The sequence below is a fragment of the Diabrotica virgifera genome, chromosome 6 (genome assembly GCF_917563875.1).
Source record: "Diabrotica virgifera virgifera chromosome 6, PGI_DIABVI_V3a".
Classification (NCBI taxonomy): domain Eukaryota; kingdom Metazoa; phylum Arthropoda; class Insecta; order Coleoptera; family Chrysomelidae; genus Diabrotica; species Diabrotica virgifera.
The window spans coordinates 208,937,819-209,065,812 of record NC_065448.1 but is presented as its reverse complement, the minus strand read 5'-3'; the positions used below and the strand labels follow the sequence as shown (position 1 = coordinate 209,065,812).

At 33.2% G+C, this 127,994-nt stretch overlaps 6 protein-coding genes across 10 annotated transcripts; 4 read left to right on the top strand and 2 right to left on the bottom strand.

The window, feature by feature from the left end:
* Nucleotides 1-24,844: 24,844 nt before the first annotated feature.
* Nucleotides 24,845-38,688, top strand: LOC126886285 (uncharacterized). The gene is made up of 2 exons (XM_050653156.1): nucleotides 24,845-26,381; nucleotides 38,573-38,688. Exons 1-2 carry the CDS (start codon nucleotides 24,845-24,847, stop codon nucleotides 38,686-38,688), a joined length of 1,653 nt encoding a protein of 550 aa, XP_050509113.1.
* Nucleotides 38,689-49,937: 11,249 nt separating this feature from the next.
* On the top strand, nucleotides 49,938-52,838 carry LOC126887181 (uncharacterized). Its single transcript, XM_050654567.1, has 2 exons — nucleotides 49,938-50,465; nucleotides 50,607-52,838. Exons 1-2 carry the CDS (start codon nucleotides 50,145-50,147, stop codon nucleotides 52,020-52,022), a joined length of 1,737 nt encoding a protein of 578 aa, XP_050510524.1. The 5' UTR covers nucleotides 49,938-50,144; the 3' UTR covers nucleotides 52,023-52,838.
* LOC126887183 (uncharacterized) lies at nucleotides 52,509-57,000 on the bottom strand. The gene is made up of 4 exons (XM_050654573.1): nucleotides 56,759-57,000; nucleotides 56,428-56,664; nucleotides 56,045-56,214; nucleotides 52,509-54,727 (listed from the first exon to the last, which is right to left on the bottom strand). Exons 2-4 carry the CDS (start codon nucleotides 56,645-56,647, stop codon nucleotides 53,660-53,662), a joined length of 1,458 nt encoding a protein of 485 aa, XP_050510530.1. The 5' UTR covers nucleotides 56,648-56,664; nucleotides 56,759-57,000; the 3' UTR covers nucleotides 52,509-53,659.
* A 5,457-nt stretch (nucleotides 57,001-62,457) lies between these two features.
* LOC126887180 (uncharacterized) lies at nucleotides 62,458-68,061 on the bottom strand. Its single transcript, XM_050654566.1, has 2 exons — nucleotides 67,827-68,061; nucleotides 62,458-67,740 (listed from the first exon to the last, which is right to left on the bottom strand). The coding sequence occupies exon 2, from the start codon at nucleotides 67,544-67,546 to the stop codon at nucleotides 65,072-65,074; it is 2,475 nt and encodes an 824-aa protein (XP_050510523.1). The 5' UTR covers nucleotides 67,547-67,740; nucleotides 67,827-68,061; the 3' UTR covers nucleotides 62,458-65,071.
* Nucleotides 68,062-70,459: 2,398 nt separating this feature from the next.
* LOC126887182 (zinc finger protein 664-like) lies at nucleotides 70,460-111,657 on the top strand. 5 transcript variants are annotated; one of them, XM_050654569.1, is made up of 6 exons: nucleotides 70,460-70,577; nucleotides 71,902-72,039; nucleotides 73,001-73,126; nucleotides 87,902-88,033; nucleotides 100,864-101,175; nucleotides 107,677-111,657. In XM_050654569.1, exons 2-6 carry the CDS (start codon nucleotides 71,916-71,918, stop codon nucleotides 108,618-108,620), a joined length of 1,638 nt encoding a protein of 545 aa, XP_050510526.1. In that variant the 5' UTR covers nucleotides 70,460-70,577; nucleotides 71,902-71,915; the 3' UTR covers nucleotides 108,621-111,657. The 5 variants fall into 5 exon arrangements, with proteins under 5 accessions (XP_050510526.1, XP_050510525.1, XP_050510529.1 ...); XM_050654568.1 differs by lacking the exon at nucleotides 70,460-70,577 and adding an exon at nucleotides 70,916-71,573; XM_050654572.1 differs by lacking the exons at nucleotides 70,460-70,577; nucleotides 100,864-101,175 and adding an exon at nucleotides 70,916-71,573.
* A 1,283-nt stretch (nucleotides 111,658-112,940) lies between these two features.
* Nucleotides 112,941-114,346, top strand: LOC126886284 (zinc finger protein 578-like). Its single transcript, XM_050653155.1, has 3 exons — nucleotides 112,941-113,484; nucleotides 113,736-114,012; nucleotides 114,115-114,346. Exons 1-3 carry the CDS (start codon nucleotides 112,941-112,943, stop codon nucleotides 114,344-114,346), a joined length of 1,053 nt encoding a protein of 350 aa, XP_050509112.1.
* The last annotated feature ends 13,648 nt before the right edge of the window (nucleotides 114,347-127,994 follow it).

The following is a 127,994-nucleotide window of genomic DNA, read 5'->3' as shown; positions in this document are numbered from 1 at the left end:
ACATTTTATGAAGTTTTTTAATAAAAAATTTTATACCAATATACAACTTGAAGTTTTTACTTCTGTATGAGTTTTTTGTAAAATTATTATTTTACTTACATTGTGTCTAGACATAATTGCGTAAGCCGTATTTTCAACGAAAACTTTTCGTTTATAAATTCGCAAAAGTGTGTGTGTTATTGCGTTGCCGCTCCTGAAATATCTAGAGGCCACCTAGCGATGGATTCCTATGTGTTTTGTCTTCTGAATCCAAATCTGAAAACGGCATTCCGCTATCTCTAACCATCTTCAAGATATCCGACCTCAAAGTCGTCATTGTGACGTCACAAGCCTCCTTTAAATTGTCATTTTCTTCCGACATAGAAACGTCAACTCTACTTTGTTTTCCTTTGACGCAACTAAACGTCAACATAAAATTGAAATGTCAGATAAACAAATTTTATTTATTTATGTTAATGTAATGTTAAATTACAGTTCACTATTTTCAAGGAAAACTGTTTATTTTGTATTTATTTATTTTTATTAGATATCAAATTTATATTATACGAGGTATGTCAAAAAATATAAAGTTCGATCAAGATTAAAGTATCTTTATTTTTCACAATATTGAAAAGTGTTATTATAAAAAGTTGTTTGGAGTTAAAAACTATGTTCTAATATGCAATCACTTGTACATCCTTCTAAAGATAAAAAAAATATTTGAAAATTTTTCTCAAATTACGAATACCAATATCATTTTCATTCATAACTCTTTTATTATTAATTTTACGAATAAAAGTTATTCTTCATAAAAAGAGCTGCATGGTCTAAAATCTAAGATGCAATCATCATGTATCAAATTTTATCAATTTTATTCGAGGTATGTCAAAAACTATGAATTTCGCTCGAGAGTAGAGTACCTTTATAGTTCACTATATTTAAATTAGGATATAATTGCATATTAAAACATAGCATTTAATACTTAACGACTTCTCATAATAGAAATTTTCCATATTATGAATTTAAATACGTAAATAAATAAAGTTTTCGTTATGATAATGCTCGCATTTTCAGCTTGTTTATTTTTAACGTCATAATTGGGAGTACAAAAAAAGCAACGTCTTACAAGTAGTACAGCTCCAAGTAGTAAATTATCATACGTCATATCATACACGTCATTTTTTGTGTATAAATAGATCATTAAATTTTATAGCCTAAGCCGACCGTCAGGGTGTTGGAATAGCAAGACCACCCGACCAAATCCGGCAGGATGACTGATTTTTGTCGTGTGACAAGAGTATACGCGCTCTAAGCGAGCTCGCATACCGAAGCAATATCCTACATCGCATGTGGCATGCATTGCGAAAAGTTACGCACTGAGTGTCACATCTGGTATTCGGTGAATCTTCGGTGACTTTCGGTGGAATTTCGTTCACCGAAAACCAGATGTGACACTCAGTGCGTATCTTTCCGCAATGTATGTTATGCGATGTAGGGATATTGCTTTGGTTTGCGAGCTCCCTAACAGTCAGACTCAACATTGTCAGCCTCGACAGTCAGGTGGTTTGGTTAAGGCGTGTGTAGACGTTTTAAACTAATAATTTGCGATTGACTAGTGATAAGTACTAATTTTTGAGACATATGCGCAAAAGTTAGTGACTTAATTCTGATTGGTCCGACGGTCGTGTATTGTTAGTCTCTACATGTTTCAATAAAGTCGACAGGAACCGCCAATTATGATATTCAATTTTCGTCCCTCCGTTTTAAAAGGATCTTTTTTGAAGGCATTAGTTAAATAAATCGTGGCAATGAATTAGTGGCGCAAATATTTCAGAATAATATATTTTTCGCGCACCATGCATAACCTCACTATAAGTGGTGTTTTCGGTAACTACAGTTCTTCCACTCTAACTTTTCCCATGCGTCACGATTCATTTTCAAACAAGTTAAATTAAAACATAAAGTGAAACGTACATCGATGTGTAGTATTGATACGTACTGTCAGATTGTCAGTGGTAATAATTAGGAAATGGCTATTAATCCGTGAATGTATTTTATAAAGTTATTTTATTGAAGTGTTTAATCTTTTTTCGCTATTGAGGAGATTGATGGACTCAACATTAAACAGCTTAAACACCATACAGACTATGACACTATTACTAATATAAAGATAAATATAGCAGTGGCGGCTCGTGGCTTTAGGGACAGGGTCGGCAAGGTTTTGTCTCCTCAAATAGGTGTATGTCATCTAATTAAAAGGCTTCAATTTCATAGGAGATTTTTGGTTTTTGTTGATTTTTATTTTTTTCTTGTTTTATTTTTGTTTTTTTCTATAAATTTAGAACATAAACCTGTTTATAAATTAACTCTAGTCTGTGTTGTTTCGAAGTGGCAAAATGGGTTATAACGTCATTGTAAAATTTATTATTGTTTTGGAGAGATTTTAAAAGTTTTTTTCTATTGACAGTTGAGACAAGCTTGACCTTCTCTCTTGTTTCATGGTATTTCGACAATACGTTTTGACTCTTTTGAGACAAGAGAAATCCCGTTCATTTGAGGCAGAATTTGCCAACGTTTGAGAACAATAATTTATTAATTTCGGGAACAATTTGTTGTACCTAATGAATTGCAGTATATAAAATTATACATATTTTGTAACTTATCCCACCTTCCGAAAATATTTGAATCAGCATATAAAATTTCATTTTCCTATTTTATTTGATTAAAGAATGATGGATAATTTTTAATGAAGTTGTCTAATAGATATTTTAAAAATTCTTTGGCGTAACTTTTAAATTTTGAATCATCAAAGAGGTAAATGACTTATGACAGTGAATAAATAAAGCGGTGGTGTAATAGTTTTAACTTTTGCCTGGAGACCATACAATTCACCGGACATCAAGGCAGCGTCGTCATAAGTTTGCCTTACCAATTTATTTTTGATATCAAAAAATTTTAATCTGTCCTTTAAAACACCAAAAATATATTCTGTCTTACGGCTTCTACTCACGTCTGAAAACCTAAAAACCTCTCAAAAATATTAGACGTAACGCGTATCGAAGAACAATTGATAATTGTGAATGACATGTTATCTCTATCAGTAGTTTCGTCTACTTCTATCGAAAAGGATCAAAATGTAACTACTAATTAATTCTTTCATTCTGTGCTGTTTCAGGTACGCCGCTAAATCTCTTCGAGACAGAAAGTAAATTAGAAAATTCCAGATCGTATTTGTTAAACAATTTTATTTGTTCTCTATAATTAACTTGATTTAACGAATGCTCCGATTCATCATGTCCCCTAAATGGTAATTCCCGGCAACTTAAAAAAAACTACAATATGAATAATTAAACGACGTAAAACTACTTATTTCATAGTTTCATCCCGGGCGCGCTAACGTGGCTAGGTACAGGTACGTGCCTTGCTGCCGTTTGCAGATCACCGATCGGCAGATTGGTATCTGCCGGACTTGCCATTCAAATGAATACGGCGAATGTATAATTGGTTCCCTATCGGCTAATATTCAATATCTTCTTATTACAAGCAAATCGTCAATCTGGGGACGGCTTGCCGAAGCAGGCCTATCGCAATCGGGTGCATGGCTATAGGATCAATAATTTGAAAAGTCCCTTACGCACAGCGCACAGGGATCATTTAACGTATCGCATCGATCGAATTCTTTTAAAAACAATGAATAAAATTTAGTCTGTATTATCTCCCAGATATTTTCTTATTTCACAGAAACGAATATCATCAACTCTGATTAAATTAAATATTTAAAAAAATCTATAATGTGTCCATAAATGTGTGGATCGGCACTGCCGACCCTGACGAGCCGCCACTGAAATATAGAATGGTAATAAATAAATTAAAAACACACATCAAAGTTACTATTGTTAAGAAGATTTAATATTACCTAAAGTTGAGAAATACAAAACTATCGAGTGAATTACATAAAAAAAAACAATTCATATTTTTAATATATCGCACCTCCAGGGAAGCAGTGATACAATTGCAGATTTTTCACAAATTGAGTTATCAACACTACGATATCAGGTGCTAATACACATCTTTGTCTGAGGACCCAAAAGTCAGTATTGCAACTCTTCCTTTATTTAACTGAAATATTATATTTATTTTTTATAAATAGGAAAGCAGATAAACTTTATTGATAAATAAATAAAACTTTATTGATTTAATTAAACAATAAATGCAAATAAACCTTAGAGTAGAGAATTTACTCGTCAAAGGAATCACCGCAACGATAACAAAAGTGAAGCCAAGTGGGCACCAAACACGTGTGAAACTAGCGTGTCACCTAGGCCAATAAGAACAATAAAAAAACTACATAATTAAATTCCAGATAATAGTAATCGTATTTTTAGTTTAATTTTCTATTTTTATTAATCTTACATAACGTTATCCATGAGCAATCAATCTTCAGATGAGCACCAAATGAATGGCGGACCGGTTAAAATCGGCTTCATTTTTGTTTGAAGGCTAGCTGCTGCGTTACCACTCCTTTGATGAGTAAAATTCCCCACTCTAAAAAATAAACCAATAAACTGTCACTGTCATTGAAAATTATAAACGTCAAAATTCATAAGCTATCAAAGACATTCCGTATTATTGTTTAACTTACTGTGATTTCTATGGAAAAGCGGATTAATTTTGCGATACTAGTTTCTGTGAGTTTAAAAGAGACCTAGGATAAAAAGTAATTCGTGAATAATGAGAAAAGATAGCGTGAAAGAACTATATTTAAAGTTGTAATAGATAATGCATGCAATTCAATTCAAAACTACATTAAGATATACAAGTGATATATTTCATGGAGACTATATAAAATATTTTTAAACTCGTCTTGTTTTACAATTGTGATAAATTGGATGATGTTCCCGTGTCATCATATTGTGTAATCAGATGTTCTATTAGATATGGACATTTAGAACAAGAAACACCGGAATAAATCGATTTTTAAAGACAGCACCTGTCAACTTACAACTTGCATTGTGTTCGGGATGATGTCAGAAAAAATGTATACAATACAAAATAAAATGCATCCAAAAGTGCATAACCATGTCAAAATCATTTTACTAGGGGTCAAATTTTGTTACTCGGGGGGTTTTGGGTTCGCTTAACATGAATACGTCATTAGAACCTACCCCCGGAGCACCTGGTGCCCAGAGTTACTGATAAGGCACGTCATCTTTTGGAGTTTCGCGGGCTTTCGGCACTAAATTGATGCAAACAGATTAATGGGGGGTTTTTGGAGATGATGAATACGAATGTACCATCAGAACCGACTCTGGAAGCACCTGGTGCGCAGAGTTACTGCCAAAGCACGGCATCTTCTGAAGTCTCAAGGGTTTTTAGCACAAAATTGATGCAAATGGATTACTCGGGGTTTTGGGGTCGCTGGGTACAAGTACACCATCCGAACCGACCTCCGGAGCACCTGGTGCCCGAGACCTGCATAGTAGTTCATAGTTTATTCTGTGTTTCGTCTTCTTCTTCACGTGCCATATCAGAATTATCGGACGTTGGCGATCACCATTGCGAAGGCTTCTAGATCTTCTGCAATATAGAATAATTGTCCTGCATTTGATATCTGAGTCCATTCACGAATGTTTTTTAACCAAGAAACTTGTTTTCTTCCAACACCTTTTACATCATTCTGTGTTTACGGCTACTAATTCATGGGTTGCCTTTAGCTGTGTTCAAGAAGCATTTATTTTCCTTTCCTTCTACGTACGATAGATAGGTATTTTAATAGATAGATTAGAGTTATAAAATGTGTACATTATCGTACCCTTTACATTATTTCAAATCATAGTCAACTAAAAATAAACTACCAAAGTTTCTACGGAGCACCTGGTACTGGGTGCTGTGAAAGTCGGTTCTAATGTCATATTCGTGTTCAACAACCACAAAACCCCCGAGTAATCTGTTTGCAATAATTTAGTGGCGAACATCCTCGAAACTACTGAAGATGACGTGCCTCCGCAGTGACTCTGGGCCCCAGGTACTCCGGAGGTCGGTTCTGATGACGTATTCGTATTCAACGACCAAAAAAACTCCCGAGTAATCTATTTGCATCAATTTAATGCGGAAACCCCCCAAAACACCAGATGACACCAGGTGCTTGGAAGTTGGTTCTGATAGTGTATTCATGTTCAGTGGCCCCAAAAACCTTCTTCTTCTTCAGGTTCCTTCCCCTATCGGAGGTTGGAAATCATCATCGCTATTTTAATTTTATTGGCCGCACTTCTGAATAAGTCTAATGAGCTGCAACCGAACCACTCTCTTAAATTTCTTAGCCAGGATATTTTGCGTCGTCCTGGGTTTCTCTTCCCTTGCATAATTAACCTAAGTAATACGTACTTAATGCCCCTCATTATATGACCCAGATATTGAATCTTTCTAATTTTAACAGTTTTTATGACTTCACATTCTTTCTTCATTCTTTGTAACGCCTCTATATTAGTTACTTTTTCAGTCCACGATATTCTGTGGATTCTCCTGTAGCACCACATCTCAAAGGAGTTTAATTTTTTGATTTCAGACTGTTTTATTGTCCACGCTTCCATGCCGTATAGTAAAGTGGAAAAACCGAACCAACGTAGCATTCTTATGCGGATCTCTAGATTATGGTTACGGTTGAAAAGTAAGTTCTTCAATTTTATGAACGTGTTTCTTGCCATTTCTATTCTAGATCTGATTTCTTTTGTTTGATCACCATCTTCGGTTAGCCACGTTCCTAAATATTTATATGTTGTTACTCTTTCGATCGTTGTATTATTGATGACCAGGTTATCTACATTTTGTGGTTTTTTGAGAATATCATTGATTTCGTTTTCTTGAGATTCATTTGCAGCCCGTACCTTTCACATGCATTGTATACATGTTGTATGATGTACTGTAGATCTTCCATGTCACTTGCAAATATGACCGTATCGTCCGCATATCTAATATTATTAATGCTATTTCCGTTGACCAAAATACCTTCCACAATATCCAATAAAGCTTCTTGAAATATCACTTCACTGTAGACGTTGAATAAGAGTGGTGAAAGTATGCACCCTTGTCGAACTCCTCTAAGTATACTTACTTCCTCTGTCAGTTCTCCTTCGACTCTTGCTCTTGCTTTCTGATTTTGATACAGATTCGATATAATTTGTAGATCTCTACTATCTATGTTTTTGCTCTTAAGAATACTTAAAGGCTTTTCATGTTGAACTCTGTCAAAAGCTTTTTTAAAATATATGAAGCAAGCATATATGTCCTGATTCATATCCAGACATCGTTGTGTCAGAACATTGACTCCGAATAATGCTTCTCTAGTTCCTAGACCCTTTCTAAAACCCATCTGTGAATCACTTATTTCTTGTTCTAATTTCACGTGGATTCTGTTATGTATGATTTTAAGGAAGGTTTTCATGTGTGGCTCATTAATGCAATTGTCCGATAGTCATTGCAATCTTTAGCATTTGTGATTTTTGGAATCGTTACAAAAGTTGAGAGAAGCCATTCTTTGGGTATGTGTCCCGTCTTGTATATGGAGTTAAAAAGGTCTACCAAGACATTAATATTATCTTCATCAATTATCTTCAATAGTTCAATTGGTATTTCATGGGGTCCTAGAGCTTTTCTACCTTTTTTGTGTTTTATGGCATAAATAACTTCCTCTTTCATTATTTCTGGTCCCGTGGTTTCTCCGTCAACTTCTAATTGTTCTACTTTTTTGTCATAAAATAGGTGTTCAATGTATTCTTTCCATCTACGTAATTTGTCTTGCGTTTCAGTTATAGTGGTACCATCTGCATTTGTTAATATCCCAATTGGTTTGTTACGATTTCCTGAAATCATTTCTTTAACCTTCTTATGGGTGTTGAAAGTGCCTTGCCTCACATTCCTCAATTTCTTGACATTTAATGGACACCCATGTTTCCTTAGCTTGTTTTATTTTTTGTTTTATTTGATTAATTTATTATTGTTTTATTAATTTCTTGATATTTAATTTTATCTTTGTTTTTATGTATTCTTTGGTAATTTGGTAATTTAAACATTGTAGTCATAACTACCAGTTCTTCTGTTTGGCACATCTGAATTAGTCTTTCACCACGCTCATTTCGCTCTCCCAATCCATACAATCCATCCCCAAAAACCACCGACTAACAACATCTGGCCCTTAATATACGGATTTTGATATGTTTATGCACTTTTGTATGCATTTTATGCACCATATTATCAATTTTCACCAATTTTTCTATTGTAGACTTTTTTCCTGGGGTTATCTCAAACACAATGCAAAAAGTTACAAGTCGATAGGTGCTGTATTTAAAAATATGGCCCTGTTAACAGCTCGAGATGATCTTGTTAAGTATTTCCTTGTATGCTACTATTTATTCCCTATTTCCTGAAAACCTAACAAGGAGTATTCTTAACGATATAGCGATTATAAAAACAAGAAATAACTTCAGATTTCGAAAGTTCGAGTAGTGTTACTAATTCAAATAAACCCACTTTTGGGTGTTTTGAGTTTTGAGGTTACAAACATTGTTTTAATGCCAATGGTAAAAATATTTTCCATAAAACTTTACCCATCCTAGAAGAATATCCGGTTTATTATTATAAATAAAATTAAATGCTACATTGAAAAAGTTATAATTTATTTATTAATATGGTGTTTCTCAGAGGCTTTTTTCAGTGCGTCACAGTTTTTCGATTTCTTTCTAACGCATTAAGTTGGAAGTGACAGAAAAAGAAATACATCGGTGATTGTACTCATTTATAACATTTATTCTAGTTGTTGATAGATGGTGCTATAATAAATAATGATTTACGTATTATTTATAGGACTATAATCTGTACAATTTATACGATTATACAAATCAAAGAACATACCTTTTTATAAATGCAATAAACACGATTGATTTGATATTATACCAAATTGCAATCATATTATAATAAATCATTTTTTCCGATTATAGCGCCATCTATCAACAACTAGAATAAATGTTATAAATGTGTATAATCACAGATGTACCTTTTTCTGTCACTTGTGACTCACTGAAAAAAGCCTCTCAGAAGCACCATATGTTTTTTTTGTGATTGTTCATTAAAATTCGTTCTTTAAAGTAAAAATTCGAGTGGAGAAAACTTTCTCATATATTTCTGGATATTCATTCCCTAAATTATTTTAAACAAAGCTCAATCACATACACTGTGTTTGGGCTTTGTTTAAAGGTAGTTTCAAAAATCCTCAAGTCTGAATGAGTGAACGTCCAAAAATTTACGAACACATGGTGTCTGCTGCAGAAATTAATGCATCGCAAAATACGAGGAATCAATTTTCGATTTAAAATGTAACACAAAGATTATTAAAAAACATTTGTGCAAAATGTTATTACGAGAGGTGATCAAATATGAACCGACCTTTGCTAATAACTTTTTATTGAATTATATTTACAACAAAACAAGTCTTACTTTTTCTATATACATTCCTTCCTTGGGTATGCATTTATTCCGGCGGATAGGAAGTTTCTGTATTCTATTTTCATAAAAAGATTGAGGGCGAGTATACAGGGTGTCCAGAAACTCTACCGACAAACGAATACAGGAGATTCCTCAGATAATTTTAAGACAATTTAACCCAATTCACTTAGTCCGAAAATGCTTCCTAAGGGAGCTAGAGCTATTTGAAGATGGCGTCTGGTAATTAGTTTTTCTTAAATACGTCCGGAACGCTTCTATTTAGAAAAACAAAAATTGGTATGCGTATTTATCTTCCAGATATAAATCGATTCCATCCATTGCAAATTTCTAGTACGGTAATAGGCGTCCGTTTTGGGTAGGGCAATGGTTACTTTATCGCATAACTTTTTGTATAATATTAATACACACGGATTATACGACATATGACAGAAGCTCGAAACAAATGACAATCGATGAAAAGCTCTATTAAAAGATGCACTAGGCGAAGCGCGTTTTGATGATGATTATCAACTGAAGCAATTCGTAAGCAATGGGTTATACAGGGTGTCCAGAAACTCTACCGACAAACGAAGACAGGAGATTCCTCAGGTAGTTTTAAGACAATTTAACCAAATTCACCCAGTCCGAAATGAAAAGCCCTATTGACCGAACATGTGGCAATCACATGATCAAAGATCAGGACTGTATGCAGGATGTTTATGCAACGAGAGTCTAAGTTTATGCATTTCCGCTATTTTTTCTTGTGTTAAGGCAGCTGTATGCGGCCGGCTTTGTCATGCAAGAGCAACACATTTCGTATAGGACATCCCCGTCTTTTGGACCTATAGGCAGCTCGAACACGGTCCAAAAGGTCCAAAAATTAATGGTTCGTCTCTGATGAAGAAAATCCAGCAACAAAAGGCCACTGAATTTGTGTTATGGTCAGTCGTAAAAGGTCACGAATGGCGTCAATATTTTGCTGAGACGTGCTCGTTTTGAACGTCTTTGATGACTTGTTTGGCACGGCATCTCGTCCTTCACGAACTTGTGTATGCCAAAATTTCACTTGTGCACTGGACAATGTTGAATTTGATAACAATGCGTTATGCAACCGAACATGGCACTACTCTCTCGCCCATTGCAACAGTAACTGACTGCACGTCATTAGAGAACAGGTGGTAGCGCTCAGTCACATATTAGACTATAACCTTCCACCATAGGACTAATTTAGACAATCAACCCTATTCTGTAACTTTTAACAAATCGAATAGAAATAACCAAGTCGAATCGTAATTACCTGAAATCGGACTGTTTGATATCTATCGCGTCTTTTTGGTCTTTGGATTGGCATTCTGTAACTCACATCGTAATCAGGGTAAATCGAAATGGGCAATTTCTATTTGTCGCTGTCAGGAGAAGGTGGCAACCCCGCATTGTCACAAGCGAAATTAGTGTTCTGTGAGTTGTTTGTTACTGGTTCTAAATTTGAAATACGACACCGTTGTTATATCTTCAATTTTTCATACTATCACATTACATACGTTTCATTTAAAAATTAGTTTTCAAATAACAAAAAAGAAAAGTTTTGAAAAGTAAACAATAAAATATTAGTGTAAATATTGGACACAAAAAGCTCAAAGATGATAAATGGTTTTAAATCAAAGTTAATTAAAATTGTTATAAAAAGAAGATAAACTGATAAATAAAAAAGATAAATGAAGACAAGATGTATTATGTATATTACTAATATATACAATCTTAAGATTTGATTCCAGCTAAAATAACTGATAAACAATTTTTCCCAAAAATTGCATCTTTTCTATATTTTTTTTTCTATAAGCATTGATTGATAAAAATACTAGTAAACTGTTATAATATATTTATCAATCAACGCTATAAGTGTATCTTTATATTTTAAACATTCTTGTACAATTTATTCTTGTACATTATGCCATTGATTGAAAATGTACAAGAAATAAACAAAAAAAGTATGGCAACACTGTAACTGGCAAAGTTTCAGCATTCAGATGCCAAATAAAATGAGGTTCGTACAACATGACTAAATTAAATATACAATTATCCAAGTAAATAACACCACAGACTAAAAAATTAAGCAGATATAAAAGGTAAAAATACTATAAATAATTATAAATAAGTAGTACTTAATAAATTATTTTTAGTAGATATAAAATATAAACGTCAAAACAAAATACAATGCGCTTGCGTTAAGAACAATTCCGATATCGAAATCTAATTTCGACGCGTAAATGGTGTCGAAGTCATTTCTATTCACTATTCCGATTGTAGAAATTCCGAGAGAGTTATGGAATACCGATTTTTACTATTTCTTTTCGACTTGGCCACTTCTATTCGATTTTCCTTACTTCTATCATCGAAATGAGTTACAGAATAGGCATGAATATCGCCAGTTTATGCTAAGCGGGGACGGAAAGGTCGGTTCATATTTGATTCACCGTACATACATTTAGAAATTATTATGCACCATCCTGTATAATTTTTCTTTACACAAGTACTTAGTATACGTTGGAGACATGTAACAAAGAAATAAAAAATTATTTTCGCAATCACGCAGTTACTGAATGTTTTAATTTCTTACAGCAGTTTATTACAAAATAGATATACAAAAATTTTAATGAACAACCACATCTCTTTAGGACAAAAGTATTATCATCAACATTTTATCATTATGAAACGTCTGTTTAAGGGTCTGAAAATTGCTACGAACTGATCGTTTAACTAGACTGTTTCTTTATTATATTAGTTAGGTAACATTAAGGCCTTTAATTTATATAAAAAATGTACTTTTCATTACCAAAGACTACGATTGTTAATTTAGCTTCCAAATTATTTATGTCTTCTAATATATTTTTACAAAAGCAAAAACATATCACTCGTTTCAAAAGATTTTATTTTATTGCCAAACGACAAATAAATGTTTTTGTTTCATTAACCTTGATGCTGTTAAATACACATCGATATTTCAAGGTCATCTGTGTTTTTTTTCTTCTTTTTGCATCATAAAAGCCTGTCTGGCTATATCCTTCCATTCAAATCTATCTTGTTTCGTTCTCCTCCATTGTCTTATATTCATGATTTTCAGGTCGTCTTCTACGTCATACATTTTATATTCGCAAACGATAAAAAATAATTTATTCATATCCAGACCATATCCCTGAATGCCACTTCAATAGTGGATTTCAATTATTTAACGTTTATCTTTGGACTTGGTCTGCCCCAACTAAGCTTCATTAATATTCTTATGTGATTGTTCACCATCAATTCTTGCCCCACGGCAATCTAGGGAGTGTATTATCACTTCCAGCAGAGCTCCATATGGCTGGAGATGGCTAATGGACCTGGGTGTCGTTTAATACTCGTAGTTGATCTGTCCCTAAGTTCCACTTGATCTTGTCCACCTAGCAGAATTAATGATCATGACTAAAGCCAAAAATTGTGGGGAGTTAAAAATTTTTCAAATAAGTCACATGATGCTTTCCAGGCGACAGTTTTTGTCGACGACTTATCTACATTTATCAGAAAGTAAAAGCTATTTTGACTTTTTTTTCTGTAAAAAGATAGGATGACATGGCAATCCTGTATACAACACCTAACACAACAACTTACAAAATTCGTCAGAAATTGTATTTAAATATTTCTTCATTTAATTAATTGTTGCAGTATTGTTTCTTAAAGGAGACAAGATCAGGTTGCACCGTTCATCTCACTTTGTCCTGTTGGTTTCGGAAAGCTCCTATCTTTTTTTAATTGTGTAAACCTGTAATCACATCAGACACAGTCAATCTCGTATCTCAGATCACAGTGGTTGTCAAAATTAATCTTTCTTTGTAATATTCGGCATTTTTGGGATCGTTTTTTATCTCTTCCAAATAATATTTGAATGTTCTTATTGATTATTATTGATGATGTCGATTTATCTGTTTCTTTATTTGACCATATCTGTTGATTATGTTTTGTCCAGTATATGTTGTCTTTTGTTCGCCTCAACGAACTTTCTTTGTGTTTTTATTATTGTAAATTCTATTGATATTCTGAGGAAACTTCATATAAAGCACCGTTGAATATACAGGGTGATTGATTATTAGGGTAAAGCTCAATAGCTCCGCTATAGTAATAGATAGCAATAAAAGTTAATAACAAAAATTTTAGCCACCTTTGAGCTTCACATTACAAAATTAGTTAGAATGTTACAGGATGTTCGATAACACAGTGGCAGACCTAACTTATGTTTTTTTAAATAGAACACCCTATATTTTATTTTATATTCGAAATCCTGTTAACTTCTCCATCACAAAAATATAAAGGTTTGTAATTTTATACAGGGTATTTGCAAAGTTATAACCAATTTTGTATGAAAATCGTAACAAGTTCAACTCCCTGTATAAATAAAAATAAGCACAACAGCAATGGTTTATTAATGCCATATTTTTTTATTTATTGTCAAATTTTTTAAGAATTATTGATATTGCTAATTTTCTTTATATCAAATACAGGGTGAGTCAAAACGCAAGTACATTATTTTCTCAGTAATGTTAAATGGAACACCCTGTATTTTATATCATTATTGAAAAGTAACATTAACGTACTTTAATTTTTATGTAACATTCCCTATGCCCAAATTTATTAGTTTTCGAGATATTTTCATTTTTCAGATCAAATTATTTTAGGTGTTTAAATTTATCTAAATTTTTAGTAAGCCATGACTGAATTGACAATTGAAGATTACCGATTATCAATCCGGTAATCAATGTAACACTGTAGCAAATAAAGGAATAAAAATAATTTATTAGTAATACATTTTACAAACAAAAACACAACCACTACATGCAACATTTTTGAAACAATTAAAAACTATCTTTTTATGTAAATGCAACAAATAAACAAAGAAAATTAGTAATAGTTTTTACAAAAAAACACACAAACACAAAATACAATATTTTGTGAAGACAATTAAACACTACTTTTGTATGTAAATGTAACAATGTAACAAATAAAGAACGAAACATAATTTATCAGTAATACATTTTGCAAAAAAACATGTTTGAAAAAATTAGAAGCTACTTTTAATAAAATATTTTTAATATTTAATTACATAAGGTGTTCAAAATTATGTACGCCTGTTACGTATGTTAACACATTTATGTACGCCTAAAAACGATCATTGAATGAACTACTTACTCTACGGAGCATTTGTAAAGTAACACATCGAAATACACTTTGTATTCTATTTTTTATCTCATCCCTTGTTGTTGGAGTTATTTTATAAACTTCATTATTAACGTAACCCCAAAAAAATCAGTCCAGTTTATTAAATTCTGGTGATTTGGGTGGCCTGGCCACGCTACTGGTCCATTGAAAAATGAAAATATCTCGAAAACTAATAAATTTAGACATAGGGAAATTAAAGTACGGTAATGGTACTTTTCAATAGTGATATAAAATACAGGGTGTTCCATTTAAGATTACTGAGAAAATAATGTACTTGCGTTTTGACTCACCCTGTATTTGATATTAAGAAAATTAGTAATATCGACCATTCTTGAAAATTTTGACAGTTACTTTAAAAAAATATGGCATTAATAAACCATTGTTGTTTTGCTTATTTTTATTTATACAGGGAGTTGAACTTGTTACGATTTTCATATAAAGTTGGTTTAACTTTGTAAATACCCTGTATAACATAACAAACCTTTATATTTTTGTGATGTAGAAGTTAACAGGATTTCGAATTTAAAATAAAATATAGGGTGTTCCATTAATAAAAAACATAAGTTTGGTCTGCCACTGTGTTATCGAACACCCTGTAACATTCTAACTAATTTTGTAATGTGAAGCTCAAAGGTGGCTAAAATTTTTGTTATTAACTTTTATTGCTATCTATTACTATAGCGGAGCTATTGAGCTTTACCCTAATAATCAATCACCCTGTATATGTATCTATCACTTTCAGCGGTTAACTTAGAATTCTCTTTTTTTTTAATGTGTATTTCAAAGTTGATAGAATTTTACTTTTGTGAAAATATTAAATATTCGCCAAAATAAACAATAGGAACAAATGAAATTTATTATAAACTTGCATATGTTTACAATATTTATTTAAAATTTCTAAACAACATATTGGCATTGTTTAAAAAAGAATAGTTGTCAACGCAATGAGTAAATTTGTTTGATTCTAATTGAGACAGTCACCAGATGTCACCACCATTTCTGTCAGGTTGTAATGTCACGCGTAACTACGATAAATCCAAACTGCATAGACATCAAGTTGGATACGACCCTATTCATAACACACCAACTTGCATACATACTCGTATTAAGAAAAATAAATATATGGAAGAATATATTTAGAAATTGAATTAATGATGTCATGCTACTATACATTATACATATAATAGAATGACATCATTAATTCAATTTCTAAAAAATATATTCTTCCATATATTTATTTTTCTTAATATGTATGCCACTCCCCACCGAAGAAGAAATTAGAGAAGCCATCTTAACACTTAAAAATAACAAAGCCCCCGGTTCGGATAATCTCCCTGCTGAACTCTTCAAAAACGGCGGCGACACCCTCCTGAAACACATGCATAAACTGATAACTGCAATTTGGCAACAAAAAGAAACACCCACAGACTGGAAGTTAGGTGTCCTGTGTCCTCTACACAAAAAGGGAGACATGATGGTGTGTGATAATTATAGAGGCATCACTCTACTCAATATGGCATATAAAGTGTTGTCCAACGTATTGTACAAAAGACTTCTCCCCTACGCTGAAGAAATAGTAGGAGGATATCAGTGCGGTTTCCGTCCTAATAAATCAACAACGGACCAGATATTTACAGTGAGGCAGATCCTTGAAAAAACCCTAGAGTTCGGCGTCGACACACACCACATATTCGTGGACTTCAAAGCCGCATACGACTCAGTTAATAGAGGTAAACTTCTACTTGCTATGGTAGAATTTTAAATACCTCTTCATCTTGTCCAATTAACTGAACTTACGCTCACAAGAGCAGAGAGCGTGGTAAAGATCCATAACGATTTCTCAAGACCCTTCCATTGTAAAAATGGACTAAGACAGGGTGATGGACTATCGTGTCTCTTATTTAACCTGGCATTAGAAAAAATAATTCGAGAGTCCCAAATTAATACGAATGGTACTATCTTTAACAAATCAGTACAAATCGTCGGATACGCAGATGACATAGACATCATAGGTAGATCTAAAGAATCTCTGACTGAAGCATTTCGGTCGTTAAGAGCATCTGCACAGAGAATGGGGCTAAATATAAATGTTCAAAAGACCAAATATTCAAGCAACCCGATACCTACAAGAACAATAATTGACGACCTAGAACTGGAAGGTGTCGACACCTTTATATACTTAGGCTCGCTGCTAATGTCAGTGAAGAAATTAAAAGAAGAATAGTGCTCGCCAATAAGTGCTACTATGGCTTAAGAAGACTGATGGCCTTAAAAATACCTAGAAAAATTTAATTGACTGTCTACAAAACACTAATAAGACCAGTGCTAACATATGGCTCAGAAACTTGGTCACTTACTCAGAATGACCAAGAACTGCTCAAACGTTTTGAGCGAAAAATTCTAAGACGAATATATGGTGGCATAAAAGAACAAGGTTTGTGGGGCAGGCGTTACAACTTTGAGTTGTATAGAAATTTTGGAGAACCTGACGTTGTACAATTCATTAAGGTAGCACGCCTTAGATGGATAGGTCATGTAATCAGGCGAGAGGAAGATGCCATTTTTTTTAACTCCTTTATTCTGCAATGTATCAGCAATGACAATAAGCGTCTTTGTTGATAAATGATTATGACATGTACAGGATGCTCCATTAAGCACCCTGTTTTATAATGTAGCTATTGCTAACTTTGTGGCATTGCCTCTAATATTTACAATATGTTATTATTTACAAAGATATGTACATTACTAATTACTTAAACCTATTAACTAAGTCTCTTGGTTTGAATTTTTTTAATCTTCTTTCTTCATGTTCATGTAAGTCTTCAAACAACCGCTTGGCTAACTCGTTAGGATGTTCAGACACTCTTTCGCGATATGTTGCACTATATTCACTTATCACCTCTTGCACTCTTGGAACTGTTAAGTCTCGTTGGATCACGTAGTTGGGTACGTAGTATGGAGCATCAAGAATCAGCCTTATCGTCTTGTTTGGAACCTCTGTATTATATTTAGGTTGCTATTAGAAGCTGCTCCCCAGAGCTGGATACCGTAGGTCCAAATTGGCTTTATAATGGCTTTGTAGACCAGTAGTTTGTTTTCTAGAGACAACTTCGAGTTTCTGCCGATAATCCAATATAGACGGCTTAGTTTTAGTCCTAACTGTTTGCGTTGAAGATGCCATAGTCAGAAAATATTTTGACCGAAGAGGGCCGATAGGACAACGAGCAAGAGGAAGACCGAGACTTAGGTACCAAGACAACATAGAAACTGATTTAAAATCTATTGGAATTAGAGCATGGAGAAGAGTTGCCAGAGACAGGGGCGAATGGAGGATTGTTCTGAAGAAGGCTTTGGCTTATAAAGAGCTGTAACGCCACTGATGATGATGAATATGTATGGAAGTTGGTGTGTTATGAATAGGATCGTATCCAACTTGGTGTCTATGCATTTTAGATTTATCGGGGTAACTCGTGACATTGCAACCCTGACAGAAGTGGTGGTGACATCTGGTGACTGTCTCAATGGCAGCTAATCTGGAAAGCTCAACGTAGATGGCGCTAGTGTAGTTGGAGGTCACGTCAACTGTCCAAATCTATATATTTCTAAGTAAAGATTGCATTTATTTCGCTTTGTGAAATTAATTTTAGAAAATAAGATGCCTCAGTGTTGTCATGTACTTTTGTCCTCATCTAGAACATCAGGACAAAGGTTTCCCAAAGACAATCTGATGAGAAAACAGTGGATTGTAGTAATAAGAAGAGATAAATATGTGCCGACAATAAATGCACGTATCTGCAATAAACATTTTGTTGAAACAGATTACGTATTACCCCTGAATTCGACTTCAAAAACATAAATAGATACTATTTGTTTGTCTTTTATTTTTTTTACATTATACACATTAAAAGTATCCATATTGTTTATAAATGGTATTTTTCAGCCAAGGCTGGAACCATATATTTGTCAAAAAACTCTTTGGCTTTCGGGATTATTTCATTATGAATTAAATCATTATTTCTACTTATATAAATACATCTCATATCTTTTGTTGTCCAGATGACAAAATCACAGAACTCACGACTAGTGACTAACATCTGAGTTCGTATCTACTTGATAATAGTACCTACTTTGAATTATATTTCAAACATAATTATTCATTTTTCATTTCTAAGTATGGTAAACTGTCCGAAGTAATCACTGAGTTTGTTATTGAATAGGACCACTTAACTTCTAGCATAGTAGTTGGTGATCCCACAAGTCCTTCAGGAGAAGCAGCTCAAGGGATGGTCCAATGAAATGAAAAGTCCACAAATAATGACATGGTTAGTATTAGCCTCCTCGTAGGCACGGATAGCCATTTTTCATATTTCTTACCCCAACCTGTTGAGCTAGAGCTTAAAGATTTTGGTTCAATAGTAAATTTACAAAACATTTTATATTTTTCCTATCTGTCATGTGATTAACTTTTTTCCAGTAATTCTCGCATTTCTTCTCAATTCGCTTTTCTACTCAAAATCAGTCCAAGATCCGTATTTTCTGTCATAATTTATTAAATCGCAATAGTTCAAATAAAAATACCTTATAAGCTTAAGAACTGTCAAAATGTGTTGACCCCAACTACACTAGCGCCGCTAAGCGGGAGCAACGGCGTACATAGCTCCCATTATAATCAAACAAATTTATTCATTGCGTTGACCAACTTTTCTTTTTTAAACAATGGTATTGGTGTCATCATTATAGAAACATGTTAAGCCTTAATTCAAGAACTGAGGGATGAAATAAAGGTAAAGTATTGTCTTTAAAAACCGCAAAATAATACAAACGTATCTTTTCTTTCAATTGTAGGACCTACTAGACATATTAATTTTTCAAACTCTTCTGCAAACACCGTAGTTAAATTTTTAAAATTAAAACAGTCCATATCTTTCAACAGAGTTGTTTTGATACGACTTAACCTCCTTAGCCAATGTCTTTCTGATGTTTTTTAATTTCTTTCTATTATTTGGAATAAATTGAATATGAAAAAGAGCTCCACCAGCTATAGCCAGATTCTCTGCTTCCATGGTCGGACGAACACTGAAATAAAGTGAGCAGAACATGAGAATGCGGCGAATAGAACGAACACTTCTAATAACCTGAGCATTTGTTTTTCTGTGCTCGCTGGGCTTTTTCGGAAGAAAATGTTCTAAAAATATCACAAGGAAAAATTCCTGTAACTGGCTGTATACCATAAATCACAAAAATAAAAACCTTATTTTGTAAAAGGTATATTTAAAATCCCTAAAAAGGGCTATATCATAACAAAACGTTTTCGGAATCAATATTCCATCATCAGTGTTATCACCTAAAATAAGTATAACTCTATAAGTAAAACAAACGTGAGGTTAAATTTTGACAAAGGTAAAAAGTGAATAGATAGTTATACTTACAGGTTTACATGCTTTAAGCCACAAAAATATACGGGTAAAACCCTTTTGTTTTTGAACAGTTGGGGTTACATTACATTATTTGATTTTAAAGGATGTTAAAAATATTTCCAGATTAACCCCTGGCATCACATGACATCAACCATATTGGTTGGAAATTTCTAGGTAGGACCTTACATGGCTGAGTTTAGGTGACAACTGAACCGTAATGGCTGTCTGAAGGGTGTCAGCACTAGATTGTCAGTGTACATTGACAGACTGTAATAATATGTGTAGTTACTTCAGCCAAAGAATTTAAATTTTATGTTAATATTCAAAATAATAACAGTAAAATTATTATTATTATTACATAAAATTTAAATTCTTTGGCTGAAGTAACTACACATATTATTACAGTCTGTCAATGTACACTGACAATCTAGTGCTGACACCCTTCAGACAGCCATTCCGGTTCAATTGTCACCTAAACTCGGCCATGTAAGGTCCTACCTACAAATCTCCAACCAATATGGTTGATATCATGTCGTGATGCCAGGGGTTAATCTGGAAATATTTTTAAGATCCTTTAAAATCAAATAATGTAATGTAACCCCAACTGTTCAAAAACAACTTAAGGGTTTTTACCCGTATATTTTGGTGGCTTAAAGCATGTAAACCTGTAAGGTTAACTATCTATTCACTTTTTTACCTTTGTCAAAATTTAACGTCACGTTTGTTTTATTTATAGAGTTATACTTATTTTAGGTGATAACACTGATGATGGAATATTGATTCCGAAAACGTTTTGTTGTGATATAGCCCTTTTTAGGAATTTTAAATATACCTTTTACAAGATAAAATGTTCTAGTTAGTACACACGTTTAGATTACAAGGGCATGCGTCCCAGGTACATCCAGCCAATTTTCTTATTACAATAGGTACAGCGTTTCTGGTGGCCACTTTTTTTATTATGACAATGGTGCTTATTTAGGTTTATCTGTGTATTGCATAGCGATAGCCAGATGTCAGCATATAGGTACGCATTACGCCCTTTGTTACTGACTATGTCTCACGTTAGAAAACTCTAGTTAGAAGTGTCTAACCAATGATAAGCTGGCACGACACTACACACCCAGCGATGAACGTGACCTCGAGCTTACCTTGGAAATGAACGTAGTATTGGTTACTGATCCTATTTTTTTTAAATAAAAATGTATACCATTTTTATTCAGTTGCAATGCGAAGGCAAAACAATCTTACTTTTCAATTAGAATACGGAGTGCAGTCCAGTCCCTTGAATCGCGATTCCTACGTTCCTTCCGATGAAGGCTCCAATAAGAGCCGAAAATCGCGATTCAAGGGACTGGACTGCACTCCGTATTCTAATTGAAAAGTAAGATTGTTTTGCCTTCGCATTGCAACTGAATAAAAATGGTATACATTTTTATTTTATAGTCGTATTACTCCGTAGAGTAACTAGGTGCATTTTTCCGTTGGAACTTTACCAACTGCAGACGGGGGATGTGAATTGCATAGTGTAGAATTCCTTCCCTCTCGTCTTCACTGCAGCATCCATTTGACTTGCAAATTGTAGAAGTCTTGGAGGTGTCACCAGGAAAGTGTACCAATAAGTTTTCAATTTAAAAATCTTTTAGTAATATTTTTAATATTTTCAATATTAATAATTTACTATTAGGATTGAAAACTACTTCGTACTATTTTTTTAAAGACGATGTTTACACACCTGCTTTTTTCATTTTAATGGAAAAAGTGTTTACTTGACTGATTAACTCTTGTAACAAATTGAGGCACCCTGTATATTGACGGTGCTGTTTATTTTGGCGAATGATCTTATAGTTTAAAATTTTTTTGGAGTGTTATTGGGACCATATATATATTTTTTATAAAAAGCTAGGTTACCAGTGTTTAAAGGTACTCTACGTCATTAGCTATTATTAATGTTAGTATGTATATACTTTTATCGAAAATAAATATTTCCTATTTGCAGGGTGTTTCATCGTTACTGGAGAAACCTTAGCACAAAATATGAAGATTTAACCTAAAACGCTTAAATAAAATATTCTTCCTTACCGAGATACAGGGTGTTTTATTACAAATATTCTAAAATGAATTTAGCGCATTGTTTTAACACCTTCCAATATTTTTTGTTCAAACTTGACAAACAGTTTACACATGTTAGGATACTTTAACCATTGTTTATATAGGGATAGTTGGTCAGCCCAATAGGAAAATTTGTTTGATTGAAATTGAGATAGTCACCAGATGTCCCCATAATTTCTGTCAGGGTCGCAACGTCAAAATGCATAGACACCAAGTTGAATATGATCCTATTCATAACACCCCAACTCGCATACATATTAATAAAATAAATATATATGGAAGAATATATTTAGAAATTGAATTAATGATGTCATGCTATTGTATATTATATAATGTATAGTAGCATGACATCATTAATTCAATTTCTAAATATACTCCTCTATATATTTATTTTTCTTAATATGTATGCGAGTTGGGGTGTTATGAATAGGATTGTATCCAACTTGGTGTCTATGCATTTTGACGTTGCGACCCTGACAGAAATTGTGGGGACATCTGGTGACTGTCTCAATTTGAATCAAACATATTTACCTATTGGGCTGACCAACTATCTCCCTATATAAACAATGCTTTAACTAATGTTAATAGATAGTTTTCCGCTTTTACTTTTCCCCCTCACAATCTACGCCACTGTCGTAATAATCATTTCAGCATGTTTTTTATTCGTCGTTTCTTTTTACCTAAATATCAATCTTTTGGCTCAGTGCGATAGAGTAAGTAATTTTTAAGTTATTTGCTTTTAAATGTAATGGATTCAATAAGATTATGTATTTTAAACACAATAATCTTCTTGAATGTTGTTTAAAATACATAATCTTATTGAATCTCTTATCTTTAAACGCAAATAACTTGAAAACTACTTACTCTTTCGCAATGAGACAAAAGGATGATATTTACGTAAAAAGTAACAAAGAATCAAAAAACATGCTGAAATCATTATTACTATATTGGCGTAGATTGTGAGGGGGAAAAGGGCGAAAAGGAAGTATATATTCCTACAGCACGCCTCTGGTAACAGCGGAAAACTATAACTCTAATTAAAGTATCCTAACATGTGTAAACTGTTTGTCATGTTTGAAAAAGAAATATTGGAAGATATTAAAACAATGGACTAAAATCATTTTAGGATATTTGTAATAAAACACTCTGTTTCTCGTTAAGGTTTTATTTAAGTGTTTTGGTTTAAATCTTCGTATTTTTGTTAAGGTTGCTCCAGTTACTATATGGACAGTTCTTAATGAAACACCCTGTATATATAAAACATGCGCCATTGAATTTAGTTTTGTGTCAAATTAAACAGGTAACTGTTTCATGTTATAGTCGATATAAATGATGGAAATATTTCGATATAAGTATTTCTTCCAAAATTTAATTTATTAATATATATAATATTATATTTATGAAATGTTTATGTACAAACAATGTAAATAATTTATTTATACTGCCCTATTGTTGAATTTATAGGTTTGATTTGATTTTTAATAAAAACCAAAAATAATATTTTTGTTTTCTTTTTATTTTTCCTTTTTGTTAGGTTAAAGGACCCAATTGAAAAACGACACCATACAACATATTTATAGTATACCAAGAATTAAAAGTAATTTAAAAAATATATCCGAGGCAAAGGTGAACAAAGTTTATAAGTTTGAAGAAGCTATTGCAAGAAAACGTGTATCCCCATATAATCTGATGAACTTACTAGCTTTGAACAAACCGTCAATCTTTGGGATTCTTCTAGATTATGTTAAGTCGTGTAAATTGAAACTTTAGATTATAAAATTAGTCGTGTAGATTATTAATTCCCCTTTATCCCTACTTAGGCTGTTTACGATTTAAATTAATTTGTTATATTTTATTTAATATTTATTTAAATCCCGCTGCGACGGGCCTGGACTGTTTTTGTCACAACATATAGATCCAAAATCTAGTGCCGAAGGTGCCGAACCAGCCGGTTTTCATATATTCATATTTTTATGTATAATGACTTGGCCTCGAGACTGTGAAGAATAAACACGTTCTTTTTGTCACGCATTTTTGTAAAATTGTACAGTAGTCAGTTCTTAAATAAATTCGTAAAACTGTTATCTACGTTATTGTCACTCTACTGAAGTGAAAGAGATGTATTCTCATCAACCAATGGTCCTTTGTTCGCCGTATAGTGCATAAGATTATTGAAATCCAGCGTCAATAATAAATTACCAGTTTAAATTTTATTATTACCAGTAAATCCAATATAATATCATCACGGTAAAAAGTTAGTGAAATTTTCGATCGTCAACAACAAGCAGGTTTTAGAAGAAGTTTGTTTGCCGCTGTATAAATGTGAGTTTTTCCTTTTTATTGATTTATTCCTATTCTAACCAATATTTTTAAATATTTCGTTATCTTTCGCTTTGTGTGAGCCAGTTTTTATTCAAATTTATATTTAATGATATTTGAACTTTATATTTTAAATGAGTATGACAATTTTATTTGTAATAAACTGAAACCTGAATTATTTTAAAATTAGAATCGGTTTTTTGGTATAAATTGCTTTCATTTAATTAATAGTATTTGAATTATTTCGGAATAGGATTGATTTTAAGCATAAATTTCATTCATTTAATTAAAATAAAATGCCGGAATCAAAAGAAACGAAAGAATCCGAAAAGTTGCGTAAAAGTAGGGAATCTGTTAGAAATCGTCTCGATACCTTCGCAAAATACATTGATAAAATAGCTATACCGGGGTCGTCGGATAATTTGCCGGTCACCGAACTTTCAGTCAGATTAGATCGGGCTGAAACAATAATAGAGGAATTTGAAGTTGTTCAGGGTAAAATAGACGCGTTAGTAGATGATGTATCAGTTGAAATAAAATATCGTGAAGATTTTGAAAATGTTTATTTTTCTACTATAGCAAAGGCAAAAGAGCTTCTGCAGCCTAAGCCTATTATATCTAGCAACGAAAATGCAAATCAAAGTTCAGTTTCTGATCGTAATAGCTCATTCAATTCAGGGATAAAGCTCCCAACCCTTCATTTGCGTCAATTTAGCGGGAACTATTCAACCTGGTTAGATTATCATGATTGCTTCGATACAATAATCGTTAAAAATAATGATATAAGTGACATTCAGAAATTTCATTATTTAAAATCATCCCTATCGGGGACAGCTGAAAAGATAATAAATTCTATTAAGGTTTCTGCAGCTAATTTTACAGTAGCGTGGAAGCTTCTTTGTGACAGGTATTCTAATGAGCCTTTACTAATCCATAATCACATCAAGTCCATTTTTAATCTAAAGGTAGTTAATCGTGACAGTTCTAAGTGTCTCCAACATCTAATTGATGGATTAACTAGTAATCTGCGATCTCTAGAATCCTTAGGGGAGCCAGTAAGCACTTGGGACTCAATAATAATTTTTATAATTCTAGAAAAACTTGATCCTGAAACTGTCAAAGATTGGGACAAGGAGAGTCGAGGTAATGCCCCTACGTCGGTAAAGCCTACTCTCGACGATCTTCTAAAATTCTTGCAGCATCGAGCTGATACTTTGGAAAAGTTCGAAGCAAGATCTATCAAGGGAGGTTCTAGTTCCAAAGATCATTCTCATTCTTCATCTCATAGGTCCAAAACTCATACAAGTCAATCATTCATCAATAATGGAGCTTTTTCAGATCTGTGTCCACATTGTAATGGTCCTCATAAAATGTCAACTTGTACTTCTTTTCAAAATTTAGATGTGCATGCGCGCATGCGTGAGGTCAAAAGGGTACGAGCGTGTTTTAATTGTTTATTTATAGGACATCAAAATACCAGTTGCAAGTATGGTAAGTGCAAGAAATGTGGGAAGAAGCATCATACGCTTCTCCACGTTAATGCAGAAAATAGCAATTCTCCAAATGATACTCAATCCGTTTCTTCGGATAATCAAACTCCACAAACATTGTCATTTCATGCAGTTCAGAATTCGTTTGCACTGCTGTCAACTGTCACAGTCCAAATTGCAGATAGGTCTGGAGTTAAGCATAATTTTAGAGCCCTTCTAGACAGTGGTTCTCAGTCACATTTTGTCACGTATAGTCTGGTTTCCAAATTGGGTCTCTCCAAGGAACCTGCCGACATTTCAGTGGTCGGTGTCACTCAAATATCTTCAAGGATAAAGCACAAGAGTAAGTTGTCAGTATATTCGTTATATTCTTCTTTTTCGACAACCTTAAACTGTCTTGTTACTTCTTCAATTTGTGGTCATGTTCCAAGTATTCCGATCGACGTAGACTCTGTCTCTATTCCATCGAATATTCGCTTGTCTGATCCAAATTTCAATATTCCTTCCGGCATAGATCTTCTTATAGGTGTAGAGCTTTTCTGGGATCTTCTGTGCGTTGGACAAATCAAATTGGGTCCTCAGAAACCCATTTTACAAAAAACCAAATTTGGCTGGGTAATTTCTGGCCCACTGCCCAAAAGGTACGATCATCAAATCGTCACTTGCAATTTCGCACAGCAGAATGAATGTCATCATCTATCAAGATTCTGGGAAATAGAAGAGTGTCCACTTCTCCCACCTCTTTCAAAGGAGGAAATAGAGTGCGAGGAACACTTTAAATCGACTCATAAAAGAAATTCGGATGGTCGTTTTGTAGTCAGTCTTCCATTAAAGAATTCGACTGATACTCTGGGTGAATCTAGGAGCAGAGCTGGAAAAAGATTCTTTAATCTAGAACGAAAACTTCAGAATAATCCTATCATGAAGGATATGTATGTTTTATTTATGGACGAATATATTTCAATGGGTCATATGTCTAAGGTTGAGGAGCCTACAGACCCAGCTCACTTCTATCTTCCACACCATGGAGTCCTTAAGGAGAATAGTCTCACTACTCAGCTGCGTGTAGTGTTCGATGGTTCTTGCCCTACCACTTCAGGTGTTTCAGTTAACGATCTTCAAATGGTCGGACCAGTCGTCCAAAATGATCTTATATCAATTCTATTTCGATTTAGGCAACACACTTATGTGGCTTCTGCTGACATCGCCAAAATGTATCGGCAAATTCTCGTTTGTCCTTCTGAACGAAACCTCCAGCTAATTCTATGGAGACGGGATCCTCAGGAGCCTTTGCAAACTTATTCTCTGAACACGGTAACTTACGGCACTGCCTCTGCCAGCTTTCTTGCTACAAGATGCCTGCTTCAATTATCTTATGAAAATTCTGAGCAGTATCCTCAAGCTGCAAAGATTATTAAAAATGATTTCTACGTAGATGACCTCCTGACGGGGTCTGATTCAGCCTCAGAGCTTCTTCAACATTGTCAAGAAATTAATCATATATTATCAAAAGGTTGTTTCCCTCTTCGAAAGTGGGTTTCGAACGACCCTTCACTTCTTACAGATATTCAGGATTCTTTGGTCCCTTCAGATCTTCCTTTCTCGCTAGGTTCTTTTGAAATTACAAGAACTCTGGGACTGCAGTGGTGTCCAAAATCCGACCTTCTTCAGTATCATATATCCTCTGACGTTCTTCCTAGAACGGTTACTAAAAGGTCTATACTTTCTGGGATAGCCCATATATTCGATCCTCTTGGTCTTCTTAGCGCCACAATTATCATTGTAAAAATTTTAATGCAACGGCTGTGGTTGGAAGGCTTGGAGTGGGATCAAGCTGTACCTCTAGACATTCAAACCAAGTGGCTTTCATTTCGGGATCAGCTCTGCCAGTTAAACAATGTAAGAATTCCTAGACATGCTATCATTGCAAATGCTTCAACTATTGAGCTGCATGGCTTCTCTGACGCTAGCGAAGCTGCATATGGTGGCGTTATTTATATTCGAAGTATTGATCACCAAGGTAATACATCGGTGCGTCTCTTTTGTGCCAAGACAAGAGTATCTCCTTTAAAAAAAATTAGCCTTCCTCGATTGGAACTTTGTGGAGCCTTGATATTGTCACGGCTCGTGAAGAAAGTCACAGAATCGCTCAGTCTTCAATTTCATGATATTGTTCTTTGGACAGATTCCACTATCGTCTTAGGGTGGATCAGAACCTCGCCACATATTCTTAAAACATTCGTGGCTAATAGAGTGTCTGAAATTCAATCCAGCACTTCGTCTAGCGCTTGGAGACATGTCGGTACCAAGGATAATCCTGCGGATTTATTGTCCCGAGGTGTGGAACCCAGTCGACTTGCGTCATCAAAAATTTGGTGGCACGGTCCTCCCTTCCTCATGGAATCTCCTAGTAGTTGGCCGGTCCTAATCATTCAGCCTGAGCAAGATCTTCCGGAGACTAAGAAAGTTACTCATTCTTTGGTCACAAGCTTCGTGCAATTCTTTCCATTCCAGAATTACAGCAATTTCTCGTTTCTCACAAGAGTCATTGCTCGTTGTTTGCGTCTCTTCCGAAATAGTTCAGGGTCAAGATGCAGAGTTTCCGATCCTCTCACCACCATACAGCTTCAAGCCTCTGTCATATGTATTGCAAAGATGGTTCAAGCAGAGATATTTCCAAAGGAACTTCATAACCTTTCCAAGGGAAAATCGCTGTCTTCTAAAAGTAAAATTCTTTCTTTAAATCCATTTCTGGATAGTGATGGAGTAATCAGAGTTGGTGGTAGATTACGCAACTCTAAATATGATTTTAATAAAAGACATCCAATACTTCTTCCTGCAAATCATCCTGTTACGACTATGATCTTTCGGTCGGAGCATCTAAGGTTGTTGCATGCCGGTCCTCAGCACTTACTGTCCGTCGTTCGTGAACGTTTTTGGCCTATTTCAGGTAGATCTATTGCGAAACAGGTTGTTCGTCAATGTATACGCTGTTTTCGTGCCAATCCTCCTCAATGTACACCCATGATGGGAGATCTTCCTGCATCTAGAGTAAATCCATCGTTTCCGTTTGCAATCACGGGAGTGGACTATGCAGGCCCGTTCACTCTCAAAACAAGACAAGGTAGAAACCCAGGTACTTACAAGGCTTATGTTAGTCTTTTTATTTGTCTAGCTACTAAAGCTATACACTTGGAACTGGTCACAGACTTAACTACATCTTGCTTCCTCGCTGCTTTAAGACGATTTATAGCTAGAAGAGGCAAGCCAGTTCAAATTATGTCCGATAATGGCACGAACTTCGTAGGTTGTCGTAACGAGCTTAAGCATCTCGGTAAGTTTATCAAATCTAATGAAAAACAAATCGCGGAATCATGCTGCAATGATGAAATCAATTGGCAATTTATTCCTTCGCATTCCCCTCATTTCGGCGGAATATGGGAGGCGGGAGTAAAATCTATGAAATCGCATTTAAAAAGAATCGTTACGGGATCTCATTTAACTTATGAAGACTTTTCAACTGTGCTCACTCAGGTGGAAGGTATACTAAATTCACGCCCTTTAAGTCCTATGTCCTCCGATCCTTCAGACCTTTTACCTATAACCCCGGCTCACTTTCTGATTGGGAGGTCCATGAATTCCATACCAGAAGTAGACGTTTCTAATGTCAACCCTCTTCGGTTATCAAGATTTGAACATCTTCAGCAACTCCGTCAACATTTTTGGCGAAGATGGTCTTTGGAGTACGTTTCGGAGATGCAGCAGAGACAAAAGTGGAAGGTGAATCAATTCCAAATTAAGGTTGGTGCTCTTGTCCTAATTAAAAGTAAGGACGCCCCTCCTCTCCAGTGGTCCCTGGGACGTGTGGAACAGTTGCATCCAGGGGCTGACAACATTTCAAGGGTTGTCACACTTAAAACAGCTAAAGGACTCGTTCGTGTAGCAGTTGTGAACATTTGCCCACTTCCAAGTGAATAAAAGTCGCCAGGTGACAGTGATTATTTATTGACTGTAATATATTGCGTTTAATTTCATTTTTAATTTATTGAAAGCTTTCCCTTTCAAGGTGGGGGGCATGTTTACGATTTAAATTAATTTGTTATATTTTATTTAATATTTATTTAAATCCCGCTGCGACGGGCCTGGACTGTTTTTGTCACAACATATAGATCCAAAATCTAGTGCCGAACCAGCCGGTTTTCATATATTCATATTTTTATGTATAATGACTTGGCCTCGAGACTGTGAAGAATAAACACGTTCTTTTTGTCACGCATTTTTGTAAAATTGTACAGTAGTCAGTTCTTAAATAAATTCGTAAAACTGTTATCTACGTTATTGTCACTCTACTGAAGTGAAAGAGATGTATTCTCATCAACCATAGGCTGTGGTTAGTCACCCTGAACGACCTGGGTGCGAAAAGTTTTTTTCCCTTCCCTACCCTTGATTGTTCGATTGGATTCGTAATGGTCTTGGTGTATGGTCAGGCGTTGATTTTAAGAAGTGTTGCTGGCTAAATGGGCGCAGTTCCCAAAGGCATTAAAAGGAAAAAAGCTAAATCTGGTTGGAGTCTAAAAAAGTTTTTTTTTCCAAACTAGAGGTACTATATTACTCCATACCAATAGAATATTGTACACTTGAGTCCAGGGTTCTTTACCCGTGCGTCATTAATACCTGGCTAGCAGGGCCGCCGAGAGGGATGAGCGGGCCCCGGCAAGACGTGACGAACGGGCCTCCGACAAAAAGTGAACAGCGAAAAAGCTACTTGCTGTTGCGTTTAGTAAATTTCAGACTTATTTCGTATGCTTTAAATGATGACTCACGGGTAAAGAACCCTGGACTCAGTGGCGGCGCAAGATCATAATTTTATGTAGTCAAGATACATTTTGCGAGGCCCTCTGCTCGCGCATAAAGACATATTTTTTAAAATAAAAAACATGTGTAATTATTAAACTTTTATTCATGCAAAATCTAGTCAAACTTACCACAAACCTAAAAATATTTAAGATATTAAGACCAACCAACGTTAAAAACCAGTTTAATGTAAATATCACAGGAACAGAAATTTTCTACTTTTTACACTGCTGAATTGTTTAATTACGTGCTCGTAATCTAGCTTGGATGCTATATTAGCCTCCATAGACAAAATTGCGACCGCAGAAAGTCTTTCCTGTGCCATCGTACTCCTTAAATATTTCTTAATGAGTTTTAATTTCGAGAAGCTCCTTTCAGCGGAGGCTGTACTAATCGGTATTTGGGCATTGCAGCAACTGTTTCACGTCTGTTATAAAGTTAGGTAAATTAGGGATCATTATTTGTAATTCTTCATATAATTCGTAAGGTTGAAAGTCACTGCTCTCACCCAATCGTAGGATTGTGTGTAAATCTTGCATTTTTTTAATATTTGTTCGTGTGGAGTAATTTTTAAATTTACTTATATCATACAGAAAACCGAACTTTTCATGATGTTGATTTAAAGCCATAAATCTCAAATCTATATTGGTATAATCGAATCAACCATAGCGTTAAAAAAATTTGCTTCAGTCCAAAATCCAGTTTGTCGATATTCTTTGATCCAGTCACAAAATGTATGCAATTAAATGTTTAAGGGCAATGTTCAAATGGACTTGTACAGATTGCCATAGTTTGCTTATCACATTAACACTCGATAACAATAAAATTCATACTATACATGTAAAGATATTACAAATTCTAAACTAAGCATTTTATTTAATACTGACTCACAATCACTGAGAGCGTCTGAATGATCCGTTTGATTTTTCAAACGTTCTATGCATCCTATAACATCATCAAATTGAAATAGTATGGACTGAACTATGTGTCCGATAAAGGCTTCATCATGGTAACCAAGCTTCAAACAATAAATCAATAGTTAAGTACTAGGCTACGTGTCTATTATTTTATAAGTAGGTATAGTTAGAAAACAGCTTTTTAAAACAGTGAACCACAGTTTTAATTTCTTAAATAGAATGTCACACAAAAAAATATATTATCACTAGAGCTCGGGAAATATGCAAAATGCATATTAAGTGCATATTTGCATATTTTGGATAAATTTTGTAAGTGCATATGCATTTATTAAAATTTCATATTTTTAGACTTTTTTGCATTTTTTTGCATAGATGCATTTTAAAGAGAAATGAGAAGTCTCAGATCTAAACAATAAATCTGAAAATTCTCGTGGAACCACTTTCTGGTAATATCCTTATAATATCTGCCTTTTACAATTTATAAGGCGACGAATAAAGGAGACGAAGGAGACTCTACAATATACAGTCACATTTTGTTAGTGAAAACATTTTGTTATTGTTTAGTGATGCTGCGCCATATGACCAAAAGTCGACAACATTTAAAAATATTTTTTCAAATTTGTTACTTGTCTAGAGCACGCTTCTTGCTACAAATAGAGTAGCAGGAGGCTACAAACTGTAAGGATGGAATTTCCAATGGTCAATATCCTTCTGTCAAAAATAAAAACATATTTGTAAAAGTCCTTATGCGAGTATAGGTGTATAAAGATCGTTTACCTAATGTGCCTTTACCACCTAAACCTGTGATAACTAGATGGAGAACATGGTTAAATTCTGTAAATTTCATAACCGATATTTTGAGGGAATTAGAGCCGTCATTTGTAGTTTCGATGTAGACGTAACTCAGGTGCTATGAAAAATGTGTGGATGTTTTAAAAAACCGTTATTAAAAAGTAATTTGACACATCCAAACCAATTTTGTAAATATTGCTTAGCTAATTACTGAATTAGAAAATCGAAACATTTCTTTAGACCAAAGTATTGAAATTATCAATTCATTAAATGAAATAATTAAACACCTTGGTGAAACCAACAAAGTGTATCAAAAATTCTGCACGGCGTTAAAGAAAAATGAGGAATATCACAAAATAATTAAAAAAAATATTATTAAGATGGGGAAATGTGAAGATAATATAATTTTATAGCTAGAACCCTCAATTAAACAATATTTTAAGTTTGCTTCTTTAACTATGTGAAGTAGAAAGAAGTTCTTCCGTGTATGCTTAAACAGTTACAATCAGATGTACCTACGGCTGTTTTTCTCTAGAAATTTTAGAAAAACGTTTAATAATGTACAGTTTTAATAATAATTGTAATAATAAATAATAAAAAATGATGATAAATATAAAGAATAAATGAATATAATGATGTAGGTTATAGAAATTTCAATAAATATTTTTTATGACCTAAGCATAAAATAAATATTTTTTTTATTTAGCTTAAATGCCTCGACAGTCCATTGGCATCAAATAAATAATTGAATACCTTCAAAACACGGATTACCGTGTTGTTTATTTATATGCATTAAAGCATATTTAAGTGCATATTTCAACTGTTTTTTGTGCATATTTGCATGCATATTTTAGGGTTTTTTAAGTGCTTATTTCTCGAGCTCTAATTATCACTTATGCACAATGCACAACAAGTCAACCCAAGTAGACTACAGGCTTTGCTTTGACGACCAATGACCAACAGCATGAAAACAAAATCGTCAAATAGTTGCGGTGTACGGGGGAAATTGTTTGACGAACGAGGAATGCCCTATTTTGTTTTGGGCAGCGACGTGCAGTGGAAATTCTACGCTAACAATAGGAACGCAATTTCAGGGAAATACGCCATTTTAGGGAGGCGATGACTTGCAATGCAGCGGGGATTTCTCGCGAGCGAAAGCGACGCAAGCACTTTTTTCGGCGCATTCATAACTTAGGTTTAAGTAATACATAAATCTCCATGGCGCGAGGTTCCTCGGACCACGAAGTCGTGGGCGGTCGCCCACGCCCTACGCCGCATCTGCCTGGACTCAAGTGTAATAACGTCCATACCAGGCGTTGTGTATATTTTTTTATTCTCTAGTATCTCCTTGTTTTTTTAAATAGGAGGAGAATTCAAAATTAAGGGTACCACAAAAAAAAAACAGTGAAATATTTATTAAAAAAAAACAAAAAACGGTTTCGTTTTCATTCAAATCTAGTCTTGCCATCCTCTGACACCGTGTTTCTGGGTCTACCCGTTATCAAAGAGGCTTTGCAAAAAGACTGAGTTAAATCAAAACGCACCGAGAGGATGGTGGAAATATTGAAATAAAGGGTGATTTAGTGAAACGGTACGATTTGACAACGCTGCTGGTGACAAAATAGAGGAGCCGCGGGCTTGCGAAGTAAACGTTGTAAATCTAGAGAGTGGGAAGTTTAGTTATCATTGAGGCGTGGTCTTGTGAACAACGCGCATTTGCCGTGAAAGCTTTTTACAAAAATGGTGACGTGTACAACGAGTATTTCGTTTACACTACCATTTGCCGCCCCGTTTACAAGACCAAGTTACAAGACATGGAGTTAGGAACTCTAAAAGTAGTGGTTCAACATCACAAAAAAGAGTTGGCAGTGTCAGAACTGCTCACATACCACAGAATATTGAAGCGGTGCCAGATTCATTACACGCGAGTGCTCGAAGATCCCTGCGATAACTCACATGTAATGAATTTGGCACCGCTTGAATATTCCGTGGTGTGCGAGCAGTGCTGACACTGCCACCTCTTCTGTGATGTTGAACCACTACTTTCAAAGCTCCTAACCTAAGTCTAATAGCCATGTTAGAAGAAACTGTCGTGCGGGCGGCAAATGATAGTGTAAACGAAATGCTCGTTGTACACGCACAAAACTTTCACCATTTTTGTAATAAGCTTTCACAGCAAATACGCGTTGTTCACCCGACCACGTCTCCATGATAACTAAACTTCCCACTCTCTAGTTTCACAACAGCGTTGTCAGATCGTACCGTTTCACTGAATCACCTTGTACTTACACCGGAGTATGGTTAGACTGACCTCTCACGGGGAACGATGAAATGAATGTCGACAACGATTCCAGCAAGCTGTTAGCCCAGATATAAAATATCAAACGGACGCTTAGGGAAAATATTCCATTGATGCATATCAGCCTGCCTATCCGAATCGTCATCATTTTTGTACTCGCATACTGAGTAAAAGTTGGATTTATAGTTTGACGTAGCGTAGACGTAGACGCAACGGAGACGCACTGGAAAAGATCAACACCGAATTGTGTGTACTCATGTTTATAAATGAACGCAAGCGCCTGACGTAACGTAAGAGAAACGTAACGGAACGGAAGAGTTCACCAACTTTCATCTTTTACAGTGCGTTTCTTCCGTCTGGCCAATCATAGGATGAATTTTGTTCTGTCACTCAAAGTGACCCCGCCCCCTCATTCCTTTTGTAAAGTTCTATCTGACAATGCATTCATCCAACTCAACAAAAACCCAATGAACAAAATGATAAATGAACTTAAAACTAACATCTCAAATGCTACAAGTTTATTTCAAGAATCTAAAATAAATCCAAAAACTTTGATTTCTAGCAATCCTTCAATGCCACGACTCTACGGTCTTCCCAAAATCCATAAGGTCAATGTTCCAATAAGACCTGTAGTCAGTTTCGTCAATACACCACTAGCTCCATTAGCCAAATTTATCAACACACTTCTCCAGGATCTTCTTAATTATACTCCAAAATATACTATCAAAAACACTCTTGATTTAATATCCAAACTTTCTTCAACTAACCTCCCAAACAATTTTACTATGGTCTCTTTTGACGTAACCAATCTTTTCACTAATGTTCCTAGACTTGAAACCATTCCAATTGTCAACAATCTTTTAATTTCAAAGAACATAGACCCCAACAAATGTACTCAAATCACCTCACTACTTCAATTTTGCCTTTCTCAAGATTTCTTCATCTTCAACAACAAAATTTACAGACAACCAGAAGGTCTAGCAATGGGAAATCCTTTATCCCCACTACTTGCAGATCTTTTCCTAGATTCTCTTGAAAATAATTTTGTCCATTCACATCCACAAATAATCCTATGGTACAGATATGTTGATGATATTTTAGCATTTATAGAAGGTCCTCCTTCAGAACCTAACAACATTCTTTCAATAATTAATAACCTACATCCAGCAATTAAGTTCACATTAGAGTTAGAAACCAACAACATGATCAATTTTCTAGACCTAACCATCAAAAAGAATACATCTTCCACTTCTTCATCGTCTACTACTTTAGAATACTCAGTATTTAGAAAACCTACTCAAACAGACCATATTATACCCATATCATCTAACCATCCTTTTCAACATAAGATGGCAGCTATTCAATGTTATGTCCACAGACTTCTTAACATCCCCATGTCCCAAGACAATTACAACAACGAAATTTCAATTATTAAACAAATAGCAAACAACAATGGTTTCCCCTCTTCTACTGTAGATAAGGTCATTAGAAGATCAATACTCAAAAAGAGACTAAACCAAGCGTTTAACACAGAGAACGAACCCAACACTACTGCTATTTATAGATCCTTATCCTACTTAGGGCCAATTTCAGAAAAAGTATCAAGATTACTTTGTAATAAAGTCAGTAACCTTAACATATCTTTCAAAACGAAAAATAACATCAAATCCATCTTCAGCCACACCAAAGATAAAATCGACAAACTAAATAAAAGTGGTATTTACAAACTGTCTTGTGGGGATTGTAACATGACTTATGTGGGCAGGACCATGAGGACCCTATCTCAGAGGATCAAAGAACATCTCAGCAATCCAGAAAAATCAAATTTTGGTTATCATGTTAAATTTAGCAACCATTCCTTCTCTCCTTCCGAAAACAGTACAATTTTACATAACATCCCAATCAAAAACTATAGACAAATGAACCTTTTAGAAGATCTAGAGATAACTAAAGAAATGAAACTTAATCCTGATTTTTGCTTGAATGCACAAATCAATCTTAATTACAACTATAAACCTTTGTTCAGACTCTTGTGGGAGACTCTGGAGGAAGAAGTTTGACCTCATGCAATCAAAAAATAATTTTTTAAATTTTTTAATTCTTTACTAAAGCATCATTTAAAACAATATTTGTAATAAATCATTTGGCAGCTTATTCTTTAAAAATCACATTTCACAAAATTCATTGTTAATTTATTTCCCATCTTCCTAAAAAACTTCACCATCAAGTTTCTTTACATCATGTATTAATTTTCAAAACCGATTCGAGTTTGGTTTGTGAAGGATAACTTGTCAATTGGTTTATCCTAGACCTTTAAGTCTCTTTTCAATATGTATTTCATTATTTTTTAAAAAACCAGATTTATGTAACTACAGACAACCGTGACTACAGACTTTGTTGAAAAGTTGTTCAATCCAATTGCTAAAAATGTCATATGTCAACTGTCACTTTATATGAGAAAATGTGAAGACACCTTAACGAGCACACCCTGTCCACAGAATAGAAAACAAGCAGAAGGCCCACTCTCAGATGCCGCCTTTGATGTTTGCGAGTACGCGCCCGCCATTTGTATGGAGGAAAAGCACAGGTTCGGATTGAGAAATTTGTGACAAGCTACGACAGAACCGTAATTTAAATATTCAGACGTTAATTTAGTAAATTTGAAATAATTTCATGTGTATTCTTGAAGTAAAAGTAGGACATGAAATATTGCATATTATTATGTCTATGGTTGCCGTAAATAAATTTAATTTGAATCAATTTTGGTTAATTTTTCTATTCCTGGATAAACATATAATTGAAATGTACTGAATTAAAATATAATAAATAATACAATAAAACATTTTGTTATCCCATTAATAAACAACTGATAATTGAATTTATTAATTGAGTGGAAAATTAGTATAAATAAAAAACAAATGACATTCATAAATTGTTTATTTTCATTTTAAATTTTCACATAATTAGTAGGTCTGGATCCCGCGTATGCAAAAAAGTTTATTAATAGCAAGCTGAAAATTTGTTAATAGCTTAAGGGTGTCTAGTCGGATAAACTTTGATATATGGGAACACTGGAACAGGGGAAGTTTTAATTGTGGAATAGGTTAAAAATTTGGAACGGTCAGGCCACGAAAACGGCACATTTATTTTGTCCGACAGAACAGACTTAAACTCTCCGAACAGAGATTAAACTCTCATGCAAAAATCAGACTGCTATTTATCACCAAATGGGCGTTTTAATGAGTGGAACATGTAGAATATTGCAAATGACAGGAATTATGACAGTTGATAAATAGCAGTCTAATTTTTGCGTGAGTTTAATCTCTGTTCGGAGAGTTTAAGTCTATTCTGTCGGACAAAATAAATGTGCCGTTTTCGTGGCCTGACCGTTCCAAATTTTTAACCTGTTCCAGAATTAAAACTGCCCCTGTTCCAGTGTTCCCATGTATCAAAGTTTATCCGACTAGACACCCTTAAGCTATTAAAAAATTGTCAGCTTGCTATTAATCAACTTTTTTTTTCATACGCGGGATCCAGACCTATAGGTAATAAATAAATACAAAGAATAAGATACAAAACAATTGATAATAATTATTAAAAATATAAATATTGTTAATAATAATTATATTAGATTATTAATAATATATGTATATAATATTTATTTATGTATAGCACACGATAACTCCACAATAACAACACAACGTGACACAACACAAATTAATGACAGTGAATACACAATACACGCTACCACTGAAATTTCTAATGCACACGAGGTGAAATTCCACTGAACAGCACTGCTTCCTCCCAACAAATGGCCGATTCCTCAGACGCGAACGAGTTGCGCGTACTTCTCCCGCCAAAGAGAGTGGGCCTTCTGCTTGTTCTTTATTCTGTGCCCTGTCTACATCGACTGTCATTAAAAATCCTCCATGCGAGGCGACCATTCTGCTATCTGACACCGCAGTATTCAAATGGTAAGGTCTTTTTGACCTTACCATGATCAAATATTCGTTTTATATATAATGTAATTTTCGTGTGAAAGTCCTTTGTGCTCGTTCTTGATGTTTAACTTTTCTGGATACAAAATTAACCAGCAGCAAATTGAACAATTTTTTAAACAGACAGACAAGGTTTTTTCCAACCAATAAAAAACTACATAAGAAACAGAAGTATTTCATATCATAAATGGAACCCATCTCTCTTCATAGTGGTATTTTGACCTTTTTGACGTAAGTTAAACTTTGAATTCTAAGATCAATTATTCATTAGAGATCTTTTATTGTAGCATAGCTCCGAAGATGGCTTTATAAGCCGAAAGCGCTCAGCTAAGAATTATTAATTTTACACACTTCAAAAGTACACTTCTCCCCCTTTTACCTGTTGTCATAAGTGTGTACAAAACTTTTTCAGTCTTTACTTTTGTAAAGTTGTTTGTCAACATATTCGAATTTTGTTAATTATTTATAAATTACAATGGATGTTAAGTGATTTAATTTAATAAAAATATATCATAGAGTAATTTCAATATTTCAGATAAATATGAGTTGTTTATTAGTCTAATTCGGGGTTATCCACACATATACGATAAGTAAATCCAATAAACATTTTAAAGACTAGGAAATGAAACAAAATAGTTGGAAATCCCACGGCAGCAAGGAGCATATCGTGTATTTCCTATTCCGTGTAACACACAAAATGGATATATTTTATAATAAATAATAATAGTATAAATAAATAAACACAAAGTTTGTTTATGGCTTGTTCACAGAACAGTGATATGGGACTCTCTCCCATTCACAATGGACGTAACCATAAGATGAACGTAAACCGTAATTTGTACATAATTTTATGCAGCGTTCACAATAGACTTAAATTTTACGTAAAGACAGAACGTAAAAGTCTTTACGTAAAATTTAAGTCTATTGTGAACGCTGCATAAAATTATGTACAATAATTACGGTTTACGAAATGATAACGGTTTACGTTCATCTTATGGTTACGTCCATTGTGAACAAGCGCTTACGGTTCGTATAGGCTATGTTGTTGAATCAAGTCATTATGTTTCTACTCATGCGCAAAAATTCCGCAACGTCGAATTATAAATTGACATTACTGGGTGCATTCAGCAGACACAATCGCTAACTAATCGATTAGTGATTTTCTGCTGAATGCCACATAAATTGTGACATTCAGCATGTAAATCACAAATCGATTACTAATCGATTAGTTAGCGATTGCGTCTGCTGAATGCACCCATTATTTTCTTACGTCTCCACTCCGTTTCTTCCTTAGACAAGGAAAGAGAGAGGACGAGTAATCCTTGACCAAAAGTGAAGCCAAACTGACACCAGGGGCCTGATTCTAATTCATTTCGACAGTCGCAATTTCATTTCGACACCGCGCGATTCTTGGGGATATTAACCTTATTATGTTGAGACTGCTCAGAATTTGGGTTGGCGCTTCGTTTCTTGGATTTTGTTGATAGTCTGGGAAAATTATCGAAAAAATACCATTTTTGGGAAAAATTATTTACCAGCTATTTTATTGCTAAAATCGAATCTTAAGATTGCATATATTAGTAATATGGGGTATGACAAGTCCGCAGAAAGTGTGTTATTTTATTTATAAACAAATTAGCACTCCTAAATCTTCTTTTTTTTTTCAATTAGTGGTCTGTAACTCCTATATTTTTTCCTTTGAGCCAAAAACACTCAAATAAAAATTCACCGTAATTTAGTTCTGCACAAAGTTATTTTTTTTCCGATTTCCTTCAACAAAAATTTTACTCAGAAAATCCGAGTTTTCCCAAAAAATCTGCCATTTTCAATTAAAATTTTAGGGAAGTACCTAATTATTTATCAATAATTAAATAATTGAAGACATGAAAGATTTATTATAGTAGATTATACAGAGGGGCTAAATTATGGAATAAATTCATTTCTTTAAAACGGACGATTTTGGAGCAAAATCCCGAAAGAGGTCGATTTTTATTTTTAAATTACAATTTTTTGGCATATATTTCATACTAGTGACGTCATCCATCTGAGCGTGATGACGTAATCGATAATTTTGTTAATGGGAATAGGGGTCGTGTGGTAGGTCATTTGAAAGGGCGTTTAATTCTATATTCAGTAATATAAACATTAATATCATTAGGTATTTATACATGGTTGCCAAAAAAAAATTTTGAATTAAATTAATTGGCGCAAAAAGAAGAATGTATGTAATTTATTTAACTCAAAATACATTGTACTGCTGTCAGAAAATAGAAAAAAAGGTTTATTTCACAAATAAACATTTCTTTTCGCTTAAATTAAATCACAAACAGACTCCCTCCTACCTATTGGCAGTTTGAACTTTTAATTTAAGCTAAAAGCAATGTTTATTTGCAAAATAAACATTTTTTTCTATTTTCTGACAGCAATACAATGTATTTTGAGTTAAATAAATTACATGCATTCTTCTTCTTGCGTCAATTAATTTAATTCAAAATTTTTCTTGGCCTCCCTGTATAAATAATGAAACTAATGTTTATAATACTGAATAGAGAATTGAACGCCTTTGTAAATGAGCTACAACACGAACCCATATTCCTATTTAAAAAAATAATTACGTCATCACGCTCGGATGGATGACGTCACTAGTTTGAAATATATGCCAAGAAATTTAATTTAAAAATAAAAATCGACCTGTTTCGGGATTTTTCTCTAAAATCGTCCATTTTAGAGAAAATGAATTTATTCCATAATTTAGCCCCTCTCTGTATATCAGGAGACCGGCGACAATCTAACCAATAGTTTAGCAATAATTAAAATGTTAATTAAAAAATTTCGGTCGAAATAATAACCAGAAAGATTATGATACACCAGAATAACTATGATTTTCATATAAAAAAGCACTATACCTATTCAACGTACCTTACAGGATTGAAATTGGACCATTTGAGCGGTCTCGGGAATGTTATAAAGAAACAATTTTTTGGCTTATAAACAAATAGAACCCCTCAGAAAATATTAGATTAAATTAAATTAAGTTAACGCTGTTGAAAAGAGCACGGCTTCTGTGTCCTTTTCGAAGAAAAACAAATTGAATTGCGAGGAGTGATTCCAGGTATAACCGGTCAAATTTGACCGGCATTTGCGACAGAGTTATAAACAACAGGATTTTAATCTTTGAACCATTAGATACCTTTTAATTCCGGTCTTCTTTGTACATACAAATTTTCATATCTTCAAGACACTCATAACAAAAAAGATTTATGTCACTGTCACCAAATTATTTAATTATTGATAAATAATTACTTCCCTCAAATTTTAGTTGAAAATTAAAGATTTTGTTTGGAAAACCCGAATTTTCCGAAGAAAATTTCCGTCGAAGGAAATTGGAATAAATTATCAATGTGCAGAATTACTGTCAATTTTTATGTGAGTGTTTTGGTTTAAAGTTAAAATTTTCGGAGTTATAGAGCAATAATAAAAAAAGATTTCGGAGCGCTAATTTGTTTATAAACAAAATAGCACACTTCGGGAATATAGGATGAAATCGTCGAAAGAATGGCAAAGGGGGCTTTGGAGTAAACGAGCTTAAGCAAAAAATTAAGAATTTAAGGTGCACTTATAATCAAGAGTGTTTAAAAATACAAAAATCGGTTTCACTATACTAGCATCAGTACTATACTTGTACTCTCCTCATGTGAATGGTATCAAGCCATTTTTGGTAGAGTACTACCGCTACTCTACTCTCCTCAAAACTCTACCCATGTAAACAAGTCTTTAGAAACAGTGGAAAATGAGGTAGCTAGTAGAGTAGTAGTAGAGTAAAATATACTGGTTTAGCAAATTACAATGTTTTAAGGTAATACAGTAGCGATAAACAGGTAGCCAAAACGTGTTCCAAGATTGTCACTGTAATTTTGAATATTTTTTCGAGGCATTTGGCACACGTATTCGTAAAATAATAAAGAATGGCGGTACAGAGCCCAATTTGAAAAATATATTAATATGTGGAAATTACTCTGTAATTATACAATATTTAAAAAACGAGCCTGTACCGTCATTAAGAAGAACAAAAAAATACACTTTCTTCAAATAAACTTTTTTATCCGATGCCTAGATTTTGTGTAATTTTGGAACTACTAATGAAATAAAAAATTTTAGTAGTTCCAAAATAACACAAAATCGGATAAAAAAGTTGTATTTGAAGAAAGTGTATTTTTTTGTTCTTCTTAATGGCGGTACAAGCTCGTTTTTTTTATATTGTATTTAATTACAGAGTAATTTCCACATATTAATATATTTTTCAAATTGGGCTCTGTACCGCCATTCTTTATTATATTACGAATATGTGTGCCAAATATCTCGAAAAAATATTCAAAATTACAGCCGCAATCTTGAAACACATTTTCGCTACCTGTTGATCGATACTGTTTCCTCTTAAGATAGGTTTAATAGTTATTTATGATATAAGTATTAAAAGTGCAATTTTAAGACGCGCATGTGAAAGTTAACTTGAAAAAATAATTTTATTAATGTTTTGACTTCCACATCAGATGTCATTGTCAAAATACAAAATATTCATTATTATTAGGTTTGTTCTAGCAAACAGTCAAACTAGTCAAAAACCATCAGCAAACAGTTGGTCAGTAAAAGAACATAATACAGTCACCAGTGCGATCCCCTCTACTCGCGCTGGTCCACTATTCGCTGATGGTTTCAAACTGATGCTAGAACAAACCTATTATTATTATGCATATCATTATCTGTAAATAATATTTCTTCTGATTGTTAATTGTAAAGGATAGAAAAATTACCATTTATTTTATTTTTTTTAGAATCAGCTGAGAGAAGTGGTCTACAAAAAACCAGGAAGGAAACGGAATATGTGGCTACGAAAGGCAAAAGAAAGGTTTACAAAGCAAATGTGACACATTTTTTTGAAATATTTAGGAATATGAGTAAATTGCATTAAAAAAATGTATGAAAAGATTTTGTTCAATAAAAATGTTTATATTTATCAAGGATGTATTATTTGGTATGGCCACATATCGTCAGTGATGTAATAATACATCCTATCTGTTTTTTCATGAGTTTTGTAAGAGAGACTAAAAACTTATCTTAGGGTCACCTCCTGTTTTCATATGATATTTTTTTACTTGTTTTGTAGTAAATTAAACTATCTATGAACTACAAAACAAGTCAGAACTTACATATGAACACAGGAGGTGACCTTAAAACATGTTTTTCCATCTCTCATACAAAACTCATGAAAAAACAGATAGGAGGTATTGTCACATCAGCAAGGATGTACAGTGATGAGTGCCCTAATAACCGGCAAAATATGGGCAACATATTTAGTTGTGAGATAAAAAGAAATGAAACTAGTCGAGCTGGGAAATTTAGCGAAATTAACCTTTAAATTTACGTTATATTGATCCCACCTTTACACATATCGGAGGAGTATGTCAACTAAAACTGTCACTGTGACAGTGGTAGTTTCCAAACTCGTCTGATATGTCTGAAGGTGGTACACAATCAATACAATCTAAATGTATAAGTTAATATCGCTAAATTTCCCAGCTCGACTAGTTTCATGTCTTTTTATCTCGGTACTTAATACATCTTTTGTGCTATTTTGCCGGTTATTAGAGCGCTCATCACTGTATTTCTGGTATATCCAGGGAATGTCTACAAAATATATTTTGAATGTCCAGAGAACATTCGTGGACATTCATGGAATGTTCCAATAAGACATTCAGGTAATGTTTAAAATGCTGACACAGGATTTTCCTGGGATGTTCAGGGAACATGTTTTCGGGGATATTCCAGGAATTTTTCAATGTCTGTGTACCTTCTATGGAATATTTTGGTGTTATTACCGCCGCACTCCACTTGCGATTTGTAATCAGGAAGATTGAACACATTGTTTCAAATACAAGTCAATCCATTTGTGACTAAATAATCATGGATTGACTTCTATTTGAAAGAATGTGTTCAATCTTCACAACTACAAATCGCAAGTGGAGTCCGGCGCTTAGGGCTACTTCCTCTTCGGTATTATGTATTATACTACAGAAATCAGGAACTTTCCTTCTAAATATATGTATGCATCTTGGCCATCAAACATATTCTTCCAAACATTTTTTTAAGGGGTTACATAGGTCTTGTGGGTAAAAAAGTGACTTTTTAAAAAAATTATATCTCGAAAACTAAAATTTATTTTTATTTATAATTGGAACATGTAAAAGTATAGTACTTAAGGTAGTCTCAAAAAAAGTTTCAGCCAAAAATATTCATTTTTGTAGAGTTTAAGTTTTTTTGCGTTGGCAGCATAACTAAGTCCAGTCTCATCTGAAATCAAAAAGTTTCTTGTAGTTTATACCTCTGGCTAGAATATGAACGAAGGAATTTAAAAAAATGAAATTTGAAGATTTTACATAAGTTAAAACACATTTTTGACCCCAATTTTTCTCATTTTTAAAGTAGTTTTTTTATAAAACAAAAATGACCTCATCTAATAAAAAATCCTTTGTTCATTCACTAGCCAGAGGTATAAACTACAAGAAACTTTGATTTCAGATGAGACTGGACTTATTATGCTGCTCACCACAAAAAAGGGCTGTTGTCGAAAAATTGCAGTCAACTCTACAAAAATGAATATTTTTGGCTAAAATTTTTTTGAGAGTACTATACTTTTACATGTTTCAATTATAAATAAAAATAATTTTTAGTTTCCAAGATATAATTTTTTTAAAAAGTCACTTTTTTTACCTGCAAGACAACAACTTAACAAATTGTTGATTTCAAATTGTAACAGTTGTTTTGCAAAGTATGCTGCCCTCTTGTATTTTCTGTGTTATCTTCAAAAAACACAAAACAAAAAAAAATAAAACAAAAGTTTAACCACCTTCACACCACAGAATCAAGCAATCAAGTTACACAAACTCTTCTATGCACAAATTTTCAAACACCTCACCTGACACAGCGTCTCAAGTACGATTGCGCGAATTGATAAATATAACTCCGCACGACCACGCAACTCGAAACACAAGTACGCAAACACGGTTGCGTGAAGCGTGGCTCGCAATCGTGAAATTTACGAGACTTGCTCGACCTGTAGATTCTTGTTAATTTAGCCCCTCTGTATAATCTACTATAATAAATCTTTCATGTCATTAATTATTTAATTATTGATAAATAATTAGGTACTTCCCTAAAATTTTAATTGAAAATTGCAGATTTTTTGGGAAAACTCGGATTTTCTGAGTAAAATTTTTGTTGAAGGAAATCGGAAAAAAAAATAACTTTGTGCAGAACTAAATTACGGTGAATTTTTATTTGAGTGTTTTTGGCTCAAAGGAAAAATTTTAGGAGTTACAGACCACTAATTGAAAAATAAAGAAGATTTAGAAGTGCTAATTTGTTTATAAATAAAATAACACACTTTCTGCGGACTTGTCATACCCCATATTACTAATAAAGTAACGCATAAATTCGTTATTTCGTAAACTGGTTACTTTAAGGAAAATTCCCGAAACACGTCGATTTTTATTTTTAAATTACGGTTTTTTGGCATATATATCATACTAGTGAAGTCATCCATCTGGGCGTGATGACGTAATCGATGATTTTTTTAAATGAGAATAGGGGTCATATGATAGCTCATTTAAAAGGGTATTCAATTCTCTATCCAAGAATATAAACATTAACATAATTATTTATACAGTGTGTTCAAAAAACATTTTTTAATTAAAATAAGTGAGACAAAAAGAAGAATATAATGTAATTATTTAATTCAAAATACATTTTACTACTGTCAGTAAACAGAAAAAAATTTTATTTGGCAAATAAACATTGATTTTCGCTTAAACGAAATGTTCAAACTGCCAAGCGACAGGTGGGTGGCAGCTTTAACATTGAATTTAAGCAAAAAACAATATTTATTTCTCAAATAAACATTTTTTTCCTGTTTTCGGACAACAGTAAAACGTATTTTGAATTAAATAAATTACGTACATTCTTCTTTTTGTTTCAATTATTTTAATTAAAAAAATGTTTTTTGAACACCTTGTATAAATAATTAGGTAAATGTTTATATTAGTGAATAGAGAATTGAATACCCTTTCAAATGAGCTATCACATGACCATTCTCATTTAAAAAAATCATCGATTACGTCATCGCGCCCAGATGGATGACGTCACTAGTATGATATATATGCCAAAAAATCTGAATCTAAAAATAAAAATCGACCCGTTTCAGGATTTTTCATTAATGTCGCTGGTTTACGAAATAATGAATTTATGCGTTACTTTATGGACGCACTGTATATGCAATCTTAAGATTCGATTTTAGCAATAAAATAGCTGGTAAATAATTTTTCCCAAAAATGGCATTTTTTCGATAATTTTCCCAGACTATCAACAAGTTCCAATAAACGGGAGCGCCAACCCAAATTCTGAGCAGTCTCAACATGATAAGATTAATATCCCCAGTTGTAACTAATATCGAAATGAATAAGAATCGCTATTTTCTGCGGCTGTCATGGCGGTGTCGAAATGAAATTGCGACTGTCGAAATGAATTAGAATCAGGCCCTGGATTCCGTGCACTGTAGATATCTACATGTCGCTTTCTATTGGTGTCAATTTTCGTAAAAATATTTGAATTTTAGCTTTAATTGAATTATTTTCTAGTTTTGCTAGGTTATACTCTAATTGATGCTGAAGTGAGACTTAGTAAAACAAGAAAATATTTGAATTAAAACTAAAAATTCAAATATATTGACATTAATAGAAAGCGATATGCGCAGTGTCAATATATTTTAATTTTTAGTTTTAATTCAAATATTTTCTTGTTTTACTAAGTCTCACTTCAGCATCAATTAGAGTATAACCTAGCAAAACTAGAAAATAATTCAATTAAAGCTAAAATTCAAATATTTTTACGAAAATTGACATCGATAGAAAGCGACATGTAGATATCTACAGTGCACGGAATCCAGGCCCAGGGCCCTGGCTTCACTTTTGGAACATGTGCAGGGTTGCCAACGACCGAACCTCGTTTTCTACTAGATTTATATATAAAATCTACTAAATTCTACTAGATTCAGGATAAAATCTACCAAAAATTCTACTAAATTATTTGCTCACAAATGACACATGACAGCCAAAAAAGAAGAAAAAAATGACAGATGACTGCCCAAAAAAGAAGAAGAAATGACAGATGACAGTCGAAAAAGAAGAAGGAATGACGGATGACAGCCGAAAAAGAAGAAGAGATGACAGGCTATTTTGTTATATACAAAAACCAGTTTTATTTAAAATATAATAATTTTTATAAATATTGACATGAGCAACAAAACTGAAACTTCTAAAAAATAATTTCAAAAAATGTTAAATACTTATTCTATACAAAAATATATCCTCTCTAGGAGAAAGTGGGGAAAACAAGAGAAACAAGTTACATTTTAACTAATACCATTGTTTAAGAACTACCCTTTTTTAAACAATGCTAATACATTTTGTACACTTAATTTTTATAAAGTCACTTTCTTGTGCTTAACACAGTTTACTATCCAAAATTTTACTTTAAAATTAAGTTAGTTTAACGTTTTGAATTGTAAACTTATGTTAATGTAAAACTATAGCGTATTCCCAGTAAAAATAGTGCATTAAAGTTAATTTCTAACACTCAATAAACCCCAACTGATAAAATGCTGCCAGCATTGGCAATTTCATCTGATTGCACATATCACAAAAATATCCTCTCTAAAAAGAAATAAGTAGGTAAAAATAAGTTGTATTTAACTGAAAGGAAAGTTCTACATATTAAACATGTAAAAGACAAGTATAAATTCTAGGTAAAAAAATATTAAATAGTATATATGTACAAAGTTCATTTTTAACTTAAAATATTTTCGATTTCCTCAAATTCTAAACCTACAATGGTATGTTTATGTCTTTTGTAATGTCTAAAGGTAGGTATATTGGAATTAAAATAACATTTGTATATATTTTTTTCTCCTTGTGAACTCTTATTTACAATCAATTTCTTAAGCAAGTTTGAATGAAATTTTAAGCAAGGAAGGATGATGATCCAATGATGCTTCGTCTTATAGGTTTATTTCACTGTTGTATTAAATCGTGTAGCCACGTTTGCTTGAATCTTCTGATTATTTGTCCATTGGCAGATATGTTTGATCAGTTCGTTGTCTTGGTTTCTTGTTCGACTTTCATGGTTGGTCGCTGTATTTCATCTATTACGAAGGGAATATTCAGATCAGTGTGAGATTACTGACATACCAAGGTGCACCAGTAATTAATCAAAGGACTTTTGATTGAAATTGTGGTATGGTTGTGATGTGTGTTAATTTAGCACAATCCCAGAGGTGGATACCATACATCCTAATTGATTTCAACATGGCTTTGTATAGTAGGAATTTGTTATTTAATGACAATTTGGATGCCCTACCAAGGAACCAGTACATTTGTCTGAACTTGAGATCCAACTGCCTGCATTTCATTTGGAGGTGTTTGTTCCATGTTATCCTTTGGTTGATATGCAATCTAAGGTATTTAAGATGCAATGTAAATTAATTTGAATGCACAAATATCATGCTTGAGACGAGACATTGTGGAAAAGTTTAGGATTTGTTAAAATTCTGGATTCAAAAATAGGAGTTCAATTCAACAGATATATAACATAAATGGTATTAACAATATAAACAGGTTAATACAATAAAACAAAGGTTTAAGTCTTTATTTTTTAAATTTTAATACTTTATGTATTAGAATCTATTAGAAGTTTTGAACCAAAAGTATTACACTTTTATTTGCATGCTATCAGCATTTGGTTATTTAAATGTACTATAACAAACCACCATAAACCATAAAGCCAATTCCTTTACTATTATTTTTTTTGTCCTTTATGTTAAAGTTGGTACATTTAAATACAAGCGGTACAATATTAGTAATTTATTAATTTTCTTCTGTCACCTTGGTAACACTGTTTTGACACATGATCCAATTAGGCAATCCAAACCACGTGACTATTTTGACGTTTAAATGGCGGTCGTATGGCATGCAGTCGATTTTGCTGGTTTACTTGCATTGTTGCACTTGTGCTTTTCGTTGTAGAGTTGGTGTTAAAATTGTTTTATTTAGTTACTTGTACCCTTTGAAAAACTGTCTTTTTCAAGACAACATTGCAATATTATTTGTGAGAGTCGGACTTTTGTTTTTATTACAAATATGGCTTTAAAAGAAAGTTCATATTTGGACCAACTAAGAATAAGCTCTCCTGAAGCCGCAGATAGATATTTGGACAAAATCAAACAACTTAACTGTGATCCATATGCTCTAAGTGAAGTCGATTTTGATTATGGACTTACCTATGTGCCACCAATAGCTTCCATGGACATTCTGACCTATATTGTTTTTACTCACAGCTTTTATACCCATGAACAAATGAGAGCTTATAAAAGTTTAGCAGCTTACAAATATTTCAAGTCTGGCTTTGTAGAAAAAGTGGGTTTTAAAGTTATTAATGATCTGGTGCTTTTAATAGGCAAGGTAAGAGTAGTACCTGTATTTCAAATTTTTTAAGAAAAAATACCTGATTTGTTAATAATCAATATTAAAGAGATTACTTTTTAGTCTTAGGGTTTAATATAATTGATTGCCTTGATAATTGATTTAATTTTTTTGTTTCAGGTGCAGCATTCAATGAGAGCTAGAGAAACCAAATTAAGAGTTTGGATTATCGCTGAAACAGGTGGTAGTATTTGTACTGCGCATTGTACTTGCATGGCAGGTCTTGGGGAAGTATGTAGCCATGTTACAGCAGTTTTGTACGCTGCAGAGCATGCAGCATATTTGAAGCAGCAGAAAAATGAAAAGAATGTAGCGTGTACAGATGTCAAATCAACTTGGCCAGTTCCAACGCAAAGTGGTACACATCCAATAGAAGCTGCTTCACTAGACTGGGGGAAAGTGATAGAAGAAAAAAATTATAAGGAAATTCCTCCAATGGATGATAGCGAAATGTTGGACTTGCTGCAAGAATTGCAAAATTCCAATTGTGACGCTGTTTTGATGAGGCATGTAGAGCCATTTGCGTCACAACTGTCAGATGAAAATAATGAAAAAGTTAGTATACCAGTCCTTTTTAATGTGTACCATAAAAAATATGAAAAAATGCCTCTAGATGATCTCATTCAACTAGGTATGAAATGTAAAATGGAGGTAACCCAGAATATACGAAGAGAAATAGAAGATAAGACACAGGACCAAAGGAAATGTGCAGAGTGGTATAGACAAAGGACTGGTAGAGTAACAGCTTCAATTTTTAAAGATGTCTGTAGAACCAATGTGGAGAAACCATCCCTATCTTTGATCAAATCAATATGTTACCCTCGCAAAATTTCTACAAGGGCAATAAGATGGGGGATAAATCACGAACAGCTGGCAATTGATGCTTATAAAAAAGAAACTAGCAGGAATCATAGAGACTTTATAGTGAATACAATTGGCTTGGTAGTGTGCATGAAATGGCCTCAGTTAGGTGCCTCACCTGATGGATTTGTGTATTGTGACTGTTGTGCTGCAGGTACCTTAGAAGTAAAGTGTCCATTTTCTCTTCGAGAAAATGGAAATTTACAGGAGTATGCAAGTCGAAAGGACTCCTGTCTTGAATGTGATAAAACTGGTACAGTAAAAATGAATAAAAAACATAAGTACTATTACCAGGTGCAAGCACAAATATTTATTTGTAAACTTAATTATTGTGACTTTGTTGTCTGGTGTCCTAATTTTATATTTATCGAAAGAGTTTTACCAGACATAAAATTTTGGGAAGAAATTAAAGATAAAGTCCTAAATTTTCATGCAAAAGTAATTATGCCTGAACTTTTAGGACGTTATTACACTTCCAGAGTACCAGGTGGCAATATAACAAAGTGGTGTTTTTGCAATAATGTCGATGATGGCCAACCTATGGTTCAATGCTCATATGAGAATTGTAATATTTTCTGGTTCCATATTGGGTGTGTAAATTTATTAGAAAAACCCAAAACTAGGTGGACATGTTCAATATGCAACCAGAAACTATTTCATGATTATGCCACATAAAATTTTAATGGTTCATGTTTCCATTATTTTCATAATCATTATTGAGTCCATTCACTCTCTTCTTCCATTTCGCACTTTCTGCACCATGGTTCATTCACCTTACTTGTCACCATTTCAGTGACCGTTTTCATCTCTCGTTTATTGAGGTTCATGAAACTGTTTGAGTTTTTTATTAATATTCTTGATTATTTTTTTTTATTTAGTCTAGACTTGAACTTGAGTGGTTCTCCTTTTCTATTGATGATTCTTTATCAGCCATTTCTGAACCTCATTTTTCGTAGCATCATTAGTGATGCCACAGAAAGGTTCGGGACCTTCAAAAGTTTCCCTCGAGCCATGTTTATTCCATATATACATACAAAAGTACAGTGTACCATAGTATACATATACTTTTAAGAGGAAATTTTGAAACTTTGTTTCCTTAATATTTTTACAATTCATTCTACGGTTGATATAGGTCAGTCTCCGAAACATCAAATAAATACATTCTTTTCAGTTTTCATATGATTTATTTTCATTAAAATTGTCACAAATTTTTTATTAATATCAAAATACAAAAACAACCAATGAGGTGTACATAAATAATATACGCTAGCCACAGTCATTATTGTAAGAATGCTACTTAAAGTTAAAATTAAATCATTTGAATGCAAATTATTGTCTGGAATTGTTGAATTCTGGACATTATTTTCGTTCTAGTTGAACACATTTTTTTATGCAATCATTATGTTACTACATGATCTCTTGCTCTTGTATTGGCTTTTAAATTGTTAACTGTATATTTTGACCAATAAACCTACCACTTTCGAATGATAATATTATGATTTACTATCTTTTAGTAAAGTCGTCCCAGGAACGCAACTCATCAATATTGGCAATATCATTTTAAAGTCTTCTTCATTAAAATGTATAATCCATGTCTGAATTGCTGATATAAATGAGTCAGATTAAATAAATTATTAGAAGAATTTTTTACTAAGCAATAACATTTTTGTTTAATTTAATATTTTGTATTTTGACAACACCCGACTTGGGCGTCGAAACGTTAATAAAATCATTTTTTTGGTAAAATTGTGGCTTATTTCCCATTGAAAATAGTTGATTATAAAGTACTTTACAACATAAAGCAAAATGTTTATTTATTTATAAATCAAACAGACAAAAATGCCCAATTTTGTTTATATTATACCGATTTAACAACAATAGATCATCAGAACTGCAAGCTTCCCCACAACAAAGATTTGTAAAATGATGAATTCAATATTTTTAAAATTATTTAAGTATACAAAAGAGTTTTAATTCTTTAAACAATTAGCGGCCAAATCTGTGAGTAGAACTTTTTACTTTAACATATTTAAAAACCAACAAAAAAAGTTTTAGAAAAATATAAGCTTGTTTGATTTTGTCTGAAACAATGCAAGTTTTCTTGCTGTAGCTATTTATAATTCAAAACTAACTGACAACCTCGACAACATGGCATATATATATATATATATATATATATATATATATATATATCCTAGTTTTGGCCAAAGGTGTCATTGATTGTTTTTCGTAGTGACACTTCAGATGTGTACCAAAAATTATTAAAAGAAATACTAAAAAGGCGACAATCTGGTGAAATAGGTTAAATTTAATTAAATTGGAACAATAGGAGGGCATAAATTAATCAAAACACATGCTATAAAAATTATCTTATCAACTATATTTATACCATCAGTAACATGGGTTAACATAGAAATCGGAAGTGGCTCTGAAAAAATATTAAATTTATTTTTAATGGAGCCAATAACTCTTTCTACGTGGATTCTAACCTGTGCAATGTTTCTAGTTTCTTCCAGCTCTAGTGGAAGCAATTGTTTTTTCCCCTTGGTAAAAGCTGGAATTACTAGCTTTGCTTGTAACACATCTAAAAATTCTTTTATTAAAAAACCTCGATCTGCTATCACAATATCTTGGGGTTCTATTTTATCCAAAAAACCAGAGAGCTCTACTATTTGTTTATCTGATGTTCTTCCTCCCCATGCTTTACTGATATATGAAATACAGCCTTGGGGAGTAATTCCAATAAGGAATTTAACTGTGTTATGATGTTTATAGTTTGACCATGTTTGCTGCTGGGTTAAATAACTAGCTGGTTTTTGGATAAACACCTCAAAGCAATCAATGATAATTGTGGTCTTATCATGAAAGACTTCTCTAAAGCAAGAAGGCATGTTTTTTTTAATAATTTCCCGATCTGGCCATTTTATGCTATTTTTAAATCTTTGATACATTATTGAGATGATGGTATTAAAATAGGTGGAACATGTTGATTGAGAAATGCCAAATTGGTAGGCCAAATATTTAAAATCTAGATTAAGTCTCATTTTCATCAATGTCAACAAATATTGTTGAGAGGGATCTAAAACAGTTACTGAGGATGATGGAATAAATGGTTTAATTCTGTCAAATACTGACTTCAAAACAGAAAAATTTAAACCGGTATAATATAAACATTTCGGATTGTCCGTTTCTAGTGACTCGAAACTTAAAATGGTCTTATTAATTCTGCGAGTCAACTCGTCAATTTTTTTATTTGCAAATTTTAATTGTTGAGCCATCTGTTCAATATCATCTGAGGTTAACTCAGTTTGAGTTTCGGTTCCAGTACGGTCTTCATACATTGCTGTAGTGTTACTTTCACTTACTGTATTGTTTTCATTCTGTAACAAACATAATTGATTATAAATTGGGATCCTTATAGTGGAACCATATGCAAGCTTTAACAGAATTAAGCAAAAATACAACAGTTTTAATTTCAAAATATCAAACTTATGACAGTTTCTTATTATAAAATCATATACTTTACATTTATACGAATCTTGAAGGTTAGTTGTGAGTCAAACTGAATACCTAGATCTTTTATAATGTCTTCACAATCCGATACAACATTGGTAACAGAGTAATTAAGGTTTTTACATGTACTGTCGACTATTATACACTGATCTCTATAATTAAAATTCCCTTTAAGAGTGTAAGCGCAAATATTTTACTGCTATCCCTACCTTTTCTGTCTTTACATGACAAATTATGTGTAGTAAAATTCTCACTGGTATGGATATGTAAACATTAGTTGACAATGTCATCATTAACTTTAAAAATATGGCTTTTGAAAGTTCTTGGATAACTGTTACTTGCATAATGGCTTAAATTATTAATTCAGTTAATTAATATGATAATTTTTTCACTAGCTATGTATTCAGTGATTGTAATAATTTATATATTGTACAACAAAAACTAACACCCAATCAAGCAAAAGTGATTTTTTAATAATATATTGTTACTATAGAACGCTTACAATTTTGAACATCTGTAACAACAAAATACTTGGATCACAGAATATATACTGGTGTATTCCCCGCCTGGATCTTCCATAAATAATAAACAATAAATAACTTTTTATTAAGTTCACGTCTTCAATCAATTATTCATCAAATACACTATCAATATTATTTAATCAATAACTCAAAATATTCCTGATGCCATGTCAAATATTTAACATTGTCACTGTCTTATCACCATATTCTATTCGACTCAGTGCGTTGTATGATAAAGATAACGAATGTTCGATTTGGAAAATATCACCATTTTTAATCCTGAAAAAACAAATAAATATTTTTAAAAAATTTAAATGCAGAATGAAAGACTAAATTGTTATCAAGGGCCGAAAGTCCCTTAGAATAAATAAAAAGTTTTCTTTTGAATGAGATATTTTAAAATAAAAAACACACTACATTTTCTCTTAGTTTTTCACCCCTGTAACTTATTAAAATAAACATAAAAGTTTTCAGGGACTTTCGCCCTCGGTAATAAAGTAATCTTTCATTCTGCATTTAAATTTTTCAAAAATACTTATTAGTTTTCTCAGGTTTTGAAAAGAATGAATCCGATTTAAATAGCATTGTAGCCGAAACTTTGTACGGATCCCCTTAATTCCAAATCAATTTAAAGTTAATGACATTCTCTTTTAATTAGTATACCTCAATAAATGTATCATTGTCCTCTTGTGAAACCTTTGTGGAAGATCTTTTCTTTACTCTTTCCAGTCTTTCAAGGTCCTGCTTTCGTTTTACAGGTCCCCTAGAGTAACCCATATTTTGGGTTGGTATCCAATCAGGATCATTTACATCTTCAAGTTTTGCAGGTTGTCCTAAAACAAAATTATATAACGTAGATACACAGTTAGTAGGCATTCGCATCGGGTAAAATTTTTTGGGAAAATAGCTTAAAACAATGTATATTTTCATATTTTCCAAAAAATTTTACCCGATGCGAATGCCTACTAACTGCCACGGCACCTACAATATTTTATTGAAATATATTAAGATTAATATTATTTCTTTATAGAAAATTATTGACAAACCTTGAATAAAATGTTTGGAACACACTTTTTGATATTTTAATTTTGATTCTGTCAGGTCTGCTCTTCGTATGGCCCTTATCCATTTTTTTCTGCGTTTAACAGTTAATTCATTCAAGTGGATAGCATGTTTAAACTTCAGTGGTTTGGGAATAGCAAAAAAAGATACTTTATCCCTTTTCGACCTGCTTCCACAGTTCACTACAATACATGTTAGTGGCATAGCTATTACTAACTAACCTAAAATAATAAAATACATAAGTAAAAAATCTATTTTAGGGATGCTTAATATAATTTATTATTAAACTTTGAAATATAAAATTTGTTAACCTACCTTTCTTCAACCTTCCAAATTACTTAGTTAAATAAAACTTTTTAAGTACTTATTCTAGTTTATTGATGTAAACAATATTTTTTATTATGTCACAGAAGTATGTTAGCAATACTTAGGCGGATATAAATATACGAAAATTACTTTAAATACTTAAAAAACAATATTTATCATATGCTTTCAATGTATTGCATGCCAATCGCCAGACATATTGGAATAGTTTGACAGATCGTTGGATTCCCTAATATGTCTGACTTGACTATTCTGTCTAAATCCCGAGCCGAGGATTAGCGGCGTGTAATTTGGGTTGCCTATATAAACTTGAATCAACGAAATGGGCCTTGAGTGTTATTAAAACGCTGAAAAGACCGTTTAGTGATAATAAAAAGGGTGGGTTGTGATTGCGCGCAGCGGTCAAATACCTCCTGCCCTGCGGTTCTCTCACTCTAATACCCGTAAGTTAGGTTTGGACCGAAGGGTTAGGTCTTCCTCCTTTCAGGCAAAAACCGATATTTACTGCGGTTGCATGATATTTAATATTAAAATAGTATTGGATGTGGTAGAATGTAGACTCTTTGTATAATTATCAATTGAACAGTGAAGCTGTTAGATCAATTTTCCGATTCAATCATTTCTACTGTTCACAGTTCTGTGTTTGTGTTTGCTTTTGAGTAGGTATTTCATTTTCTTGACAACGAAAATGTTCGGTGTGGAAATAATTAATAAGTGCTTGGAATGCGGAAACGTGTATAAACGTAAACATGATTTAAAAAGACATGTAAAAAGTTCGCATCCCGACAAATTGGATGCAATTGCCCCTTTAAAAGTGCTTAAAGGCAACGTCTATAAATTTAGACATAAGCCAAGTTTAAACTTTCATGCCAAAAAAATGCACACAAATGTCATTGATTTGTACAGTTGTAATTTTTTGAATAATAAACATTCGCGATTCAAGTTTATATAGGCAACACAAATTACACGCCGCTAATCCTCGGCTCGGGATCTAGACTCGAGTTGACTTGACTGATCTTTTTAATGTAATAATGGTTGTCATTTTGTTAAGCTTTGTTTAATTTAATGTATAATAAATATCTTTCATACTAATAAAGTTGTACGCTAAAATATACTGTGTATAAGAAGAATATTTGGAATCCTCTGATTTAACATGGTAGCAGAGCGTGGTTGTAAAGTGATAAACCTAATTTTTGTCATTCAGTTCCTACAAGCACACAGATATTTTTTATTAACTTGTTTTTGTTAATCAATATGACAACTCCAAGTAATTCAAATAATTCCACAACAATGGTAACTTCAGTTTCTTCAAACGTACCAAACATTGATAAACTTGAAGGACAGGTAAACTATGGTAGCTGGAAATTTGCCATGAGAATGAGTTTAATCTTGGAAGATATTTATGGGTATGCTGATGGTTCATTACCAATTGTATCAGATATTGACAAAGCAAGAGATCAAAGAGCATTAGCAAAAATATGTCTTTGCATCCAACCAAGTTGTTATGTTCATGTTCACAATGCTAAATGTAGCAAAGAAGCATGGGATAATCTTAAAAAAGCCTTTGAAGGTAATAGTATGGCGACGAAATATGAACTCACACGAAAATTCTTCAATATGCGCCAAAATTCATGTTCCTCAATGGAAGAATATTTAAACAATATTTTAGTAACAGTACAAAAGTTAGCAGACATAGGTGAGGCCATAGAAGATAAATGGATATCTTTTGTTATGAGGAACGGAGTGTCTGAGGAGTTCGAAAGTTTTATTGCTGCACTAAATCAGCAATTAAGTGACAAATCAACATCTGAAGATGTGAAAAATGCTTTACTTGGTGAAAGTGAGAGACGAAGAGTTAAGGAAGAATTACCACAAACGACAGCTCTTCTATTGCAAAATAAAACTTTTAAGAAGAAATATAATAAGCATAAAGTAACCAAGAAATTTGCATGTTATGAGTGTGGTGACCCTAATCATAAAAAATCTGATTGCCCAAAATTGTGTCAAGGTTCTACTTCAAATTTTTACCAAAAGAAGAAGGAAGAAAATAAAGACAGTTCAAACAAAAGTGTAAAGAATACTACTCTTTTAACTAGAGCAATGATGACATCAGTTTCCCCTTCATCTTGGATAATTGACAGTGGTGCTACTTCCCATATGGCCTGTGATGAGACTGTTTTCCATAATTTGAATTCCAGTACAACTACTTCTATTTGTGTTGCTGATAATTCTGAAGTCAAGTCAAAAGGTATTGGTGAGGCTGTCATTCAGTTTGAACAAGGTAACAATTTAATTAAAACCGCTACTAATGTTTTATATGTACCTAACTTGTCAGCTAACTTGTTGTCTGTTGGAAGAATGACAGAAAAAGGTTATGCTGTTGTTTTTGATAAAGATGCATGCACAGTATATGCTAGTTCTGATTTTTCAGTTAGGGGTGAAGTAGAATTTTCATGTAATAAAAAAGACGGTTTGTATGGTATTCATAATTTGAAACAAGAATCAATGATGGTAGTAAAAGAGGGATTTTTATCAGACCAAGAATTATGGCATAAAAGACTTGGTCACTTGAATCGTAAAGGGTTAAGATTGCTAAAAAATACAGCAGGTGGGATTAATTTTGTTGACGAACCAAACCAGGTATGTGTTACTTGTCTTGAAGGCAAGCAAACTGTGAAACCTTTTCCGAAAAGGGGTAAACGGGCAAAGGATCTTTTAGGTATCGTTCACAGTGACCTGCAAGGACCTTTTGAAGTGTTATCATGGGGAGGTGCTGCATATTGTCTTATATTTGTTGATGATTATTCTAGGAAGGTTTTTGGGTACATGCTAAAATATAAGAGTGAAGTTTTTTCAACATTTCGCTTATTTAAAAGTATGGTGGAAAATCAAACCGGGAAAACTATAAAATGTCTTAGGACAGATGGTGGTGGTGAGTATACTTCTAGGGAAATGGAAAATTTTCTTAAGGAAAATGGCATTATTCACCAGTTAACAGTATCCTATACACCTCAACAAAATGGGGTGGCAGAAAGGACTAATAGAACTATAACTGAAAAGACACGTTGTCTATTATTTGATTCTAATTTAGATAAGCGCTTTTGGGCGGAAGCTATGAATACAGCGATTTATCTCAAAAATCATTCACCAACAGCAGCTTTGCAGGGAGGTATTCCTGAAGAAGTATGGCGGAAAGAAAAAATAGATCTGTCGCATTTACGTATTTTTGGTTGCAAAGCACAGATACATGTTCCTGATGTAAAAAGACATAAACTTGATAAAAAATCCTCTACAATGATTTTTGTAGGCTATAGTGAAGAAACAAAAGGGTATAGGTTTGTATCTGAAAGCAATCCAAAACATGTAACTATTGCACGCAATGTAGTATTTCTTGAAAATGAAATTAAAAGTAACTTTTCTCCAAAATTATTAAATATTGATAGTAAAAATATTAATATTCATGAAAGTTGTAAAGATAATCCACATCGATCTGAAACTTTGGACCATTCAGATGGCCAAGGTTGTATATTATCTGAAATAAGTGGTCAAAAAGAGGAAAACGAAATATTTCCTGATTATACGAATGGTGATGTTAGTGAGGGTGAAGATTTAATCTCAGTCCATGATGTCAGTGAGGGTGAAGATTCAGTCACAGTCCATGATGTCAGTGAGGGTGAACAGATAGCTCCCACATTTGGTGGTCGGTATCCTAATAGGATTAGAACAGCTAGAAGGGATGAAGATTTTGAGTATTCATTTCTTTCTGTTGGGCCTAATGACCCAAAGACCTATGCTGAAATCTGTGAAAGGTCAGATAAATCCTTATGGGAAAATGCTATGGCTGAGGAAATAGAATCTTTAAGTGAAAATAATACATGGGAACTTGTCGATAGACCAATAAATAGAAACGTTGTCAAGTGCAAGTGGGTATATAAATTGAAAAATGCAATAGATGGGTCTAAACGTTATAAGGCAAGGCTTGTAGCCAAAGGTTTTTCACAAATCCCTGGAAAAGACTATGATCAAACATTCGCACCAGTAGTGAGATTGTCCTCATTAAGAATGTTGTTTGCGTTGAGTGCGATAAATGATTACGAAATAGATCATGTAGATATAACTACTGCATTTTTGAATGGGGAATTAACAGAAACTATTTACATGGAGCAACCCGAAGGGTTCATAAAGGAAAATGAAAAAGTATGCAAATTGAAGAGGGCGTTGTATGGTCTTAAGCAATCTGCTAAGTCATGGAATGACAAAATTCATACATTTTTATTAGAAATAGGATTTGTAAGATCAAAAATGGATCCTTGTGTATATATAAAAGAGGATAATGGTATTTTCATAGTTATAGGTTTGCATGTTGATGATTTTTACATTTTTTCAAACTCTAAACATGAAATTAAAATTCTAAAAGGGAAATTATCAAGCTCTTTTAAAATTAAAGATTTAGGGGCAGTTAAGGAATGTCTTGGAATGAAAATTACTAGGGATAGAAAAAATAATTTTTTAAAAATGGATCAAGAGAACTATGCTTTAGACATAATAAAAAGATTTGGATTGGAGAATTGTAACTCAGTTTCAACTCCATTAGAATCAGGTATTAAACTTCAAAAACCTGAAAATAATGAAATGAACCCAGATTATCAAAAGCTCATAGGAGCATTAATGTATTTGGCAGTTGGGACTAGACCTGATATATGTTTCGCTGTTAGTTATCTCAGCCAATTTAACAATTCGAATAGCAAGGAGCATTTCAGTGCAGCTAAACGGGTTGTTAGGTACCTTAAAGGTACAGCCAGTTTAGGTATCACATATTCAAAGAAAGACAAAAATTTGGTTGGTTATGCCGATGCAGATTATGGTAGTTGTGTTGTAGATAGGCGATCATTTACTGGTTATGTTTTCATGCTAGGTGGAGGAGCCATTAGTTGGAAAGCTAGAAAGCAAACATCTGTAACAATAGCAGATAGTACTACGTTTGCAGAGTATGTGGCAATAAGCGAATGTGGAAAGGAATGCATGTTTCTTAAACAGCTGATGAAAGAACTGAAGTCACCTACAGGAACTGTCACTATTTATAATGACAATAGTAGTGCAAATCAACTTTGCAACAGTCATACGTCACATGCCAGGAGTAAACACATAGATGTTAAATATCACCAGATAAAGGAGTGGGTTAAAAGGGGTGAGATCGAAGTTAGTTACTTACCAGGTGAAGAAATGATAGCTGATTTCTTGACTAAAGTGCTGTCAAAGAAGAAACATTGGGCATGCGCAGTAGGATTGGGTTTAAAAAATTAATGAATTAAGTGAGGGTGTTAAAGTTGGTACATTTAAATACAAGCGGTACAATATTAGTAATTTATTAATTTTCTTCTGTCACCTTGGTAACACTGTTTTGACACATGATCCAATATGTCTGACTTGACTGATCTTTTTAATGTAATAATGGTTGTCATTTTGTTAAGCTTTGTTTAATTTAATGTATAATAAATATCTTTCATACTAATAAAGTTGTACGCTAAAATATACTGTGTATAAGAAGAATATTTGGAATCCTCTGATTTAACACTTTAAAACAATTTGTTTATTCATACATTTTTGCTAGTTGTGGAAGTTCTTTTAACGGAATGTGATATAACATACTTTAAATGATACTTAAAATCTTTTCAAATCAAACACCAATATCATGTATGTATTTATAAATTTATTAACAAACTGCAGTCCAAGAAAAAGAATATATTATCAACATTAACCATTTACAGTAAAACCTCCGTTAACCGAAATAATTAGGGGGTGGGGGTGGGTAGTCTGTTTTGGATAAAGAGTTTCAGTTAAAAATGACATTGTTTTTTGTACTATTAATTTATCAAATTACATAGTATTGGAGAGATAAAGCTACAAAACATTATCATTGTCAAAGAGAAACACAAAAGAATATATAGATTTCTTTAAAAAAAACACTCAACATGTTCATTTTCCTTAATTTTATTGCTTTTTGTTTAATATACTTTTTATTGACAAAATTATTGAAACTGTCAGCCATTTCGGTTTACCGATGTTTTGGTTAACGGAGGTTTTACTGTATTTGCCTTAAATGGCAACATTTTAAAACAAACAAACACACACTGCCCAAAAAGTTGCACTAGATTTTCTCCTGGTTAAAAATGTATAAAATGTAGGAACTGCCATAGCTTGTTGGATTAAATAACCGCAGGCTCAGTTGCCAGTATTTCAATGTTTTCTCTAAACAACTGCAATATTTGTAAAGCTGATACTATTTTAACAAAAGGTATCTTGCATTGCATCTCATTTCACATATTAATATGAAAAATCTCTTTAAAATACCAAACCTTCTTTCAATAACAATTGAAGCAATAATTTATGATTGATTAAACAGCACTTTAACTGCTGTCTGAAGATTCTGCAATGGTGTCGTTTCACTAGGTAGTTGAGAACTGGAACTGGATATTCCCTAACAATCCATTGTCCATAAATTCTTCATTTTTTATACCCATAATATGCAAAAGTATTTAACAACTAAAATAGAGTATTTCTGAATTAATTAAATTCAACGTTTTACTCTTTTCCATGAACTTATTTTACTTTTTATCTATATTACAGGTAACAAATAGAATTTTAGCACATTTTAGAAGTTATTTTGTACAAATTAACAAAAATAAAAATATGTAATGTCATTTGTCAAAATAAAAGATTCCTTTACTTTTACTCTTTTACTAAAAAGGGGTAGTTCCCTGGATTGGCTGTATACCTTATAGTTAAACAAACTGGAACATGAAGTAAAAACCACTTCTATGTAAAAGGTATATTTACTAAAAATTTTTAGAATCCCAATGGATTCAATAAAATGAGTTCATCAGAACGTTTTCAAACCTATCGGTCCATCATCAGTGATCTAAAATCAAATAAGTAATCCCACTATTAAAATTAAAAAGATGGTTGAAATTGTGAAAGTTAAAAAATGTGGTTATGATTACTTACTTGAATACTTGCAAAATAGCCCCAGAACCAAACAATGGTTGTGATTATAAATAAATCTACATTATGTTGAAATAAATTTAAAATGGCTAAACGCCGATGTTAAAGGATTAAACCTCTGGGAACATGGTGAAACTCTACCCGAGGACCCAATCAACCATCTTCGGTCAAGGATGACTACTAAGTGTCAAAGCTATGTAAGGAAATGCTTGATGTGACATTGACAGTAAAGGAAGAAGGTAGTCGAATTTTCTAGGAATTTTAAAAACAAAGTCATGATCCAGAAGAAGATATGTTAAAGCTTTTAATATCTGAAATTGTCTGTTAATTAAATCTATTGTTGTTTAAAATTAAAAGATAATGTGTTTTACAAAATAAAATTATTTTAACTGTAGGTAACTACAAATTGACTGTATCAAATAAAATTAACCTGATCAAAAAATTACAATATGATAAAGTGAGCTGATTAGTAGTAATAACAGAAATAAAATTAAATAAGTGGTGTTATAGAAGAAGTTTTAAATTTTGAAAAGGGATATTATTATATCAAGAAATTTATATGTCCACATCATGTGTATTGGTGGTTGTATAGGTAGTAGGGAAATTATTGTTTGGATGTAGGTGAAAATTAAAAAATTTTTATATAGATTGGAGTTAGGATAAAGTCAATCTGATAGTAGAAAATGTGATTCAGGAATGCAATTATTATGGAACAGTTTTAATGAAATTGAGAAAATTCTTGTGACAAACTGGTGAATATGTAAAATTGATAATAAATAATTGTAGGAAAACAGGTTGCCCAGTTGATACAAACTAAAATTTAATTAGTATAGAAAACAATAGGTGTAATGAATGAAATAGAATTAATAAAACAAAATTAAGAGAATGAATATTGTTATAATTTGATTAAAGAATGACTGAGTTTAACTGTGATAAATGAAATAAAGTGATGAAATGTTAGATGTGAAGATAAAAAATATATTTGGAAAAGGTCAAAGACAAAAAGCAAAGGAGTGTGAAGTAGGGTCAAAGCATAGGTGAAATGAGTGAAAGAGAAAGATTGGAGAGTTGGGTATGAGGGTTGAACTGAATGAAGAAAAGAAATGAAAGAAGTGTGAAAAGAGGGTATGGTAAATTAATTAGGTTTTGATTAAGAGGAGTTCATGTGGTTAGTAATGATTAGTATGTGTAAGGAGTTTGGAGCCAATAAGGGAACGAAGAAGATAGTTGACAGTGGGTAAATAGGATGAAGAAGATAGCAGATAGGATAGGAAAAGGGAAGGTATAACAAAGTAATAGGAATTATGAAAATAATTGACGGTGAATGGGGACAAAATTGCGGTTAAGGGATGTTTGTCGGTTAACACAATTGGGACTTTTCTTTAGGTCTTTGACAATTTCCAAATCCTCGTATAAGTCTAAACGGAGTGTATTTTTTTGTTGAATGTTGTGTATCAACTGGACCCCATCAGGAATCTTAAGTTCGTGTTTATTGACCTTTAAATGGTGTGAAAAAGCTGAAGTGGTATCTCTCTTACTGTGTTCTGCCGATCGGGTGGAAAGAGATCTATAAGTTCTACCAATGTAGGTAGCATCGCAGTCTGAACAAGAGAGTCTGTATACCCCACTACGGCTCATGTAATGGATAGGGTCTTTGGTGTTAGTTAAGCTTTTATTGAGGGTGTTATTGACTTTAAATGAGATTTTGATGTTATCACAAGAATTAGAAATGATTTGTTTGACTCTTTCAGATAATTTGGAGTTATTAAACGGTAAGGAGGCATAAATTGGAGTAGTTGTGGAAGATGATGAGAAAGCGGATTGTTGAAGTAACTTAAGTTCTCTTTTCTGTTGAAGTTTATGGATGATGTCTGGGTCATAACCATTGTTAACTGCAATTTGTTTGATGATGTTCAGTTCTTTGTTAAATTCAGGTGTAGATAGAGGAATAGAGTTTAATCTATGTATAAAGCTACGAAATGCAGAAAGTTTATGTGAAAGAGGATGGTTAGAAGTGGAATGGATAACGTGATCAGTCTGTGTAGGTTTACGGTAGATACCAAAGTTGAAGTGGTCATCTAGTCTGGTAATAGATATGTCCAAGAAGTTAATGGAGTTAGAAGATTCTAGTTCCATGGTAAATGTGATTTTAGGATGGATTAGATTGATTTTATGAAGTAAGTTGTGAGCTGAGTCGGAGTTACCAGATATGAGGACTAAAATGTCATCTACATAACGAAACCAATGTAATATCTCTGGATTTTTTGTGATATGATTGGATTCTAAATGATCCATAAAGACATCAGCTAAGAAAGGGGATAAGCAACTTCCCATTGCTAAACCATCTGGTTGTTGATAAAAGTTGTTGTTGAAGACAAAGTAATCTTGAGATAGGCAGATTTTGAGAATGTTTATAATAGATGAAGTGGTATTGGAGGTCACCGAATTATTTAAAAGAAGCGAGTTGACCAGACTAATCGATTCATTTTTTGGGACTGAAGTGAATAAATTGCTAACATCAAAAGACAACATGACGATATTCGGATTAAGATTGACAAGTTGAAGTTTTTCAACTAATTGGCGAGAATTCAAAACAGTAAACTGTGGGGTGAAGTTAATAAAATTTTTAATAATGTTAAGAATGAATTTGGATAAAATAGAGACTGGAGTATTGATGAAACTGACAACGGGACGAATGGGAATGTCAACCTTGTGTATCTTTGGTAAACCGTATAACCTGGGAGTGAGTGGATTAGACGGAATTTTGGTGTAAGGTGCTTCATATTCAGAGAAGAAATCAGTAAACTGTTTAAGATTGTTTTTCATTTTTGAAACAAAAGATTTTGAAGGATCAACAGGGAGAAGATTAAAATTATTGTTATTTAGGAATGATGTGACTTTGTCGATGTATAGTTGTTGGTCTAAAATAACAAGGCAGTTACCCTTATCTGCTTTACTAAAAATGAGGTGTTGGTTTTTGATTTTATTTTTAATAGATTTGAGTGTGGATAGAAGGGATTTAGACTTGTTAAATGAAAAATTGGGAAAAGATGAAGATGACGTGGAAGTAGAAGAGGAATTGATGTTGGAAATAGAAGGATTGTTATTAGAGAGAAGTTTAGTTTTGAATTTGTTGATAGTTTGGATGCAAGAGTTTCTGATTGATGTTTTTTGTGTAAGTGAAATGGAAAGATTTTGAATAACAGTGTCGGTCTCTATGGAAAGACTCTCAAGATCTCTAATAGATAGATTGGTGGGAATGGAGTGTTTAAGACCGAGGTTTAAGAGTTTTAATTCGTCATCTGAAAATTGGACATTTGAGAGATTTTTGATTCTTGGATGGAATCGAAAATTGGAAAAACTTTTGTTATGGGAAGCTTTTTGTTGATCAAGTCTAATCTTATTGTTAACTAAATGTTGTAATTTATTATTGACTCGGTTGAATTTAACTGAATGTGAACGATCTACCTTATCCTGAACGTCAGACAAGAAAGTATTAAGATTAATATAATGTAAAGTTTCGAGTAGAGAATCATATGTTACCTTTAGCTTACAGTCAATGTAGTTCAGTTTGCTATAATGTTTACAAATCTCTTTCTTCATGAGTTTAGTCTGCATAGCGTTCCTGATGTTGGGATGTACATTATTGGAAGTTCTAACTCTACAGAATGTTGGGAAGACTTTATTATGTAAACATCTGGATATGAACCATATGTCCAGCTTTATGTTGCTCCGTTGTGTGGCTAATCGCAAGTATTGTAGAGCCAAGTTGACCATACTGTCATATATAAACTAAAAAGGGGTAGTTCCCTGGATTGGCTGTATACCTTATAGTTAAACAAACTGGAACATGAAGTAAAAACCACTTCTATGTAAAAGGTATATTTACTAAAAATTTTTAGAATCCCAATGGATTCAATAAAATGAGTTCATCAGAACGTTTTCAAACCTATCGGTCCATCATCAGTGATCTAAAATCAAATAAGTAATCCCACTATTAAAATTAAAAAGATGGTTGAAATTGTGAAAGTTAAAAAATGTGGTTATGATTACTTACTTGAATACTTGCAAAATAGCCCCAGAACCAAACAATGGTTGTGATTATAAATAAATCTACATTATGTTGAAATAAATTTAAAATGGCTAAACGCCGATGTTAAAGGATTAAACCTCTGGGAACATGGTGAAACTCTACCCGAGGACCCAATCAACCATCTTCGGTCAAGGATGACTACTAAGTGTCAAAGCTATGTAAGGAAATGCTTGATGTGACATTGACATGTTGTCTTTTGATGTTAGCAATTTATTCACTTCAGTCCCAAAAAATGAATCGATTAGTCTGGTCAACTCGCTTCTTTTAAATAATTCGGTGACCTCCAATACCACTTCATCTATTATAAACATTCTCAAAATCTGCCTATCTCAAGATTACTTTGTCTTCAACAACAACTTTTATCAACAACCAGATGGTTTAGCAATGGGAAGTTGCTTATCCCCTTTCTTAGCTGATGTCTTTATGGATCATTTAGAATCCAATCATATCACAAAAAATCCAGAGATATTACATTGGTTTCGTTATGTAGATGACATTTTAGTCCTCATATCTGGTAACTCCGACTCAGCTCACAACTTACTTCATAAAATCAATCTAATCCATCCTAAAATCACATTTACCATGGAACTAGAATCTTCTAACTCCATTAACTTCTTGGACATATCTATTACCAGACTAGATGACCACTTCAACTTTGGTATCTACCGTAAACCTACACAGACTGATCACGTTATCCATTCCACTTCTAACCATCCTCTTTCACATAAACTTTCTGCATTTCGTAGCTTTATACATAGATTAAACTCTATTCCTCTATCTACACCTGAATTTAACAAAGAACTGAACATCATCAAACAAATTGCAGTTAACAATGGTTATGACCCAGACATCATCCATAAACTTCAACAGAAAAGAGAACTTAAGTTACTTCAACAATCCGCTTTCTCATCATCTTCCACAACTACTCCAATTTATGCCTCCTTACCGTTTAATAACTCCAAATTATCTGAAAGAGTCAAACAAATCATTTCTAATTCTTGTGATAACATCAAAATCTCATTTAAAGTCAATAACACCCTCAATAAAAGCTTAACTAACACCAAAGACCCTATCCATTACATGAGCCGTAGTGGGGTATACAGACTCTCTTGTTCAGACTGCGATGCTACCTACATTGGTAGAACTTATAGATCTCTTTCCACCCGATCGGCAGAACACAGTAAGAGAGATACCACTTCAGCTTTTTCACACCATTTAAAGGTCAATAAACACGAACTTAAGATTCCTGATGGGGTCCAGTTGATACACAACATTCAACAAAAAAATACACTCCGTTTAGACTTATACGAGGATTTGGAAATTGTCAAAGACCTAAAGAAAAGTCCCAATTGTGTTAACCGACAAACATCCCTTAACCGCAATTTTGTCCCCATTCACCGTCAATTATTTTCATAATTCCTATTACTTTGTTATACCTTCCCTTTTCCTATCCTATCTGCTATCTTCTTCATCCTATTTACCCACTGTCAACTATCTTCTTCGTTCCCTTATTGGCTCCAAACTCCTTACACATACTAATCATTACTAACCACATGAACTCCTCTTAATCAAAACCTAATTAATTTACCATACCCTCTTTTCACACTTCTTTCATTTCTTTTCTTCATTCAGTTCAACCCTCATACCCAACTCTCCAATCTTTCTCTTTCACTCATTTCACCTATGCTTTGACCCTACTTCACACTCCTTTGCTTTTTGTCTTTGACCTTTTCCAAATATATTTTTTATCTTCACATCTAACATTTCATCACTTTATTTCATTTATCACAGTTAAACTCAGTCATTCTTTAATCAAATTATAACAATATTCATTCTCTTAATTTTGTTTTATTAATTCTATTTCATTCATTACACCTATTGTTTTCTATACTAATTAAATTTTAGTTTGTATCAACTGGGCAACCTGTTTTCCTACAATTATTTATTATCAATTTTACATATTCACCAGTTTGTCACAAGAATTTTCTCAATTTCATTAAAACTGTTCCATAATAATTGCATTCCTGAATCACATTTTCTACTATCAGATTGACTTTATCCTAACTCCAATCTATATAAAAATTTTTTAATTTTCACCTACATCCAAACAATAATTTCCCTACTACCTATACAACCACCAATACACATGATGTGGACATATAAATTTCTTGATATAATAATATCCCTTTTCAAAATTTAAAACTTCTTCTATAACACCACTTATTTAATTTTATTTCTGTTATTACTACTAATCAGCTCACTTTATCATATTGTAATTTTTTGATCAGGTTAATTTTATTTGATACAGTCAATTTGTAGTTACCTACAGTTAAAATAATTTTATTTTGTAAAACACATTATCTTTTAATTTTAAACAACAATAGATTTAATTAACAGACAATTTCAGATATTAAAAGCTTTAACATATCTTCTTCTGGATCATGACTTTGTTTTTAAAATTCCTAGAAAATTCGACTACCTTCTTCCTTTACTGTCAATGTCACATCAAGCATTTCCTTACATAGCTTTGACACTTAGTAGTCATCCTTGACCGAAGATGGTTGATTGGGTCCTCGGGTAGAGTTTCACCATGTTCCCAGAGGTTTAATCCTTTAACATCGGCGTTTAGCCATTTTAAATTTATTTCAACATAATGTAGATTTATTTATAATCACAACCATTGTTTGGTTCTGGGGCTATTTTGCAAGTATTCAAGTAAGTAATCATAACCACATTTTTTAACTTTCACAATTTCAACCATCTTTTTAATTTTAATAGTGGGATTACTTATTTGATTTTAGATCACTGATGATGGACCGATAGGTTTGAAAACGTTCTGATGAACTCATTTTATTGAATCCATTGGGATTCTAAAAATTTTTAGTAAATATACCTTTTACATAGAAGTGGTTTTTACTTCATGTTCCAGTTTGTTTACTCTTTTACTTTACAACCAAATCCTACTAAAATCTACTAAATTTTCTACCAGATTCTAAAATCTACTAGATTTAAAATTTTCCCACTAAATCACAAGAAATTCTACTAGATCTAGTAGAAAATCTACTAAATTGGCAACCCTGAACATGTGTTTTAAATGAGTGTTACCCGTCCTCTCTTTTTTCCTTGTCTAAGGTTTCTTCCGTCTCCGTTGCGTCTACGTCTACACTACGTCAAACTATAAATCCAACTTAAAGTGTAAAAACAAAATAAACGGTTTCGTTTTGATTCAAATCGAGTCTCTTCAATGCTTTTACCTTTATTTTTACATCAATGCTTTTTTCAGTTCTTGCCGAGTCCACCGTACACCGGTGTTCGGTGCTGAGTCCAGTGAAATGTTAACAATATAGACCAGGCTAGTTATATGCCACTTACTGCATCGGGGTGTAACGCCATCAAGTACGGTGGTCTAGCTATCTTTGTCTGTCGTGCGAGTACCGAGAGGTGGGAGTAATGGAACGACACAAACACAGAGGCGGCGGCCATCATATGTTAGAGAGAGAAAGTTAAGCGCCTGTAGAGAAAAATAGATAGACCACAGCCGTACTTCTCCGCGTTACGCTATTTTTCGGAACTTGCCTAATCTACTTGTTACTATGGCTGAGGTTTACGTCATTGTGACAAGTGACAATGACGTCGTCAAACTGGTCAAACTCAACAAAACAAGAGGCAAGAGGGTAGGAAAAAAAGAAAAGCGGTGAAGAATAAATATGGGTTTGTTTTTTTTGTTTCGTTTTCATATAACTATCGTTTGTTGAAATAACTAAACATTTATTACGTAATTTTTGTTTGCTAAACAAAGACAGAATAAGTATATAACATTTTGAATTAAAGAAGTGGTCTTTTAAACACAGTTCCACAGAGAGAATACCCCAACCAAGGGGTATTCGTTGCTTCTACATCTTAACTGAAAGCAGGCAGATGGCCCACTAGATTATAATATAGTTGCAAAGTTATTTTCCAACTTCATACAAACTGTGCCTGTGTTGTATTTATGTCCCCTATTATTATTTTTTTGTCAAATTTCAATATTTTTATTCAGTTGATTTGTATAATATGGAGTTTAACATCGAAATTGAAGAAAAATTTATTAAACATGACCAAAGGTATATACATCCTCAGCTATCCACATCAACCGATTTTGTAGACTTGAAGAATGAACCAGAAGAAGACAAGTCAGGTAATAACAATAACAATAATTAATGTTAAAAGTATAATTTACCTAATTTTTATCTTTTTACTAAATAAAAGACAGATATCGCACTTCGAGCATCATCAGGGGCACTTCGTCAGAAAATGAAGATATCCCAGAATAGCATAAACGTTTAATTAACAGTTTGACAGATAGTGCGTCAATTGTATAAGCAAGTGTTGTGACCAGAGACATGTAAAGAGGATAGACATGGCTGGGGATACCCACTCAATGCATCGGGGTGTAACGCCGACATACGATTAAGTGGTCTAGCCATCTTTGTCAGTCACATGTGGGGGGTCGCTTGGTTAAAAGAGATAGATAGACCACCGATCGACTGTTCCCATGCTGTTTCCGCGTTACGCTTTTTTGGTGAGTATGCCGAGTCTAGGCTTAATATGTCAATGGTTGTGACTGTATTTTGCAATGTAGAATAAAGAAATTAGTGAATTTCTTTTAGCGATTGTAGTTTATGGAAACAGTGAGTTTTTTAACATTTTTTATAAACATGTGCATGACAACCATGGACGTGGTTTCATATTTCATTTGCATCTGTAGATCTATCGATTTTTTCGTCGTCTATAGACGTTGTGTCACATTACATCAATGGAAATTAGATCTTTATAGACGTTCTGTCCATTAACGTATTAAAATTAATGATACAAATAACGCACATTAGCCAAAGAATATAGATTAAAATATTTGAACCAGGCTACATTATTCCGAATTTGGCGCTACAATAATAGATGTGATCTCCAAACACCTCACAATGTAGCCTTGTTCAACTATTTTAATCGGTTTGTTATTTGTCCAATGTGGCTATGTCTATTAATGACTACATTCTGGGATATCTTCCTTTTCTGACCAAATGCTCAATATCTGCCTTTTATTTGTAAAATTCATATATTCGAGCATTCAACCAAATCTTATTTTAATTGGTATTTGTTAGCAATGGAACTACAACTCAAAATTAAGGAAGAATTTGTTGAAGGTAGCCACAGTTATATAGAGGATCAGCTATTTACATCTCTAGATCATAAAGAGTTTAAGAATGAACCAGAAGCAGATAGCTCAGGTAAGACAAATAAAAAAGTATACTACAGTGCCAGTAAAAAAATCTTTATAAAGTGAATAAAACACATTAATAGTTCTTGTTGAAACGTTCTGAAGATCAGAATGGATTTATTATTGAATTATGTGAAGGAAGGGTTTAATAAAAGACTTAGACTCTTAATAAAGACTTAGGAGTCACATTTGATGAACAGTTGCGTTTTGTGCAACACATAAATAATGTAACAGCAAATGCATTAAAATCTTTGGGCTTTATTATTCGCAACTGTCTGAGACTATCTGTGTGGGTTTAAGAACAGTATTATGCTTTGGTTTTATCTAAAGTGGAATATGCATCTATTGTATGGTCTCCACAATACCAAGCTTATTCTACTACGTTGGGGAGATTGCAGAATAATTTTTTGAGATATTGTGCATAAAAATTAAACATACGCATTACTAATCATGATTATACCTATATTCTAAAAACACTAGCCTTACTAATCATGATTATACCTATATTCTAAAAATACTCGTGATTTGGTATTTGTGCTTAAATTAATAAATGGTTTAATTTGTTTTCCTGAACTTCTCCAATCTATTAATTTGTATGTTCTCTCTCCCTCCAGAAGTCCCAGATATGTTGATTTGTTTTATATACCTTTTCATCGAACAAACTATGGTATGCATTCGCCCGTTGAGCGAACACTAAAAATTATAATCGAGAATAACTTGGAAATATTTGGTGTCTCCTTGGCTGCTTTCAAGAATTGGATTAAAAGAGCTTGACAAGTACTTTTTTGTTTATTTTTAATTGATTTGTGTAATAGATGTAATATGTGTAATGTAATTTGTTTATTGTGTAATTAAGACTTTAATTTTACTCTAGTTTATAAGAAATTACAGAGATTGATTTTATACTGTGTGTTTTGTAATGGGGATAATCCCGTATATAAATAAATATTACTGGACACCTAGGTGTCCACAAAAAAAAGGGCGATAGAACGAGGACAAAGTTATCTAGACTGCAACAATGAACTTCATCTAGACTGCAAACTGCAACCAACCAACACCTGAAGGCCTGGTGGCCCTGAACAACTACAACCCCAGAGCCCGTTGCAGAACCAACAGCAGTACCATTCGACATCAAGAAGTTACCATCGAACCAGTGCCACAAGCCATATGTAAGTATAATCCAGAATTGTTAGTTTTTGGCAAGAATTTGTATTTGTTAATGCATTTAATCGGTCATATTTTTATTATATCTTTATTGAACAATACACATAATTAGTTAAAAATACTGTTTTGATTGCTTCCATTCTAAATTTTCAGAGCTCATGTCTAAGATTAGGACAAGTCGAACACACACCCTGAGAGACTGAGCTAAGCTGGTGTGAACGATAGCTATCTTGGATGATTGCGAGTAATATTTTTGATATTATTTCAATTAGCTGGGGTACTCTATTGTAGTTTTCATTTCACTGGCCAATTATGAAGCGGCTAGCTCACCTTTCTTCAAGTTGAACCAGTGGCGGCCCGTGAGGTAGTGCCATAGAGCCATGGCACTACCTTGCTAACTATCCATAAACATATTTTTTATCTTCAAAACTTTTTAATTCCTGTTAATTTTTTTGTGTGTATTTCTTTTGATCTTCATAAATTATATAAAATATGGCAACTATGGGCGCAATACAATCCCTGCCAACAGCAGAGTATTCGACAGGAGAATCTCCTTCGCGCCGAAGTCAGTACTGGCACGACTAAAGAGAGAAAGATTTTACGAGCATTCTATGTAAGTGACAGAGAAAGAGCTATATTGGACTATTAGTATACCTTAACATTAGAATCTCTGTGCCAGGCACGAGGGTATGAAGCCAGGTCTATTTATTTTGAGTTTCTTTACGTGCTGGTTTGTCGCTTTTATTATGTATATTTTCTGTTAAAAAGTTTTTGTATTTATAATTAAACTTTTAGTGCATCATGGGCCCTGATTCTAATTCATTTCGACAGTCGCAATTTCATTTCGACACCGCCATGACAGCCGCAGAAAATAGCGATTCTTATTCATTTCGATATTAGTTACAACTGGGGATATTAATCTTATCATGTTGAGACTGCTCAGAATTTGGGTTGGCGCTCCCGTTTATTGGAACTTGTTGATAGTCTGGGAAAATTATCGAAAAAATGCCATTTTTGGGAAAAATTATTTACCAGCTATTTTATTGCTAAAATCGAATCTTAAGATTGCATATACAGTGCGTCCATAAAGTAACGCATAAATTCATTATTTCGTAAACCAGCGACATTAATGAAAAATCCTGAAACGGGTCGATTTTTATTTTTAGATTCAGATTTTTTGGCATATATATCATACTAGTGACGTCATCCATCTGGGCGCGATGACGTAATCGATGATTTTTTTAAATGAGAATGGTCATGTGATAGCTCATTTGAAAGGGTATTCAATTCTCTATTCACTAATATAAACATTTACCTAATTATTTATACAAGGTGTTCAAAAAACATTTTTTTAATTAAAATAATTGAAACAAAAAGAAGAATGTACGTAATTTATTTAATTCAAAATACGTTTTACTGTTGTCCGAAAACAGGAAAAAAATGTTTATTTGAGAAATAAATATTGTTTTTTGCTTAAATTCAATGTTAAAGCTGCCACCCACCTGTCGCTTGGCAGTTTGAACATTTCGTTTAAGCGAAAATCAATGTTTATTTGTCAAATAAAATTTTTTTCTGTTTACTGACAGTAGTAAAATGTATTTTGAATTAAATAATTACATTATATTCTTCTTTTTGTCTCACTTATTTTAATTAAAAAATGTTTTTTGAACACACTGTATAAATAATTATGTTAATGTTTATATTCTTGGATAGAGAATTGAATACCCTTTTAAATGAGCTATCATATTACCCCTATTCTCATTTAAAAAAATCATCGATTACGTCATCACGCCCAGATGGATGACTTCACTAGTATGATATATATGCCAAAAAACCGTAATTTAAAAATAAAAATCGACGTGTTTCGGGAATTTTCCTTAAAGTAACCAGTTTACGAAATAACGAATTTATGCGTTACTTTATTAGTAATATGGGGTATGACAAGTCCGCAGAAAGTGTGTTATTTTATTTATAAACAAATTAGCACTTCTAAATCTTCTTTATTTTTCAATTAGTGGTCTGTAACTCCTAAAATTTTTCCTTTGAGCCAAAAACACTCAAATAAAAATTCACCGTAATTTAGTTCTGCACAAAGTTATTTTTTTTTCCGATTTCCTTCAACAAAAATTTTACTCAGAAAATCCGAGTTTTCCCAAAAAATCTGCAATTTTCAATTAAAATTTTAGGGAAGTACCTAATTATTTATCAATAATTAAATAATTAATGACATGAAAGATTTATTATAGTAGATTATACAGAGGGGCTAAATTAACAAGAATCTACAGGTCGAGCAAGTCTCGTAAATTTCACGATTGCGAGCCACGCTTCACGCAACCGTGTTTGCGTACTTGTGTTTCGAGTTGCGTGGTCGTGCGGAGTTATATTTATCAATTCGCGCAATCGTACTTGAGACGCTGTGTCAGGTGAGGTGTTTGAAAATTTGTGCATAGAAGAGTTTGTGTAACTTGATTGCTTGATTCTGTGGTGTGAAGGTGGTTAAACTTTTGTTTTATTTTTTTTTGTTTTGTGTTTTTTGAAGATAACACAGAAAATACAAGAGGGCAGCATACTTTGCAAAACAACTGTTACAATTTGAAATCAACAATTTGTTAAGTTGTTGTCTTGCAGGTAAAAAAAGTGACTTTTTAAAAAAATTATATCTTGGAAACTAAAAATTATTTTTATTTATAATTGAAACATGTAAAAGTATAGTACTCTCAAAAAAATTTTAGCCAAAAATATTCATTTTTGTAGAGTTGACTGCAATTTTTCGACAACAGCCCTTTTTTGTGGTGAGCAGCATAATAAGTCCAGTCTCATCTGAAATCAAAGTTTCTTGTAGTTTATACCTCTGGCTAGTGAATGAACAAAGGATTTTTTATTAGATGAGGTCATTTTTGTTTTATAAAAAAACTACTTTAAAAATGAGAAAAATTGGGGTCAAAAATGTGTTTTAACTTATGTAAAATCTTCAAATTTCATTTTTTTAAATTCCTTCGTTCATATTCTAGCCAGAGGTATAAACTACAAGAAACTTTTTGATTTCAGATGAGACTGGACTTAGTTATGCTGCCAACGCAAAAAAACTTAAACTCTACAAAAATGAATATTTTTGGCTGAAACTTTTTTTGAGACTACCTTAAGTACTATACTTTTACATGTTCCAATTATAAATAAAAATAAATTTTAGTTTTCGAGATATAATTTTTTTAAAAAGTCACTTTTTTACCCACAAGACCTATGTAACCCCTTAAAAAAATGTTTGGAAGAATATGTTTGATGGCCAAGATGCATACATATATTTAGAAGGAAAGTTCCTGATTTCTGTAGTATAATACATAATACCGAAGAGGAAGTAGCCCTAAGCGCCGGACTCCACTTGCGATTTGTAGTTGTGAAGATTGAACACATTCTTTCAAATAGAAGTCAATCCATGATTATTTAGTCACAAATGGATTGACTTGTATTTGAAACAATGTGTTCAATCTTCCTGATTACAAATCGCAAGTGGAGTGCGGCGGTAATAACACCAAAATATTCCATAGAAGGTACACAGACATTGAAAAATTCCTGGAATATCCCCGAAAACATGTTCCCTGAACATCCCAGGAAAATCCTGTGTCAGCATTTTAAACATTACCTGAATGTCTTATTGGAACATTCCATGAATGTCCACGAATGTTCTCTGGACATTCAAAATATATTTTGTAGACATTCCCTGGATATACCAGAAATACAGTGATGAGCGCTCTAATAACCGGCAAAATAGCACAAAAGATGTATTAAGTACCGAGATAAAAAGACATGAAACTAGTCGAGCTGGGAAATTTAGCGATATTAACTTATACATTTAGATTGTATTGATTGTGTACCACCTTCAGACATATCAGACGAGTTTGGAAACTACCACTGTCACAGTGACAGTTTTAGTTGACATACTCCTCCGATATGTGTAAAGGTGGGATCAATATAACGTAAATTTAAAGGTTAATTTCGCTAAATTTCCCAGCTCGACTAGTTTCATTTCTTTTTATCTCACAACTAAATATGTTGCCCATATTTTGCCGGTTATTAGGGCACTCATCACTGTACATCCTTGCTGATGTGACAATACCTCCTATCTGTTTTTTCATGAGTTTTGTATGAGAGATGGAAAAACATGTTTTAAGGTCACCTCCTGTGTTCATATGTAAGTTCTGACTTGTTTTGTAGTTCATAGATAGTTTAATTTACTACAAAACAAGTAAAAAAATATCATATGAAAACAGGAGGTGACCCTAAGATAAGTTTTTAGTCTCTCTTACAAAACTCATGAAAAAACAGATAGGATGTATTATTACATCACTGACGATATGTGGCCATACCAAATAATACATCCTTGATAAATATAAACATTTTTATTGAACAAAATCTTTTCATACATTTTTTTAATGCAATTTACTCATATTCCTAAATATTTCAAAAAAATGTGTCACATTTGCTTTGTAAACCTTTCTTTTGCCTTTCGTAGCCACATATTCCGTTTCCTTCCTGGTTTTTTGTAGACCACTTCTCTCAGCTGATTCTAAAAAAAATAAAATAAATGGTAATTTTTCTATCCTTTACAATTAACAATCAGAAGAAATATTATTTACAGATAATGATATGCATAATAATAATAGGTTTGTTCTAGCATCAGTTTGAAACCATCAGCGAATAGTGGACCAGCGCGAGTAGAGGGGATCGCACTGGTGACTGTATTATGTTCTTTTACTGACCAACTGTTTGCTGATGGTTTTTGACTAGTTTGACTGTTTGCTAGAACAAACCTAATAATAATGAATATTTTGTATTTTGACAATGACATCTGATGTGGAAGTCAAAACATTAATAAAATTATTTTTTCAAGTTAACTTTCACATGCGCGTCTTAAAATTGTACTTTTAATACTTATATCATAAATAACTATTAAACCTATCTTAAGAGGAAACAGTATCGATCAACAGGTAGCGAAAATGTGTTTCAAGATTGCGGCTGTAATTTTGAATATTTTTTCGAGATATTTGGCACACATATTCGTAATATAATAAAGAATGGCGGTACAGAGCCCAATTTGAAAAATATATTAATATGTGGAAATTACTCTGTAATTAAATACAATATAAAAAAAACGAGCTTGTACCGCCATTAAGAAGAACAAAAAAATACACTTTCTTCAAATACAACTTTTTTATCCGATTTTGTGTTATTTTGGAACTACTAAAATTTTTTATTTCATTAGTAGTTCCAAAATTACACAAAATCTAGGCATCGGATAAAAAAGTTTATTTGAAGAAAGTGTATTTTTTTGTTCTTCTTAATGACGGTACAGGCTCGTTTTTTAAATATTGTATAATTACAGAGTAATTTCCACATATTAATATATTTTTCAAATTGGGCTCTGTACCGCCATTCTTTATTATTTTACGAATACGTGTGCCAAATGCCTCGAAAAAATATTCAAAATTACAGTGACAATCTTGGAACACGTTTTGGCTACCTGTTTATCGCTACTGTATTACCTTAAAACATTGTAATTTGCTAAACCAGTATATTTTACTCTACTACTACTCTACTAGCTACCTCATTTTCCACTGTTTCTAAAGACTTGTTTACATGGGTAGAGTTTTGAGGAGAGTAGAGTAGCGGTAGTACTCTACCAAAAATGGCTTGATACCATTCACATGAGGAGAGTACAAGTATAGTACTGATGCTAGTATAGTGAAACCGATTTTTGTATTTTTAAACACTCTTGATTATAAGTGCACCTTAAATTCTTAATTTTTTGCTTAAGCTCGTTTACTCCAAAGCCCCCTTTGCCATTCTTTCGACGATTTCATCCTCCGCAGCTTGCTGCAAACTTTTATTTCTGTAGTATACACTACCTAAATTCCATAAACACTGGTATTCGCCGTATTATAGCTCTACAAGTTTTAAAGTTTCATCTTCGGTGAACTTCATTTTCACTATTTACACAAAACACAATTCCAGCCAGAATGACAGCGCCCCCATGTACTCTCCTACCTACTCTATTCTGCCATAATTGAGCGTGTTCCATGGGTAGAGTGTGCAGCCGAGTAGACATTTTGGCAGTAGTGGTGGTCATAGAGTAGTTACTTTGCCATAGGTTGCTAGTCACTCTACTTTAACTCCAACTATACACTCTACCAGCTATTCTACTGTGCTGAGCATTTTTACAGGTAGAGTTACTCTACTCTATCAAGTACTTGCATCATTACTCTACCCGTGTAAACAAGTCTTAAATCTACTGAATGAAAATCTACTTAATCTTAATCTACTCTTAATGAAAAATGTCTAAAATCATTTACCCACCTAGTATTATTGTAGAATTTAAGACAGTCCAGTGCCTTATAAATAATTTCAATATGAATATTTTTTCCTTTAATTCTCCTTTGATACCACTCCATTTTAGATTTTGGGGAACTTATTTCATTGTGTTTATAGCCCATATTTATTGAAGGAACCCAATCTGGAGATTGTTATTATCGATTAAGTCGGCTGGTTTTCCTATAAGATTAAAATGTTAACATCTTCAAAAATCGTTACTGTTGTAATTGTAACTTACCAGATATAAAATGATTACAGCAGACAGGACAGGAAAATTTTCATTTCGCTAGTAAAACCTGTAAATTGTATTGCATTTAACCATTGTTGTCTCTCAGATACCTTATTTAGTTCAGTTTAAAAGTGAACTTTATCTTGACTTTATCACAATTACTTTGCATTTCACACTTCAAAACACAACACCATTGAAGCATATTATCTTTCTAAATTAATACTTCCAGAGAAAATGTTAAATTAATCTTTGTACAACACAAAATTACAAAGAAATACAACTAAAATTATCTAAAACTCATTAAGAACAGATAGAATAAGATTTATCTTTTACACCCAGTAGCCATATTGACATATTGAACTTGAACACATATATTATTATGAATCAGTAGAAACGACAAACGATTATATTTAAATTTGGTAAATATAACTCCGCACGACCACGCAACTCGAAACACAAGTACGCAAACACGGTTGCGTGAAGCGTGGCTCGCAATCGTGAAATTTACGAGACTTGCTCGACCTGTAGATTCTTGTGCTAAATTATGGAATAAATTCATTTCTTTAAAACGGACGATTTTGGAGCAAAATCCCGAAAGAGGTCGATTTTTATTTTTAAATTACAATTTTTTGGCATATATTTCTTACTAGTGACGTCATCCATCTGAGCGTGATGACGTAATCGATAATTTTGTTAATGGGAATAGGGGTTGTGTGGTAGGTCATTTGAAAGGGCGTTCAATTCTCTATTCAGTAATATAAACATTATTATCATTAGGTATTTATACAGGGTTGCCAAAAAAAATTTTTGAATTTTAATTTATTTAACTCAAAATACATTGTACTGCTGTCAGAAAATAGAAGAAAAGGTTTATTTCACAAATAAGCATTTCTTTTCGCTTAAATTAAATCACAAACAGCCTCCCTCCTACCTATTGGCAGTTTGAACATTTAATTTAAGCTAAAAGCAATGTTTATTTGCAAAATAAACATTTTTTTCTATTTTCTGACAGCAATAGAATGTATTTTGAGTTAAATAAATTACATGCATTCTTCTTCTTGCGTCAATTAATTTAATTCAAAAATTTTTTTGGCCTCCCTGTATAAATAATGATATTAATGTTTATAATACTGAATAGAGAATTGAACGCCTTTGTAAATGAGCTAAAACACGAACCCCTATTCCTATTTAAAAAAATAATCGATTACGTCATCACGCTCGGATGGATGACGTCACTAGTTTGAAATATATGCCAAGAAATTTAATTTAAAAATAAAAATCGACCTGTTTCGGGATTTTTCTCTAAAATCGTAAAAAATTTTAGAGAAAATGAATTTATTCCATAATTTAGCCCCCCTCTGTATATCAGGAGACCGGCGACAATCTAACCAATAGTTTAGCAATAATTAAAATGTTAATTAAAAAATTTCGGTCGAAATAATAACCAGAAAGATTATGATACACCAGAATAACTATGATTTTCGTATAAAAAAGCACTATACCTATTCAACGTTCCTTACAGGATTGAAATTGGACCATTTGAGCGGTCTCAGGAATGTTATAAAGAAACAATTTTTTGGCTTATAAACAAATAGAACCCCTCAGAAAATATTAGATTTAATTAAATTAAGTTAACGCTGTTGAAAAGGGCACGGCTTCTGTGTCCTTTTCGAAGAAAAACAAATTGAATTGCGAGGAGTGATTCCAGGTATAACCGGTCAAATCTGACCGGTATTTGTGACAGAGTTATAAACAACAGGATTTTAATCTTTGAACCATTAGATACCTTTTAATTCCGGTCCTCTTTGTACATACAAATTTTCATATCTTCAAGACACTTATAACAAAAAAGATTTATGTCACTGTCACCAAATTATTTAATTATTGATAAATAATTACTTCCCTCAAATTTTAGTTGAAAATTAAAGATTTTGTTTGGAAAACCCGAATTTTCCGAGGAAAATTTCCGTCGAAGGAAATTGGAATAAATTATCAATGTGCAGAATTACTGTCAATTTTTATGTGAGTGTTTTGGTTTAAAGTTAAAATTTTCGGAGTTATAGAGCAATAATAAAAAAAGATTTCGGAGCGCTAATTTGTTTATAAACAAAATAGCACACTTTCTGTGGACCTTGCACAGCTATATTACTAATATAGGAAGTCTTAAGATTTGATTTCAGCATGTCCAGCAATAAAATAGCTGGTAATTAATTTTTCTTGTTTTTTACTAATTTTCCCAGATTATTACCTTACATCTTTCATTGAGTTGATGATTCATGTTGTGGACATTCTCAATTATTATATTTCTAATTTAATACTATTCTATCTAATTCCTCAAAACAAGCAAATTTCAATTAAACCCAGCTATATTATAATACCTTTTGCTTTAGTTTTCCTTGCAAGAAATAAACAAAACACATCTAAACTAAACCTAACCTCGCTTTTGGCCAATCGTTCATCTCCGTGTCAAATAATTTCGACAGTCGAAATTATAATATCAACACCCTTTTTAAAGTCGCTATTAATTTCGATAGTCGCTATTTCATGACGTCACTTCGTTAGTTCAACTAAAATCCACAAGGCTCGCACAATCGCATTTCAACCGTCGCCATATTGAAAGCGACTTGTTTAGTGTCGAAATTTGATTTAGAATCAGGGCCATGATCGTGGGTATTTTGATAATATTTTGATTATTTCTTAAGTTTAATTTATTAATTGACAATAAAGATTAGTATTTTAAAAATTTTTTTGGTGGTTTTTCGCTAGAAAAAAAAACTACAAATGTTATAAGGTGTTGTGGAGCTTTCGAGTTAGCTTCAAGAGGTCACGACGAAAAAGAAAATTCAGAAAATAGAGGCATATTTAAGGAGCTGGTCAATTTTAGCGCCGAATTAGACAACGACTTAAAGGTTCATATTATTCAAAGTACCAGATCTTTCAAAGGTCTACCTTCTCCGGACATTTAGTTGCTTCTAATTTATTTATGTCGGAGAAGTTTTCTGCTTATAAGCATCAGTTCTCCGAATCATTTCTTAATGAAATATGGAGACAATTTTAATTTTTAAGCAAAACTCGGTTTAAACTGAATTAGAAGTAGGTACTGTATTAGCGAGACGAATTAAGTACTACCTCTGGGGCTGTTTCGCTATCGGTTTTATTGTAGAGGGAAGGTTTAAAAGACACATTTGAAGAAACTATTAATCTTTTAAGTATTTTAGTTACCATTCCTATATCAACATCTGAAGCAGAACGCTGTTTTTCGATGTTTACATCGAAACCTAGTGCTTTAGGTATGCTTTATGCAGAAACGCATTTTGTAAATTGTATTGATAATTTTAATTATAAAGTCATTGAAAACTTTGCAACCAAAAAATAGAAGAATGAACTTCAAAAAGTGACATTACAAAAATTGGTGCATGTGTGTGAATAATGAAATAGTATTATTTTTATAAATTGGTAAATAGAGACTAAATCGTAATAACAATTTTCAAGCACTATCAGCAGTAAATGCTGGTGGTAGGTTAAGAGGTTTTTATTATTAATTAATTTACGGAAATGTTTTGATCAATGTTGGACAATTGCTTGGCACCTCAGATCAATAAACTTAAGATATGTACATAAGATAAAAGTATCCGCGCATATTTTTTTTTAGTTTTTGTTGTCAGTATACCTTTTTTTGACAATATCGTGAATCCGTCACTAAAAATTTTGGTGGCTGCCCGAGTTGTGGCACTACCTTCTTAAAGTGGTACGAGCCGCCACTGAGTTGAACCCCCTCAGGGGTGTTATTTGGCATAAGAACTTTGGGAAGAACTGAATAATATGAAGAAATTAGGAATTATTGACGGAACAAAAAGTTTTCAACACATATTCTTTATTCAACTAGTAACTAGTAGATACCATAGGCGTAACCAGGATGATCCAAGGGGGGGTTACAACTACCTGAAAGGGGGGGGTTACAACTACTGGAAGGTCTCTGAGGGCTATGTTGTTAAGTGTATGGAGCTCAAAGTACATCCCAATGGGGGGGGGGGTACAACCCCAAAACCCCCCCCTGGTTACGCCTATGGTAGATACTCAATTACATTTTATTGCTTATATCTTACCATGTAATTAAATTAATAATTGACAACTTGAAAATTAAAATCAGCGAATCAGGGATCGAGGTTTAAGCCAAGAAAGAAACTATGGACTTAACTGAACTTTCCCAGGAGTTCCCGTTGTTGTGGACTCTAGTCGACGGATGTTCGGCCGGCTTTTCCTTGGTTTCCTGATTGCTGCAGCACCCTAGGGTGGTCCTCAGTTGGTGTTACGCTTATTCTGCAGTAGTTGCCATGAAACTGAGTTAAAATGGTTCCAAGTGGTCCCAGATGGCTAGAACAAAAACAGGCCGCTGTAGACTTGATATGGTGCACGTTTTGTCTGACAACAGAGGAATGCCGTCAAGTGAACAGTCTCTTTTTCCCCAAGGACTTGCACACCGACCCAAAATCCTCTGATATCGTCAAAACTTAAAATGTTGCTTTTGCAACTAATAAATAAAGCACACAATGTAACCAAAAACGAACCGACAATAACCTCCGGTGTTATCAGTTCATAAAAAGTAATCATTTATTTTAAGACTGGATGATTTTGTAGTGTCAGTCCTAGATGATTTTGTAGGAGCTCCAGAACCAGATTTTCTTTCCGGAACAATCTGAAGGCAACAGCGCTGCCGATCGTTTCAGTTGATAAATTGCCTCTATTGAAACACCAATATCACATGCTACAGTAATTACAGGGTCCAATTTCTCAAGTAATGTTGAAACATGAACTTTCTGTTCATTTGTGAGTTTCTTTTAAACCATATTTTTTACTTCAATTTTTCAAGAATTTTAACATTGACTACTTTCACAAAGCCTACTGTATGCACAGTACAAATACACAGAATAAACTAAAGAAACTAAGCAATCAGTAAACTACAGACAGCTACTATCGCAAATATGTTATCCCCTTTCCCCTTGAACACTGAACAAGCTCAGAAAGAACACATTTAATTTTTTTTTCGAATTTAGTGATTTATTTGGCAATGTAAAGATCTTTTTTGTTGGCACTGTAAACAGTGTAATGAAATAAGTACTTATTATATTTATTTAATTATTTATTTAATATGCTCTACAGGCCTTGTAAGCCTAGGGCTTTACAATTATAATTTTACATAATACAAATGACAATATATACTAATGTCTTATATAATTTTTTTTTTAATGTCTATGTAAAAATTGCTGCAGTATGTTTCTCCACTGTATCCTATTTTTCGCCTTCTCTTTCCAGTCTGTAATTTCCATCGATCCTATATCTTCCTGAAACTTTTCATGCCATCTTTTTCTTGGTCTACCTCATCTCCTTGTCCCAACTGGTCTTCTTAGCAGTACCTTCTTTAGTATTCTTGACCTGCCCACCTGATTATTTGTGCTTGTGTGTATCTTGTTATACTTGGTTCTTTGAAAAGCATCCTTAATTCTTGATTGGTTCTTCTTTGCCAACCGTCTGCCATATTTTTCCCCTGAAAATAGTTCTCAGTACCTTACATTCCCACCTCTCTATCATTTCTTCTTCTGTTTTGTTTAGCACCCATGTCTCACATTCGTAGGTGACTGTTGCTCTTATTACGGTTTGGTATATTCTGGTTTTTGTATTTCTTGATACATACTTTGATTTCAACTATTCTGTGCTTTAGTTCATTTTGCTCGTGTCATTTTTCGTCTATTATGACACCTAGATATGTAAAGTGCTTTACTCTTTTAAATTTATACTCTTTTCCATCGAATGCTGTTAACTTTAGCATATCTTCAGGTTCTCTTTCTGTGTTGCCTAGCACCATATACTTTGTCTTTTATATTGCTTTTATTTCTAGGCCAAATTGGAAAAATAAAGCAGCAAATAGGAGAGATTGGAAAAGAATAGTAAACCAAGCCATGGGCCTGCTAGGCATAGAGAGCTAAACTATATATAATTTTTTTGCCTCTCTCACTAATCCTCTCATGATTTTATTTAATTAGTTATTTTTTTGCTAGCAGTGTAAGGTCGTCGGAGCAGGCCATGCATTGATGCTCGTTATGGTAGATTGTTTCTTGCGTTTCTATTCTGCTCTTCCTTACAATTATTTATGTCTAAAACCAGATTAAATAACACTGTTGATACAGGGTCACCTTGTCATAAGTCCTTTTTTGACTACAAACTCTTCCGATTTGTGACTGTTCCATACTCTTTCGTTGCTTGTCATACTTAAGGTTATTCTTATTAGCTTGATTAGTTTTTCTGGTATTTTCAGTTGCCTTAGTGCTTGATACATTTTTTTTTATAAATTTTTTCATAAGCCTGTTTAAAATCTATGAATAGTGCATATAAAACCATTTTATGTTCGTAGCAGGCTACTTGGATTTTTTATGTTAAAGATTTGCTCTGTCGTCGATCTGTTATTTCTAAAGCCTGCTTGGTATTATCCTATTAGTTTCTCTGCGTATACCTCTAATCTTTCTCTCACAATCCTAGCAAATATCTTATATCACATATCCAGCAGAGCAATACCCTTGTAATTTTGCACTATCGTTGCATCCCCTTTTTTATGTAATGGGATTGTCCAGGCTCTGGCCCACAATTCAAGCATCTTTTCTTCTTTCCAGATAAGTTTTATCAGTTTATACACCTTTTCCAGTAGTTTTCTTCCCCCTGCGTTCAGCATTTCTGCACTTATTTCATTTTGACCCGGACTTTTATTTTTTTTTTCAATTTGTTTACAACTCTGCACTTTGTCTTTGTATATTTGTTTCCTTTGTTCTGTGTTCGTCCTCTCCCTGATCTTCTTCATCACTGTTTAATAATGTTTAGAAATACATTTTCCATTCTTTCATAACTTTTTCCGGTTTACTTACTAGCTCTCTTCTATGTTCTTTATGTAGCTTGTTTTACTTTGGTAACCTTTTTTCCTTTTTACCTCTCGATAAAATGGTCTTATTTCATTGTTTTTAAATTTTGACTTTTTAGCTATGGAAGTAAAAGTTGAAACTAAGGACGAGTTTGCAGAAGATGACCAAAAGTATATAGGAACTCAGCTGACTACATCTCTAGATCTCAAAGACCTGAATAATGAACAATGTGAAGATAACTTAAACTTAGGTAAGAGAAATAATAGAAAAGTTTTTTTTTATAGTTTTACTAGGAACTTGCACATTTTTGTTTTGTTACACAATATTATTCAGTTTCGTGTAAAAATAAGATTTCCAAAATTTCACGCCTCAAAACCTCGTAATAACTTAGACGTACAAATTTAAAATCTTATGTTTATTTAAATCTTTCCAAACGATCGAAAAAGCGCGTGAAACCTTGTAACGTCATATCATACTGATACTGTTTTATTATGACAATTCTCATCATGACAATATAAAAATATGTACGAGTTTTACTTGAAATTGAAATTTACTAAACGCAACAGCAAGTCACTTAATGTCATTTGCTGTTGCGTTTAGTAAATTTAAATTTCCGACTTATCATCGACTTATTTCGTATGCTTTAACTGATGACGCACGGGTAAAGATTCAGGGACTCAACTGTATGTAATTATTTCTTTCAAAATGTTTTGCCGCTATTTCTTGTCTCATGAATGCATATGTTCGTGAAAGTGGGTTGCTTTGAACATTTATTAGGTATAATAATTATTTTGAAGTAAGTATGACTTAATTATTTTAGTTCATGAGTAAACAAATTACTGAGACATTATCTGGTGTATTTAGGTTCCACTGTAAACTATGTAATTCAGTTAAAGCCCTCAGCAGTCAACACATTTAAAGCTAACTAAATACATAATACTAGTTCAGTTAAAATATGTGTTTTTATGTTAAAATATGTATAATTTGTTTAAAATAATGCAGTAGGTATTTCAATACATTTCAAAACAAACGATTTTAGTAAACAAATAGTAAATACATAAGTATTATTAGGTTGGATTATTTTACATACTGTAAATCACAAACGAATTCTTATTATCTGTTATTATTCCTTAGTGCGTACGATCGCCGTTGGATGCGTAAGCGCAATTTGTGTGTATTATTAAAGCGGAGCTGAAAGGGATAACTTACCTTGTCTTAACCTGATGTGCTGGAGTTTTTCTGAGGATAGATTTTTTTACTAATCTGACGGACTGCCCTCAACGCAAGCCCCTGTATTAAGAGTCGATATATGGTTGAGGTATATTACATGGTACAAGGTTTCTTCCCATGTAATTATCTGACGCGCTCAAGTAACATGCAAAAGCCCCGCTTGGGCTCCCCTACCATTAGGTCCTAGAAACATATTTGGGCATATGGTTTAAACTGAGTATACATTTTGGAAATTTTAGAAAAACTTGTAGTCTTTACTTCTTTTTAATTCAACAGATCAAATTAAGGATATTTTTATTTAACAATAAAGCACTGAAAACATTTGTTTTCAATACTTTCACAAAGTTTTAAAAAGATTTTAAAATTGCATTTTAATAGTATATTATGCAATGAGCATTTAATGATGGTCATTATGAAGCGAGTATGAGGGTTACGAAACGAGCCATATGCGGCGAGTTTCGTATATAGTACGAGCTTCATAATGATAATTAAATGCAAGTTGTATACACTATTTTTTCTATGATCATTCTAGTGGCGGCGCCTGGTGTAAAATATTGGGGGTGCACACATAATGTTAACATATAAAAAGACCTTGAGACCCTATTTCCGTAGGTAAAGTTTTTTGAGTGTGTTCAAATTGTAAAAATCAAAGGACCTTATTAAAAATTACAATAAATAATGTATTTTATTGACTTAAAATTATAATTTAGTGTTTAAATGTTACAAGCAAGTTTTGTAACGAAAGTCAGTCGCCTGTTATTTTTTAGATAAATTATTCACAAACAAATTCAGTAAAATTTATAATTTCTTGAATCATCTTTTTTAATTGAAAACATTGCGAGTGCAGTTAATCGATTCTGGCCCATAGCTATTCTAAGGAAAGTTTTGATACGTTTCAATGCAGAGAGACATCGTTCTGTTTCTGCAGTTGTCACTGGCATCGTAACAAGTACATAATTGGAGAATACCAATCTGGAATTCCAACTGGATAGTTAAAATCGTATCTTCTATTTTATTCATTATGCTTCCTCTTCTCCAAATATGTGCTTCACACCTACACAATTTGTAAGTTTTTACACAAATCTCCATTTTAAATAATCATTTATAATCTCGACGTTTGCACTTTGCTACATTCTTAATTAACAAATTTGGTTTCGGCATTTTTAATTTTTCTTCTAAATATAATAAAGAAAATTTAATTGATTTTAAATATTCCACGCTAACATTTACGTATACAAATCCTTCCATTCTTAATATAGTTCCGAAATTCGAACTTCACGAAAGCAAAATTTAAACATACCTGTGCCTTGCACGTTGAAAACACCATAAGATCATGCCATAAGATCACATCCAACTTGTGATCCTGTGGCCATCTAAACTTGTGGGCTATAGCGGGTAGCGGGGTGGGTGGTGAGTTCTATTTTGCCGTATGAAAAGTCATTGGATAGGAACCACCGTAAGAGCGGTGAACGCGGGGTTCTGTCTAAGGCCTCGCATCCGTGAAGTTTCTCCTTTGAAATAGAATAAAAATAATTAAATGTTACCTATTAGATACTTATAAACTCCTTGGATCTGTTATTTCGAATTTCAATTACTGTATAATTACATTAAAATGTTATTTATAGAAAATATTACATATATGAATGTTGGTGTGAAAATAATTTTAGGGGTTCACGTGCACATGTGCTCTTATATAGAAACCGCCGCTGGATCATTCACAACAAAAAATATATATTCAAATTTATTAATTTTGTAACACAAATAAATTTAGTAGTTTGTCAGTTTGACGGTTTGTTTACATATTGAGAACTGTCAAAGCGTATGTATTTGACTCAACATTGGTCACTGTCACTGCGCGTGTACCACCTTTATCGCGAATGACATATCGCGATTCTATTGGTTAAAAATGTGTATCTTAATGAAAATATGTATCATAATGAAGTTCATTATGATACGGGTAGTGACATCATAATTATTGTTGTTCTGAAGCTATTTTCTTGTGGCTATTTTATTATTTCATGATCATAATTATTGATATATTATAGTATGAGAATAGAAAAAGTCTCTAACTGAATAGGTTTGTAACATCCTGATCATAACAAGACCAGGGCATTAAGCAACACCACACTGCTGGGAGAAACGAAGGGAGGAATTCCTCGAACATCCCTTAGTTAGGATATTCAAAAGAAAAACGTCCACCGTTCCATCCATCAGAATGGTGTTCTGCCCGACTGCTCAGCCCTGGGTTCGTTCCCTGTTCATTCTTCCTTCACACCCATCCCAGAAAGGTACAGGAAATAAAAAGTCTACCTAATCATTTTAAATGCACTATTTATTCAGATATAAAAAAAACTTAACAAAAATCATTTTATTGTATACAGACAACCAAGTTAATTTTCTGAGCCTGTGACCGAGACCCTGCTGGTAACCGGTATAAAAGTTATAAAGATAAAAAATTTACTCAGCTTTAAGTCTTCCCGTCACAGTTCCTAAAGGAGGTCCCCAATCCCTGCAGAATTTGTCGTCGCCGGCAGTTATGGGAAGTCTAGGGCTCCCTTGTTGGGCTGTCTTGTCTCTGTAGGGCTGTCTTGTCTAATTAATTCTACTGATGCATCAGGATACGGTTGTAAGCCAAGGTAGTGTGTTTTCTTTTCCAGGTAGTGCTTGATTAAAGTCTTCTTCCCGAGGTAGGGGTCATTGTTTAACGGCCTACACACAAACATGATAATGTATGCCAATATTGTGCCTGATTTACGTGGCAATGGCAAAAAAGCAAGTACAAATTTGTATCGGATTAAATACCTTCGAAGAGATGTACTAATTGATTTGACCATAGTAGGGTCGCTTATAGAAATATATAGTCCGAGGGACAAATACCAAGCGGAGCTTGGTGTAGCGTTCAGTTGGCTGATTGAAACGTTACAGGTTGAGGAGTGGGGAGCTGTTTGTCTCAAGTTTGTCATTCAGAATTACATCTGTATTTTTTACTTTATTAATTTTCATAGATTCTAAATATTCTAAAAGATAGTTTAAGGCAGTGGTGCTCAGACTTACACTGCATGAGATCTACCACATAAACTGCAAGCGTCCAGCGATCGAATGCTATTAAAAAAAAATAGAAAATATAAAGCTTTATTTCACATTTCTATTTAATAGAACGTTGTAACTACAGAGAGTTGTGATTAGAGATGTTTTCATCTTAATTTTACTTGGATGTTAATGCACTTCATGAAGTTCATCGCACTTCATGTCATTCACAAGTTAGCGCAGTCTCCACCTTTTCCATGTGTTTTTTTTTTCGTGAATCGCGATCGACCGTTTGAGCAATACTGGTTTAAGGGCTTTATTTTGAATAGGTATGAAGAATCTGAAACTGTTCATTAAAAAAATGATTATGATCTAGAAGGTGAAGTGCGTATGTAGAATTATTTGTGTTCTGCTATCCGTTTGTCAAAGGTTCTGTCAGTTTGACCAATGTAAGTTTTTGGACAATCACCCACATGTCAGTTTGTAAACATCACTCTCTAATTGCTTTCTATTTCTTTTATTCTTTTTCAGTTTCCAAAAATTTCATATTTTTAACATGTACACTTGTAATTATTGTCAATAATTATTGTCTGCTTTTTTGTGTTGCCTTTCAGTATTCTCTGTTTTGATATTACAAGTCATGTGGTACAAGTCAACAAGTTGTAACCCTTATAGTAGGGTTATATATTATCTTTAGATACTTAAGTTGATTGGTGAAAAGAAACGAGAAGTGAGAAACTGACTTAACATTATGACCAGAAGGAAGATAAAAATAATGAATTAGGAGGAGGAAGATGAAGGAGATAGTGATAATGGAAGGAATAAAAAAATGGAAAGTACTGAAGCACTGAAGAGAAAAGAACTGACCGATGATAAAGAAACCAAAGATGGGCGCCAGAAGTAAGTGCCTTTTAGAGCCTTTACTTCGTTGATAGAACAGTGTAGGAGACTAGAAAGGGAAAGAGAGAGAGAGAAAGAAGGAGAGAGAGAGATAAACAAACCAAATAACTTAATCCTGAAATAAAATATTATATAATCACATATAGTTGAGAGATATCAGGTGCAAGTGAAATGATACAAAACCAATAGGTATACCTTATTTTATTGTGTAAAAAATATCTATATATTAACGTAAGATTTTGTTGGTTAATATAAATATACAAGGTAAAATGTTAGCTAATAATATAAATAATGTATAATGTAAAAATTATTGGCTTGCAAGATGAATGTATATACGCAAATTTTAATCAATAATATAAATAATGAATACGAGTAATGTTAAAAATTTGGTTGCCAAGATATAAGTATATAACCTAAAAGTTAGTGTTCTCAGAATATCAATAGCTGTAATTTATTTGATTTCCATGAGTTTACGTTTCTTTCAAATTAACAGAGTCAGATGATATTCTTCATAATACCGTATTAACATATTATTATCTACAACAATACCTAAATTATTATGTGAATGAACCATGTAGAGAAAAATGCTTTAGGTCCATAAGTACTTATATTCCCTTACATGCATTTAGAGGAACAAATGACAAATTATTACTTAGTGTGTAGACACAACCGATAATAAGAGATATGATAACTGAAGTTAAAAAAATAATAATCTAGTTACTTAACAACAAAAAGTCCAATAAATATATATTGCGGAACACAATTCGGCATATGAATGAGAACATTAATTAATTACACTACTATACTTATCTTTTTTCCAATCTAGATGAAAATTCCTTCAGCTCCAATAGGGAACTTGCACTAAAAAATTTTTTTGCATAAAATTGTTAATTTATGTTTAAAAATGTTATATTCAAAATATTACGTCTTAACAATGAATAGTGTACGTACAACATCTGATCAAAGTTCTGCGCCTAAAATTTCCGTTTCAAACAACTTCAAAAGCGCGAGCTTGGGGGCTGTCCATTAATCACGTGAGGCTCGAAAGGGGGGGGAGGGGTCCATAAAAACATCACGAAATGTCCCAATACACGTGATATAGGTGGTCTTAAACGTCACCAAGGGGGAGGGGGGGTTAAAAATTGCCAAAAAAAACATCACGTGATTAATGGACGACCCCTTGGGTCTGACGTCACAGGCAACTCTTATCGTTTTTGCCCGTTCGGTGGGCTATTGATTTGAATGCAGTTTGCCATTGCCAGTTGTGCGTGTCGAATAACTGTGACGTTTGCTCGGTATTTATGTTATTGTATTTAGTGTAGTTTAGTGTATTTATTGTGTAATATACTTTATCAAAATGGAAAACAAATCTGCGCAATATAAGTACTGTATAGTGCCGGGATGCAAAAGCACAACTGTCAGAACATCCAACAAACATTTTTTTACTTTACCAAAAGAACCAAAACGTCGATTAAAATGGCTAAAGCCATGCAGGCGAGATAAAAAGGATATTTCACAAAAAAGCATAGGTCTTTATGTCTGTGAGGATCATTTTGATGTAAGTATTTATCTAATTAGGTACCTATTTTCTACTTAAAAAAAATATTAGTTATCGTTTCATGAAAAGTGCCTACTTATACTTGTTTATTTGTTGCAGTTGGAACAAGATATGGATAACTATATAAAATTCAAGATTATGGGTGGTCCCAAAATTATTAAATCAGGTGTTGTCCCGCACATATTTGATTGTCAACCAGACAGAAAACGAGCTTTTTCTCAGCCTGTGAGGGAAGCGCCCTTAAAAGGCTTAAACGACAGCTTCTTGAAGATGCCGCTTCTACATCTAAGTCTGTTTTAGAGGACAATGATGATAAGAGACAATGTGATCCTAGTTTCACAAACTTAGTACAATCAGGACCTGAATTAAACCAATCAGCTTTACCTCAAAAACTGAATAATGCATCAACACAGACTCACATCAAAATAAGAAGTAAAGGTATTCAGTGCAAATTTCAAAGGAGTGTTACAGTCGGGTTGTCGCCATTGAAAATACATAATAAGGATGCAGGAACTTCACCTATAAAAGACTTGCAAATATTTGAAGATACAAAAAGTGAATCAGGAAGTTCTGTATTTGAAGAGTATAGTGAATATAGTGGTAGTGACGACTGTTGGTACAATGAAAGTGATTCTTTATCTTGTGATGAAGATACGAAAGAAGAGGAAGCAAAACAATTTAAAAGTTTGTCTTTGAAGTGTACTGTGATGAAGTTACAATACAGACCTAGACTGTATATGGTGCTACCAGAATATGCATTTTACACGTTTCAATTAATGGAAAAATATTGTAAGACTCAAACAATGCATCTATTTTTAACTCTTAAAAAGATAAGAACAGGACAAACATTTATGTCCCTTGGAGATGATTTCGGCATAAGCGAAAGCAATGCATCGAGAATATTTGCAAAATCTGTTCCATTACTTAGTAAATATTTAAGATCTTGTATTTTTAATCCCCAAGTGAGTTCAGTTAAATTAAACTTACCCGTAGCATTTCGAGGTCGTTATAGTAAAGTATTTTGTATTATCGATTGCTTAGAAATTGAAATTGAAAAACCATCAGATTCTGTTAAACAGTCCTTCAACATGGTCTGAATACAAAAAGTGCAATACTCTAAAATATTTAATTGCTTGCACTCCTGATGGGATTATTAATTTTATTTCTACTTCTTTTGGTGGAAGAACGTCGGATGCAGTTATTCTTGAACATAGTGGTTTTTTAAATGTTCTTCCACCGAAAGTGGCGGTAATGGCTGACAGGGGTTTTAAACACATAGAGCATTTGTTAGTTAGCAGAGATTGCCAATTAATTAGACCACCAAGTGTATCTTCAAGTACAAAACTTACAAAAAGTGAAGTATTTGAAACAAAAAGAGTAGCTAGTTTAAGAATTCACATTGAACGAGTTATACGTAGATTAAGAGAATTTGCTTGCTTAACCCCCCGCCTGTATTGATAGCAAATTGATATCACATACAGATAATATAACAAAAATTGTTTGTGCACTCATAAATTTACAGTCAGGAGTAATATCGGGAAAGTAATTTTAAATTGATTTTTTTGTATATCTACTCAATGATTTTGTGATCGAAATACAAGGAAAATACGATCGAAATACTAGGAATTTTCAATTAAAGACGATTAAAATGTACTATTGTACTTAATCGCTTTCTTTTGAAACCCCTCGTGAGTAATAGTACTTATACGTTATAAACACATTAGTAATTTCTAAAGATTTATAAATTTCACTTTAAAGTAAATAAACTGATTGTAGAACTATGCAAGAATACAAATAATAGCTGGTAATTTCCATTTAAATACGATTAAAATGTAATATACCCGTGATACCTACCCTAATCGCGTTGTTTCCGACTGCTAGCTAGCCCGGTTGACCGTGGCCTCTGACGTCAGACGAATAGAAGGACGTTCAAGAGCCTCCTAAGATATTTGAATTTTATAGCATTTTCAAAACGTCGTAATTAGCGTATGGGTTAAAAATATTTGTTTTTTTCGCATGCAAGCGTTTTAAGATCATGTTACCTTATGTTTTTTAATATTATTTTAATATTTAAAAATTTATGCAAGTTCCCTATTCTTAGTGTGGCTTATGAACTTGCCGGTTTATCAAACAGTAAGCGGCTCTATGAGTATACACATCTTGGGGAAGATTTACTTTCCGGATAATAGGAATGTTATTCTTAGTGCATTTTCCTTACAAGTTTTTGTGGGATATTAAAAGCTTGGTTCTATTTTATAATTCTCTAGGTACGGCTAAAAAAAGAGGTTCTTGGATACAAAGTTTCCAAAGATAACCGAACATATTCTTCCACATAAATGGGAAGGTCATTTATGCAAAATGAAATTATACTATTACTCAAGTATGTAATATATTTCTAAAAGTAGCTTTGCTATATTTGAACTTTTAAGGTATAAAATAATTTATTTCGATATTATTATATAATGTGATTCCTAAATCTCCAAAAGAATTTTTCAAATAAAATCACTTACCAGACTTTCATTTTTAGTGCATCCTTTACAGATATATTTGGGTATTTAGCTTGCTTTTTTTAGTTTATATTCCCAAAATTTATTTATTAAATTTTGCTCTTTTTTATGTATGTCGTCTGCCGGTTTTTCTCCAATACATATTGGTCTTTATTTGACTATCAGAAATCGTTGGTTGATTCTGTCTTATCATTTTCCTACCCCGTTCGTAAGGTAAACTTTTTATTATTCGATGTTAAAATTATGGTTGTCGGGAGTGGCTACTTGTAAACGTAACGGACCGCTACAAAGTTACATAATGGAATTGTAGTTATTTAGATTTTTTTTTCTAATTTATGTAATTAACTAACCATCACTACAAAGCATTCTCTAAAATTCATTTGATCTTTCGTTTATATTTTAGGTCTTTCTTACAAGAAGAACCGAATGGAAATGATGAAAATTTTACCTGAAGATTCGTTTAGTATAAACCAGATAAGTCTGAACTCCGAAGAAGTGACAATAAATAATTATATTTGTTGTACAGATTTGAATTGCAAAAATAATGTAAACGAACATATGAACATCGAAACTGGAGAAGGACGGGAGAAGAACAAATGTGAAATTTGTTTTAAGCAGTTTAGTACCTCAAGCAGTTTGAAACAGCATTTGAGCGTGCATACTGGAAAAAAGCATCACAAGTGTGAAATTTGTTTAAATCAATTTTCTCACAAAAGTCATTTGAATAGACATATGAGAGTGCACACTGGAGAAAAGCCTTACCAGTGTGAGATTTGTTTAAAATCATATACTCAAGCATCCGATTTGAAAGTTCATTTAAGATTGCACACTGGAGAAATGCCTTACAAGTGTGAAATTTGTTTGAAGCAGTTTAATAGAGCAGATACTTTGAAAACTCATTTGAGAGTACATACTGAAGAAATAGCTTATCAGTGTGAAATTTGTTTTAAGCAGTTTAATAGCTCAAACAGTTTGAAACAACATTTGACCGTGCATACTGGAGAAAAGCATCACAAGTGTGAAATTTGTTTTAGGCAATTTTCTCAGCAACATAATTTAAAACGACATATGAGAGTGCACACTGGGGAAAAACCTTACCATTGTGAAATTTGTTTAAGGCAGTTTAGTCAACTTGATAGTTTGAAAGAACATTTGAGGCTGCACACTGGAGAAAGGCCTTACAAGTGTGAAATTTGTTTCAAATCGTTCATTCGAGCATCTGAATTGAAAAATCATATGGGAGTGCACACTGGAGAAAAGTACACATGTGAAATTTGTTTTAAGCAGTTTAGTGCATCAAATAGATTGAAACAGCATTTGAGCGTGCACACTGGGGAAAAACCACACAAGTGCTAAATTTTTTTGAAGAAATTTTCTCAGAAAGGCCATTTGAATGTACATTTGAAATTACACACTGGAGAAAGATCGTAATCGTGAAATTTGTTTTAATCAGTTTAGCAAAGTACTTTGAAGAGACATTCGTTCATTTGGAAAAAGACGGTTACATCTCAAAATGTTAAATTGATTGCATCAATAGCTTCTACTATAGAAAAAATAGTTACATGTGTAAGTACACTAGGAATAAGACCTATTCGCCAAGAAATAACCAAATACAGTTGAACTAAAGGCGTACTGGGCTCAATGGGAATCTCTGTATCTTTCGAATCGTCTATTATATAGGAAGTGGGAAAGTCCTCCCTGCGAAGAAAAACGTTAATCCCTGACTACATTGAAAGCTTAAGAGAAAAATTGGAAAAAGTCTATGAATTTGCGGGTAAAAGTTTGAAGCTCCAAATTGGTAAAGCTAAGTCTAGGCTCGATATGCGTGCTACTGGGCCAATTTTCGAAAGAGGTGACCCAGTATGGTTATACAATCCCACACGCAAGAAAGGACTTTGTCCGAAAATTTAACGGAACTTGGAAGGCCCGTACACCGTCTTGAAGAAAATAAACGATCTAGTGTATCGCATCCAGTTTTCAGCTGGAAGTAAACTCAAAGTATAGTCGGTTCTCTAAACTCAGACACAACTGGCTAGTGATTTTAGTAAGTAATTTTGACAATTTGGTAAAATTGGCAAAAAAAATAATTATTAAAGAGTATAATTACCAAATAGTTAGAAATTTTGCCCAATTTTGGCAAAAAACAAAAAAATTGCCTACTAAAATTACTAGCTAGTTGTGTCTGAGTTTAGCGAACCGACTATAGTTCATATTGAGAGATTGGCCCCATATCATGGGACTGATCCAGCCTGTTGGCTTCAACCAGACCCTGATAGACCAGTTATTCGAGGCGAATAACTATAAGGCATTGTTACGACAGTTCCGTAGACTGATCCTACATAGAAAAATTCCCTTGACGAGAAAGAAGAAGTAGTCACGTACGAGAATGTTCTAAATGTCATGGAATAACCCAGAAAGGTCTGGTGACGTCTAGAACGTCAGAAAATCTATATAAACATATGTGTTTTGACGTTTTTGAACAGTTATAATTCCGATTTGAAAGATTACAATTGTCAGTTTTGTAAAAGTTAAGAGTTATTGTAATTTCTGTTGGAGTTTAATAAATTAATTTTTAAAACAAGTGTAACAATATTATCTTTACATTTTTCTTAGGATTGATTTTTCATAACTAAATTAATTTATAGTTTAATTGACTGAGGTTCATCCTTGAACTTCGGTTATGCTGGGAAATCTTACTGACAGTTCAAGTTCTACGAATTAACCCCTTCGGTACGGTGATGCACCCGTGTGCATCATGCTTGACTGTCCGTTCAGTACGGTGATGCACACGGGTGCATCATGAGTTTTCGTTCGCCATATACGGCGGGCCACCATCTGAATATTTCAGGTATTTTTGTTCCGTCCGAATTACCTTATTCAAATCTAAAAGTGGGGAAACCACGCCCAAAAGTGGGTGATGTCCAGAAGGAGATTAGATTCAGTTAATTTGACTGGTGATAAAATGATAAGGTTGTTTGGATGTTTGACTGATGGGATTGTGTGGGAGGTGAAGTTACTGTGCTGCTGTTTACAACTTACCTTACTATCCCTTGCAAGATAATTCGGATGGAATTTCCCAGATTAGGAGACTGGGGCGATATAAAGCACAAAATAATCTGGGGAATTCCATCCGAATTATCTTATTTACCTTTTTTAATAATTTTTGTTTGAAATGCCATTTTATGGATAAAATTTAATTTAATTCACATACTATGTAGAATAATAAATTTAATAAAAATAGTTTAATTTCTAAAATTAGTGTTATTATTCCATTAACTGTAATTAGTGTAGTGTAATACTGTATTTTAACCGACCGCGCGAAGCCGCCCGGTAAGCGCTCGAATACGTATATAGGAGCCGACTTGCTGAATGACGATCCGGCACGAATGGGTTAATGTTTATTGGCAATGCAAAAATCATTAAAAGAATGATTATGATCTAGAAGGTGAAGTTGATCTAGAAGTTTTTCTATTGTTTAAAGCTCTTTTATGATCTGCTATCCGTTTGTCAAAGGTTGTACCAGTTTGACCAATGTAAGATTTTAAATAGTCACTCAAATGTCAATTTGTAAACATCAGTCTGTAATTGCTTTCTCTTTATTTTATTCTTTTTCAGTATCCAAAAATTTAATATTTTTAACATGTACATTTGTAATTTTATTGTCAATAATTATTGTGTGCTTTTTTGTGTTGTCATTCTATATTCTCTGTTTTGATATTACAAGTCATGTGGTACAAGTCGACAAGTTATATAATGGAATTGTATGTAATTAGCTATTTTTTCCTAATTTATGTAATTAACTAACCATCGCTACAAAGCCTCCTCTAAAATCAATTTGATATTTCGTTTATATTTTAGGTCTTTCTTATAAGAAAAACCGAATGGAAATGATGAAAATTTTACCTGAAGATTCGTTTAGTATAAACCAGATAAGCCTGAACTCCGAAGAAGTGACAAGAAATAATTCTATTTGTTGTAAAGATTTGAATTACAAAAATAATGTAAACGAACATATGAACATCGAAACTGGAGAAGGATGGGAGAAGAACAAATGTGAAATTTGTTTTAAGCAGTTTTCTCAGAACAGTAATTTAACACGACATATGAGAGTGCACACTGGGGAAAAACCTCACCAGTGTGAAATTTGTTTAAGGCAGTTTTCTCAAAAAGGTAATTTGAATTATCACATGAAAATCCACACGGGAGAAACACCTTACAAGTGTGAAATTTGTTTTAAGCAGTTTCCTCAGAACAGTAATTTAACACGACATATGAGAGTGCACACTGGGGAAAAACCTCACCAGTGTGAAATTTGTTTAAGGCAGTTTACTGAAGCTGGTAGTTTGAAAGAACATTTGAGGCTGCACACTGGAGAAACGCCTTACAAGTGTGAAATTTGGTTCAAATCGTTCATTCGAGCATTTGAATTGAAAAATCATATGAGAATGCACACCGGAGAAGAGTACACATGTGAAATTTGTTTTAAGCAGTTTAGTTCCTCAAACAGTTTGAAACAGCATTTATTGAGCGTACACGCTGGGGAAAAACCTCACAAGTGTGAAATTTGTAGTAGGCAGTTTTCTCAGAAATGTCATTTGAAAATACATTTGAGATTACACACTGGAAAAACACCTTAATCGTGAAATTGGTTTTAATCAGTTTTCTCAGCAAAATAATTTAAAACAACATGAGAGTGCACACTGGGGAAAAACCTCACCAGTGTCAAATTTGTTTTACCCTTAAGTGGTCGCTGCCTATTTTTTACACAAGTGGTCGCTTGATGTACTTTGTACGCCAAACAAAAATATTGGGATATTTAAGTTAACACTCTACATTTCTTAAATGCATGTGAATAAATACATAAACACATATTTTAATTAAAAAATATAATAAGGTGTAAACAGTGGCGTAGCTGAGAGGCCCGCGGGGCCCCGACGTTAGGAGGGTCCCCTTAAAGCCTTCAAGCTTAATGCTTCTATTTTCGTTAAATTGGGGACCAAAACATATTTTCCTAATAAGCATCAAAATAGGGAATTTGGAAGGAAATAATGAAGCGGGTAATTGACGTAACTCTTACTCTTTTCGGGTGCAATTTAGCGTTTCGTACTTTCGTGGACATGTTGGTAGTTTAGATGAAAGTGAATCTTAAAATAGGTAATTTTTTTGTCGGTGGTTCTTTTACTAGCTAAATATGATCCTGTTTTAGCTAAATTAATCGATAAAACATTAACTTAAAAAAACAAATTACTTGAACCCCCAAATTCAAAACGAAGTTATAAATTTGCTGGCTCAAGAAACTGTAAACAAATTGATTAATTTAATTAAAAAAATTGTTTTTATTCAATAATTCTTGATACCACTCAAGATATTGAAATTCGATAGATATTCAAGATATTCGAAACACGATCAGCTTAATTTTATTTTCCGGTATGTAACTTGCGATGAAAATAATTTATCTTCTCAAGCAGATGTTGAAAGTTTTTTGAGATTTATTCGCATGTTAGGCCAAAGTGCAGAAGGTCTTGTAAATGAAATTTTAAAATTTATACAATCAAAGCACCTTTCCGTACACAACTGCAGAGGAAAGGGGTATGATGGGGCAAGCGTTATGATTGGTGAATATTCAGGCGTACAAAGGCGTATAACTGACATTGAAAAAACAGCTTTCTATGTTCATTGTGCATCCCATAATCTGAACCTAGTGTTGAATGATGCCGTTGCTGGTGTACAGGAGTTGGATTTTTGAGGATATAATTAAAAGATTATGTTTTTTTAGTGCATGTATTAAAAGATAGAATGTACTATTATGACTTTGGATCCATCGCGTTTGCCAACACTTAAAAGGTTATGTGAAACTCGCTGGTCATCCAGTCGTGATGCTGTTATGGCTTTGCGTCGAGCTTTCCGACAAGTAATGAAAAATTTAACGAAAATGTCATTGCTATCTAAAAAACGATGAAAAATTATAAGTTAATGCATTATTAGAGCATATGAATAATTTTGAATTTGTCATTAACTACGACTATTACTATTCAATCTAAAATACTTAACTTTATTAATCTAACATCAATACTTTTGCAATCTGAAACGGCAGAGTTAACGGTCGCCCTTCAACTTTTTGAAAAAACTCCTGATAATCTTCTAGAAATGAGAAATTCGTTTTCCGAAACTTTAGCAAAAGCAGCAGGCATAGCAAAATAGTGGGGTATTATACCGGAATTTAAAAATAAACGGGTAAATCGTATAAAAAAATTTTACTATGAGCTCAGCTGCGACGAAAAAATAACTTTTAGCAAAAAAAAGTTTTGTAGTTAATGTTTTCAAGGTAAATTTAGATATAAGATTGCAATAACTTACTAATAGGTTTCTCGGATTAAGATACATGTATAATACGTTGTCATGTCTATTCCCAAAAAATCTATTACCACTAACTAATGAAGACTTATTAAAGGAAGGCCAAATATTGTCATTTACACATATTTTAGTAATTATACTGTTATTAGTTATCGTTATGTTTATAATACAGGGCCCACAAAAATTGTCGCGGGGGCCCCGCAATCTTCAGCTACGCCACTGGGTGTAAAATATCAAAATAAAAAAAATCTTAAATGAACATGCAAAGATACAAAATGGAAATTAATTTTACGGACTTTCTGTTTGATTTTCATGATGGTTGCATTCTAGGCAAATATGTACCTATGGTGATTACACGCTCTTTGCATGCTGGTTTATTGGAATCTTTGGCACTTTATTGTGGTTGCTCTATTTTTTTAACCATTTTTTATTCCACACCATATTTCCGTCGCCAGTTATCATTTATCTGGCTATTTCCTCTATCTAATCACTAGTAAGTTTTTCCCTATAATTGTAAGGATATATTATACCTAAAATAAATGATAATGGCGTAATAAACTACACTTTCAGTTAATTATTTGCCCTGCTAACCAAAAAATTACTGTTCCTTACACAGTCACTTGGCGTACTTAGTAACACGCAGCAACAATGACGTCTAATCGAGTACTAAATTTGTAGTGAAAAAGACTAAAACTAGACTCTAACGTAGAAGAATGTGTGGTAGGAGGATGCATGAACGGCCTTGCCTGTTTAATATCTTGATGTAAAGTTATAACGTTCTAAATAAGAATGGAGTACTTTTTACGCCTTTGCGATCACTTAAGGGTTAAGCCAGTTTACTGAAGCTGGTAGTTTGAAAGAACATTTGATGCTACACACTGGAGAAGGGCCTTATGAGTGTGAAATTTGTTCCAAATCGTTCATTTGTGCATCTGAATTAAAAAATCATATGAGAGTGCACACCGGAGAAAAGTACACATGTGAAACTTGTTTTAAGCAGTTTAGTGCGTCAAACAGTTTTAAACAGCATTTGAGCGTGCACACTGGGGGAAAACCTCACAAGTGCAAAATTTGTTTGAAGAAATTTTCTCAGAAAGGTCATTTGAATGTACATTTGAAATTACACACTGGAGAAAGATCTTAATCGTGAAATTTGTTTTAATCAGTTTAGCAAAGTACTTTGAAGAGACGTTCGTTCATTTGGAAGAAGACATTTAACATCAAAATGTTAAATTGATTGCATCAACAGCTTCTACTATAGAAAAAATAGTTACATGTGTAAGTACACTAGGAATAAGGCCTATTTGACAAGAAATAACCAAATACAGTAGAACTAAAGGCGTGCTGGGCTCAATAGGAATCTTTATATCTTTGGAATCGTCTATTATATAGGAAGTGGGATTGTCCTCCCTGCGAAGAGGAACGTTAATACCTGACTACATTGAAAGCTTAAGAGAAAAATTGGAAAAAGTCTATGAATTTGCGGGTAAAAGTTTGAAGCTCCAAATTGGTAAAGCTAAGTCTACGCTCGATATGCGTGCTACTGGGCCAATTTTCGAAAGAGCTGACCCAGTATGGTTATACAATCCCACACGCAAGAAAGGACTTTGTCCGAAAATTTAACGGAACTGGGAATTTGGTAAAATTGGCAAAAAAAAATTATTAAATAGTTAATAATTACTAAATCGTTAGTCATTTTGCCAATTTTGGCAAAAAACAAAAAAAATTGCCAACTAAAATCACTAGCCAGTTGTGTCTGAGTTTAGCGAACCGACTATAGTTCATATTGAGAGTTTAGCCCCGTATCATGGGACTGATCCACCCTGTTGGCTTCAACCAGACCCTGATAGACCAGTTATTCGAGGCGAATAACTATAAGGGAGGGAGCAGTGTTACGCAGTGGCGGCTCGTGGCTTTAGAGAGAGGGTCGGCAAGGTTTTGTCTCCTCAGATAGGTATGCCAACTAATTAAAAGGCTTCAATTTCATAGAAGATTTTTGGGTTTTGTTTGTTTTTTATTTTTTTTTTTTTTTGTTTTTTCCTATAAATTTAGAACCTAAACCTGTTTATAAATTAAGTCTATTTAGTCTATGTTGTTTTGAAGTAGCAAAATGGGTTATAACGTCATTGTAAAATTTATTATTGCTTTTGGAGAGATTTTAAAAGTTTTTTTCTATTGACATTTAAAATTTGTTTCATGGTGTTTCGACAATACGTTTTGACTCTTCTGAGACAAGAGAAATCCCGTTAATTTGAGGCAGAATTTGCCCACATTTGAGAACAATAATTTATTAATTTCGGGAACAGTTTGTTGTACCTAATGAATTGTAGTATAAAAAATTATGCATATGTTGTGTCTTATCCCACCTTCCGAAAATATTTGGATCAGCATATAAACCTGTTAATCCATTTTCTTATTTTATTTGATTAAAGAATGATGGATAATTTTTAATGAACTTGTCCAATAGATATTTTGAAAATTTCAAGCAGCGCCGTCATAAATTTGCCTTACCAATTTATTTTTGATATCAAAAAATTTTAATATGTCCTGTAAATCAACAATATGTTCTGTCTTATGGCTTCTACTCACGTCTGAAAACCTAAAAACGTCTCATAAATATTAGACGTAACGCGTATCGAAGAACAATTGATACTTGTGAATGACATGTTACCTCTATCACTAGTTTCGTCTACTTCTACCGAAAAGCATCAACATCAAAATATAACTACCTACTAATTGATTATTTCATTCTGTGCTGTTTTAGGTACGCCGCAAAATGTCTTCTAGTCAGAAAGTAAATTAGAAAATTTGTTAAACAATTTTATTTGTTCTCTATAATTAACTTGATGTAACGAATCCCCCGATTCCTCCATTTAACAACTTAAAAAATTACAATATCAATCATTAAACGACGTAAAACTACCTACTTACCTATTTCATAATTTTATCCAGGGCGCGCTTAGGTACGTGCCTTGCTACTGTTTGCAGATCAGCGTTCGGCAGATTGATTTCTGCAGTACTTGCCATTCAAATAAATACGGGAAATGTATAATTGGTTGTCTATCGGCTAATATTCCATAGCAAATCTTCAATCTGGGGACGGCTTGTCGAAAACACACAATCGCAATCGGGTGCATGGCTATAGGATCATTTTTGAAAAGTCTCTTAAGCACAGCGCACAGGGATCACTTAACGTATGGGATCGATCGAATTCTTTTAAAAACAAGGAATAAAATTTAGTCTGTATTACCTCACAGATATTTTTTTATTTCACAGAAACGAATATCATCAACTCTGATTAAATTAAATATTTAAAAAAATCTATAATGTGTCCATAAATGTGTGGGGCTGCACTGCCGACCCTGACAAGCCGCCACTGGTGTTACGACAGTTCCGTAGACTGATCCTACATAGAAAAATTCCCTTGACGAGAAAGAAGAAGTAGTCACTTACCAGAATGTTCTAGATGTCATGGAATAACCCAGAAAGGTCTGATGACGTCTAGAACGTCAGAAAATCTATATAAACATATGTGTTTTGACGTTTTTGAACAGTTATAATTCAGATTTGAAAGATTACAATTGTCAGTTTTGTAAAAGTTAAGAGTTATTGTAATTTCTGTTGGAGTTTAATAAATTAATTTTTAAAACAAGTGTAACAATATTATCGTTACATTTTTCTTAGGACCGATTTCTCATGACTAAATTAATTTATAGTTTAATTGACTGAGGTTCATCCTTGAACTTCGGATATGCTGGAAAATTCTTACTGACAGTTCACGTTCTACGCCTTAATGTTTGTTGGTAATGCAAAAATCCCTAACTTCTAGTAGCTTAAGGCCTTTATTTTGAATATGAAGAATTTGACACTGTTCATTAAAAGAATGATTATTATCTAGAAGGTGAAGTGTGTATGTAGAATCCGTGTTTGTATTGTTTAAAGCTCTTTTATGATCTGCTATCCGTTTGTCAAAGGTTCTACCAGTTTGACCAATGTAAGATTTTGAGCAGTCACCCACATGTCAATTCGTAAACATCAGTCTGTAATTGCTTTCTCTTTATTTTATTCTTTTTCAGTATCCAAAAATTTAATATTTTTAACATGTACATTTGTAATTTTATTGTCAATAAAATATTGTGTGCTTTTTTGTGTTGTCATTCTATATTCTCTGTTGTGATATTAAAAGTCATGTGGTACAAGTCGAAGTTATATAATGGAATTGTATGTAATTAGCTATTTTTTTTAATTTATGTAATTAACTAACCATCACTACAAAGCATTCTCTAAAATTCATTTGATCTTTCGTTTATATTTTAGGTCTTTCTTACAAGAAGAACCGAATGGAAATGATAAACATTTTACCTGAACATTCGTTTAGTATAAACCAGATAAGTCTGAACTCCGAAGTAGTGACAAGAAATAATTATATTTGTTGTAAAGATTTGAATTACAAAAATAATGTAAACGAACATATGAACATCGAAACTGGAGAAGGACGGGAGAAGAACAAATGTGAAATTTGTTTTAAGCAGTTTAATACCTCAAGCAGTTTGAAACAGCATTTGAGCGTGCATACTTTAGAAAAGTATCCCAAGTGTGAAATTTGTTTAAAACTGTTTTTTGACGAAAGTCATTTGAATAGACATATGAGAGTGCACACTGGGGAAAAACCTCACAAGTGTGAAATTTGTTTAAGGCAGTTTACTAAAGCTGGTGGTTTGAAAGCACATTTGAGGCTGCATAATGGAGAAACGCCTTACAAGTGTGAAATTTGTTTTAAGCAGTTTTCTCAAAAAGGTAATTTGAGTTATCACATGAAAATTCACACGGGAGAAACACCTTACAAGTGTGAAATTTGTTTTAAGCAGTTTTCTAAGAAGAGTAATTTAAAACGACATATGAGAGTGCACACTCGGGAAAAACCTCACCAGTGTGAAATTTGTTTAAGGCAGTTTACTGAAGCTGGTAGTTTGAAAGAACATTTGAGGCTGCACACTGGAGAAATGCCTTACAAGTGTGAACATTGCTTCAAATCGTTCATTCGAGCATTTGAATTGAAAAATCATATGAGAATGCACACCGGAGAAGAGTACACATGTGAAATTTGTTTTAAGCAGTTTAGTTCCTCAAACAGTTTGAAACAGCATTTGAGAGTGCACTCTGGGGAAAAACCTCACAAGTGCGAAATTTGTAGTAGGCAGTTTTCTCAGAAATGTCATCTGAAAATACATTTGAGATTACACACTGGAAAAACACCTTAATCGTGAAATTGGTTTCAATCAGTTTTCTCAGCAAAATAATTTAAAACAACATATGAGAGTGCACACTGGGGAAAAACCTCACAAGTGCGAAATTTGTTTGAAGAAATTTTCTCAGAAAGATCATTTGAATGTACAAGTGTAATTACACACTGGAGAAAGATCTTAATCGTGAAATTTGTTTTAATCAGTTTAGGAAAGTACTTTGAAGAGACATGCGTTCATTTGGAAAAATACGGTTACATCTCAAAATGTTAAATTGATTGCATCAATAGCTTCTACTATAGAAAAAATAGTTACATGTGTAAGTACACTAGGAATAAGACCTATTTGACAAGAAATAACCAAATACGGTAGAACTAAAGGCGTACTGGGCTCAATGGGAATCTATATCTTTCGAATCGTCTATTATATAGGAAGTGGGAAAGTCCTCCCTGCGAAGAAGAATGTTAATCCCTGACTACATTGAAAGCTTAAGAGAAAAACTGGAAAAAGTCTGAATTTGCGGGTAAAAGTTTGAAGCTCCAAATTGGTAAAGCTAGGTCTAGGCTCGATATGCGTGCTACTGGGCTAATTTTCGAAAGAGGTGACCCAGTATGGTTATACAATCCCACACGCAAGAAAGGAATTTGTCCGAAAATTTAACGGAACTGGGAAGGCCCGTACACCGTCTTGAAGAAAATAAAGGATCTAGTGTAGCGCATCCAGTTTTCAGCTGGAAGTAAACCCAAATTATAGTCGGTTCGCTAAACTAAGACACAACTGGCTAGTGATTTTAGTAAGTAATTTTGCCAATTTGGAAAAATTGGCAAAAAAATAATTGTTAAAGAGGAAAATAACGAAAAGCCCCAGATACAAAGTTTACCACCTTTTAAACAATTAGAATAATTGAAATAAAAATATAATAAACAATATTTTAAATCTAAGACTTTTCGTTAATAAACTGCTTTCTGGCTGCATCCCGTATCTCCGGATTTTACAATATATAATCACAAGAGACGACGAAAGTAAGAGAAAGCAAATAGAGGACGCTTAGGCCACGCATTTACCTTCGTCAAGGAAAAGGACCGAAAGACAGTTTCTAAATACTCAAACTGAGTAAAAATGAAAAAGATCAAGGCAGGTTTTGTTTATATTTGATTCAGAGTTGGACCACCATCTCCATATAGTTATTTCAGCATCCTTATGCCTCATCAGTGAAGCTCAGAAGTCTCAACTCTGAAGGAAATACAAACAATTCTGCCAATTTAAGGCAAACCATCGCAATGCAATGGACCCACCTCTGAGACGCAATTTAGCGACATCTCTCTATATTTTTATTTCAATTATTCTAATTGTTTAAAAGGTGGTAAACTTTGTATCTGGGGCTTTTCGTTGTTTTCCTAGTAATACGAAGATGTCGCTAAATTGCGTCTCAGAGGTGGGTCCATTGCATTGCGATGGTTTGTCTTAAATTGGCAGAATTGTTTGTATTTCTTTCAGAGTTGAGACTTCTGAGCTTCACTGATGAGGCATAAGGATGCTGAAATAGCTATATGGAGATGGTGGTCCAACTCTGAATCAAATATAAACAAAACCTGCCTTGATCTTTTTTATAATTGTTAAAGAGTTAATAATTACTAAATAAATAGTAATTTTGCCAATTTTGACAAAAAACAAAAAAAAATTGTCTACTAAAATCACTAGCCAGTTGTGTTTGAGTTGAGCGAACCGACTATAGTTCATATTAGAGATTAGCCCCATATCATTAGCCTTGGGGAAGCGCCCTGAAAACACACATTCTCCCACTGGAAATCATACAAAGATTTCTGAAAATTATTATGTCTAAACCATACACCTACTCTACAGATAGATTATATAAGGATAGTAATATATTTGACTTGAAACAGTTATACTTTCTTTGTGTGTCTTTAAAATATCACACCATGAAAACAGACAACAATTTACCATCACATGAGCATGATACAAGAGGCAAACACCTCTATATGATTCCAAAAATGACAAAGTCCTTCTGTAAAAGAAGTTTTCTATTTCTAGCCCCAAAAATATATAATCATATCCCCAGTGATATCAAAAATACTAAGAATGTTCTTCTATTTAAAAAGAAATTAAAATCATTTCTGATGGAACAAACAAGAAATTTTTGTGACGTCATTATAATAGCTTAAATTTACATACATTAAAAAACAAAAAAAAATAAATGAAACTCTAGAGTCACTACCAATTTTTATACCTATATTTCAAATTTTATATTGTTTTAAACTGATTTATTTTGCTTATTATTTTTATCATATTTAATAAAACATGCGTATATACACCATTCTTCAAAAATATTACTAATTGAGCCATACATAATTGTTAAAAAAAATTAATTATTCGTGCTTTATTGTTAAACTAAGTATTTATTTTATTGTTTTCATTATATTATTTATTCTACGTATCATATTTACTAAAACATAACTGTGTATTTACAATTAAAAAAACGTACCTATCTATTTATTGTATTATGTTGCTATTTATGTTATTTACGTTAATATGTTATTATTTATTATTTTATATCCTATTTACCGAAACAGGTGTATCCACACCTCTAAGAGACCTTCGGGTTAATTTATTCACTTTATATGTAAATATCTAAAAAGATTGTACCTATTATTGTTGAATAAATTATTATTATTATTATTATATCATGGGACTGATCCACCCTGTTGGCTTCAACCAGACCCTGATAGACCAGTTATTCGAGGCGAATAACTAAGTGAGGGAGCAGTGTTACGACAGTTCCGTAGACTAATCCTACATAGAAAAATTCCCTTGACGAGAAAGAAGAAGTAGTCACTTACGAGAATGTTCTAGATGTCATGGAATAACCATGAAGGTCTGGTGACGTCTAGAACGTCAGAAAATCTATATCAACATATGTGTTTTGACGTTTTTGAACAGTTATAATTCTGATTTGAAAGATTACAATTGTCAGTTTTGTAAAACTTAAGAATTATTGTAATACTGTTGAAGTTTAATAAATTAATTTTTAAAACAAGTGTAACAATATTATTTTTACATTTTTCTTAGAACCGATTTCTCATAACTAAATTAATTTATAGTTTAATTGACTGAGGTTCATCTTTGAACTTCGGTTATGCTGGGAAATTCTCACTGACAGTTCACGTTCTACGCCTTAATGTTTGCTGGCAATGCAAAAATCCCTAACTTCTAGTAGCTTAAGGCCTTTATTTTGAATATGAAGAATTTGACACTGTTCATTAAAAAGAATGATTATGATTTAGAAGGTGAAGTGCGTATGTAGAATCCGTTTTTCTATTGTTGAAAGCTCTTTTGTGATCTGCTATCCGTTTGTCAAAGGTTCTGCCAGTTTGACCGATGTAAGATTTTGAACAATTACCCACATGTCAATTTGTAAACATTAGTCTGTAATTGCTTTCTCTTTATTTGATTCTTTTTCAGTTTCCAAAAATTTCATATTTTTAACATGTACATTTGTAATTGTCACTAATTATTGTGTGCTTTTTTGTATTGTCATTAAATATTCTCTGTTTTGATATTACAAGTCATGTGGTACAAGTCGACAAGTTATATAATGGAATTGTAATTACAGTAGGAAAATTAAAGAATACCCATGAACGAACATATAAAACACGCTGTATTTTCCTGTCACCGTGTCACACAAAAAATTGGCCAGTGCAAGTACATATAATAATTATTGTTACATGTACTTGCACTGGACAATTTTCTTTATGACACGGTGACAGGAAAATACAGCGTGCTTTATATGTTCGTTCATGGGTAACGTATTGGCATTTAATAAACAAAGCAGAATATTTTGGTTTGTGCTCTGCAAAATGTCTTATAAAATTGATATTCGTCGAGGTGTTTATAATATGGTTGGGCGAATGTCGAAACGAGATATTGTTAATATTTATCGAGATCAAAACATAAGCAAATCGACAATTTATCGCACAATCAGAGAATGTGAAGAAGAGATATCATGTGTTGACTTGCGTAAAAGTGGCCGACCGCGGATTTTGAACCATGTAAGAGAGGCAAGACTGATTGAAGCAGCTAAGAACAAAATTGGGGTCTCACAGCGAAAACTGGCCAGAAGATTTCATGTTGGAAAGGCTACAGTATACAGGACCCTATCGAGTAACAATATTATCTACCGGAAAAGAAAGAAAGCTCCAAAATACACAGAGGATCAATTAGAGAGATTCCGAGATGTTGCCGCGCGTTAAGGCGAGTGCATTTCGTCAACAAGTTGATCGTGATGGACGATGAAAATATTTTACTTTGTCCAACTCTGAGATGAAGGGTAACGATGGGTTTTACACGAACGATTACGAAAATGTACCTGATGAAATGAAATTCAAAAGTAAGAAAAAATTGAAGGACAAAATTTTGGTATGGTGTGCAATTTCTGAGGCTGGCTTTATCTCACAGCCCTACATTGGTGTTGTTCGAGGCGAAGCCTTAAACGCAAATATTTATATTCAAAGATATCTCTCTAAATTGGTTCAGTTTGTGAACACACATCATGCAAATGATCAAATAGTCTTTTGGCCAGATCTTGCTTCATGTCATTACGCGAGGATCACAAGGGACTGGTACGAAACTAACAACATTACCTTTGTACCGAAAGCAGACAATCCCCCCAACCTACCTCAGGCTCGTCCAGTTGAAGAGTTCTGGGCAATATTAAGTCGGAAAGTGTATAATAACGGATGGGAAGCACAAAAGCAGGAACAGTTAAGACGCCGCATATATACAAAAATTAGAGAAATTGACGCCGAGGTCGTCCAAAGGATGATGCAACGTGTCAGGGGAATTATTAGGCAAATCGAAAATAATGGTCCCTTTTCTGTCATTTGAATTTTGATTTATAATAAGGATAGTTAAGTTAAATTGTTGAATAATTTAATAAAAATATAAGATTATTGTGGTCAGAGTTATATGCTTTTGAAATTTTTCCCAAAACTTTAGGACCATACGTTATTCTTTCATTTTTCCGACTGTAGCTATTTTTTTCTAATTTATGTAATTAACTAACCATCACTACAAAGCATTCTCTAAAATTCATTTGATCTTTCGTTTATATTTTAGGTCTTTCTTACAAGAAGAACCGAAGAGAAATGATGAAAATGTTACCTGAAGATTCGTTTAGTATAAACCAGATAAGTCTGGAGTCCGAAGAAGTGACAATAAACAATTCTATTTGTTCTAAAGATTTAAATTACAAAAACAATGTGAACGAACCTATGAGTATTGAAACTGGAGAAGGACGGGAGAAGAACAAATGTGAAATTTGTTTTAAGCAGTTTAGCACATCAAGCAGTTTGAAACGGCATTTCATCGTGCATACTGGAGAAAAGCATCACAAGTGTGAAATTTGTTTAAATCAATTTTCTTACAAAAGTCATTTGAAAAGACATATGAGAGTGCACACTGGGGAAAAACCTTACCATTGTGAAATTTGTTTAAGGCAGTTTAGTCAACTTAATAGTTTGAAAGAACATTTGATGCGACACACTGGAGAAAGGCCTTACAAGTGTGACGTTTGTTTCAAATCGTTCACTCGAGCACCCGAACTGAAAAAGCATATGAGTGCGCATACTGGAGAAAAGCCTCACAAGTGCGAAATTTGTAGTAGGCAGTTTTCTCAGAAAGTTCATTTGAAAACACATTTGAGATTACACACTGGGGAAACACCTTAATCGTGAAATTTGTTTTAATCAGTTTAGCAAACAAAGTACTTTGAAAAGATATTTGTCCATTTGGAAGAAGGGACTTACATCTCAAAATGTTAAATTGATTGCTTTCTAGAAAATACAGTACAACTTGTCACATCAGGCCTACACATATCCGGCAGTTTTACCGTCCGCATCTACCGCGATCTACTGAGAAAGGCAGTCCTGCTGTTGGACAACGCACCCTCTCTTCCCGACCCAAATGAACTAAAAGATGGCGAAATAAAGTGTCTTTTTTGCCCCCAAATGTGACATCCCTGTCAACTTATGGATCAACAAGGTGTGAACGTGGCTATCGACGAAAGATATTGACGGTGTTGATTGCTGGAATGGATGAAGGAGAATACGTTACAGAGACTCTAAAAGAAGTTGTCTTGATATGCGGATTTTTTCATATCCGGATCGGTCGGTCGCCACATTGATCCGGATGTGGCAGGTTTTTACTGTATGTGTAGAAAGAGAAAGCTACTAACTGAAGCTGAACTCCTTGATATTATCAATAATTTGTCAGACATCGAAGTTATGAGCGATGATAATAGTCGAGGAAATGAAGCTGAAAAAATGGCAAAACCTCGCAATTTTTTCGTCCAGTATCGATTTGTTCAAAAATTTGGGATTAGGCTCATTACACCCTCTAGTTCATTTTCTATATTAAGCCGTTGTACGCTTTTGGTTTTTTAAGGGTGAAAACTACCCCTAATTGTAAAAAAATATAAAATACCACTTTAAATTTTAATATTATCAACATTTGGTTCTTATTAGTTACATAATTGTTTTATGCCTTAAGATATACTATCATAATATTTCAACCCTTAAAACCACCCTTGTTGGAGCTATATATAAAAAATTTACTTATCCTAAGAGAATAATTTTGGCTTGCCTCGATTTACATAAAAAATTGGGATTAGGATCTTCTCACCCTGTACTTCATATTCTATATCATGCTTAAGGGCGTTGATTATTTTTAGGGGTGTACTTACTTACTTATTCCTCTTCACTCCATGCGGAGCATAGGGCGTCAACTGTCTGCCTCCATTCTGTCCTATTGTTTGCACTAATCTTTATTTCTGCCCAAGTTTTCCCAATAGCATTAATTTCTTTGTCCACACTTCTTTTCCACGTTTCTACGGGTCTACCTGGTCTTCTCTTGCCATGTGGTGTGTATTCTAGGGCTTGCCTCGCTATGTCTGTATCAGGTCTTCTTAGTGTGTGCCCCATCCAATTCCATTTCCTTTTGCATATTGTCTTAGATATAGGTACCTCGTTAGTTCTTGTTCATAATTCTTGGTTTGATATGCTGTTTGGCCAGTAAATGTTAAGAATCTTCCTTAGGCATTTATTTATAAACACTTGCATATGTCCGATACATTTTCTTGACACTTTCCAAGTTTCTGCTCCGTATAATAACACACAGTCTTCACGTTGCTGTTGAATAATCTTATCTTGGTTTTACTTGTCATCTGACGTGAAGACCACATTTTTCTTAGCATATTGAATGCGTTTTGAGCTATTCCTATTCTCCGTTTTACGTCCTCCTCCGTCCCTCCTTTGTTGTTCAAAATACAGCCCAAGTAGTTAAATTTCTCTACCGTTTCTAATTCCGTGCCTCCCAGTGATATTCCCATTTCTCTTGGTGTATTTATTTTCATTATCTTAGTTTTTCTGACGTTTATGTTAAGTCCGACCTTCTTCCCTGCCTCTGCTACTTTTTCAGTTTTGCGTTGCATGTGTTGTCTTTTTTTCTGTTAATAGGCATATGTCATCTGCAAATTCCAAGTCCTCAAGTTGGTTAAAAACATTCCATCTTATTCCAGTCTTATTACTAATAGCCTTAGACATGATCCAGTCGATTACTATCAGGAATAAGGTTGGAGAGAGCACACAGCCTTGCCTTACTCCTGTACCAATATCTATTTGTTCTGTTAACTTGCCTTCGTGGACTATGCGTGCTGTGGACCCTTCGTAGAACAGTTTTATAATTCTGATATACTTGGGAGGCATTCCGTATTTCTCTAGCAATTTCCATAAGGCTTTGCGATCTACACGATCAAACGCTTTCTCGAAGTCTATAAAGTTCACATATAGCTTATTCTGCCACTCTAATGATTGCTCTATAATCGTTCTCATCGTACAAATGTGGTCAATGCAGGATCTTCGTGCCCGGAATCCAGCTTGGTTTTCCCTTATAACTTTATCAAATTCCTTCTTCATTCTTTCAAGCATGATTCGGGTCATTATTTTGCTTGTTGTGCATAGCAGGGTGATCGGCCTCCAATTTTCACATTTGGATGTGTCGCCCTTCTTAGAAATTTTTACAATTAAGCCTTGCGTCCATTCTCTGGGTAGCTCTTCGGTTCTCCAAATTTTATTTAAAAGTGTGTACAGTATAGAGGTGGACGTTTCGATGTCAGCTTTGATTAACTCAGCAGGGAAATTGTCTATTCCGGCAGCTTTTCCTCTTTTTAATTGATTAATTGCATCTTTTATCTCTTCATGGGTGAATTCTTCGGTGTTCATGTTCATTGGTTTTCTGTTAGGCAAGCCGCACACCAAAGAAACATGAAACGAAAAACATGAAACATAAAACGAAAAACATGTTTCATGAAAAGCAAACACTGCTAAACAAATCTCAAAGTCCGCCTATCAATGAAACGAGTGTGATTCATGCTCATGACACATTTTTATTTTCGGAGAGTCTCATAAATGGCCGGACGTATATTTGTTTAGCAGTGGTTTATTTCCATGAAACGTAATTTACGTTTCATGTTTCTTTGATGTGCGGCCTACCTAAGGTTCCTCTTTTATTACGTTTATTATATTCTGTTCTTCATACATTTCTTTGAAATATTAAATCCATCTAGTAAGAACTTGTTGTTCTGTTTTCAGTACGACACCATCTTTATCTTTTTTTTTTAGTGGTACCATTTCGGCTTGTTCTTGTCAAGGTTCTTGTGATGTCATACAATTTTTTTAGGTCGTTTTCTCTTGCCGCATTTTCAGCTTCATTAATGAGTTCGTTTTGGTATGATCTTTTGTCATTTCTTGCGCTTCTTTTGACTTCTTTATTTTTTTCCCAGTATTTCTGTTCTAATCGTTGCTTCTCATCGTCGTCTTTCATTCCTAGTAACTTGACTTTAATTTGTTTACGTTCTTGTATCTTGTCCCATGTTGTTTTTGTCATCCAGGGTTTGTTACTGTTTTTCTTGTAGCCAACTGTTTCCACTGCCGTTTTCTTTATCGTCTCTTTATACTTGTTCCAGAGTTCCTCAACAGTGGCTTCCTCTATGTCGCCGACCGTTCTCCAATTATTCTGCATTCGCTCTCTGAATTCATTCTGTACGTCATTTCCATCTCTAATCCAGTGAACATTGTATTTTTCTCTATTCGGCGTTCTCTTTGCTGCTGCTCGCAGCTTAACTGTAAATTTCGCTCTCACTAATACATGATCGGACCCTACATCTGCCCCTCTCATAGATCTTACATCCAGTAGTGATTTCCTCCATCGTCTATTTATTGTAATGTGGTCTATTTGGTTTTGTACTTCACCTCCTGGAGAAATCCACGTTATCTTGTGTATGCGCTTGTGTGGAAAGATACTTCCGCCAATCATTAAGTTGTTTTGGGCACAGAAGTCAGTAAACATTTCACCATTTTCATTTATTTCTCCTAAGCCTTCCCTACCCATTACAAACTCTTTTCCCTCATTTTCTCCACCTATTTTGGCGTTCATATCCCCCATCACTATTAAGATATCACTTTTATTATTTGCCTCCATTCTATCATATACAGCTTGCAGTTGCTCGTAAAATTCTTCTTTCACTACCTGTTCTTTGTCGTTGGTGGGAGCATAAACATTTATTATTGAGAGGTTGCGAAATCTTGTTTTAAACCTTGCTACTATAATCCTATCTGTCACACCCTCCCAATCTATCAATGCTCGTGCTACGTTTTTTCCCAGCATTATGGCCACTCCGCCCTTATGTTTGGCAGTTTCCTGTGTATGTCCCGAGAATAAGATTGTTTTTCCATTTGGTAGTCTCGTTTTTCCACATCCTTTCCACCTTACCTCGCTTATTCCCAGGATTTCTATTTTGTTTTTGTCCATCTCAGCAGCTACCTGATTAGTTTTGCCAATCTCATACATAGTTCTTACATTCCAGCAGCCCATATATCGTCGGCTTACTGCCAAAACCAACTAACTCCACTTAAGTTTTGAGGAATCGACGTTTTAAACTTTAATTCGAAATGAAAAATTGTTTGAATTTAAAAATGATTTAATGACTGAAAAATATTAAAGTAAATAACATTATAAACGAACAATTTTGTTAAAACATTATTAAAATGAAGTGAAAGTTAAAAAAAAGTACAAAAAACATTTTTTTTCGGCACTTGTCGGGTTTTGGCTGTACAAAGTTAGTCAACTTCTAGGTAACTTTGAACATCACTGTCCTCCATATCAGGCACTAGTCTTGTTTTGGCAGAACGAGAATATTGTAAATGATAAAATACTATTTTATTTAAACAGAGATGTGCAGACAACTGCACATATCTGGTTTTGGCTGAATAAAAGTGTCATTGGAATTAGTTGTTTTGAGACCCTTCTGTTTCCCACATTTAAAATCTGCTTTGAAGTGTCTGGTTTCATCAGTACATTCTTTGATAATTATTAAGTACAAAGGCGTACTTAACTCAGAATCGACAAAAAGTGCCCAAGTAGCAATTTGTCGACGCGACAACGTTGTCTACCGCGTGGCAACGTTTTGTTACAACGTTGTTATTGCCTAGAAGACGACCCAATTCTGCACTAATTTGGTGGATGATTTTTGAGTTGTCTTGACGTTGCCTAGGCAACCTTAAGCGTTGCATAAGACAACTGCAGCGACTATAAAAAGTGCCTGCGTGCAATGGTTGCTCAAAGAGTCGGACTGGTTATGTTTTTTTACCTATATAAAAAGTAAACTATTTTGACATCATATCAGGTATTTAAATTTATATAATTACATAAATAAGGACTTAAACAAAATTACCTGATGTGAAATTTATAAACGCATCTCAGATTACCGTCAAATATGGATATTCCACCTTTAAAAAACACACGCGCTCATTTTTTATCACCTTTTTAACAAAAAATATGTAAATTTAAAAAATCTAATTTTAATATAAAAGCCAGAATTTATGTTAAAGATGGTTTGTATAAATTTAATGTATTGATGGTGCTTTTAAAGGTATTAGAAAATGCCTGCATTTTTTATATTTTGTGTTTTTATTTTCTTTACATCCCAAAAAAACCAAAATGGTGCATTAAACAACATTACCAATATTACTTAAAATATACCTTATTACCAACCATAGACGGATGAGACAACCGAGAAGTCCAATCGCCGACCAAACACGGCCTGGACCGACTATCCCAACCACTTTAGAACGCACTCTCTTATTGGGTGACAGAGGTCATGTGACCAGTGCAATGAAGTGCATCATTCTCCTTAACAGCGTTGCCACATTTAGTAGATATCTACTGTTTTGGTATATTTTTGATATTATTTAAAAAATTCTAGTAGGCAATGTTTTTTATTAGATGTTTGGTATATTCAATATTTTGTTATCACTAAAATAAAATTTGCTTTTTAATAGTATTCACCCCATTTCTAAATTAATTTTCAGACATTTTGTTACAATTTCCCAATGTCATTACTGAAAATAAGATTCAGGACGTAGATGATGATAATAGATGGACAGAGAATAGACAAGGCGGAAACGGCGGGTTCGTTGGGAATATATTCCCATGAGATATTTTTGCATAATCACATTCGTGAGACATCCCAGAATAAGGTTCAAGAAGTCGCCCACGAGAAAAGTGGGCCAATTTTTTTTTAACAATTTTTTTTAATCAAATTGCAAAAATAAATATTTTGGCCCGGACTAATTTTTTTTTAGATTTTTTGGACCATTCTGGACAAAAAAGGTCTCTTATAATTTGTCTCTAAAGTTGATCTTTTTCGAGTTAGAAGCAAGTTAAAATTTGAAAAACGCGAAAATGGCCATTTTTAAGGCTTAATAAGTCGGTCAAAAATTATTATTTTGAAAGTCATAAAGTGACTAAATCAAAGTTTAAAGTCACCGTTACATGATCCCGAAGAAATCTGTTTCATTAATTTACTAGACTAAGCTGTTCTTTTTAATTAATAACAATGAGTGGTTGTATCGTATTGACGCTGCTGTAAATGTGAGTGCGAGGACTGCTGGAATAGCTTCTCTCTCGCACTCAGCATTTACAGCCCCGCACACGTGAATGGCGCTTATTATTATTACTTAAAAATAACAGCTTAGTAATAAAATAATGACGAAAATTTCTTCAGGATCTTGTAGGGGGGCTTCAAACTTTGATTTAGTCATATATTGACTTTCATAATAATAACTTTTAACCGAGTTATTAAGCCTTGAAAATCGCCATTTTTCGTTTTTTTCAATTTTAAATTGCTTATAAGTCAAAAACGATCAACTTTAGAGAAAAATTATTAGAGACCTTTTTTGTCCAGAATGGTCCAAAAAATTAAAGAAAAAATTGCTCGGGCCAAAAATATTGATTCTTGCAATTTGATTAAAAAAAAAATTGTTAAAAAAAAATTGGCCCACTTTTCACTTGGGCGACTTCTTGAACCTTATTCTGGGATGTCTCACGAATGTGATTATGCAAAAAAATTTCATGGGAATATTTTTCCCTTCGAACCCGCCGTTTTCGCCTTGTCTAGAAATGAAACTGGTAAATACCAGATCTAAATAAGGAAATCTTCATATAATTGGTTTGGAGAATTTTCAAAATGATTGTAACGCTCGGTTTCATAATCAGTTTTTTAAATTTTAAGTAAGTTGGTACCTCTACCTTTATCACAATTCATATATGGGTAAATGTCAACTTTAAAGTGAACTTTACTTAATGTTTACTTTAAGTTGATTATGAAATCGGGCGATTTTGACAGGTAACCGTTAACACAGATTTTACTGTATTTACAGGGCCTAAAAAGAATCTACTGATTTTTTGAAAGCAAAACTACTATCCGCTGCAAGATAATTCGGATGGAATTCAGACAAAATATGTACAAAAAGTACATATTTTGTCGGAGTTTTAGCCAAATTATCTTGCAACGGATATAGTACTGAAAGAGTAAGAACTGGCCTGGCAACCCTGTCTAGCAAAGCTGATACAAAGATTAGAGCTTATCAAATCTACTGATAAAACAATGGACAATGGAGAAACCAGCTAATAAAAAACAAATAAACAGGTTGTTAAATAAATCGAAAATTTCCAGCAAAATAAAATATAAAATAATAAGAAAAAAGTAACGTTATAAAGTAAATTCTTTTTTTGCTCCTGAAGTTGCCGTAAACGTGTCACATATCTATAGAACTATACGTAAAGGCCCTGTGGTCGTGAGAGACAACTACCTAGTCGGCCAGAAAACCCATGGGCGTAAATTAGTTTAGCATTATAACGTTTTTAAGTAGTTGCGATTGTTGATATGTAGGTCCGATAAACAAAATTTAACGTTAACTGAATTAGTGAGTAGAGGAGCCCAAATTTGAAGACAGATGAGTGAAACAGACTATTTAATACCTTTTTGTAAACTAAGATAAATTAATGTTGTTTTATAATCAAAATTTAACCCTCACGCACAAGTTGTAGTCCATGTGACTAACAACTTCATTGAGAACTTGGGTTTATTATTATGTACTAATTGTTACAAATAAACTCTATTATTATTATATTATTATTGAAAAAACTTGACTGTGATATGTAGTTGTCACAATAGTAATAACTTAGTTGCCCATATAACTAAAGATATTACTTAACGTTGTAACATCGTAATGTCAGTCGGGTTAGGGGTCGTTGGCCGAAACATCTGAAAATGCTCTCGGGCAACGTTATATACAGTGCATTTGTTTGTACTGACAACCAATGCGTCGAAAAATTGCTACTTGGGTGGAGTTAGTTGGTTTTGGCAGTAAGCCGACGATATATAACCTTTCTCGTATCCATTTCCATAGCACTTGTCGTCATCGTTTTATTCAGGCCAGTTCCGAGGCATTTGACGATTCCATAACAAAATACTTTTTACGTGGTTGGGTTGTTAGCCCAACGCACAACCCTCCTCCTTTCTCATCCTGGACTTGGGACCAGGCAATGGCGGAGTTTTTAGGGGTGTAAACTACCCCTTATCTTCAAAAATTATATAAAAACATTGTAAACTTTAATATGGGTGAAATTTGGTTTTGATTGGTTAAATAATGATTGTTTTATACTTTAGGATATAACATAATATTTCAACCCGTAATAACATTACAGTTTTTATAAGTAGATATTTTAGTAGATCTATACAGAAAAATAGTAGAATTGAAGAATTACAAAAACATTTATTTACACAAAAATACGAATTTACAAATATGTACAAATACAAATAGGTTTTTAGTCATCTTCCAGTATACGAACCGGTTCTGTGGTATTATACATACATTGAAAATTATCCATAAGCGGACTACTCGAATTTTTCGAAAAAAAATCGTTTTATAAACATAGCTCCTTCATTTTAGGCGATATAAAGTTTTTTCAAAAATGACTTTGTAGGATTTTTTAAGAGTTATAAGACTGTGTAAACTAAATTTCGTAAGATTCTTAGTTTTTAATTAGGGTGGGTTTAAAGGGCTCGAATAAGGGGGTGTTTGTTTGTAAATAGAGGTTTTAAACAGCTATATCTCGCTAACTAATCACTGTGATGAAAATCTATGTACAAGGGAATTTTAAAAGGTGAAAAATGGGAAATTGCAAAAAATTAATTTTTCTTTATACTCCAATTTTTCTAAAATTAGGCCTTTTAAATAGGCCAAAATTCTTGGGTGTACTAATAATACAGAAAGGTAAAGACCAATTTTTTTAATTAGGAGGGTAGTTAGGGGGTTGTTTTCACTGATTTTTTCATAGAGAAAAGCAGGTACCGAGCTTTTTTTTTGATCATAAGTCGCATAATTTTTAGGCTAGAAACTTTATTATTATTTTTTGAAAGGTCTAACTTTATACTTGAAAAAAGTTTATTTAAATTCTCCTCGAAAAATGCAAAGTTTTTCCGTTATTTGGCTTTGAATATTTCAAATTATGCATTTGTCGAAAAAAGCTAACTTTTAACATGCCGGATCTTGGTTTGTATTGGTCTTAAAGATATTACAGAAAAAGAATTTGGTTTATGTTACTAAAAGATACAATTTTGATATCTACAGCTTTTTTTATTAAATGCATATTTTTCGAGGTATTCTCAAAAAACCCTCTAAAAAAGTCGATTTTTTCGTCGAAAAACTGTTACTTTCAAGCGCGAATAACTCGAAAAATATTAGTTTTACGAAGAAAATGTAAAAAACATTTTTTTCTTGGAATTACTTTTTACATCGATTTACATGGTTAAAATGTAATAAAATTTATTATTAATTAATAATTCCCGCCCCCGAGATGGGGTGGCAACTACCCCCAAGGTTTTAGCGTACAGCGGCATGATATAAAAAATGATCCTTGGACTATTCCCTACCTTCTGTAAAAATTTCAAGTAAATCCATGCTAGACCAAAAAAATTGCGAGCCAATATGCTTCATTTGCTCGACTATAAGGAAAATGATGAATTACAGAAGTCACAGGATACACAGATTCTCAGATATTGATAATTCTGATTTAGAAGATAAGAAATATTTATCAAAAGTAATACCATGTTTCGACGATATAAATGAATTTTCGATACGAATGAAAGATCTGAAGAACAAAAATCTGACACCGAAAAACAAAGTAAAGTAGGCGAAGTCAAAAAACGAGACGAATTGGTTGGAGGTGCTGAAGAAGAGAAAATGGAACTTGTCTGAAAAAGACACAGATTAAGTAGTTGTAGTAAATGAAATTAGTCGAGGAAATGAAGCATTTTGGCTCGCAATTTTTTCGTCCAGCATGGATTTACTTGAAATTTTCACAGAAGGTAGGGAAGAGTCCAAGGATAATTTTCTATATCATGCCGCTGTACGCTAAAACCTTGGGGTTGGTTGCCACCCCATCTCGGGGGTGGGAATTTTTTATTACATTTTAACCATGTAAATCGACGTAAACAGTAATTCTAAGAAAAAAATGTTTTTTACATTTTCTTCGTAAAACTAATATTTTTCGAGTTATTCGCGCTTGAAAGTATCAGTTTTTCGATGAAAAAATGGACTTTTTTAGAGGGTTCTTTGAGAATACCTCGAAAAATACGCATTTAATCAAAAAAACTGTAGATATCAAAATTGTGTCTTTTAGTAACAGAAACCAAATTCTTTTTCTGTAATATCTTTAGATCAATACAAACTGAGATACGGCATGTTAAATGTTAACTTTTTTCGTCAAATACATAATTTGAAATATTCAAAGTAAAATAACGGAAACAGTTTGCATTTTTCGAGAAAAACTTAATAATCTTTTTTCAAGTGTACAGTTAGGCCTTTGAAAAAATAATAATAAACAGTTTCTAACCTGAAAATTAAGCGACTGATGATCAAAAAAAAGGTCGGTATCAGCTTTCTCTATGAAAAAATCAGTGAAAACAACCCCCTAACTACCCTCCTAATTAAAAATTGGTCTTCACATTTCTGTAATTCCTTTTATATTTGTATTATCAATACAAATAAAAAGTTGATCTATTTAGAAGGCCTAATTTGAAAAAAATTGCAGTTTAAAGAAAAATTGATTTTTTGCAATTTCGTATTTTTCACCTTTTACTTCTAGGTCTGGATCCCGCGTATGAAAAAAAAGTTGATTAATAGCAAGCTGAAAATTTGTTAATAGCTTAAGGGTGTCTAGTCGGATAAACTTTGATATATGGGAACGCTGTAACAGGGGCAGTTTTAATTGTGAAACAGGTTAAAAATTTGGAACGGTCAGAACACGAAAATGGCACATTTATTTTGTCCGACAGAACAGATAAAAACTCTCCGAACAGAGATTAAACTCTCATGCAAAAATCAGACTGCTATTTATCACCTGTCATAATTCCTGTCATTTGACATATTCTACATGTTCCACTCATTAAAACGCTAAGTTGGTGATAAATAGCAGTCTGATTTTTGCATCAGAATTTAATCTCTGTTCGAAGAGTTTAAGTCTGTTCTGTCGGACAAAATACATGTGCCGTTTTCGTGGTCTGACTGTTCCAAATTTTTAACCTGTTCCACAGTTAAAACTTCCCCTGTTCCAGTGTTCCCACATATCAATGTTTGTCCGACTAGACACCCTTAAGCTAATAACAAATTTTCAGCTTGCTATTAATCAACTTTTTTTTCATACGCGGGATCCAGCCCTATTCAAAATATCTCCGAAACTACTGGATATACGAAAAAAATGATGGACTACTAAATTGTATCTTTTTTAATAGCTAAAATTCCCTTATACATAGATTTTCATTACAGTGATCAGTTAGCGAGATATAGCTGTTTAAAACCTCTATTTACGAGCAAACACTCACTTATTCGAGACCTTTAAACCCACCCTAATTAAAAACTAAGGTATCTTGCGGAATTTAGTTACACAGCCTTATAATTCTTCAAAAGTTCTACAAAGTCGTTTTTGAAAAAACTTTTTATCACCAAAAATGAAGGAGCTATGTTTATAAAACAAATTTTTTTTTTTCAGAAAATTCGGATAGTCTCCTTATGGATAATTTTAAATGTATGTATAATACCACAGAACCGGTTCGTATACTGGAAGAAGGCTACAAAACTATTTGTATTTGTATTTGTACATATTTGTAAATTCGTATTTTTGTGTAAATAAATGTTTTTGTAATTCTTTAATTCTACTTTTTTTCCGTATAGATCTATTAAAATATCTACTTATAAAAACTGTAATGGTATTAAGGGTGGTTTTTAAGGGGTGAAATATGATGATATTATATCCTAAAGTATAAAACAATCAATTTTTAAACAATCAAAACCAAATTTTACCCGTATTAAAGTTTACAATGTTTTTATATAATTCTTGACAATAAGGGGTAGTTTACACCCCTAAAAATAATCAACGCCCTTAAGCATGATATAGAATATGAAGTACAGGGTGAGATGATCCTAATCCGAAATTTTTAAGTAAACCTATGCAAGCCGAAATTATTCTATTAGGATAAGTAAATTTTTTATATATAGCTCCAACAAGGGTGGTTTTAAGGGTTGAAATATTATGATAGTATATCTTAAAGCATAAAACAATTATTATGAAACTAATAAGAAGCAAATGTTGACAATATTAAAGTTTAAAATGTTATTTTATAATTGTTTACAATTAGGGGTAGTTTTCACCCTTAAAAAACCAAAAGCGTACAACGGCTCAATATAGAAAATGAACTAGAGAGTGTAATGAGCCTAATCTTAAATTTTTGTACAAATCGATGCTGGACGAAAAAATTGCGAGGTTTTGCCATTTTTTCAGCTTCATTTCCTCGACTAAATATTCATTTATATATTGTCCATGAACGCAATTGTTTTCATTAAAAATAAATATGTTTTTTACGATTTTTTCTGGGAGTTTTTTTCTACATGCGCGACCCTTGAGTCACGATGGTCGTTTGAACAAACATTAATTTTTTTCAAAAAAATTTGTTTTTATGGGCAAAATTTGTTGTTTATAAATCTTTAAAAAAATCATATACGTCAACCTTTTAATTTTTAAATTTTTATCTTTGCAAACAAAAACTCGATGACTAAAAGAGCTAATACGATGTTGCCACTTATTTATTGTCGGTTTGACGATGAAAATTTGGTTTTAGGTTCTACTTAAAATCCTGTAAAATTTCTTGGAATTTTTTTAGACAGCAACCTTAAAAATGGTCCCTCCATATTGATTTGCTACGGAAGAAACTATCTTCAGCTTGCTATGCTGTAAGATCTGTGTCGAATGAACTCAATTTGGCATCTTCCAAAATAACATATTTTTCTTTGTTTGAGTCACATCTTCGTTATGGTCTTCCTTTTTGGGGTTCTGGTACAACTGCCCAATTCGATGTTACTTTCAAATTACAAAAAAGAGCAATAAGATACCTGTTTGGCATCAGAAGAACAACACATTGCAGAAGTTACGTCAAAGATTACGGAATTTTAACCCTTCCATCTTTGTATATTTTAGAAACTGTTTGCTTAATTCGTAAACATCTACATGTCTTTCCACCAAGACCTAATCATGATTACTTCACGAGAAACTCTACCTTTGACGACCATTTACCGACCCCGTCCTCTGAGTTAGTAAAGAAATCTATATTATATTCCGCAAAAAAACTTTACAACCATCTCAACTTAAATATGCAGCATCTTTCCCCAAATTTCGTAAACTGACAAAATCCTACCTATCGTGAAAGAGCATATTATTCAGTAGAAGATTTTCTTAATAAATAACTAAGAAATTACAGTACCCTTTACACAAGTAGTATTTTTATTATTCTTTTTTATCTATATTTGCGTGTCATATGCAGCAACTTTTAAACTTATTAATTACTAGGTAGACTATGCAATTTGCAATTTATTTAAATTTTGCAATTGATTCTTTCTGTTCAACTTCATTATTATTTTAAAT

Coding starts and splice junctions, on each gene's coding strand:
- LOC126887181 (XM_050654567.1), top strand. CDS start 50,145: ATGGCTTTAAAAGAAAGTTCATATTTGGACCAACTAAGAATAAGCTCT. Junction 50,466..50,606: donor TGGTGCTTTTAATAGGCAAG/GTAAGAGTAGTA, acceptor TTTTTGTTTCAG/GTGCAGCATTCAATGAGAGC.
- LOC126886285 (XM_050653156.1), top strand. CDS start 24,845: ATGCCGGAATCAAAAGAAACGAAAGAATCCGAAAAGTTGCGTAAAAGT. Junction 26,382..38,572: donor TTCAAGGATAAAGCACAAGA/GTAAGTTGTCAG, acceptor ATTTATGTATAG/CACACGATAACTCCACAATA.
- LOC126887180 (XM_050654566.1), bottom strand. CDS start 67,546: ATGGTCAACTTGGCTCTACAATACTTGCGATTAGCCACACAACGGAGC.
- LOC126887183 (XM_050654573.1), bottom strand. CDS start 56,647: ATGCCACTAACATGTATTGTAGTGAACTGTGGAAGCAGGTCGAAAAGG. Junction 56,215..56,427: donor TTCCAAACATTTTATTCAAG/GTTTGTCAATAA, acceptor ATTTTGTTTTAG/GACAACCTGCAAAACTTGAA. Junction 54,728..56,044: donor ACAATGATACATTTATTGAG/GTATACTAATTA, acceptor TGTTTGTTACAG/AATGAAAACAATACAGTAAG.
- LOC126886284 (XM_050653155.1), top strand. CDS start 112,941: ATGAAGGGTAACGATGGGTTTTACACGAACGATTACGAAAATGTACCT. Junction 113,485..113,735: donor TAGGCAAATCGAAAATAATG/GTCCCTTTTCTG, acceptor TTTATATTTTAG/GTCTTTCTTACAAGAAGAAC. Junction 114,013..114,114: donor ACTGGAGAAAAGCATCACAA/GTGTGAAATTTG, acceptor AATTTGTTTAAG/GCAGTTTAGTCAACTTAATA.
- LOC126887182 (XM_050654568.1), top strand. Junction 72,040..73,000: donor ACCAGAAGAAGACAAGTCAG/GTAATAACAATA, acceptor GGTATTTGTTAG/CAATGGAACTACAACTCAAA. Junction 73,127..87,901: donor ACCAGAAGCAGATAGCTCAG/GTAAGACAAATA, acceptor TTGACTTTTTAG/CTATGGAAGTAAAAGTTGAA.